At 47.8% G+C, this 143,304-nt stretch overlaps 2 protein-coding genes across 3 annotated transcripts; one reads left to right on the plus strand and one right to left on the minus strand.

The window, feature by feature from the left end:
• Nucleotides 1-2,031: 2,031 nt before the first annotated feature.
• On the minus strand, nt 2,032-38,928 carry ZNRF1 (zinc and ring finger 1). Its single transcript, XM_056862737.1, has 5 exons — nt 38,463-38,928; nt 8,111-8,206; nt 4,747-4,852; nt 3,728-3,815; nt 2,032-2,145 (listed from the first exon to the last, which is right to left on the minus strand). The coding sequence occupies exons 1-4, from the start codon at nt 38,926-38,928 to the stop codon at nt 3,758-3,760; spliced, it is 726 nt and encodes a 241-aa protein (XP_056718715.1). The 3' UTR covers nt 2,032-2,145; nt 3,728-3,757.
• Nucleotides 38,929-45,480: 6,552 nt separating this feature from the next.
• Nucleotides 45,481-101,138, plus strand: WDR59 (WD repeat domain 59). Of its 2 annotated transcripts, XM_056862463.1 has the most exons (27): nt 45,481-45,550; nt 53,154-53,203; nt 57,459-57,594; nt 60,925-61,010; nt 61,201-61,281; nt 62,148-62,185; nt 63,237-63,325; nt 63,561-63,677; nt 67,310-67,387; nt 69,308-69,464; nt 70,485-70,564; nt 71,162-71,294; nt 72,178-72,302; nt 73,988-74,152; nt 75,500-75,595; nt 77,785-77,941; nt 78,305-78,374; nt 79,569-79,722; nt 83,582-83,638; nt 91,705-91,838; nt 93,264-93,345; nt 94,412-94,524; nt 95,172-95,310; nt 95,409-95,481; nt 97,237-97,360; nt 98,415-98,557; nt 100,895-101,138. In XM_056862463.1, exons 1-27 carry the CDS (start codon nt 45,497-45,499, stop codon nt 101,128-101,130), a joined length of 2,967 nt encoding a protein of 988 aa, XP_056718441.1. In that variant the 5' UTR covers nt 45,481-45,496; the 3' UTR covers nt 101,131-101,138. The 2 variants fall into 2 exon arrangements, with proteins under 2 accessions (XP_056718441.1, XP_056718440.1); XM_056862462.1 differs by lacking the exon at nt 83,582-83,638.
• The last annotated feature ends 42,166 nt before the right edge of the window (nt 101,139-143,304 follow it).

The following is a 143,304-nucleotide window of genomic DNA, read 5'->3' on the forward strand; positions in this document are numbered from 1 at the left end:
CATACTCCAAGCTCAGACCTTGCAGGAAGCATTCATATACACGCTAAGCAATTCCTCCACAGTTCTCCATTCTTTTCTATGGAAAAAACTGCAGTTTTCTTGTGTTTGATTGATTTCAAGGTGGTCGTAGAGAAACTGTAGGCAGGGTCTGGCGCAGGCCACAGTTCAGGGGATTAGGGGAGAGAAGGGAAGCACAAGATGGGATACTGGCTTTGCAATTCAGTTACCCCACCGCCTAGTCTGTGGCCATTTCACCGACCTCGGAAGGATGGGAAGGCTGACTCGACCTCGAGCCGGCTACCTGAAACCGACTTCCGTTGGGATCGAACTCAGGTCGTGAGCAGAGCTTTTGGACTGAAGTACTGCAGCTTTACCACTCTGCGCCACGGGGCTCCTCACATTTATTAAGAGCCCCTTTAACACGACCTTTTGTATTTGCTCCGCCCCCGCCCTGAAACGTTTACTGAAGGAGCCATGAAAAATCACAAAAGCGGCTTAGCTATGCAAACGACCATTGCCAATGGCTTTGCAAACGAAGGAGCCGGTGAGTGGAATTTCTCCTTTTGTGTCGGGACCATGAATAGGCATTTTAAAGAGCTTTGAGCGAGCATCAAAATCGACCCTGCATAAATGGCCCGTGTTTCTGCAGGTCCTGCCCAAATCAGTGCTACTGTCCTTTCCTCCCACCTCAGCAGCCATTCTCCCCCTCACCATTACTGGACCTTTTAAAATAATAATAATAATAATAATAATAATAATAATAATAATAATAATAATAAGGGTGACTGACACATGGGCAACCCCATTGGTAACACACTGCTTTGCTGGAGCCCTCTAAAATGTTGCCACTCCAAGGCAACTTTCTCGCAGCCTTGCTGGCTCCGAAGACCAGGTCAGGACCCTGGAAAAGAAAAAGCCACGTGGAACACCTTGCTTGAACGCCCCCCCCCCCCCATTATTTCCTCAAGCCCTTGGACGAGCAAGAAGACAACCGAAATAAAATAACAGTGACTATTTTATTGAACATTATTTAATACCATATCAAAACACCTTGACTAATAGGGGAAGCTTCCCTTCCCAAGCTTTAAAGTTTTTGTGTTTTTTTGTAATTTTTGTAAGTTTTTGTTGTTTTTTTAACTATATAAATACAGATACCTTTTCCCTGCTGGATGATGGCTGCCGGCAGGGGCTTTCCCCCCCATGGCTGAGACGTTCTCCACTTCGTGCTCAAACGTGGATCGGGATGGGGTTTGGGGGGAGGGGTTTGGGGGGGTTAACGTGTGTGTCTCTGTGCCACTTTACAATCCAGGTTCGTTTTCCACTGAGAGAGGTTCAGGCATCTTAGCAGGACACTTGTGAATGGCCACAGACAGCCCTTCGGGATGTCCCCCGCAACCGCCCTGGAGTGGGAAATTCAAACTAAGACTTGCTAAAGAGGAAGGGGGGGAAACCCCAGGGGACTTTTGGCAATGAGGTGTGGCGTCCCCAGGAAAAGGCAGGGGTGGCTGGGGGGGGCGGGGGGGCGGAGAAGAGATTCAGCTGCTCAGGTGCCGAATGGCTCTAGCAGGGAGGCCAAGAGGATGCAGTCTTGTAAACATCACCAGGAACACACATCAGTTGACACGAAATGGCTGTTTTTTGTAAACACTTGAAAGACAAACCTACAACGCCTTCAAAAAACGAGACAGAAAAAATGCCCTTTCCTCCTCGGGGTGTGGGTGGGATTGGGGGTGGGGTCATCGCTCTTCCTGGTTCCAAGAAAAAAGAAGAACAAAATTCACCTTTTTCAGTGCAAAAAAGTGTGATCTGCGCGTAGCAGGAGGACAAAAGTTCCTTCTGAAACGGTGGCGACCCTCTCTCTCGTGCTCCGTTTGGCTGGCAGCCGGATCCGGACCAAACATCATGATGCCTCTGGGGAGGGGGTGTCCGCTGGACCTCGCACGTGGCAGTCCCCCATCCCCCTCCCTGTTAAAGGCTGCCAAGGTACAGCTCTGCACAGGCAGCGGCTTCTCTTTGAGGTCTTGTCTGCCCTTTTTAAGTCGAGAAGTAACACAAAACCTCCCCCCACACACTTGTTGTCCCGCAGGGTTCCAGAGCTGCTTTGGAGGAGGGGGTGGAGAGGAAGGGGCAAATGTAGGGAATTACCTGTGAAGAGGAACAAATCAACGTATCAGCAGGGGCGCAGACAGAGGGGTTTGGTGGACAAATGCACACACTGCGTTTCCCTGCATTTTCCCAGCTCCCATCTGCCATGGTGGCCGCTCCTCCCACCTGACGCATCGCTGGCATGTTTTTCAGGGTTTTTTAAAGACGAATTAACATATGTCAATTACCAATTTTTTTTAAAAATGGGGTGGGGGATCAAAACCAATAACCGGCCCAAATCTCACAGGTCTGTTGTCAGGACCTGAAGACGTAAACGAAAATAATGGTGAAAACTACAAAAAATGCCCAAAACCTCACAGGTGGTACAGGGAGGAGGAAGAGGAAACGCCCATCTCGGGGACAGGGAAAATGGTGCCGATGCGGGTTAAGACCAGGAAAAGTCCAAGATTCAGACTTTCCTGTCCACTTGGCAGCTGCCCCGACTTCACTGCAATTTTTCCAAAAAGATCACAGTGAACTGGTTTGGGGAAGATCACAGAACAGCCAGGGAAAATCCAGAAGGTATACAAAAGTATCATGATGCTGTGAGGAAGCGGGGCAGGGGGGCAGATTCCATTCGCTACCTGTTTGCACCGATGTTAGACCAAATACTTTGGTGTGGAAGCAGCCCTTACAGAAGAAGAGTTGGTTTTTATACTCAGCTTTTCTCAACTGGAGTCTCAAAGCAGCTTACAATCACCTTCTCTTCCCCATAACAGGCACCTTACGAGGTAGGTGGGGTTGAGAGAGTTCTGAGAGAACTGTGACTAGCCCAAGGTCACTCACAGCAGGCTACATGTGGAGGAGTGGGGAATCTAATCTAGTTCTCCAGATTAGAATCCGCTGCTCATGTGGAGGAGCGGGGGGATCAAACCCGGTTCACCAGTTTAGAGTCCGCCGCTCTTAACCACTGCACCACATTGGCTCTTGCTGTATCCACATGGAGGCTTTCCTCCTCCCTGGCTTCCAAACACTGCAGTGGTGTTTGGGGGTGGGGGGAAGAACATCCACACAACACTCATCCACTTCTCCAGGCTTTCCTCATTCTCAGCACACTCGTCTCTCAAACCCGGTTGGGTATGATCTTTCCAGGCAGAACGCAGCTCAAACGCATTAGCAAGCCGAACAGAAGGACACGCGTGTTAGAAAGCGCCACCCACTACAGAGCTGTTTGCCTTCTCTCATTCTCTGCTGCCGCCCCAGTTTCCCTGGAAAGGGTGAATACAGCCGGATGGTGTACGGAAGCTCAAAAAAACAAAAACAAAACACGCTCCTGTTTGGAAAATATGTAGGGGGTAAAAAACCAAGTTCAAGTAACCTTGTGGATTTCTGAATACCGGGATGAGTTTCTAGTAAGCACTGCAGGGCAGGATTCTGCTGTGCGGAAGCTCACTGCAAAATTGCATAGACTCACTAAAATGTTTTAAGCGTCTGCCAGTACTTATGGATGGGCCAACATTGGGACGGGTGGTGCCAAAATCAATGCCCACAAACTGAGGGCCTATTTCTTGCATCAAAATACAGCGCTTACCTGTTTGCTGTATAAGGTGGTTTGCAAGACTGAACCTGAGAAATGGCTTACCTGGGGAGAGATCTGCAAGCATTGCTCGGGTCAATCTGAAGGGTGCTCAGGGCATGATCTGTTCACTTCAAACCAGGAATCTATACAGCTGCCAAAGAGAAGGTGGGAGTCAGAAAAGGATCCATTGCCATGTGCCACCATGGCCAGCCAACTTATGGCGACCCCTTATGGGGTTTTCATGGCAAGAGATTAACAGAGGTGGTTTGCCAGTGCCTTCCTCTGCACAGCAACCCTGGTATTCCTTGGTGGTCTCCCATCCAAATACTAACCAGGGCTGACCCTGCTTAGCTTCTGAGATCTGATGAGATCGGGCTGTACCATGCTGCCTTCCCTCCTCCTCTGCTACTAGAGGGCTTTAAAAAATAGAATCAGCAATTGATAGCTCATTAAAACATCATAGTTGTAACAACCCGTAGCAGTTACAAGAGGAAAGCCATATTTCTGCAACGAAAGGGGCTACAGTCTTAACTTTGTTTAAAAATGCAACGGGAATTCAAAGAATTTGACAGGCAGATTGTTATAACAATAACACAGTATGTCAACTGCTGATTTTTATTTTTAAAAGACAAAATCCTCCAATGATGAGGCAGGGAACACTTCCCGGATGGTGGCGGGACCTGGAAAAGGCAGACTTTCCTGTCCACATGGATGCGGCCCCCACTTTGCTACCATCTTTTGCAGAATGCCACAGCAAAGCAGGTTTGGGAAAGTTCACTGAAAGATGGCCGAACCATGGAGGCATGCCAGGATGGCATGGGGAAAAGGGGGGGGGGCGGAGAACCAACTTTCCCACCAGCATACAAACCAGGGCCAACAACCCATATGTAAGTTTCCCATGACAACCAAGACAAGGAAATTATCATCCCTTCCCTTTGGGGCAAGGAAGAAGCACCCAGAAGAGTTCTACAACCCCTTGCGGAGGAGGGCTGAAGGAAGGCTTTTGGGGAGCCTTGAGCAAGCCACGCCACTGTTGCTCCATGAAAAGTAACCCTCCAGAAAGGGTGGCGCTCAGACTATACCTCTTGTGGTAAATGCACAGGCAGGGAAGCCGGGCTATCGTGTCCCCCTGTAGGAGTTCTTCCAGGCAGATTACACACTCGCCTGCATCCTTTGTTAGCACGTCATCTGCAGGGAGACAAAGAGAAAAGGCAGATGGGTGATGAGGCGCTGCTGGCAAGCGAAAACAACCGTACACATCCCCATGCCACCTTGGCATCGTTCTACCTTCAAAGCGGGGGAACCAGGGTTTGCCAACCCACTTCAAACCATGATTTCACCAGCCAGCTGCAAACCATGGTGTGTCGTCCCCCCACCCGCCCAGTTCAGGCTTCACGTTACACCAAAATCGAGCTGCTTTAATTTTGCATCAATTTTTCCACACAGAGATTTTCCCATGGTTTAGTGTGCCGAATAGTAGCATCCCCCCCCAAGCTTGTGTCGTGAGGAAGCTTATGATAAACAGTGGAATAGACTGTGGTCCTGCTCCGTTTATAAAAGCGTCCTCTGATCCCTTATACTGCCTAGGAGCCAAGGGGCATGCGAGAGCTCTGCGATACCAACGTTGGGTGAGAGGCAAGGGGACTGGCATTGCGAGATCTTGTGCAAATCCATAAGGGGGGCAGGCCTAATGTTGTTGTTCATGCTAATTGCAATGGTGCAGAAATCACAAGCTGTTTACAGCCACTGCTGCGCTTCCTGAGGCCACGGTCCGAAGACTAGAGTGTTGAGTGGACGGAGAACTAAAGCAGCCCTAAACCATGGCTTGCCGGTATGCTTGGAAGATCAAGCCGCAGGATGGGATGTCAGCTGTGGTTAGCTTAGTGCTAACCACAGTTCCACAGGCTGTCAATTTGGAAGTCTGGGCATTTTCTTGGAACATCCATCCCATCTGTACTGGTTAAGATTGCACATTCCCCCATGTGTTTACAGCACAGCATGCACTTATTGTATAGAGTACATCTCTTTCTCTTTGTGAAGACCTATAATGGGAGATAAGAACCCCGTGGCACAGAGTGGTAAGCTGCAGTACTGCAGTCCAAGCTCTGCTCACGACCTGAGTTTGATCCCAACGGAAGTCGGTTTCAGGTAGCCGGCTCAAGGTTGACTCAGCCTTCCATCCTCCCGAGGTCAGTAAAACGAGTACCCAGCTTGCTGGGGGTAAAGGGAAGATGACTGGGGAAGGCACTGGCAAACCACCCCCTAAACAAAGTCTGCCTAGTAAACGTCGGGATGTGACATCACCCCATGGGTCAGGAATGACCCGGTGCTTGCACAGGGGACCTTTACCTTTTATAATGGGAGATTATTTTATCTCCCCCCCCCCCACGCCTGCAACAAACCTAAAAGTACTGCTTTCACAAACGTGGTGGTGACTGCTTAAACAGACACACACATGCACATCTCTTAAAACATTAAGATGGCTTTGAATCCCCCCCCATATTCTCCAATGTGAAGAAGTTTGCATACCAAAATTAAACCGCCGTCTGCATCCAGGATGCCAACAGCACCTGCAATAATTCTGGGTGCGTTCAAATCTAATCAGTTAAATCCTTCAGTTGGTGAGAAGCCAGCACGCGTTGGCTGGAAAGGCTCTTTCATCGGGTGACAGCCCTGAACAAAACCCGACACCTGAATTCTTCCAGAAGATCTCTCAGCGCCGGCCAAGGAGGCTGTAGGACAAACTCCCTGCAAGAGGGAGCGGGAGGAGAAACCAGCGCAGGAGACGCCTGCGTCCCGTTCCCTTCTGCCTGAAGGCAATTCTATGAAAACCCTCCTTTTCCTTCACGGCTCCAAAAATAGACAGTGAAGGTGATGGCAAGAGGGGGGGGAGGACAGAAAGAGAGAGGAGAAAGGAAGAGTTGCTAAGCACCGAGGCTTTGCTTGCATGAATCTTTCCCCCCCCCCCAGCACGTTTGACCTGGCACAACCCTGTGGATGTGTGCCAAGGATGGGATGGGGGGGAGGGACCCAAACAGAAGTGGGGGGGGGAGAAGCAGCTCCTTTTGGATTCTCTTCTCCGGCATCTCTGATGTGACGCACAAGGCCCTGTTCAGTTGGGCAGGCTGAGGAATTTCAGTGAGGGGGGAGACGGAGGCGGAGCTGCCCTCCCTATCGCAGACTGCTGCCAGGCAGGCTGGGGAAGGGCCAGCTGTGCAGTGCCGAATTGACCAGCTCCTCCTCCTGACCTGATTTTCACAGGCTCGAGAGCAGCCCGGCGCCGTCTCTGCTGGCGCTGCCTGGGCGGGTCCCCCTGTCATGTCAGGGGCGCTGTGGGACTGATGCGGCCTGGCACTGACACCCGGGGCGAGTGTCAGTCGATCTGATCGGGCGTGTTGCTGATGGGGGGGAGGAGGGATAGCAACACAGGGCAAAGCAGGGCCTGGGCCTTAACGCGAGATGGCGAGCGTCCTGGCTGCATGCACAGGGCAGAAATAGTCACACGCACTTCGTGAGCAACAGCAGCAGACGTCCCTCTCCCCTCGGGACCACCATTCCTTCTCGATACCAGAAATGCATCCCCCCCACCCACCACGGTTCTCACAGTATGTGCATTCCACACACATCATCACAATCGTTCCATCTATGCACAGAACTTAACACCCAAAATTAGGTTGGGTTTCCAGCATCCTGGAAATCTTCGCTTTCGCTGGGGGGAAAAATGAAAATTCTAATTTCTAGACTAGAGAGATAATTCAGAAGGCGTGGTGAGCCCTAAAAAAAAAAAAAAAAAAAATCTGCATTAAGAACCAAAAAAGGATTAAGTCAATATAAACATATGGGCTTAATATCTACACGTTAAAAGCCTCACAATACTTGGGCCATGACATTTGTTCTTAAGGAATATATACTAAATATATATATATCCCTATATTTGTCTACATTTATGCTTGTAACTTATAGATATTGAACCCATATGTTTATATTATCTTGACCTTTTTGGTTCTTAATTCATTTTGGGTTAAGTTGTCTCCCTTTTTTTTCCTTTTGTTGCCCTAACAACAACAACAAAACTACCTTTCTGCTAATTTTTTTGCATGCACATTACACAAAACCAGCTTAATAGACACGGGTTTATTGGAGTTACAAAATTTATCTTCTCTTGGTGCACAATTCCAGATAGATTCATTGGCACCCAGTGCTCACAGCAGGTAGGACCAGCAGATGCCATGGTCTGGAAGAATTAAGGCGCAGCCTATAACCATCCTACAGGGGACTTTAACGTGAAAGGCAGGGGGACAGGTGAACCCCGGCTGGGGAAACGTTAGGGCCTCAGCCCAGGCAGGTAGGGCTTGAACGTTCTAGAAACGCTCTAGGAAAAAAGAACCAGACTCACCAGCATTTGCATCCTGCCAGACAAGACCTCCAACAGAAGGATCCACTTACCGTTGTAGGAGAGGCGAGGCTTGCTCAGACACATGATAAAGTGCATTTCCGTTTCATCGGAAGCCACGGATTTGGAGCAAATGGGACACTTGAAACCTGGAAAGAGAAAAATGAAGGGGGGGGGCGTGTTAAAACAACTAGGTACCAGTTCTACTCCAACATGAAGCGAAGAACAGTCCTGCTGGGAGAGAATCCAGGGCCAGAGCTGTATGCGGGACTGTGAGTATCTTGACACCAAGAAGAGGCCTCAGCTGGCTTATGACACTTTGTAAAACCCAGTGCACACTGGATGGCACCAGCCAACGCTGGCAGAGGGTGTTTGCACACTGTTTCCTTGGCTTCCTTTACCTATGCAATGGTGCAGGCTGCTGTCCACAAAAACCTCACATCAGAATGTGCCAGCTCACCTCCAAAAATGGTGACATGGCGTATTTTTGCTTCCATGTTACATAGAGGAAAGAGCAGCTTGTGGCATTACAGGGTTGAGACATTAACTGAGCATGCCAGTGGATTGCAGTAGCCTGAAACCTCCTCAGGTGTACCTTTGTACGATCATCCTTCCCCCCCCCCCCCATCTCTCTCTTTCCCAAAGCTGGGAAAACCAAGCGAGAGGTTCCAGTAATTCTTATTTACTTCATTTGTACCGTTTCCTCCCCAACGGGGACCCGAAATGGCTTACAACATTCTCCCCACCTCCATTTTATCCTCATAACAGCCTGGCGAGGTAGGTCAGGCTGAGAGTGTGTGACTGGCCCAAGGCCCACCAGTAAGCTTCTCGGGGTGCACGTCTGTCTCTGGTTTATTCATTTATTTGACTTGTACCCCACCTTTCCCAACCAAAGGCTCAACTAGTAAAACACAATTTAAATAAATACATTAAACAGCGTGAAATCAAATTTAAAATCATTTCCAATAGTACATCAATAATTTCCAAGTGGCTTGTTCCTCATTTATAATAAGAACAAGCAACTGCAGAAGAAGGACAGGTATCTCCCACCCCACAGAGTGTCACTTCCTTGACAAAGGTGATGTCTTTTCTATAGATTCTTGCTCTTTAAAAAAAACAAAACCCTGCTACCTTTTGGAAATTTCAGAGCTCCTTTGCTAGTAAAGTTCAGGATCAGCCGTGGCTCCTCAGCACAGGTGTGCCTCCACCAGAGCATCCCGTTCTGTTTACAGAGGAGATCTGAATCGCACGAAAAGAGTCAACTCCCTTTCTCCATTAAAAGACAGAGCCCACCCCTCCTTGCACGTTCACACAGGCCCTTCTTTAAACACAGCCAGACTCTCCTCTCTCCAAAAAGAGGCACCTCTGCCTAGCGCTTGGCACGCAGATGCTTTCTAGGCTATGAAAAACACCTCAGCATATTGCAATTATAAAACCCGCGAGGAGCAAGTATGCATAAAACCAGGACGCGGAAGCAGCTTACTCAGACAGAGAGCGAGCACTACCCACTAGAGCTCGCTAACTAATTCCAGGCTGCCCACAAATTGCTACACACACACACAAGCAAGCAAGCAAAAAGAAGCATGTCCTGACCATCTTGGCCAGGGCTCTCAATAGCTCTGCAGGCTCTTAGGCAGTGAACCTTCCCAGCCAAGGAGATAAAAGCGACCGCTCCTGGTGCACAGGACATGTGAGACTTAGGGAAATGTCATCCTCAAGGGAGGCTAGGGTGACAGAATGTTTTGCCCAGAGCTACTTACATTAGCTTTGTGGCCAAATCTGAAGATTCCTACAGCCAAATGCAACACTTCAGCTACTACACCAAAATCTTATCGTATTTTTTAATGCCATGCTCCCCCTCCAAGGAGCTCAAGGTGCTGACTTGAAGATACAATGGAAAGAGAACCACAGTACCCCTGGTGTGGCAGGTGAGGATGAGAGAGACCGAGAAAGTGTAACTGGCTCAAGGTTGTCCAATGCGCTGCAAGCCTGAGTGGAAACTGCGTCTTCCTCATCCAACATCCTACCCACTCCGCCATGCTGGCTCCCGCTCTGGAGAAGCGCATCTACCATGACGGAGCAGCCACTGTCTTTCCCAGCAAGTGGGAAAGGGATGGCAACTTGCTTCACAAAGGGATGAACAAGATCAGAATGCCACAGGAATAAATGCTACTCCATCATGTGGAATAAAACAAGCAACTCAACCTAGGGGGCTTTTAAGTATCACCTCCCCCAAATGATACTTCCTGCAGAGATGTGCAGGGTGATGCACAGCCAGAGAATCCAAAGTTGTGGGTGTGGGCAGGGGGACCCATGCAGAATGTTGTACTGAGTGCAGTGCATGGCGTTCAGAGAACCTCATTCTGGTCTCTTTTGAAAATCAAGTTTCTAGTCCTTAAGGTTGCAAAGATATGCTTTATGAAGGGCATGGTCACTGCCTGATGAAACCTGAGTGGGGAATGAACAACATTCAGCTCCATGCATAGCTCCTCTCCCCACGGAATACAATGCCAGAATACATTTTGCAAAACAGAAAGTGCTTATCAATGCAAATTATGAAAAGAAGAAGAGTTGGTTTTTATATGCTGATATTCTCTACCTTTTATGGAGAATCAAACTGCCTTACAATCTCCTTCCCTTCCTCTCCCCAGAACAGACACCTTGTGAGGCAGGTGTGGCTGAGAGAGCTCAAAGAGAACTGTGACTAGCCCAAGGTCACCCAGCTGGCTTCATGTGTAGGAGTGGGGAAACCAACCCGGTTCACCAGATTAGAGTCCACCGCTCTTAACTACTACACCACGCTCTTAACCACTGCATCAACTCTATTTGCATAAGACATACAGGTTGCAGAATCCAGCTTTTCTTGGTTGAACATACGACATTTTAGGCAGAGAATACTTGCAGGTCTGCTCCGCTCTTTCCCTGCTCAAGGATATGCTAGAACGTCTTTGTTCCCTGCGTGAGCCAGAGAGCTGAGCTGATGAAATACGACAATGAAATCCAGCAAGGACATAGCAGCACATTTACATAAAGGAAAGTGCCAGATACGCAGACAAGATGGGGGTGACAATAAAGTCACTCGTGGCGCAAACAGCCCCATGAATGGGATCTACCACTTTCAGGTAGACAGTTAAGATGCAAAATTATGCACAGTTAAAAGAACCAGGCTTTATTAATAGCATTTCTTGGACTAAGCTAGTCAGCATGAGCAGGGCCTTCACAGCTTCAGGGAGACAGAGAAGTCTGCGCAGTTTGAACTGGTCTATCACGGAGGGACAGGGTTAGAGAGAAAAGATGACCAGTGGCCACAATGAACCAAGGAACAAAGAGCTGCAGAGGTCAAAGTTAGGAATGTAACAGAGGTTCAGGCCTCAAAAGGCATATCTCCACCACAGAGCTTGGTGTCATTCCCTCTTTGCAGGGAACTGTAGTTTGTTCAGCAACCTTCTCAAACTACAATTCCCAAGATTCTTTGGGAGAAGTCGTGGCAACGTAATGGGTGTACAACCAATCTAAATCAGTATTGTCACTGATAGGCCTATTTTGCAGACCTACCAGAAATGTTACTGGGTGGGGGAAATGGAAAGAAAGCAATAACAGAAAGAGATGGAATACTGGAGAGAAGAAAATTCCAGATGAGTAGCTGTGTCAGTCTGTAGGAGCAAAACGAAATAGGAGTCCAGTGGCAACTTGAAAGATGACACAAATTTATTCCAGCATATTCTGGAATAAACTGTGTTAAGTCTCTAAAGTGCCTCAGGACTCCTGTTTTATTTTGTTGGGAAGAAGGAAGAACAGGCATGTTTCTTATTGGGGTAGTGCTGGGTCCCTTGACACTATCCTTAGCTACTCTACCTAGCAAAGCACAAATCATTCCAATGCAACCATTGGATAAATGCCTACGATGAAAATGTGTATGTGTGCATGCACAAACATATACTTCGATAGCAGCTGCTTAATAGAGACCATTCCTATTTGCGTGTACCAACGCCAATTTATTTGGCTGGTAGAATACCAGTTTAATCCTTTAAATCCACAACATTTGATATTTAGTTTTGTAATACACACACATCTTGGAAACATTACTGATATTTCCATAGCTGTTCCCCCCCCCCTTTCCTCCTGCTTTTGGAGGAAATGCATGATCATTTTTCAACTACCTCTCCTCCCAACACTGATCAGATATGAAAATAATCTATGCAAAAATTACAGCCCTTCCCAAACTCAGCTGAACAAACATCACTGCACATCAACAGATAACAGGAACATGCAGAGGTTAATTGACTCTTCCTGGCTGAAAGAAAGAGGATGCCAGAGCCAATCTAAAATCCTTTGGTGGAAACACAGCGGTTCCCAGCTCTGCCAGCACCATGCACCACCCCACCATTCGCTTGCACACACAGGGCATCTGCATTCTCCTCTGTATTCAGGTGTCACATTCACACAGTTATTGCAGCTTGACAGGTTTAGCTTCTCACAGGTTTAACTTCAGCTCCAATGTATACAGAATGTGGCTGCCATCTCTAGTCCGTACCTCTCTGTCTTGAACAGTGGTTCCCAAAGTGGGCAGTATCACCCCCTGGGGGGCAGTGGGATTACCTAGGGGGGCACAAAGAGGCAAGAGGGCAGCAGGGGGGCGCTAGAGGTGGGGACCCTTCAACCGTGTTGTTCACTAATTTACAATAGATTGACCCCCAAAAGGGGTCGCCATAAGTCGGCTGCAACTTGACGGCACTTTGCACACACACACACATGGCACCACGCTGGCAAATTTGGTGGAAACGATCAGAATTTTTTCCCCAGAGAGCTGGTACCACTGGATCAAGTTCATCAGTTTTGTTGAATAAATGTTAACTAAAAAGTTTTAATTTGACTTTGAATAGATGTGCAATTAATTGTTACTGTTTTGAAATTGTATTGTTATTATCTTCTTCAGTGAGTCATGCAAGCCCCTATTTTGAATAATGCTTTTTATAGGGTAGGGGGACTGGGGAAGGCACTGGCAAATCACCCCGTAAACAAAGTCTGCCTAGCAAACGTCGAGATGTGACGTCGCCCCATGGGTCAGGAATGACCTGGTGCTTGCACAGGGGACCATTACCTTTACCTTAGGGGGCGCTGGGGTTGAGTTTGTGGGACCAAGGGGGCGGCGGCCCGAAAGGTTTGGGAACCCAGCGGTCTTGAGGAACCAACGCTCGGTCTTGGAGGATCTACAGATAGCGCAGATGCTTCCTGGCAGCCGTTCGCACAACCGTGGCAGCTGAAAATGCCTGGAGTAGAGCCCAAGGCAGGAATTTAAGGGGGAAGAACAGAGCAACACAATCCCCAACCCTCCACCTTTGTGGATACATAACTAAATCTATTGATGACATGTTTGTTTGTAAGGCTGTTACAAGAGCGAGGGCCAGCCTCCCTCAAAAGCGCAAAGGTGTTTCTACCACAAGGGGAAAGGCTGCAGTTTCACAATGAGCAAACAGAGAGGGCTTGGCAAGGCATTATGGGAAACCGCGAAGAAAGCTCTGGAACACTTTTTGTTTCGACGCACATAAAATGCATACGACGCACACGTGTGAATGCAGTAAAACGCTTATTTGCTTCATTTATACTCCATCTTTCTCCGCAATGGGGACCCATCATTCTCCTTGCCTCAATTTTATCCTCACAACAATCCTGTGAAGTAAACCAGGCCGAGCGTGTGTGACTGGCCCCAGGTCACTCAGCATCTGTCCGTGGCAGAGTTGGGGGAATCAGTCCTGGGTCTCCCAGATCCTAGCGTGACCTGGACGGCCACCACACTGGCTCACTTGCGTCTGGACGGCCACTGTAAGAGTACCCTGTGAAGCTAGCCAAAGCTCTCGAGGGTGCCAAAAGCTCTTGGGAGTTTATGTCTTGTTTTAACATTAACAGTACATCCACAGATGCTGGCTCTTCTTACTAAGACTTTAGCATCCTGTCGGCGGGGCTGCCTTTGGCAAGGCGATTTGAGCAGGCCCGCTCTGTGTGGTATTGCATCTTTACAATCCTTCAATAAAGGCTTCCTGGTAAAAATGCAGTAAGACGGGGACTGACACGATCACTGTCAAGTCAGAGGTGAAATGCTAACTTCTGATGTAGGGCAAGAGTCCAGCCCCGCGGGCAAACCCATCCTACCTATTAGGGAGATTCTACCACAACGCAAATAACAGCGGAAGGCCCAAAGCCTGCCGCTAAAGGCACCGCCTGTCCACCAAACTGAAAGTTTTGGTCTGACAAGTCACTGGGATTACTGGGGACTTGCCCCAGGGAAGCAAGAGGATTAACAGCAATGGGAGATTACTGTCAGAAACTGACCATCAACATAGGGCAACTGGTAGCTTCCCTTGGCCGATATCCTCATCAGTTACCTCAGACAAAGATGTTCACATTTGTGCAAGCTAGCGTAACCTGCATGCAAGAACACAACACCTAGTCTTGTCCCTACCGTCCACAAGCATTGCAATGCGAGAAGCCATTGCTTTACTATGACATGAACTTTGGTAGACAATGGATTGGATCTGCAGTACTCAACCCACCAGCGGGAGTCACCTGGGAACCCTAGGCTAGGGTTAGGACGGTCCGCCAATTAATGAAGTTTGAGTTGATTGTTAAATGGTAAAGTATCAGATTTAAATTGTTTTGCACATTCAAACTCAATATAAGCTCTTCTTTTGAAATACTGAAAAAACTTTGAATAAACAAAACCTGTCAGAAAAGCCTTCTCATTTTTTTTACCTACATGTGAGAACCCAGGCAGTTTTGAAACAAAATTCTTAACTTACAGCCCTAGCCATTAAAACGAGCCTTGGATACTCACTGTGAAGGCTCCTTCTGCTCTGGAATACGGAGGTCATCTGTAAAGTGGGTGTTTCCGTTCCTCTTGCTTCTGGGAGGCAGGACTAAAAACTTTAACTTCCTGTCTCTGGGGAAACGCCCCCTCATTTCCAGTTTGAAACCTTTCCGAGCTATAGGGCACAAGAACACTTAGATTCCGCCCCTTATTTTTTTAATTTTATTTTATTATTATTTTTGGAACAGGAAGGTGTAAATAGAAAGAACAACAGTAACTGTGAGAAGAAACAACAAGTGTTAGTAACAGCAACTCAATTAAGAGCCATGGCTCCGTTGTGGATAAGGCAGGAATTTGCTAGATCCCCAAACGAACTAGCTAATCCCGAACAAATGCTAAATTCCTGAGAGGTGGGCCAGATGACCTCCGTATTCCAGAGCAGAAGGAGCCTTCACAGTGAGTATCCAAGGCTCGTTCTCGCTCTGGAAGAGGAGGTCATCTGTAAAGTGGGACTTACAAGAGCTGTCCCTGGCCCGGGTGGGTTAAGAATTTTGCAGAACGCTCTGGAGGACTCTGCGGCCAAAGGCCGCGTCCGCAGAAGCGAACAGATTCAATTTATAATGACGGACAAAGGTGGAGACGGAAGACCAGGTCGCCGCCTTGCAGATTTCCTCTAGGGAAGCCTGTCAGTGGAGGGCGGCTGTGGTAGCAGCACTCCTGACAGAATGGGCCATGATGCCTTGTGGCACGACCAACTTGCTGGAACTATAGGCCTGGGAAATGCAAGATCTGATGGTGCGGCTTATTGCCGTGCGAGACATGGGCTTGCCTTTATTCGGGGCTGACAAATTGATAAACAAGGCTTCAGAGGTCCTGATGCCCTCGGTGCGTGAGATGTAGATCTTGAGAGCCCTCCTGAGGTCTAAAGTGTGCCATTCTCTCTCCTTGGGATGCTGTGGGTTGGGGCAGAAGGAGGGGAGCACTAATTCCTGGTCCCTATGGAATTTGGTGTTAACCTTAGGGAGGAAGGACGGGTCTGGGCGGAGGACTACCTTATCCCTGTGAAAGGTACACAGTTCTGGTCTGACCGAAAGGACCCCCAACTCTGAGACCCTTCGAGCCGAGGTAACAGCCGTTAAGAACAAAACCTTCATTCTCAGGTGTCTTAGGTCGGTAGAGCGTAAAGGTTCGAAAGGTGCCTTGGTGAGGGCGGACAAAACTGTATGGAGACTCCATGTGGGGAATCTATGGGCTACTGCTGGGGAGGAAAGACTGACCCCTCTAAGGAAGGCCTTTATATGAGGATGTTTAGTTATCTGGAAGCCTGAGATCTTTGGGACCAAGGTGGCTATTGCGGCAAGTTGTCGGCAAAGGGTGGCTGGCTTGAGACCCTTGAGTCGTCCATCCTGGAGAAAGGACAGCAGGTGAGAAACTCGAGGTTTTAACGGGTTCATGTGTTTGTGGGTGCACCACCTCGCGAAGGTCTTCCAGGTTGTGCCGTAGATGCGACACGTGGAAGGGCGCCAGGACGCAACGATGGTGTCCGCGATGTCTGGATTGTAGCCTAAGGCTAAGAGCCGGTCCCTTTCAACAGCCATGCGGTCAAGCGGTACCACTCCGGGTCTGGGTGGCAAATAGGGCCCTATTTGAGTAGATTGTGTCGCACTGGGAGTCTCCAGGGATCGCAGATTGACATCTCCACCAGGGTTGGAAACCAGGGGCGTCTTGGCCAAAAAGGTGCGATTAGAATGATTGACGCTTTCAGGGTCCTTAACCGTCTCAGAACTCTGGGGATGAGTGGAAGAGGAGGGAAGGCGTAGAGAAGAACCTTCGGCCACGGAGACAGTAAGGCGTCCGTCATTTCCGCCTGAGGATGATGGTAACAGGTAAAGAATCTTGGGAGCAGGTGGTTTGAAGCTGATGCGAAAAGGTCTACCTGCGGGAAGCCCAGGTGCTGGGAGAGGAGAAGGAAGGTTTCCAGATGTAGGGACCATTCTGACTCGTCCAGAGTCCGCCTGCTCAGCCAGTCCGCTTGTGTGTTGACTGTCCCCTGTATGTGTTCCGCTGAAATGGAGGCGAGATGGATCTCCGCCCATGACAGAATGAGCTTGGCCTCTCTGTGCAGGTTCAAGGACCGAGAACCCCCGTTTGTTGATGTGCGCTTTCGCTGCCACATTGTCGGTCCTGATGAGAAGGTGTTGGTTTCTGACCTGGGCATGAAAGTGTTGTAGGGCCCTTCGGATGGCTCTGATTTCCAGGGCATTGATATTCATCAGTCGCTCCTTCGCGTTCCAGAGTCCTTGCGCCGGTTGGTTGAGAAGGGAGGCTCCCCAACCCGTGAGGGATGCGTCGGTGAACAACTGGATCGGAGGGGGAATGATATATTGAAGACCCTGAGAGAGGTTGCTGGGACAGGCCCACCATCGAAGGCTCGACTTGACGGTCTTGGGTAAAATCAGGCGTTTGCGAGACCTGAGGGAGATCTCCCTCTGATATGGGCGAAGGAACCACTGCAAGGTCCTGGCATGAAGTCTGGCCCACCGTACTGCTGGAATGGTGGAGATCATGAGGCCCTGGAGTTTTGCTAGGTTGAAGATCTGAGCTGACTTGGAGAGAAGAGTGAACTTGGCCAAGGAGGAGATCTTGGTTACCTTGTCCTCTGGCAGAGACAGAGTGTTGGAGACTGTGTCTATGTGGACGCCCAAGTGAAGCAGATGTTGGGAGGGGGAAAGATGACTCTTTTCCTTGTTTATGAGGAAACCGTGGGCTTCCAAAAGTTCCAAGACTATCCTGGTGTGGTTGAGGCACAGATCCCTTGATGACGCACAGATCAGGATGTCGTCTAAGTAGGGGTGCAGTCAAATTCCCTTCTGCCGTGCCCGGGCTATCAAGGTAACAAGCACCTTCGTGAAGACCCGGGGGGCGGATGACAGGCCGAAGGGAAGCGCCCGGAACTGGAAGTGTCTGTGTTGGAAGCGGAAACGGAGGAATTTTCGATGGAGGGGATGGATCATGACGTGCAGGTAGGCTTCTTTTAAGTCGATGGATGTGAGGAAGTCCTGTGGTCATAGAGCCGCTGTGATTGAACGCAGAGTTTCCATCCTGAAGCGTCTTCTGAGGATGTGTCTGTTGAGGAACTTGAGGTCGAGGATAGCCCTCCAATCTCCGTTTCTCTTTGGCACTGTAAAGAAATAGGAGTAGACTCCCGATGAGTGCTCCTGTGGATTGACTGCTTCGATGGCTTGGATGTCGAGTAGGTGGCGGATGGCTTCTGCTGTTCTGAACTGCTTTTCTTTGTTTAAGGGGTGAGTTGATGCTACCAGACGGTCTGGGGGAGTGGAAACCAGTTCCAGATGGTAGCCCTGATGGATGATGTTCAATACCCAGGCGTCTGGATGGGAGGTTTTCCACCGGTGGCGGAATTGAGTCAGCCTGCCCCCCACAGGCTGGGTGGGAGCATCATTGTTTTGCTGGACGGAAGGATTTGTCGTTTCTTTCTCCCTGGAAGTTGGTGAAGCGAGAGGGTTTGGAAAAACGGCCCCCTCTCCGAAAGGAACCCCTTGAGGAGCTCCAATGACCTCTTTTTTGTTCCGGTCTGTACCTGGAAAGGGTGTGGGAGGTGCGAAAGGAACCCTGGGAGGAAAAGCTTTTTTGTTCTTTACTGAAGACCTTGGGTAAGGCCTTCTTCTTATCTTTGGTTTCAACCAATATCTCTTCCAGCTTTTCCCCGAAAAGCTTCTTTCCCTGAAAGGGGAACCCCATTAAAACTGTTTTGGATCTGTGCTGTACTTGCCAGGGGCAGATCCATAGCGCTCTTCTGGCTGCCGCCGTGGTCGCCATGGCTCTAGCCGCGAAAGTCATCGTGTCTAGGAAGGAGTCTGCTAGAAAGGACACGGCTTTTAGAATTCTAGAGGCCCCCTCCAAGGCGTTCCTGTCGTCCTCTGGAATAAGTTGACCCAGTTTTCTGGTCCAGACTATTGCCGCACGAGCAACAAGGGCTGAAGTGATGGAAGCTTGGATGGCCCAGGCTGCTGCATCGTGGGACTTTTTGCAGGCCAAGTCGGCTTTGCGGCCAACGGGATCCCTAATGAGGCCCTGGCCCTCCTCTGTGACTAGGTCAGAGGTATGGAGAGCAGTAACTGCAGGTTCCACTAGGGGGACCTTGAATATATCAGCAGAGCTATTGGCTATGTTATAAAGCTTCTTAACTACTGCTGGAGGTTGGCGAGAAGCCAGGGGTTTATCCCACTCTGCATTAATAAGGGTTAAAAAATAATCAGGGGCGGGGGCGACACGTGGGGTAGCGTGGTGCATATGGAAGAACTCTTTGGTCCCTGCTTTTCTTGAGGCTGGGAGTCAGGGGCTGCATTCAAGTCAAGGGCTGCTAGGATCTTGGAAAGTAGTGATTGATAGTCATCGGGACTAAACAACCTGAGTTGCTTTTCCTCTGGAGCGAGGTCCTCTCCTTCGGAGAACTCGCCTTCTTCCCTCTCATCATCAGAGGAGGCAGGGGAAAAGGTGACCGTGGTGGTGACTGACTTGGTCGGAGGGGCCTTAAGGGCTGCCTTGGTAGGCCACTGGCTCCCTCCCTCCCTTTGGGGTGGTTGGGAACTGGGGCCCTCCCCCGGGTCGCTAAGTTCTGAGGAACCATGGACTGAGGAGGTAGGGGAAGAGAGCTGCACCGCCCTGATGCCTTCTGCAAAGGCCTCCTTAATTAGTGCCGAGAGTTCCGCCTTAAGAGAAAGCAGTCCCATCGCTTCTATGGCGGCTAGGGGAGGGGGCGCATTACCCTCCGAGGAGGGAGTCGGCGCCTTACCATCTGGAGGGTTCTCCGAGGTTGTTGCTTGTGGCGCGGCTGTAGCCGTCTGGTTTTCCGTCCCTGTCGCCGCGGGCGGGAGCCTGCGCGGCGCGGCAAGAGAGCGGGGAACAGAAGTTGCGCGAGCCCTTTTGTTACCTTTAACATGGGCCGCATCGGTTCCCTTCCTCTTAATGGAACCGTCTCCCCGCTTCTTCTTGCTCTTCCCCTTAGAACCACCGGAGTGGCTGCCAGGGGTTTTTAGTTGGGCTTGCGGGGCTGGAACAAGCAAGCCGGGGTCCAAATCTTCCTGCGCGATAAAGGCATCAGGAGGGGCGTCCGCCATTTTGATTTGGTGGGAAAGCCACAACCTGACTAAAAAAGGGTCTATACTGTGCAGCAGGAGGACAGAAAGAGAAATAGTATAGATTAGAAAATAGACCTGAGAAAAGAGAGAGCAAGAAAAGTTAGAAAACTAGCCTTCTAAGAAGAGTTAGCAGAGAGCTGCTGATAAAGCCTGCTCTCCCAAAGCGAGGCAGGAAAGAACTGGAAATGAGGGGGCGTTTCCCCAGAGACAGGAAGTTAAAGTTTTTAGTCCTGCCTCCCAGAAGCAAGAGGAACGGAAACACCCACTTTACAGATGACCTCCTCTTCCAGAGCGAGAACGTGCTCTTAAAAAAGGATTCCAGATTGGCAAACATTTTACCAAATTATTGCATTACCTCCCCTGGGGAGTAGGAGGAAGGCAGCATTTAGGTTTTCTGCCTGAAGCTTCAAAATGTTTTTGGCAGCCTCTGGGCACAACATCTTCCCCAAGATTTGAAGAGCTCCTACCTCAGCGCATATGATGCCAAAGCAGGCATAAAAATCAAGCTGGTAGGAAGAAACCACAACGTCCAGAGGCTTTGCCATGCCAATACCACATCAAAACGTCATCTTGTGAACCAGCCTGGCATTTTTCCTCCCGAATGTTTCCATCAAGGGTTCCTATTCACACCTGCCTCTCCTCCCACCTTCCTCAAAAACTCTTGCATATTTCAGCTAAAGCAGTTCTAAACATTTTTTTTTGCAGATAAGGGTGATGTTTTGAGGGGCCCACATTTTCTGCAGAAGAGCAGTGCGTCTCTATGAAAAAGGGAAAAAAAATGTAGAGTGACAAGTCCTCTGCTTTTCCTGGCAAGCCATTTGTCAAGAAGAGGAAGGATTGCATTGCAACAGGCTTTAAACTGTGTATTGCCTCCTACCATGTGCAGAGGGTGAGTGCTGCTGCCCCATTTTTCATATGCTCCTTAAAGACCACCTTTTTGTTGATGCGGGAAAGCTGTTTGAGGGGCTCCCTGTCGCAACTCAGCTTGTATTTCAACAGCCTCCCAAAAGGAGATGGTGGAATCTATTTGAGCCAATGCTCACACGTTACAGCTACCCACACCAAAGAGTCAAACAAGCTCCTGGACAAACCCACAAGCACAGGAACAGCAGCTCTTCAGCAGACACACACTTCACCTGGGCAACAAGGAGACAGCGTGCCGTCACCCAGAAATGAGGCAAAACAGTCTATTTTTGTAGCTTCATCGCTTCTCTTCCCACCCAAGATCACACAAAGAGACGAAGCCCCAAAAGCCACACTCTTCCGCAAAACAATCACATCCCCACCAGTGACAGAGCCTTTCCTTATGACAGCCGCAAAACCTAAGCACAAAGCAGCCATGCAAATTACCTTCCGTTCAAGGTATAACCACTATGGTCCCACAAGGCTAGATTCAAAGGCAGCTGCCTAAGATCCAATTTGGCAGTTTTCAAACTTTGCCATGAAAGTCCAAATTGAGGAAAAGACGGCTTCAGCCAGTTGGCTTTTGGGCTGTGTGGAAAACGGCAGACCCAAAAGGCAGAAATGTAGACCGTGGAAGGCTGAAATCTGGTCCCAGTACAGGGATGCCATTTTAAATAAAGGGGAAGGACTGTGCAGCTTCATGCTAACTAACCCTAAAAGGGGGGTTAACCTTTTAATAGTGGATAAGAAATAGGTGCAATCATGTGCACCCCATTATTCCCCCTCCAACATTAACCTTTTCTCAACGGAGTTAATGTGAAAGCAAGCTTTAAAAATATCCTGTCGTGTCCCCAAACAACATGCCTCCTGATGCCACTCTTAAAACAGTGGGACCAAGAACCGCAACCAGCTCCATACAAAGGTAGCACCAGGGTAGGGGGCAGGCAGGAAACACAAATAGGACCTTTACCATCTTTGGGACTGGCTAATCTACGGATCAGCTCCTGTACTAGAAGTACACACTGAACAGTGTGTATTTAAATATGGCAGAAGCAGTCATAGTTCTTCTAAAGTTAGCAGTGCAGGTTACAGATGCATTAATTTTTTTAAAAAAACTGAGTCCACACCAATGCTGACTGCAAGGAAGACATGGGTGAACCTGCGAGACTCCCCCTCTCACACATACACACTCATGCACATACACACAGTCCTCAGAGTTTGCCTTGAGTCTGTACCTGTGCTGGCTGCCGAAGCAAAAACAACCGGACCAAGGGCAACATCCATCACAGTTTCGGTTCCCACCCTTTGCCAGCCGAGCACTTCCTATCTCCTGTGCGGGGACACACGCGCCATTCGGCCCTTTAAAATGGGGACAGGGCCACATGTCATCCAGGGCTGGCTCCCCTTCCTTTACACGTAGCCATCAGTTCCAGCTTTGCGCTCAGGAAATCCCCTTGACAAGCCAGAGGACGATTTCCCCACCTCCCACTCTCCTGGAATGTGCAGAGAGGCTCTTTTTTGAGGTGCAGACAGGTGGAAGCTGGCCCTCGAGGCCTGGGTGTCTGTGAAAGCTGATTCCAACTCGGGGGGGGGGGGCAGAGGCTTAAGAAGAGGGGAAGAATTCAGCAACGCTCTCATCCGAGGCAGAAGTTCAAACTGGGACTGTACATCTGCTGAAGCTGGATGGTGAGAGATAAAAGGAAGCATTTCTTCACACAACGCAGTTAAATTGTGGAACTCCCTGCCCCAGGATGTGGCGACTGCTGCCAACTTGGAAGGCATTAAGAGGGGAGTGGACATGTTCATGGAGGAAAGGGCTATCCATAGCTATTAGTCAAAAGGAATACTAGTCATGATGCATGCGTATTCTCTCCAGTATCAGAGGAGCATGCCTATTATATTAGGTGCTGTGGAGCACAGGCAGGATGCTGCTGCTGCAGTCGTCTTGTTTGTGGGCTCCCTAGAGGCACCTGGTTGGCCACTGTGTGAACAGACTGCTGGACTTGATGGGCCTTGGTCTGATCCAATATGGCCTTTCTTATGTTCTTGTCACCAGTGAAGATGAGCATACAGGTTTCAAGAGCATGCACACACACTCTCCCTAAAGACCCAGACCTCATGTAAACAGATTGGGGGGGGGGTGAGAGCAGAGAAACATAGCAAAGGGGAAAGTGGGAAGCTGTTTTGACTGACATCCCCAGGTGACGAAGCCCGGCTGGAATGCTGGCCTGTCGCCCAGACACAGGGTCTTGGCGTGCCCAGGCAGTTTATTTAGATTTCGGAGCTAACTCACATACGCAGAACCCTCAGCAATGCTGACCTTTCCCTGGCCTCTGTGGATGGCAAAGCGACCATCTAATGATCGAGACTGGGGCAGGAGATCTGCTTTATGGCCCACTTATTTTATTGACTTCATTTACACCCCGCCTTTCTACCCAATGGGGTCCCAGAGCAGTTTATATTGTCCCCTCTACTCTGCATTACTGGATAAAGGAAGTTCTACTTGATACACTGACTGCTTGTTGGCTGGGGAAAACAGGGTTTCACTTTGAACCTTGGACAAATAAACAAACTTCCATAGAGTTGGAAGAGACCACCAGGGTCATCTAGTCCAACCCCCTGCACAATGCAGGAAATTCACAACTACCTCCCCCACACACATCCCAGTAACCCCTACTCTATGCCCAGAAGATGGCCAAGATGCTCTCCATCCCATCATCTGCTTAAGGTCATAGAATCAGCATTGCTGATAGATGGCCATCTAGCCTCTGCTTAAAAACCTCCATCTTCCATTTTCCCCATTAAGAGTTTAAGGGCCATGCCCTGTAAAGGTTGAATGTTTTAAGGAAACATTCAATTGCCAAGATGCGCTGAGATTTAGTGGTTAATGGGCTGCTTTAATTTAGCCCCTCACAGGTAGGGTGTCTTGAATATGCCAACAGTCAAGGAAGGTGGTAAATAAGTCTTCTAATTCACAAATAATGTTTTTGCTGACTTGTATATTTATACGCTTATTTTCTCTCCAATAGGGACTCGAATCAGCCTTCAACATCACTCCCTCTTCCATTATGCTATCACAACCACCACCCTGTATGAGAGAGATTGGCTCAAGATTGCCCAAGACAAAACAAAAGGTTCAAAGAGGATCTTCAATATGTAAACAGTATTTATTTCGATGATCCCAACGCATTTCACGTCCAAACGCTTCTTTAGGGAACCTACAATAATAAAAACATAAGTAAGCTGGCTGTTTTCTCTGTTTTGTTACTCTTACTTTTGGTTTTAATATAAACAGTTGTTTAAGCTTTTTGGAAATGTTTGATAAAAACGTTTAGAAGACTGGCTCATTGCCAGTGAAATGGGAAAGAGTTGTGAGTAAACATAATACGTGGAGGCTTAGGTGATTTATGAAGATGTATGGTCCTATTAATGTATTTTAACGTTTAAAGTTTTTAAGTTGAACTATTTTAAGTATGTCTTTATTATTGTAGATCCACTGAGGAAGCATTTTGATGCGAAACGTGTCAGGATCATAGAATAAATACTTTTACATATTAAAGATTCTCTGTGCAGCTTCTGTTTGGTCTTGTTTTCACCTTTTCTGGTCCAGTCCATCTGTATAGTTCTTCAAGATTGCCGAGTGGGGATTCGAACCCGGGTCTTCCACACTAACCATTACACCATGCCAACTTTACACCGTCTACCCCTTGAATGGTTCTGAGAATTTATCTCCTTTTTACCTAGGGTGTTGGAAACTGCCATTGCCAAGATGCCACGCGGCATGGATAAATCTGTGCTCCAGAAAGACTCGGTGGATCTGTTTTATTCCTGTTTAGAGATGTGCTGATCCTACAATTTGAAACCAGCCCTGTAAAGCAGGGGGAGGGGGGTAAAGCCTTGGGATGATCTTCCTGACTTGGAAACCGAAACAGACCAGATCTGGATAATTAACACTGGATCAAAGATCGTTGCTGAACACGCGGCTGTCATCTGCTTGTCAGGAGCAAGTCTCATTAAAGGCAACTGAAGAGTAATTAAACAGTATTACCATCTCTGGCAACTGGACCGCTGCTACCTCTGCAGGTATTTAATTCACCCTTGTCCCTGATTCACCCTTACCCCCCCCCATTGCGGTAACATAAACCCTATGCCCTTTCAGCCCCATCCCCCACTCCACCTGACACCTTTTCCCTCATGGTGATACTAAATTTGACTGCGGGGGGCCTTTCGGGGTCAGGGGATCTATGACCACAGACCCTCGCTTGGTACTGTCTTTCCAATCCTGATCTTGCTCCAGTCCAAAGTCAACCCATCAGTGAAAAAGATAATCCAAGAAATCATAGACTTGTCTCCTTTTATAAGGAGGAAAACACTAAGCATGCTAAAGACCAAGTAATTTGCAAGCACAGAGGGATTTCAGCAACGAACATGGTTTTATAATAGGCTAATCATGCCGTTTTGCTCTCTGGAAAAGTAACTGGATAAGCCAACAAGGTGTGTGTGTGGTGGGGGGAGGACATCCCAGCAGACCCACTCTCCCCAGCAAGAAAAGCCCTCTAAGAGGATTAGTTTGTATTTTGTTGTATGATTTTTATACACCCAATATGGGGTGGGGGGGAGAGAAAGAGAAGCAACAGTGCATTTGCCAACATATTACATTATAAGACATGCTGTGGAGAAGGGGGGGTCAAATTTAATCAATTAATTGAGATTTAAAACAAATTAAGGTTCAATTTCCTGGATCCTTGACTCCCCGGAGGTTGTACTGAATTGTGAACTGCTGAGATGTGCAGATATGATCCAGACCTTGTCCATTAAGAAAATATTGCATTCATCACACACACAAAAACAAAACAAAAACCTTGGACGCTGTTTATTCTCACAGTCATCTCTGCCTCAGTTCCAAAGGCAGCTGCCTCTTTTGCCAAATAAAGCAGCCTCCGATGTAGGGATTTCCTCACAATGCTATACCGAACACACTGATAGCCAGTGTGGTGTAGTGGATAGTGAGCTGGAAGGGGAGCTAGGAGATCCAGGTTCGAGTTCCCACTTTGGGGACTCGCTGGATGACCTTGGACCAGTCACACGCTCTCAGCCTGACCTCACGGGGCAGTTGCAACTACAAAATGGAGGTGAAGAGAACAACGTAAGCCGCTTTGGGTACCCACTGGGAGAAAGACAGGGTATAAACAAAGTGAATACATAAATATTCTCCCCCTCTTCCTTCTTAAAGTATCGCTGGATCTCCATTGTCCATTTGGTTTTCTCTTGATCAAATGGATTCACACATTAAAGAGTAGAGCAGATGGGTCTGGGATGCCCACCCACTGAAACTGTCAGACGTGAGTTGCTGGTTCTTCTCGATTCTTCCACATGTGCAGTGTCCAATTTGGATTAAGATCATGATGAAGAAGAGGTGGCTTCAGCCCCCCCCCCCCATGCTATTTCCCCCACCTGAAATGGCCATGGGATGCACTGTTTGGCTCTTGTGGAAACCCAGGGAACACAAGAATTTCCACAATGGGCCAAACAGCGCTTTACTGGCAGGTCTGGAAAAGGGTGGGTGGGTGGGAGGATGAAGCCCCTTCTCCATGTGCTCCATAGTCCCAATTTGAATTGAGCACCACGTTCATGAGGTGACTGAGGAGAACCCGCAACTCAGGTCTGTCCCCCAAGACACAAGAGAAGATCCCAACCACAACACATCTACACGACTGATGCTGGCCTATAAAAAAGCACTGCAGGACTTGGACACCTCACCTTTGAAAGGGAAAGCTTTACTTCTGGAAAGGATCAGGTAGAGGTCTTCACACAGATATAACACTTGTAGGAGTTCCGGGTCTGTTTGGAAGCACCTTCACCATGTCCTGTCCAAAATGTCCCCCACCCCCTGTAAGCTCTGCAAAAACCTTTTGCAATGCCATGCCTTGCCAGTCCAGCTTAAGAGTGGGGAGGGGGTGGCTTTTGGTTTTTGTGGGTTTAGCACCTTTTGGGGAATTTACATGCCACCCTAGTTTGAAGGATTTCTTACAACAGCCTGCCCACAGCAATGCCAGTGCAGCTAGTTTTGGACTATCATCTAGGACAGGGGTGTGTCAAACTCAATTGTTACGAAGGCCGGATATGACACAAGTATCACTTGGTCGGGCCGTGCCATGCCTTGCCAGTCCAGCTCAAGAGTGGGGAGGGGGTGGCTGCCTTGGCTGGCTCGTGGGCCCGATAAGAGCTCTCAAGGGGCTGGATATGGGCCTCGGGCCTTATGTCTGACACCCCTGATCTAGGAGAGGCTGCTTTGGATCCCTGCTCTGTGAAGGAGACCTTCTGGATGACCTTGGGCCAGTCACACACTCTCAGCCTAGCCTACCTCATAGGGTTGCTGTGAAAACTATGTAAGATGCTCTGGGTAAGAGACAGGACATAAATGAAGTCCTTTGGGGGCTGTCTTGTGAAATGCAAAGACAAACTACTGGCTAGTCCCTGTGACATCAGGACACTTTAAACCAACCACAGTTTTTGTTTTAAAGATAGTTTGCTTTTTTTTAAAAGTTAGGAATTAATGTATAATATGGATTTGTGGTATTTAAAAAGAGTTTCTTCCAGTTAGGAAGGCTTGCCTGAAGTCCTAGGGAAGAAAGGCGTGGCTGCTAGTTGAACTAGTGTTTGACTCACCTTGAAAATACCCCCCCACACACACACACTCCTGTTGTGTAGAAAGCAAAGATGGGAAACAACTGGACTCCTGTAGCGGGTGAAGGACTTCCTGTGGCTGCTCCTTTCAGTAAGATGCCTGCCTTCACCCAAGGTGAAGGTTATGGGTTTCTTGGGTATTTCTAAACAAGTTCGCAACTGGAAATATTCTTTGAATAGCACAGTTGTCCCAGGTGTGGTAAACAAGTTCATAACAACCAGCAGCCAGCTTCTTCTCCTACAGACTGCCCACATCCTTTCCCACAGGAACTTATTATAACCAAGCACATGGCTGCTGTTTCCTGCCGAACATGCATGCAGAAAACAGAGCCCTGAGAAGCGGCCCTGCCACTCGAAGGGATCCAGCTACCATTTCCCAGCTCTTTCCTCAAGGAATGCCTCCTACCCAATGTCAAACAGCTGCTAAACAAAGAAGTACGTGGCTGCAGCGCTGGCTGGCCCGCCTTATGAAGCAGGAGCCATCCTGGAGGAGTATCAAATGTCTAATGCCCTTTGCTAAATCTGTCTTGCGGGGCCGCTCGGAGTCAGCTCGAGGTTGAAAGTGGGCCTAAGGAGAGTCTCTTCCATGCCATTGGCCCAAACATCCAGAACCCAAGTCTCTCCAGTAATCCAAACTCTAGCCTCAGATGTGCAGACATTGCCCAACAGTACATTTTCCCTGGGGGTTCCACAAGAGAACCTGGTTTAAGAGCTAGGGCAACTAGAAGTGCCCTGGGGTGGGGGGGGACCTCCAAGCCAGCTACGTACATATAACATACTTGTACTATATGACCCAGTATAACAGCTAGGCCTCCCATTTACTCTCCCAAGGTGAGGAATTTCTCACCACCAAGGAATTGGGGAGTGGGAGTAAAACTGGACTCCACATAGTGACCCTGTAGGAATTTCTGCACAGTCTCTAAGTAAATACCACAGAGACTTGAGAGGCAGCCTAGAACATCACCCAGAAGTGACATCACATCTTCTTTAAATTCCTCCATTCCCATACCTCCCCAGCATTTGCAAAGCCAGTGTTGGGAACCCTAATACCAGCCCCAACACCATGCTCAAGCAAGTAGGGAGGATGTGCCAAATAGCTTCAAGTCATTCTGCACTTACCAAAGCGTTCTTAAAGGCCTAACTACACTTTATATTTTCCCCGGGTCTACATAATTAAATGTGCGTTGTGAATTCTACATTGGGAATTTAATCCCAGGTGTGCACAGGCCCAACTTGGATCCAGACCATGGCACCTGAGGAGAGGGAGCTCCCTCCAGTGCTGTTTTCCTGACCTAAAATGTCCCAAGGGGCATTACTTGCCACACTGGGGGAAGCTCAAGGGATGCTGATCTTCCAGTGGGGCAAACCTGCAGCCCTGATTTAAACTGGGTGTGGACACACCTGGCATTAACTTCCCAGCACAGAACTCATAACAAACATTTGCTTGTGCGGACCTGGGAAAGAACGCAAGATGCATTCAGTTAGCCACACTTAGCCCAAGTTAGCCCAAGTTAGCCACACTTAAAGTAGCTTGTAGAACACAAGATGCTAAGAGGAAGAAATCCAGTGGAGGCCCATGAGCCATTTCCAACATAAACCAGAACCGTCGCTCCATTCTCGCTTCTGATGCAAAGTGCACAGGGGCTTTCACAACTGAGATGTGTAGCCTTCAATCTTTCCAGATGCAGGACCTACCTTGAACTGCAGGCCGCAGCGTGCACAAGCCCCTCTTTCTGCTGCCTTTCTTCTTTTGCCACCCCAATCTCCCTCTCTCAGGACGTACCTATGATGGACACCTACAGGCTGCTCTTTTGCCCTATGAAATCTTGGAAATTCTAGCTCTCTGAACTATTGTGGGTGGAGACACAGCTCTCCAACAGCATACTCAGCATTCACGCCAAACTACAATGTTATTCTTGACAAACAGTGATGGGGGTTTCCTGGGGGGAAATTTGGAACGAGAATTTTCCTGATGCAAATCTGAATAAATACTTTAACTATTTAAACAACGCTAGCCAAAGAAGGCAAACACACCATGTACAAGCACTAGGGTTTGTCCCCGCTTCGTATCAGGCATTTAGCCCATCTAATGTGATTTATCTGCAGCACAACAGCCCTGGCAGACTATATTTACATATGTGGGACAGAAAATTTTTCCACAGGAAAATACAGCATTCCGTTTTGGAGCATTTCCCACCCTATATCACAGCTTAACAAAGCAGCCCACCTTGATTTTTTATTAAAAAAATAGAATCCGAGGCTTTAAACAGTGAATTCAAAGTGCCTTAACTACAGAAAACGTCGCCCGGGGCTCTGTAACCCTGAAATGGGGAGTGGGGGAGAAAAAAAGAGAACACCACAATACTTTTACTAACACATGAAGCTGCCTTATACTGAACCAGACCCTTGGTCCATCAAAGTCAGTATTGTCTACTCAGACTGGTGGCAGCTCTCCAGGGTCTCAGGCAGGGGTCTTTCACATCACCTACCTGCCTAGTCCCTTTAACTGGAGATGTCGGGGATTGAACCTGGGACCTTCTGCATGCCAAGCAGATGCTCTACCGCTGAGCCCAAGCCCCTCCCCAATATTAAATGTGTAGTGTAGACACAATGTCAATTGTTATTTTTCCTTCCCATTTTCCTGCTTCTCAAAAAAACAAATCCACTGGTCTGCTTTTCCCGGCTCATGTTACCCCCATTTAGTCCCAATCCACCCATGGAGGCAGTGACTTAGGGTGCCAGCGCTTAATAGGCAAAGCCAATGGCAGCTTTGAGTTTACCGCGGAAGCTCAGGCTGCATACACGGCTCTGACTTATCTCCATGCAAAGAACCTTCTTAGAAAGCCACTCCAATGATCCACCAGGACAAAACAAACAAGTGGGAAAACCCCTGCCTTTCAGTTAAATATTCTATCCCCCCCTCTTCGGACAAACAAAAAAGGGGCAGTGACTCAGAGTCAACAGATGCTGGCCCAGCTGTACTCATGCCACAAGACAGACTCATCCAGAGGGTCTCAAAACAAAACAGATGCCAAGAAATGGCCACACAGGAAAAACTGGAATGAAAACGCACAGAGGTCAGCGACACAGCGTCCAGCCTCATGACCTGAGGATGACGAGGGGGAAACCCAAGAAACTTTTGGCACCCATTGCTGAGGAAGAGATAAGCAGAGGATTGATGTAGAAACAGAACACCCTCTTGGAAAGTTGCTGATCGTATGGAAATTCTCTGAAGGCCCAGTTCAGCCTTACTTGAGGCTGTAAATGGTAGCCGTTTCGGAAGCCTTGCTGCTGCTTCCCTGGTCACTTGTCACAGCAAATAAGAACCTTCTCCAAGCAGGGGTGCTGTCCAAAACGTGGGGCTTCTCCCTTCCAGACCACTGTGGTTTAAGGTCACAAAAAGGGCAACACAGTCGTGTGGAAAACTGGAGCCGGAAAGAGGTTTTTGTGGGTTTAGCACCTTTTTTTGGGGAATTTACATGCCACCCTAGTTTGAGGGATTTCTTACAACAGCCTGCCCACAGAAATGCCAGTGCAGCTAGTTTTGGACTATCATCTAGGACAGGGATATGACACAAATGTCACTTGGTTGGGCCGGGCCATGCCTTGCCAGTCCAGCTCGAGAGTGGGGAGGGGGTGGCTGCCTTGGCTGGCTCGTGGGCCCGATAAGAGCTCTCAAGGGGTCAGATATGGGCCTCAGGCCTTATGTCTGACACCCCTGATCTAGGAGAGGCTGCTTTGGATCCCTGCTCTGTGAAGGAGACCTTCTGGATGACCTTGGGCCAGTCACACACTCTCAGCCTAGCCTATCTCATAGGGTTGCTGTGAGAACTATGTAAGATGCTCTGGGTAAGAGGCAGGACATAAATGAAGTCTTTTGGGGGCTGCTTGGTGAAATGCACTCACCAAAAGGGAAAGAACTTGGTAGCCCCTTTTTCCAAGCAGGCTGCCACAGAAGGTAATAGTAGTGCTCAAGAGCACTAAGCCCTAGTTGGTCCAATCTGCTAAATGCCAAACCAGGCCACCTTATATGGGCTGTAACTGCAAGCTCTAATAACACTGTACTGCAAAAAAATAAATAATAATAATAAAAACCCTACGATTTCTTGGAGGCTCTCCTCCTTGAAAGAACTAACAGTCCAGTCACAGAAATCCTGTGCCTTATATGTCACAGCCACAAAGCCAAACATCGGCGAGAGAGAGGCGAAGGGATAGATGTTGCAAATTCTGAACTTCACATCGCTCCTGCATTCCACCCCTTCAAAAACAAAGAATTTCCCTTTCCAACAACAGGATATCCAGAATGTTGCCACACATTTATAGCTAAGCAGAAAAGCCTCTGGCTGTCCAGAGAAGCACCAGGTGATGAGAAGCATTTATTTGCAAATTAATCTAATTGTCTTGACACTGCAGGACAATTAAACATTCATAACTTATCAGACCATCTTTTGTGAAAGGGGGGGGGGTTAATGCAAAAAAATCTTCAGTTCCTGGATTTAGGCAATTATCTCCACCCCCAACATTATTTTTCTGTGCTAGCCAGAAAATTGGGATTGGTGAGCCACAAATCTGTACTGAAATAATTTTGTGGTCATATTGGCCACCCTTTACAAATGGGAAAAAAGGACAAGCAATAGAGGCAGCAATTAGCATTCAAGACGCTGAAAGCATGGACTTCTTGAGTTTCACTCTTGAGTTCATAAGTACAAAACAAAAGTTTTTAAAAGGGTTTAACAGCGACAAGAGGATTGCTCTTGAAACAAAACCCCCACGGGGGATGAGCAGGAGCTACATGTTAATTGGGTACAAACCACCTGGCCTCGCTGGAGGCACGGCGTGACTCCTCCCCTTAGAACTAGTTAAGGCACAGAATAGCAAGAAATACAGAGGAACTCGACTGCACAGCATTTTTCCATCTCAGGCACCACTGGGTCAGCAGAAATTCTTGTGAGATCCAAAACTAAGATAAGCAAAACTAGTAATGATGTGTCACAGGGCTGGAGACACACCAATATACTCCAGATTGCTTTACTTCATTTATACTCCACCTTTCTCTCCAGTGGTGATGCCACGCGGCTTACGTCTTACTTCCGCCCTCCACTTTATCCTCACAACAACCCTGTGAGGTAGAGGTTAGGCTGAGGGTGCATGACTGGCCCAATGTGACCCAGCAAGCTTCCACGGCAGAGCGGGGATTCAAACCTGGAGTCTCTCAAATTCTAGCTCAGCACTCTTAACCACTACCGAGACTTTGATTGACATTTCCATCAGGCAAAGCAAGTACCGCCCATTTTAATAAAGAAGAAAAGAGAGGCCCAAGTGGTGTCCTTTGCTCCCTTCCAGAACTTTATTGGTTACAGACATCGCCTTGCTGGGAATTGCTGTTTGTTTATACTCCATGCAACAACGTGGAAGAAAAACTTGGTTTGTAATCATATCCACACTTAGGTGGGAGCAAGCCCCATTGAATTCCATGACACTTCCAAGTAAACATGTACAGGGTAGGGCTGTGAATCCCTCTGTTTCCCCTCCACCCACTTAAAATAATTTCCTTTGCTTCTTCTGGAAATATCTACCTAGACACTGGCTGGGGAGACCTCTCAGCCTTTACCACAAACAGAAGAGTTTCCAGACATCCAAAAAACTCTCTAAACAGGACATGAAATCTAAAATGCACAGCACCTTTCATAAGAGATATACAGAGTCCCTTCAAAAGAAAAGGTGGTACTCTTTCTAGAATTCACGAGCAATGCCAGACTGGCACTTTCCAAGATGCCGTGGGTAGAATCTCCTACAATATTTTTTGTTTGTTCCTTCCCATCAACTAAATATTCACATTTTGTGCCTGAGTTCAGATGCTGGATAAACAAAAAAGGTTCAGCTGAGAAGTGGCCAGTCTTTGTATCTATAAGTCATGAGCCTTGCAGCCACTAGCAGTTCCTGCAACTCTATCTGCTCCAACCCAGTATTGTTACCCACCGTTTCCTCCAAAGAACTAAAGAAAGCACAGATGATGCTCTTCTCCTCAGAACAACCCTGTGAGGTAGACTAAGCTAAGAGTACACAACAGAGCAACAGCACCCAGTCAGTCTGATAGCTGATTTGAACCTAGGTGTCCCTCTGTGAACGTAGCCTCTATTTGACCCACCAAAACCAAGACCTTGTATTTTACTTCTAGCCAGATGAATAAGGACACATACACATACCCTGACCCTAAAAAGAAGTGGGAAAGACGCTCAACACTTCTCAAAATGATAACAGAAACCACTGCTGGCATGCACCAATGTCCTTGACCAAGGTCCATATTCTACCATGCCTATGGGCATATCCAGAGTAAGACTCCCCCCCACACACACACACACTAAGTATACAAAACAAGGCCTCTCAAACACACAGGTTTCGAGGGCTTTGGCTTCCAGGCCAGAGGGAAGGATGCACAAGGAAATCTGAGCCCTGGGCCTTGTTTGAACCACCGAAAAATTAATGCAGTATTAATTTTAATGTAACATACTAAGTAAGAGTCTTGCAGCACCTAAAAGACAGACCAGATTTTATGCCAGCGCCAGTTTTCGTGAATTCAGACTTCCTTCCGTCAGGCCTAAAATACAAAAGCTTGTGCTGGAATAAATGGGCAATCTTTAAGGTGGTATAAAATTTCTGCTTTAAAAAAAAAAACCTGCTACTCCTGCAGAACTGCTGCAGCTCTCAGGTATTTGCCCTTAAAAAGACACTCTGTTTACCCCTAACCATGGTTACACAGATGTAGCTGCCCTGAACTAGTCAACCCACTGGTCTGTTCTGTTGCTGTTCTGACTGGCAACTGTTTTGGAGGGGTCTTTTAAACTATTAATGCCAGTAATTGAATCTGGGGCCCTCTAGACATAAAGACACCCACTCAGCCGCAGCCCCTCCCCAAGAACTAATGACTCATGACTCCAGAAAGAAAGGGTGCATCTGAAGATGCCTTATACTGTGTCGGACCATTGGTCTATCAAGGTCAGCCTGCCTGCTTTGACTGCCAGTAGCTCTCCCGGGTTCCAAACCTTTCATATCACCAGAGATTGAACCTGGGACCTTCTGCGTACAAAGAAGATGCTTTATCGTCAAGCAACAGTCCTAAGAGCTGTCAAATACTGGCCTTTATAGACATGTGGATACATAAGGCTGCCTTACATCAATTCAGGCTGTGGGTGTATACATGGATCAGTGGCAGAACATCTGCTTGGCACCCACAAGGTCCCACGTTCAACCTCTGGAATCTCTGATTGAAAGAGTAACATAGTAGGTAATCTGAAAGACTTCTTCCTGAGTCTCTGGAGAGCTGCCTCCAGTTGGAGTAGACAAGACTGACCTAGAAAAACCACTGGTCTGACTCAGTTGAAGACAGCTTTGTGTGTTCAGGTGGCTATCAAAGTTGACATTTGACTCCTTGAAGACACACAAAGCTGCCTTATACTGAGGTCAGACCCCTGATCTATCAAGTTCTGCTCTGACTGGCTATGGCTCTCCTTGGTCTCAAGTCGAGGTCTTTCGCATCACCTCCTACCTGATACTTTTAACTGGACATGCCAAAGACTGAACACAGAATCTTCATACAAGGCAAATGCTCTACCACTGAGCCACATAGCTACCAGCAGAGAGGCACTTGCATTACCAATAAGGTCTGTAATTTGTCAAACAAAATACATTTAGCTGATTTTCATCCCGCCCTTGTTCCAAGCAGTTCAGGTTGGTGCAGTGTTCCCCCTCCTACATGTTGCCCCACAGCAATGAAAAGCAAACACAGTGTGGCTGTTATAGTGTCATAACTAGAACCTGAGAGACCCAGGGTTTAAGGATGCTCGCCCGCCTGGTACCCCCAGGAGCTCTGGGGGTGGGACAAGGGGTGGATACAATGTTGGCACATGGCACAACGTCACGTTTGCCTGTTTCTCCTGCCGGCCACAGAGGTCGGGGAGGGATCAGCGGGAGAACACCTGCCTGAAGCAGACGCTTGGCATCCCTACCCAGGCTCAAAACTGCCCTCTGCCATGATGTTTTAGGCCAGTCATTCTCTCTTTTGCTAACCTACCTTGTGTGTGTGTAAAGTGCCGTCAAGTCGCAGCTGACTTATGGCAACCCCTTTTTGGGGTTTTCAAGGCAAGAGACTAACAGAGGTGGCTTGCCAGTGCCTTCCTCTGCACAGCAACCCTGGGTATTCCTTGGTGGTCTCCCATCCAAATACTAACCAGGGCTGAGGTCTCAGCTTCTGAGATCTGATGAGATCAGGCTAGCCTACTTTGCAGGGCTGTTAAAAGGAAACAATGGAGGTGGTGAGAATGATGGTATACTCTTCTGGGCTCTTTGAAGGCAGGATAAAACACATGCGAAATAAATTCAGAAGAAAGGGGCTGTGGCTCTATGGTAGAGCATCTGCTCGGTGTGCAGAAGGTCCCAGGTTCAATCCCTGGCATCTCCAGTTAAAGGGACTAGGCAAGGAGGTGATGTGAAACACCCCTGCCTGAGAGCTGCTGCCAGTCTGAGTAGACAATACTGACATTGATGGACCAAGGGTCTGATTCAGTGCAGAAGGTCCCAGGTTCAATCCCCGGCATCTCCAGTTAAAGGGACTAGGCAAGGAGGTGATGTGAAAAACCTCTGCCTGAGAGCTGCTGCCAGTCTGAGTAGACAATACTGACATTGATGGACCAAGGGTCTGATTCCACGTGGTCTGCCTGCCTATACATATTATTTGACAACTCCTCGTCTCTGTAGAGCTTTTTGCTTGGCTAGATTGAATGCTAACCCTTCTAGGGTAATGTAGGGCAGAATTCTGAATATACCATACTCCGACAGGATCTGCCCTTGCTCTTCTGGCTCTATTGACTCATTAGCCCAGGGGTGGGGAACGTCAGGCCCGGGGGCCATATAAGGCCCTCGAAATCATTTGGTCTAGCCCTTCATGGGTCCTGGTAGATCTCTAGCTCAGAAGGATGCTGCCCTGCCTCAATCTCTTGGGCCCAGCTGGGGACAGCAGAGCTCAAAAGGGAGTCGCTCTATGTGGCAGACACTCGGAGCCGTCTCCGGTCGTGCCTCTTGGCTAAATATTTGACCAAATATTGCAGGCTAATGTTTAAGTTGATAATTTTGTACGGCCCCCGAATAATGTTATAAATATCCAAATGGCCCTTGGCAGAAAAAAGGTTCCCCACCCCTGCATTAGCCCATGCCCTTTTGGAATGCCGCTTTTACGAGGAACTTCGATCGCGCTATATTTCCCCTTTTAATATACAAATCCAATGCCTCTGTGACTGACATAATGACTTTTTTGCTAAGCGATAGGGACCCCAAGGCTACATTGTCAGTGGCAAGATTTGTTTCAATCCTTATATCCCTCCAACACTAGATATATGCTGCTCAAGATCAATTGATCAAGGAGCTTCTAAGGCAGGGGTGGGGAACGTCAGGCCCGGGGGCTGTATAAGGCCCGCGAAATCATTTGGTCTGGCCCTTCATGGGTCCTGGAAGATCTCTAGCTCAGAAGGATCTAAGACTGATGATCCACCCCCTCCCGTGGACAGGAATAGCCTCTATTCAAGGCAGATGTGAGATTGTTTTGCCGAGAAAAGGAACCCTTCCCCCCCCTTGCAGAAGAATTGTTAGCTATGGAGCTGCTAGGACCACCCAAGAAACTGTGTTAACCCTTTCCCACCAGGGCCATGGAGAAACTACGTGGCAGACACTTGGAGCCGTCTCCGGTCGGGCCTCTTGGCTAAATTGGTTCTTGTAGGTTATCCGGGCTGTGTAACCGTGGTCTTGGTATTTTACACAGCCCAGATAACCTACAAGAACCAATGAACTCTTGGCTAAATGCTTGACCAAATAGAGCAGGCTAATTTTTAAGTTGATAGTTTTTATGGCCTGCGAATTATGTTAAGGTAAAGGTCCCCTGTGCCAGCACCGGGTCATTCCTGACCCATGGGGTGACGTCACATCCCGATGGTTTTCTAGGCAGACTTTGTTTGCGGGGTGGTTTGCCAGTGCCTTCCCCAGTCATCTTCCCTTTACCCCCAGCAAGCAAGCTGGGTACTCATTTGACCGACCTCGGAAGGATGGAAGGCTGAGTCAACCTCGGGCCGGCGACCTGAAACCGACTTCCGTCGGGATCGAACTCAGGTCATGAGCAGAGCTTGGACTGCAGTACTGCAGCTAACCACTCTGTGCCACGGGGCTCTTATCTCCCATTATAGGTCTTCACAAAGAGAAAGAGATGTACTCTATACAATAAGTGCATGCTGTGCTGTAAACACATGGGGGAATGTGCAATCTTCCGTCGGGATCGAACTCAGGTCGTGGGCAGAGCTTTTGACTGCAGGACTGCAGCTGACCACTCTGCGCCACGGGGCAGTTGATAATTAAGTTAATAATTTTTATGGCCCGCGAATTATGTTATAAATATCCCAACGGCCCTTGGCGGAAAAAAAGGTTCCCCACCCCTGTTCTTAGGGATAAAAGGAAAGGATTCAGCAGAAGGCAGCTTCAAAACGCACAAAAAAGGAGGATTGGGGGGGGTGTTTTATTTAATGCACACACACACACCCCGCCCCAAACTCACCGCTGTGTGAGCTAAACCACCGGGGTCCCAGGATTTGGGGGGTGTTTTATTTAATGCACAGCCCCCCCCCCGCCCCAAACTCACCGCTGTGCGAGCTGAACCACCGGGGTCCCAGGATTTGGGGGGTGTTTTATTTAATGCACAACCCCCCCCCCCGGCCCAAACTCACCGCTGTGCGAGCTGAACCACCGGGGTCCCAGGATTTGGGGGGTGTTTTATTTAATGCACAACCCCCCCCCCCGGCCCAAACTCACCGCTGTGCGAGCTGAACCACCGGGGTCCCAGGTGCAAAGGCAGCGCGTCGGCCAGCGAGGCCCTGGAGCCCAGGTAGAGCATCCCGTCTCTGTGGTGACCGCCTCCCGTCTCCTGGTAACCGTTGCCATGGGCGAAAGGGGCGGAGTCCGCGCCGCCGCCAGGGCCCCCTCGCTCCGAGTCCCCCGCCGCGGCGGTGGCGGCCGCCGACGCCGCCGTGTAGAGGCCGAAGGGGACGCTGCCGGGCGCCGCCGGCTCCCCCCCGCCCAGCCCCACGCCCACGCCGGCCACGGAGCTGACGGAGCGGCTGCGCAGCCCCATGGCCGCCCCGCCGCCGCCCCGGTACTGCCCGAAGTGGGAGGCCCCTCCGGGCGGCGGCACCGCGCTGTCGTCGCTCGACACGCCGCCGCCGCCCCGCGAGCGGCCCCCTGCCGCCGCCGCCGCCGCCGCGCTCTGCTTGCCGCCCATGCCGAGCCGGGGAGCCGGCGACTAGGAGCTAAGGCCGCCCCCGGAGCCGGGCATCCTCGCCCCGCCGTCGCAGCAGCCCCGCCTCCGCTTCCTTCTCCCCACGCCGCCGCCGCCGCCGCGCCCCAACGGGCGGCCCGCCGCGCCTCCCGGGCTCATCCACGGCGCGCCCTTCGGGGCCCGCCCTACGGCAGGGAGAAGCGGCGGCGGCTGTGCCGCGGCCCTCTCGCGCTGCTCCGCATCCAGGCCGCGGCCTCTGGCACCGCCCGCCGCCGAGGCTGCCTCTGGTCCGAGGGGAGGCCAGCTGGGGCGCCTCGCCGTCGGCGCGGCCCGGCCCTCCTTGACGGCGGCCGGGGAAGACAATGGAGGCGCGCGCGGCGCCTGCGCGCGCAGGCGCCCCGCCCCCTCCGCCGCCGCCGCCGCCGCCGCGGGGTTGCGTCAAGGGCTGCTCCAGAGGAGCGAGCCCGCCCTCGGGGGTCGCTGGCGCTGGGCGGCGGGGGCCTCGCGGAACCTTGCCCAAGGGCTGCGCAGCGTCAATGGAGTTTTTACACAATATTTTCCTGAAGGGTTGCCAGGTCCCTCTTTAGTAGAAAAGAGCAAGAGTCCGGTAGCACCTGAAAGACTAACACAAATATTTTCTGGCCGGGTATGAGCTTGCGCGAGCCACAGCTCACTTCTTCAGATCTGCAGTAGTAGAAAAGGGCAAGAGTCCAGCAGCACCTTAAAGACTCACAAAAATATTTTCTGGTAGGGTATGAGCTTGCGCGAGCCACAGCTCACTTCTTCAGATACAACTAGAATGTGCATCCATCTGTTTATCGGGTACCTTATTATGCTGATAATAATTCACGATGGGTAGCCGTTTTAGTCTGTCTGCAGTAGAAAAGAGTGAGCTGTGGCTCACGCAAGCTCACTCATACCCGGCCAGAAAATATTTTTGTTAGTCTTTAAGGTGCTACCGGACGCTTGCTCTTTTCTACTGCAGACAGGCTAACACGGCTACCCATCGTGAATTGTTATCAGCATAATAAGGTACCCAATAAACAGATGGATGCACATTCTAGCTGTATCTGAAGAAGTGAGCTGTGGCTCACGCAAGCTCATACCCGGCCAGAAAATATTTTTGTTAGTCTTTAAGGTGCTACCGGACTCTTGCTCTTTTCTACTGCAGACAGACTAAAACGGCTACCCATTGTGAATTATTATCAGCATAATAAGGTACCCGATAAACAGATGGATGCACATTCTAGCTGTATCTGAAAAAGTGAGCTGTGGCTCACGAAAGCTCATACCCTGCCAGAAAATATTTTTGTTAGTCTTTAACGTGCTGCTGGACTCTTGCCCTTTTCTACTACTGCAGATCTGAAGAAGTGAGTTGTGGCTCACGCAAGCTCATACCCTGCCAGAAAACAGTTTTGTTAGTCTTTAAGGTGCTACCGGACGCTTGCTCTTTTCTACTGCAGACAGACTAAAACGGCTACCCATTGTGAATTATTATCAGCATAATAAGGTACCCAATAAACAGATGGATTCACATTCTAGCTGTATCTGAAGAAGTGAGCTGTGGCTCACGCAAGCTCATACCCGGCCAGAAAATATTTTTGTGAGTCTTTAAGGTGCTGCTGGACTCTTGCCCTTTTCTACTACTGCAGATCTGAAGAAGTGAGCTGTGGCTCACGCAAGCTCATGCCCGGCCAGAAAATATTTTTTGTTAGTCTTTAAGGTGCTACCGACGCTTGCTCTTTTCTACTGCAGACAGACTAAAACGGCTACCCATTGTGAATTGTTATCAGCATAATAAGGTACCCGATAAACAGATGGATTCACATTCTAGCTGTATCTGAAGAAGTGAGCTGTGGCTCACGAAAGCTCATACCCTACCAGAAAATATTTTTGTTAGTCTTTAAGGTGCTACTTAAATGGCTACTTGCCACGGTGACTGAAATGGAACCTCCATATTCAGAGGCAACGCACCTCTGAATACCAGGCCCAGGAGGCAACATCAGGGAAAGGCCTTTACCTCTATGCCCTGTGTTTGTTGGCCCTCTAGGACAATCGGTCACTGTGTGAAAAACTATGCTGGACTAAATATCCCATTGGTCTGATCCAGCAGGGTTGTTCTTATATCACAGTGCAATTCTATGCAGTTGCTCCATTCTTAACTCTTTATCAGTTTGGCTTTAGAGTGGAGTAACTCTGCAAGAAAGTAATGCAGGTGTCCGGTGGAACCTTAACAAATAAATGATGTTAGTCTTTAAGGTGTCAGTGGACTCCCGTTTGGTTTCTCTGCACAGGATTGTATTGTTACTGGACAATCCTTAACAGAGTTACACGCTTCTAAGTCTAAGGACAATAGGACCTGATGCTGAAACTAAAGTGAGTTTAGAGGGCTAGTAACTCTGTTTAGGATCACACCGTAAGTCTGTTGCCGCAAAGATAAACTGGAGCCTTGCGACACATTGGTAACTTAACAAAATGTTTTCATACACTTGCGCCTGCTTCTTTAGATGCATCCAGTAGCTCCTAACTAGAAAGACATTCCATGTAGGAAGTAAGGGGTGGAAAAATCCCAACAGGGCCAAAGGTCCATGAAATGCTGGAGGAACAGGGTAAAATGTACAGTTCAAATAAAATACAATCACTGTACAGAGTGATGGCATTGAGGATTAAGTTGGTATGCATTTGGATTTTCAGTGTGGTGTAGCATTTAGAGTGTTGGACTATGATCTGGGAGACCCAAATTCTAATCCCCACTTTGCCGAGGAACCTTGCCAGTCACACACACTCAGCCTAGCCTACATCACAAGGCTGTTGTGAGGATAAAATGGAGATCAATGTAAGCCACTATGGGTCCCCATTGGGGAGAATGGTGGCATATATATGAAGTAAACAAATTTAAGGACACGATGACCTGATGTTGAAAGGTTGTTCCTGCTGGGTCAACAAGACTTGATTTGCACCAGGTTTTGCCACGGCTGAACTCCAGAACCTGCCCTCAGGGCTAAATCAATGCTCAGATATGCACATGAACACATGAAGCTGCCTTATACTGAATCAGACCCTTGGTCCATCAAAGTCAGTATCATCTACTCAGACTGGCAGCGGCTCTCCAGGGTCTCAGGCTGAGGTCTTTCACATCGCCTACTTGCCTAGTAGCAAAGTAACAACAACAAAACATTCTAGCTCATGCTTTAGCGAGCCCACTATGGCAGATGCACAAAGTGCTCGCCTGAGAGCCAAACTATGCCTGATGCTTTCCTCTGCTCCTCCTCAGCTCCTGCCGATCACACATGTGCCATGGGTTCTATGTTCAGAACTCAATTGCCAGCTGTGTGAGATTCGGATCAGGATTGCAGTGTGTAAGGGAGAAGGGTCTTAAGACGTCTCCTGGTGCTGTTTTCCTGACCTGAAACTGCCCCAGTGGCTGATTGATTTCAATGGCCTTAGAAGCTTCTAATTCTGCTTAGGATCATACTGCAAGGCCCGAGCACGGCCTGCAGGGCTGTGCACTGGCGAGCACATTCACAACAGGCTGTGCACAGCTTTCTCCATGTAGAGGACGAAAAGGTTCTCTGGAAGCTCTGCCTACAAGTGCTGGCAGGGAGGGAATCCACCTTTTGCCTGTTTTACAAATGCTCTTGTTTCACACTCCTTCACTCATACCCCAGGAGGACTCTCAAAATAGCCACTGACATACATAACAGCACAAAGGGAGGGAGCTGATGTAGTTATTTGGGAAGCTCATAGGACATGCTGGAGACCAAGAATGCTAAGCTCCCTGCCCTGAGTCACCTTGGGTGTATATCACAGCCATATCCTATGTTTACTCAGAAGCACAGCAAAGGACGGCAACCCCCAGCTTTGTACCTGTTTGCAAAAAGCGCTACAGTTGAACACAATCTCCATGTCATTTGCATGAATCGGTTTGCATGTCTTCTGAGCCAATCTACCCTCTTGGTTTTTTCTTTGCACACCACAAAATTAATTTGGGGTGTTGTGCCTATGAAATAATTCACGAGATACATGGCCAGAAATTAAACTTGAACAGAGAACGTGTTCTGTGTCAGGCAGGGGTTGAACTGGTTGCAATATCGGCTCGATGTAAGCTGAGACATGGGTCATGGGAACTTTAAACCTCTCCCATGTGAACACAGCTTGTGGCAGATCCTTTCTCTGCCTGTCAGGTCTCTGCATGAGTTGGTGTTCTAGGCTTGTTTTTGAATCAAGCATATACAGAGCAAAGACTTAAAAAAAAAGTGGGTCTACTGAGAGCTGGTAATTCTTTCCCACTCTAAAAGTAAAGCCTTTGGGGCTATAAGAAAGGTCTGCCTCAGTGGTCTGAATCTGTGGATACACATTTACAGCCTATTGCAATTTATATTCTGTCACTGTATCAGGCTGGATGTGTCCTATCTTCGTCTTATGGATGGGAACTGAACGGGGGTTACCTTCAAGGTTTAAAATCTGCCCTGGGGCTTCATTTCAGCAGAGTCTGGGCTTGGCTGAGAAAACGTCACGCTGCATGCTGTTGGGTCAGAGGCAGAGCTAGACCAGAACAGCTTCAGGTTGACTTGACTGTTCTCCAAGGGCCTCCTCAGCTAGGGAGAGGGTCTTTCCTAGCCAGTTCTGCCCCCTCAGACCTTTTAAAAAACAGGTGTCAGACACTGACACACTGACTGCTTACAAAACGCAAGCTCTGAGGTTAAATCGTCACTCTTTCATGAGAAGATGGGACAGTAAATAAGAGCATTCAAGCATGTGCAGATTGCAGCACCAAAGTGGGCCCTCATCCACATTAGCAGAAGAAATTAAACCTTGTCGTGGGAGGGGTGTGAGCCCTCTAGGCAGGCTTGGATCTAGAGTTGCCAACTCCAGCTTGGGAAATTCCTGGAGATTTGTGTGGGGGGGAAGTGCTTGGGTTGGGTGGAATTTGGGGAGGGGAGGCAGCTCAGTAGGGATGTGATGTCATAGATTGCCAACTTCCAGGTGGTGGCTGGAGATCTCCCGCTATTACAACGGATCTCCAGGCGACAGAGATCAGTTCACCTGGAGAAAGTGGCTGCTTTGGAAGGCGGACACTAAAGCATCATACCCCATTGAAGACCCTCCCCCCCCCAACCCCAGCCTCCCCTCCCAAAATTTCCAGGTATTGCCATCCTAGAGCTGGCAACCCTACGTAGTATCCACCCTTCAAGCTCCCAGTTTTTCCCAGAAGAACTGATCTCTGGAGTAATAGAAAAGAGCAAGAGTCCAGTAGCACCTTAAAGACTAACAACATTTCTGGCAGGGTATGAGCTTTCGTGAGTCACAGCTCACTTCTTCAGATCCCATCTGAAGCTCACACCCTGCCAGCAATGTAGTTAGTCTTTGCTACTGGACTCTTGCTCTTTTCTACTGCTACAGACAGACTAACGCAGCGACCCATCGTGATCTCTGGAGGTTGGAGATCAACTCCAGGCCCCTCCTGAATGGCAGCCTTACCTCACACCTCTGTTTAGAACCGTTTCAACACGATATTCACACAGAACCCTCAGGCCAAGGACACAAAGGGTGGGAGGGAAGCAGGGCCGGTGCTACCATTAAGGCGAACTAGGCGGCCGCCTAGGGCGCAGACCTCAGAGGGGCACAGAACTGGCCCCAGGGGCACAGTTTTCAACAGATTTGTTTCTTTGGGGGGGGGGGAATGCAACTGACAATTTATATTTGTTTTATTTTAAGATAAGTACCACAACAGTGCTACGGAACAGAATTAACTATGTGTTGTGTGTTAAGTGCCGTCAAGTCGCTTCCGACTCATGGTGACCCTATGAATGAAAGTCCTCCAAAATGTCCTATCTTTGACAGCCCTGCTCAGATCCTGCAAATTGAAGGCTGTGGCTTCCTTTATCGAGTCAATCCATCTCTTGTTGGGTCTTCCTCTTTTCCTGCTGCCCTCAACTTTTCCTAGCATGGCTGTCTTTTCCAGTGACTCTTGTCGTCTCACGACGTGACCAAAATACGACAGCCTCAGTTTAGTCATATTAGCTTCTAGGGTCAGTTCAGGCTTGATTTGACCTATAACCCACGGATTTGTTTTTTTGGCCGTCTGCGGAATCCGTAACGCTCTCCTCCAACACATTTCAAAGGAATCTATTTTCTTCCCATCAGCTTTCTTCACTGTCCAGCTTTCACACCCATACATAGTAATAGGGAATTCGATGGCATGAATTAATCTAGTCTTGGTGGCCAGTGACACCAAGAATTAACTACAACATCTTATAAAAAGTTTCGTGCTTTTATTTTTCTACAAGACATCTGTTTTTGAAAACTGGTTAGCAATGGGTGGGGGGCGGGGGGGGGCACAAGTAGTGAGCCTTGCCTAGGGCGCAAAACTGACTGGCGCCAGCCCTGGAGGGACGGGGTATGTGGCTTGTTAAAAAACAAAAACCTCCTTTCAACACTCTTGTTTCACGCCTAGCCTCCTCGGACTACACTTCCCGGCAGGCTCCGCGCGCCCAGCACGCGCTCGTTACGTTCGGCGGCGTCTTCTCCCCCCCCCCGCCCTCTCCCGCGGGTTTCCGGCCAGTCCAAGATGGCGGCGCGCTGGAGCAGCGAGAATGTTGTGGTGGAGTTCCGGGATTCGCAGGTAACCGGTGGCTCCCTCAGCTCGGGCAGCTCACGCGCCGGGTGGGTTTTTGGGGTGCAAGCGTGACCCCCCCCCTCTTCTTTGCTGCAAGGCAACGAGGTTGTCTTCCCACTGTTTACTATTCAGATAGGGGTTGCTACCTTTGGCCTCGCAGTAGTCTCTTCCTCCCGTTCCTTTCGAAGAGGCGCGTAATGTGGCGCTTATGGCTTTTTTTATGCTTCTTCGTTCTTTCTCTGGGGGTGGAAAAGGCTAGACGGAGTGCCTGTGGAAAAGCTAAGAAGTTTTGGGAGATGAGATGTAACGAAATACGGAGGATTTCGCAACAAAATGTTTCCAAAACACCTGAAACGATGCTGTTAAGTATGATTCCAGACACTGTTTTTACGCACCCAACTTTTTTGATATATGCCACTACTGCTGCACGTGTGATATATGCAGCTAAATGGAAGACTGACGAGTTGCCCACAAAAAATGATTGGATGAATAAGATGTTAGAATTGACAGAAATGGCGAAACTTAGAGCTTGGATAAATCAGACTGATAATGCACAATTTTGGGGGGAATGGGAGGTGTGGAGAATTTATTGTGAAACGTATTTTTCAATGGGATTGTTTAAAGGATACTCTTTGTTTTAATCTCTATTATAGATTTGGGAGAGTGACTATATCAAGTTTCAATATTATTATCTATAGTTAAGATAAGATAATCATACATTAATTACTATATTTTAGGGATTAAAATGTGTAATCAAAAGTACATACAATTTATTATTGGATGGGAGAGAAGTAGGGGGAAGTCATTATATTTTTTAATCATTACTTTTCCCCCCTCTTGTATTAAATGAAGAAAATAATAAAAATTTTATTTAAAAAAAAAGCAAAGGCTAGACGGAGTGAGTAGCCCATGCCAGTTCAGGGGTTCTCCCTTTCTCCATTTGATGCTAGCGACAACCCTGTGAAGTAGGCACGGCTGGAAGGGAGTGGCTGGCTCATGGCTGACTGGATTCTGTTTCCAACAACAATAGTAGTCATGTGAGGTAGGCGTGGCTGTTGAGTAACTGTCACAAGGTTCCCAAGCAGAATTCAGGGCTGAATGGGGATTTGAGGGTGGGGCTCTTCATTCCCTGTTTGTAATACACATATCTGTTATGAATGTAAGAATCATCTTTCTTGGGACAGCTCAATAAATAGTTTGTTAGTAATGATAACTCAGGGTTGCTGTCTGACTTAAGTGAAATAAAGCCCTGGCATGCATCCTGTGTTTTTAACTGCATACCCATATGCAGGAGTTAGCAGATTCTGGAAGAGCCGCCAAGTTAGTGTGCTCTGTCTCTTGGTGCCCTTTTGGGTCGGGAAAACTGCAGGTATGAAGGCTGAGGCCCCTTCTCCTGCTCCATACACTGTCATCCCAGTCTGAATTGTGGGGCCGTGCGTGCTTGGGAAATGAGTTCCCATGCACCTGGTATTTATTGTCTCAGTCAAAATTGGATCTGGGGCATATTACAGTTCACAAATTGTACCATGTAGCTTGCCCCTAATCACATCTTTGTTATTGGAGCATATGGAATTTGCTCCTAACACTTGCAAATATCTTTAAACTTATACCTTTTGCTGGAGGAAAATAGCTTTTATTATTAGTGATTTTTATTAATAAATGCATACATCTCTAACAGTTTGCAGAAAACTTTAATTATGTATCACCCCTGATCTCTTGTACAGCCAGTGGCTGTTATGCACATCAGTGAGGAACTGATTGCATTGTAAGGTCTGTTAACTGAATCCAGAGGTTCTGATAGATAGTTCTTTGAGAGCTGAATTTGTGTAATAAGCACGCAGAGCTGGAGATCTGTGGGACTCATACTTAAATTAATGTTGAGGAAGTCATACTCTGTTCAGTTAAGAGTTTCTTAATTTTGCAGCATAATATGGTTTGGCCAGCTTTCCCTCTTCTGCATTTTCCCCTTTAAAATGTGGAATATTATTTCTTCATAGCATCTGAAGAAGCGGGCTCTGATGCACGAAAGGTCATGCTGGAATAAATGTTGTTAATCTTTTGAGGTGCTGCTGGACTTCTAGTTTACATATAGTTGGTTCATACTAGCTTAATTTTATCCCCCTATAATGGAGTGCTGCTCCTAAACTGAAGCATTGTAAAATAAATATTAATGTTTCTAGTCTCACAGTGATTGAAAGAAGTGCTTTATCTACCAGTGCAGTGCTTTCAATGCTGGGGAGGGTATTCCTGGTGTGTTGTGGTTGGTATGTCACACTAGGACCAGGGACACCCAAGTTCAATTCCCTACTCTGCCATGGAAGTTCTCTGGCTGTCTTTGGGCCAGTCAGTCACATTCATCCTAAATTATTGCCCGAGGTAGCTGTTCTGAGGATAAAACAGAGGAGGGGAGAATACTTCTTTGGGTCTCCATTGGAGAGAAAAGTATAGTAGAAGTATCTTTGGGTCTCCATTGGAGAGAAAAGTATAGTAGAAGTATCTTTGGGTCTCCATTGGAGAGAAAAGTGTAGTAGAAGTATCAAAATAATGCTTTGTGTTGTCTTGTTTGTGGGCTTCCTAGAGGCACCTGGTTGGCCACTGTGTGAACAGACTTGGTCTGATCCAGCATGGCCTTTCTTATGTTCTTATGTGTTAATCCTTCTTTAATGGCACAGGACAAGAAGTGTGGAACAGCTGCAAGAGTTTGACTCTTGACAGTGTAGTGCTTCAGACCACACTGTTTCCCTGCCTTGCCTTGGCTGTAATGGGCAGTTGTGATATCTGTTACCTATTTTGCTCAGTATTTTGCTCCATTACATTCTACCTGTACGTCTAATGGATAAGTCTCTGGACCTTGGTGCATATTAAAATTGAGAGCCGGTGTGGTGGCTAGAGAGTCTGGAAGACGCAGTTTCAAAATCCCCACTCTGCTATGGACTTTTTCCTGGGTGACCTTCAGCTAGTCACACAGTCTTAGGCTAGCTTACCTCACAGGGTGGTGGTTCTGAGGATAAACATGGAGGAGAACAATATAAGCTGTTTGGGGTCCCCACAGGTTTATAAGTGACATAAATTAAATATGTACATAATAGAGCTACAGTTTAGAATTCTGAAAAAAATCTTACTGTTTTTTTAACATGTGCAGACATCACTCTTTTTTATTAATTAAATTATGTATTTAATTCATTTATACCCCGCTTTTCTTCCCAGGGGGGACCTAAAGTGGCTTACATCATTCTCCTCCTCTCCATTTTATCCTCACATCACCCGTTATCTGATTCTTCTGACTAGAGATGCCAGGGATTGAACCTGGGACCTTATTCATGCTGAGCATGTGGTCTACTGCTGAGCCACAGCCCCCCTAAATTAGGAATGAAATATTTCCCTAGTCCATTATTCTTAACCACTAGATTCTACTGGGGCTTTCTGGTGGTATGGGCACCACAGGAAAGGTACCTATTTTTTCATGTTCCATTACTAGAATGTGGCACTTGTACTAATGCAAGTATGGGCTCAGGAGATGACCAGTATTTCCCACCAAGCATCCTTCAGTTTACCTGTGTGTGTGTGTGTGTCACTGCATTTGCCCTAGTCATGTCAGCCCCGTTGTCCATCATGGACTGAAATACTCTACATCTCAGGGATGAAATGAGGGCACACTGGCTAAGAACCCCTCACACACACATTCTGGCCCTGCCCCCTTTAAGCCCTCCATTGTCACCACTTCCGCCCCCAGCCCTCTTGTAGTACAGAGGGAATACGTTTCTCCATGGGAGAAAGGTTAATACAGTTTCTTGGATGGTCCTAGCAGCTCCATAGCTAATGAGTCTTCTGCAAGGGGGATAAAAGGTTCCTTTTCTCTGCAAAACAAACTCACATCCGCCTTGAATAGAGGCTATTCCTGTCCACGGGGGGGGGGGGAGGAGAGTGAGGGGGATCACCAGTCTTACATCCTTCTGAGCTAGAGATCTGCCAGGACCCACGAAGGGCCAGACCAAATGACTTCATGGGTCTTAAACGGCCCTCGGGCCTGACGTTCCCCACCCCTGAGCTAACATCTAGGAAACCTAGGTTCGAATCACCACTCTGCTATGGAGGCTTGTTGGGTGACCTGGGGCCAGTCACACAGTCTCTACCTAACCTACCTTATGGGGTTGTTGTGAGGTTAGCCAAAAGGAGGAGAGGAGCATGATGTAAGCCACTTCAGGTCTTTGTTGGGTGGGAGGGAAATGCGAGGTATGTAAAGTGAATAAACCGTTTCCCCTCTGGGGATCACAGGAGTATGCTGAGGGAGGCTAAACTTCAGGAAGGGGAAGTAGGTGTCTCCTCCTTTGGAGTACAGCCTCCACTGTGAAGCCTGTCAAAATGATAGGAAAGTCAGTAGTAGCAAACTCTGACAAGCTGGCTGTGATTCTTCAGACAGCTCTATGGGCTGCAGTAATGTATGTCAAGCAACCTGCTGTTGCACTAAAGGTCAGTGCCATTTCTAGGCTGGATTAACAGGGTTGTAGCTTCTAATATTTGGAAAGCAACAATCCCACTCTGCTTAGTAGCAGTAAGCTCTTCCCTGGGGAGCTGCATTTTGGCTCCACAAGTTCGTTCATCAAAGCTACTAGTTCTACGGGAAATATTTCTTACCCTTCCTACCCTCAGATTCCAACACTAAGGGACCAAAAAGAGATGCATTTCTAAAGCTTCTCTTTCTGGCTGCGTCGAGGGAGTTCTTTCTCGCCTTAGGTGACCAGTGAGCACTGTATAAATCTGCTGTCATTTTTTGAAAAGATGGATGGTAGATGACTTGGAGGCAACCGGTTCCCGGTAGACCAATTGTGTCTGGATGTGGAAGCATTCTGGAGAACCTTGCTAAGTATTTGGATACTTTTCTCTTATCCTTTTCCCAGAGGACAGACTCTTATGTTAAGGACACCATTGAATTTATTTCACATGTTGAATCTCAGGAGAGCTCTGAGGATGGCAGAGGGCCTCGGTCCCAAGTGACAGGTTGATCAAACTGGGGTGACCTTGGGTGATTTTCATTTTTTTTTTTTTGCCATGCCATTCCACCCCTTCCTCCAGGTGTTGCCTTCGTGGTGTCATCCTTCGTTTTATCCCCATTACAATCCTGCGAAGTAGGTTAGGTTGAGTGACTGACTAATAGGCCCCCGGTGAACTTTGTTGCTGGACTAGGGTTTAAAGCTAGGTCTCTCTGGTCTAGCATTGTGTGCGCTACCCCATGTTGATTTTCCCACATGCAGCCATCTGGGTAAGTCCAAAAAACCCTAGTAACTGCTATCCTACATGTACTGATGTTAATAACTTGCGGGGCCTAAAAGACAAAAGGAACCAACTTTTGCAAGTGCCTTAGTCCTTGCCTGGTCACATGGACACATGAAGGTGCCTTATACTGAATCAGACCCTTGGTCCATCAAAGTCAGTATTGTCTACTCGTACCGGCAGCAGCTCTCCAGGGTCTCAGGCAGAGGTCTTTCACATCACCTACTTGCCTAGTCCCTTTAACTGGAGATGCTGGGGATTGAACCTGGGACCTTCTGCATGCCAAGCAGATGCTCTACCACTGAGCCACAGCCCTTCCCCTGGTCAGTTGAAGGGAGGTTCTTTGCAGGCAAGCACACACCCGGTACACTGGTGGACTTATACATACAAAACGCAACATCCTTGACAAAACACATATCTGCTTTTGGAAAGCAGTCAGGTTAGATTCTCCAAAAACACGACATTGGAGTGTGTGTGGAGGGGTTGGGGGGTGGATTTTCAGCAAACCAGATCATTTACTCCAGATCTTGTGGATTGCCATCTGTAGCCATGGCTCAGATTTCCTCTCAAACGTTGCAGCCTTTTCGGTGCCCATCTCCCAGCGGGTATTTCTGCAACAGGACTTGTACCCGGAGGGAGCCCCATCCAAAGACACACAGGGCTCTGGGCAGCCATCCAGAGGTCATAAGGAAATCCATCCCAGCCCAAGCCTTGGTGTCTTTTTTGATGCTGGAATTTCTCCTTCCAGACTTGAGCTCACGTCTCTTGCACAGCAAACCTCATCCCCCCACACACACCGCCCCCCACCCCAGTTCAGCAGCTGTTGTGCTTGCTTACCTACTGACCTAGCCTGTCACGTTGGCAGGGCGCAAGCCCGGCAAGGAGAGGCTGGTAGGCCGTGTAGCGTTTCTCTTCCAATCAGTCGCTAGCTTTTAGGGTGTCATCTTTCATCGGCAGGCTAGGTGATTGCTATCTAGCAAGGCAATATTGCTGGCGCGTCAAAGCGCTGAGAGAAGCAGTCTAACTCGTTATGTTTGTGCCTCTTTGAGAGCAGTACCAGGGTCCCCTGTCAATCCTACCGGTGCTAATCCATTGACAGTTTGCAACAGTTAAAACTAGCCCTATCAAAGGCTAAATTGTCAGGAGGGTGGGGTAAAGCTCAGCCTTTGAAAAACAAAGTCTGGCTGTTCTCTTAGCCTGCCAAAAAGTCCTTATATCGCAGGGAGATGGGCGCTGAAAATGCTGCAACATTTGATAGGAAATCCAAGCCATGGCTACAGATGGCAGTCCACAAGATCTGAAGGGAAGTCCCCATTCAGAAACAGCCGCCTTCGTCACAGGATGATGCTTGGCTTGGGGCAGGCCAGCCATTGGTGATTGGCCTCAGCAGCCCATGTGATGGTGGCCACGGCCTGTTCTCAGAATTGTCCAGGTGCCTGCAGGCTCAGTAAAGTTGGGGAGCCCTGGACTCTGCCAATGAATATTAAATTGGTATGTCCTGATTTATCTGCGCGGTGTCCTCCTTCTCTTAATTGCTATAACCATGTGATGATCTTCATGGGCTGTTATCTTTTGTTGTGTTGGGTGATCGTGCTCAGGCCTCGGAGGCGATAAACCTAATTACTTGATGTTTGTCGCTTCAGTGGAACTTGCAGAACTGCAGCTCTCAAGTTGCATTCCACAAAGCACTTAAGGTGGATTTGAACCACGCCGAACGAACCTTTAAAAAAACAAAACCTACCTCTGATGTAGCTGGCTTGTGAGTTCATTCTCTTGGTTTCCCAAATTCAGCTGCTTCCCTTAACTCCTCATAACCATTTTAAACAAGTAACCTCTTCCCTTTGCCAGATTGGTTGTAGCGGTGGATTTCACCATGTTTCTCCCTCTCTCATAATACTAGAATACAGGGTCATCTGCTGATACTAGAGGGTGAGAGATTCAAAACAGAAAAAAAGAAGTACTTCCTCACACAATGCATAGTTAAATTGTGGAGTGGACATGTTCATGGAGGGTAGGGCTATCCATGGCTACTAGTCAAAATGAATACTAGTCACGATGCATACCTATTCTATACAGTCTCAGAGGAGCATGCCTATTATGTTAGGTGCTGTGGAGCACAGGCAGGATAATGCTGCTGCAGTCGTCTTGTTTGTGGGCTTCCTAGAGGCACCTGGTTGGCCACTGTGTGAACAGACGGCCTTGATCTGATCCAGCATGGCTTTTCTTATGTTCCCAACCCAGTTTATTTTTAATTGATGGTTTTCTACATTCTTTGATAAACTGAGCTGAGGGCAGGGGATTTATTTCACTCTGTCTCTCTCTTTTTCCCATTTTGCAGGCAACTGCCATGTCTGTGGACTGTCTTGGGCAGCATGCAGTACTTTCTGGGTGAGTGCCAAAACATTTGCAGTAGAGTTGCTGTTAATGCCAGCAGCCACCAGGTCGGTCCTTGGTGATGCTCATCGAAGGCAGGAAGTTTTTCACAGGTTGGTGCAAGGATTCTGCTTTGCAGTCTCAGTGGAACAGAGATAGAAAGAGCTCCAGTGGAAAACAGCAAAGAAAGAGGGGTCACTGCCAGATCACACCCCAGGGGTCCAGTGAGTTCAACTTGTTGTTAGGGAGCCAGATGCTTCCTTGGGAAGATCCCCAGCAGGGCATGAAGACCGTTGCCCATTCCTGTTATTTTGCCCAAATATTTGGTGCCTAGAGGTGTGCTGCCTCTGCGTATGGAAGTTCTGTGTAGCTATCCTGATCATCGAAAATATCCGTTCCCGTGAACCTGTTGGCTGTGTTAGTGACAGTCATTGCATTTTGGCTTAGTGAAATTGACCCACAATCATCCATTTGTGCATTACATGAACTTTTTTTTATCAGTCCTGAATATCTTTTTTTCTTATGAGATTTATAAAAACAAGGATCTATGATGTGAGTGGTGGATTGCCTAGAGCGGGCCCCTTGATCCAGCCTGTTTTAGAGCACGGCTTGGTTGCTCAAATCTGAACTCGAGGGCTGCTGACCTGGTGTGGGAGAGCCTGGGTCTTTCACGTCACCCCCCCCTCCCCACCACATTGCTGATGTTTGAGACCTTTCTCTGTCTTATCGCTAATCTCGTCTTGCATGCTGTTAGCTTTGCAGCCAGCGACCTTCTACTTCTGTTGATCTGATTATCTGATGTCCTTGCGCATGTGGGTTTTCCAAAGCCTTGCTTACATTTCTTTTTGTTCTCATCTGCCATGACGTTCCATGATAGTCATAGCTATCCTGTGTGGGCATTTGTTTTCTGTGTGCAGTGGCGGATTGCACCATTCTTGCCCCCCTCCTCTCTGGAGCTGCTGTCCATGCTCTGGACATTGCTTTTGCATTGGGGCTGTTTTGCTGCTTTTCTACATCCTTTTCCTTGGAGGTTTTGAAGGGCTGTATGCTTCCAAATGAATGCAGAAAATGTACTAATGGCTCCATATAGCTTAGTGGGTTTTAAAAGGAGATTCCACAAATGCATGGAGCAGCTGTCTTTCAGTGGCTATTCGGTGCGATGGCTAAATGGGACCTCCATGTTTAGAGGTACTATACCTCTGAACACCAGTTGTGGAGGGTTGTCACCTTGTCCCATTGCTTGGGGAATCCTTGTTGGCCACTCTGGAGAGAAGAATCTTAGCCTAGATGAGTTTGTTTTATATCCCAGTTTTCTCTGCCTTTAAGGAGTCTCAAACCAGCTTACAATCGCCTTCCCTTCCTCTCCCCCACAACAGACACCTTGTGAGGTAGGTGGGGCTGAGAGAGTTTGGAGGGAAGTGTGACTAGCCCAAGGTCACCCACCAGGCTTCATGTGGAGGAGTTAGGGAAACAAGCCCGGTTCTCCAGTTTAGAGTCCGCCGCTCATGTGGAGGAGTGGGGAATCAAACCCGGTTCTCCAGGTTAGAGTCCACCGCTCTTAACCACACACCACGCTGGCTCTCCAGTCGGACTTTTAGTCATCTCTGGCAGGGCTTTTCGCAATGTTTTTATGTAGTGTGACCCAGAGACTGAACCAGGGCAAAAGCAAATGGAGGAGAGCAGCAGATTGGATTGTCAGTGCCTAGAATTGCCAGGGAGAAGGCTGAGTCTTGACCTTAGTCACGTTCCTTTCTTTCAGTTTCATAAGCGGATGCTGCCATTCGGTGCTGTACAGTAAAGTCGAGCCCGGTACTTGTAACCTATCATCTGCCTCGTATCCATCAGAGGATGGTATATTCCTCATCCGTGGGAGATCCCACTGTGTGTGGTGTCTTAACAACACGCACCCCGTGTTCTTGCTATGTATAATCCCTCCCCCCATCTCCACCTGTGACAACGAACAGACGTCTCGCTAGTAGTAATAAATTATTTGGACTCTCCTCCCACTTCCAAGCTATCTCAATTCTGTCAAGTTAGGAAGAATTTTGTAACGTTAGAGCAGTTCCTCAGTGGAACAGGCTTCTTTGGGAGGTGGTAAGCTCTCCTTTCCTGGAGGTTTTTAAGAAGAGGTTAGATGGCCATTTGTCAGCAATGCTGATTCTGTGACCTTAGGCAGATGATGAGAGGGAAGGCATCTTGGCCATCTTCTGGTCACTGGGGGTGTGGGGGGTAGGTAGTTGTGAATGTCCTGCATTGTGCACGGGGTTGGACTAGATGACCCTGGTGGTCCCTTCCAACTATAATTCTATGATTCTAAGTTCTGGAAATGAGATGGATCTTGTAGTTGGCTATAGCATCAGTGCCACTCTAAGCCAAATTGGTCCTCCTGAGTCTGTTGAAGTCCGTGGGCTCAGAAGAGTGGAACTCCGCTTAGGGTAGCGCGGTTAATGCTGTCACAGATCTGGCGAAGGCCACTGGCCACCAAATGCTGAAAAGTGGCTGACGCTGTCACTCTTAGCAAATAAGAATCAGGTGATACCTTGCTTCATTAACAATCTGGAAGTGCTTTCTCAAGGCTAGAGGGGGATGTGTTGGTTACGAACATGAGGTAATTCCACGAGGGGCTTGAACTATATTAAGAGATAAAGAAAATATGTTAGTTGGGAGATAAATATCAAGGTGACAGGAGAGTCAGAAGAATAACAATCACCATATTCAAGGTTGGAAGAAAAGCATATTCAGGGAGATGGTTGCTCAGTGCATAGGCAATAAATGATGATAAGTTTGTTTAGTAATTAAAATTGAAATTTCTGTTACCATTTAAAAAGTAGTGAAGAAAAGCTAACACTACCCAAAGAGACATGTGCATTGAATCTAATTCATGCTATCTAGGAATGGAAGAGCAAACATCTTGCAAGATGTCTTCATTCTGTAGGAATGTTGAAAATAAATGTGCAAAGTTTGTGAGCCCCACTTAGTGGGACGGCCAGGTTATGTTCGAGGTGATTTCAGTATAAGGTCACCTTTAAAGATACATAAATGTGACCGCTTTTAAATAAAAGAAATCTGCTTCTTGTGAGATCAAAGCTCCTTTCCCCTTAGACTTGTGCAGTGCTGTTTATTTTCTAACTCTTATTCTTCTATTCTCTTAAGCTAGTTGAGGTTGTGAGCATCGTATATCCAGGTGAATAAAAGAAAGTAGATACAAAGATTTTTCTATAGTGGCTCAAGGCAGAGAGCCAGCATGGTGTAGTGGTTAAGAGTAGTGGTTTGGAGCGGTGGAGTCTAATCTGGAGAACCAGGTTTGATTCCCCACTCCTCCACATGAGTGGTGGAGGCTAATATGGTGAACTGGATCCCCCCCCCCCTACACACGAAGCCAGCTGGGTGACCTTGTTAGAGCTCTCTCAGCCCCACCTACCTCACAGGGTGTCTGTTGTGGGGAGGGGAAGGGAAGGTGATTGTAAGCCGGTTTGAGTCTCTCTTAAGCAGTAGAGAATGTCGGCATATAAAAACCAACTCTTCTTCTTCTAGTTCCAGATTTAAAAACCTAACAAAGTACAATAAAACTCCAATTAACACCCTGGTAGTGTTTGGAAAGTGCCACCAAGTCGCTACCGTCTTATGGTGATCCTGTAGGGTTTTCATGCAAGATACAAATGGAGGTGGCTTGCCATTGCCTGGCTCTGCATAGCAACCCTGGACTTCCTTGGTGGTCTCCCATCCAGGTACTAACCAGGTTTGACCCTGCTTAGCTTCAGAGATCTGGAATGCCTGTAGTTTACACCCCACTAAAAGCCCTAGCAAAAAAAAAATTGGCCATGTTTCAACTTCTAAAAACTTTTAAAGATGGCACCCCCCCTCACCTCTTTGGGGGTCTACTTTTCAAGGTGGGCACAGCTATGGAAAAGGATCAGGCCCTGGTAGGTACCAGGTAGGCTACTGTAAGAGGAAGGAGCAGCCAGCAGGTGGCAACCTGAAGACTGTAGTTAGCGCATGGTGTAAGAAGCTCCTTTAGAGGTGCGGGTCGTGCATATCCCACGTGTACTTCTAGTTGTAACATACCAGAGATGAGCTGAGAATCACCATGGTGTACCTTTTGCCAAGCGATTAATACCTTGACTATTGAGAAGCTACACAGAAGTCTGATTTCTCAGGTGCAGACCTTTCTCCTCAGTAGCCTGACCCCCCCCCCAAAAATCTGAAGAAAATGGCAGTAGAGCGCACCTTTGTTCCACCGTTGATGGTGTGTTATGTATGTTCCTTGCAGGCGTCGTTTCCTCTACATCGTCAACCTTGATGCACCAGCGGAAGGCCACCGCAAGATCTCTCGCCAGAGCAAGTGGGACATTGGTGCTGTGCAGTGGAATCCACACGACAGCCACGCGCACTACTTTGCGGCTTCGGTGAGCCAGTCCCGATATTTGGTTGTGTTCTCCTCCCCCCCCCCCACCGGCTCGATCCTAACACCGCAGTGTTGCATCCAAATAACTTGTGGGATTGAGACCGGATTGCTGCTTTCGCGTATATCAGGAGCATGGTTATCTTCGTGCATACGGGGAGCTTTCCAACCATGTGTAGATCCTCCCAATACAGACGGTTGCCAAGGTGTCTGAACTAGGGCAACTTGTGTATTTTGCATACACATACAGCTTCAGTTGACCACTGGGTTTTCAGGGTTCTTTTTTGCATGTACCAAAGCTGGATGCACATGCAGAATATGTGCATTGCCCAGACAACAGTGTGTCTTCATATATCAGGAGCAATGTGGCTAGCCCATGCTCCCAATATGTGTGGTTTGTCAGCATCCCTGTTACTGCTTCTTGTGTGTCTTTGATTCCTTTTTGTTCAGTTTTAATTAGTTGGATCTCTGACTTATTTTCTTGATTTTTTGGTGTTATTTCCTGCAGTCCAGTTGTGTTCTTTTATCTATTTGTCGTAACTGAGTTGAATGATCGTGTCTTTTTATCTGTTTGCTATAACTGTTGTATAAGTTTTATTTTTTGTTTTAACTGTGCTGCAAGAATGTTAATTTGTCTTGCTACAGTTGGCACCAATTTCTCGGTTATTATATCAGTGTCATCTTCTGAACTGAGTTCTTTCTTGGCCATTCTCATTCTTTTCGCCATGGCCCTCAATTTTGTTAAGCTTCTTCTTCATTTAAATGCCTTGAACACTTTTTACATCTAATTTTGCAGTCATATATCTATAATTGAAATTTCACATAACCATTAATACTATAGTCTTATGGATGTTACTACCCCAACTTAATAATTAATAATTGCTAAATATATGATATAATGAGAAATATTTTATGTCTTTAAAATATATCCTATTACTAGCAACTTTAAAACCCTGAAATATATGGTATAATCAACAGTTAATGAAATAGTCTTACATAGATATTACTTTTATCATTAACTTATTTAAAATTATCTCTTAAAAACCTAGGATATATAAAATTGATATAACTTTGTTAAAAAAGTATCAGATCAGAGAGGGTTATGTTTTTTATAAAAGAGAAAAATATTCACAGTTGTAGCAATTACCACAAAACACCAGTAAATGGCAGCAAAGATTTACTTTTCCAGCTCTGTAAAGTCTTTATAGAATACCTGTTTCAAAATGAAGGCCAGGGGGGAAAAAAAGGCTAAAAGGTTTATAGATCCCACAAGCCTTTACTTTATAAACAGAGTTTATAAAAGGTTTAAAGTTTATAGAGGCCCAACCCAGACCAAAACAACAACAAGGATTGTAGTAAGAAAAAACAAAGAAACCCCCCAGCAAGACTTCTACCTTCTTCTTCTGTTCTCTTCCCTTTCATGTTTTCTAGGCACTATTATAAACGTTCTTTTGGAAATTTTAATCCGATATCCAGATACAAAGTCCCAAATAGATAGAGAAAATCCAAATGTTTATTTTATTTTATAAGATTCCAGATTTCTTATACTACATTACCTCAGCAAAGTTATTTATGGTTCCAGTATAGATGTGGCTGAGCAAACATCTAAGGAAAACGCTTAAAAAAAAGTCCTCAAAGCAAAACAGAAGTCAGTTGTTAACACTAATACAGGATATTTTCATAATGTTTATTTTCTTCCAAATTTAATCAATTAGTTCACAATAACCATTCAGTTTTTGGAAGCAAGATGGCGATTCCCCATCTTCTCGATTAACCCTATCACGCACTTTTATAACTCCAAAATCGGTTAGTGGTGTTATTCCAAGTTCCAAATTGGCAATTATTTGAAGCTTTAGATGTGAAGGCACAAAATTAATTAGCTGATACAGATAAATGCCAGATGACATTTGACGCAGTACTAATTGTGAGCAAACCCCTGAACGGCTCCAGATATTTTCCAGTCTTCCAGCGGGTGAGAAGCCTCCTCAAATGAAAGTTCCCCACCTGCTTTTCAGACCAGAAAGAAGCGTTAAAAAAAGTCAGAGGCATTCAGTCTATTTACCAACAGGGGGCTTGAATTTGGTTTAGAATCCTAGAGTTGGAAGGTACCACCAGGGTCATCTAGTCCAACCCCCTGCACAATGCAGGAATTTCACAACTATCTCCCCCACACACCCCCAGCAACCCCTACTCCATGCCCAGAAGATGTTGTGCAGTTATGTTACCGTATATACTCGGGTATAAGCAGACCCGAGTATAAGCCGAGGTGCCTAATTTCACCCCCAAAATGGGGAAAAATTAGGCACCCACGTATAAGCCGAGGGGAAAATGCATCCCCTCCCCCCCCCCCGCAGGCTTACCTGACCGGGCTCCAGGCGCGCAGGCAGGCGGCGGCGGCCCCCTCCCTGCGCACAGGAGGCCCCGCAGGGTCAGCTGGCAAGCGGGTGGACTGGCCCGGGTGAGGTGGGGGGGGAGAAACCGCCGCCGCCCAGCAGAAGGCGGGGTGGGGTGGGGTGAAGAAGCCGCCGCCGCCGCGCAAAAGGCGCGACGATCGCGCAAAAGGCGTGATCGGGTGGGGTGGGGGTGGGGAGAAACCGCTGCCGCGCAGAAGGTGCGATCAGGTGGGGGGGGAGAAGGCGGGACAGCCCGCCCATCAGCTGGCAGGCGGGAGCGCGCTGGGAGAGGGCCTGGCAGGCGAATTACCGTATTGACCCCAGTATAAGCCGAGGTGAGTTTTTTAAGCCAAAAATCATGGCTAAAAAACTCGGCTTATACTCAAGTATATACGGTATGTTTAGTTGTGCAGTTGTGTAAAATTCTAGGTGACTTACAGAGTCCAGATCCATAACTCATCCAGGTGATAAAAAAACTAAAACATGCAAATGAACAGATAATCTAGAAAGATGCTCCAAGATAAAGTACCAACCCAATCCTTAGGGAATTATGCTTTGCACTGGCTGTGATAACTGAAAAAAAGCTGTATCAACATTCCTCTTTAGGGAAGTCTTGATACAGCCTTGCAGGAAGGTTGGGAATAGCTGTAAAGGCCCTATTCTCAGTTGCTGGAGAAGGATCTTTTTTAATTGATGGATTTTGAAGCAAGAGATGTTCCCATTTATCCATTCCACCTTTCTTCCATCATGGAGCCCAAGGTGATCTATGTGAGGCTCCTGGAAGGGTTCCTGTTCAGGCACAGATGAATACCAGACCTCTAGCTTCAGCGAGATTTCTTGTTACCTTTTGTCTTCCAGTCATAATCCGGGGAATGATTCTGCAGCTGCCACCTACTCTTCTTTCCTTGTTGCGGCTACTCACATCTTCTGTTTAATTTCAGAGCAACCAGCGCATTGACCTGTATAAATGGAAAGATGGGCATGGGGAAGCTGGCACTTCCTTGCAAGGACACACACGTGTGATCAGGTATGCCCTCCCCGCACCCAGCAAGCCTCAGTGCATTCTGTTACTTAATTTCATGCAGCTGTGCCTTCTGCCAGCCATGAACAAAAGCAGCTGCTAATGACCGCGCGGAGCTTTGTGACCACTGATGTCCAAGGCAGAGGCCTTCTGCTGGAACCTGTTGATTCCCTCTCTGTACCTTTTGTTTTCCCAGTGACTTGGACTGGGCCGTGTTTGAGCCAGATCTGCTGGTTACCAGTTCGGTTGACACGTACATCTACATTTGGGACATCAAGTAAGAGCACAGGCCCTGTAGGAGGAGCTCGTTCTAGCCATTGTGGCAGACTCCCGTGGGGCATCCAGGACTGCTATAACTTGAGCAGGAGGTTCAGGTTGAGTCCCTGCTGTTGCTTCACGGGGTGTCTCTGGTCTTGCTTATGCCTTGGGGATCAAAAGGAATTTCCCTCCAGGTCAAATGGAGAGCCCTACTGGAATGGTGACTGGTGGTACCCGTCAGCCTTGTTTCTCTCCCTAGCTTGCTTAACCTGTTGCTGTTGTGTGATGAAGGCTGCTTTCAGTGATTCACCCCAGTCTCAGTCTGCAGAATGTGGTCACTTGTATCACAGGGGAATGGTTGGCAACCTTTCTAGATCAGTAATTCCCAAATGGGGGTGCCATGGGAAATGTTACATAGTTAAAGACTCTGGTGAGCCAAAAACATACCAGATTCACTGAAGAGGTTGCTTGCTGTGCCTCTGCATGATTCCCTGCTCTAGGTCTCGCCTTTTCCCCGGTCAGCTGCCTCTGGAGGCAGGTGATTCTGCTGTATATCTCCTATCAGTTGTGTTCGAATCAGAAAGCAAGTTACCCACCCACAGAGGAGACTCTTTAACTATGCCTCTGCAGGAGTTGGTGCTCTAGGCATGCCTCTTGCCCAAGAGGGAGTCTGCTTAGATCAGTGACTCATACAGAAAGACACAGTAGGCTCCTCTTAGAGCAAGCTAGGCTTATTCATGAGCCCTGTAAATGTAAGCCTTTTGGGTGTCGGAGTATGTCCAATTTTAATTTGGGAAAAATATAATGTGCCTTGGCTATAAAAGGTTTGGGGAACACCAACCAGGTAACAGGTGTGTGTATATTTACACCAGTATCATTTTTCAGGGACACCCGAAAGCCCACTGTCTCGCTCTCTGCAGTTGGTAAGTACTGGTTATCTGGGTAGGTGGAATCTCTGATTCTTTGCAGCTCACATCTCTCTGTGGATCGCTGTTGGGTTTGGCTTGTGAACCACGGGCGTTACTCTCGGCAGGTATTACTCTCGGCAGGTATTCATGTGAGGCTTCTTCCCGTGCACTTGTTGATCACCTCCAGATTTTACATGCCTCACCCTTCCAGTAGCTGGCATTCATTAAAATGGCAAAAAAATAATAATCCAAAGAAAACAAATAGAATTTAGAAAGACAGGAGAGAGGGAGAGGTTGTTTGAGGGAGAGAAGCAAGGGTGGTTCTTTCAAAAATTATTTGGAGGATGACTCGCGGGAACAAGAGAAGAAGCAAAATCAAAAGACTGCCCTAACCAAGTTCCTGCTGAAGGCCTGCGTGTAGTTAAGAAACCCCAAATCGTGGGATGGGATCTGAGCACAGAAATGGCACCTGTACGTTAGAAAAAGGCCTCAGTGCTGTACCGGTTTCCATTGTAGGTTGTCCAGTAGACCATTAAGTGGCCCCCAATGTGTGGCACGCCCTCCATCATTGGCATGAGTTTGTGGGGGCATCTTTGGGCAGGTGCCAGAGCATTTGCAGGTCTAGCTTGTGGCACAGATATGCTCTCAGCTGCTTCTTCTGTCCCTCCCCATTGTCTGCATAGCAGACAAGAAGCAAAAAAACACACACTAAGACACAAAGTCTTACTCTATGTTCAGTACATGCAGTAGAACGGCACACTCCTATTCTGTGGAGACTGTTTGCTAAAAAGTTCGGCCACTACTGCAGCAGCCTACAGTTGAGTCGCTTTGCCCTAGGGCAGTATTTTGAGCTGGCCTTCCCAAACAGGGCAACATTGATAACTGTGCTGGATGTTTGCAGCTGGCCTCTTGCGCCAGGCATGGTACCGATGAGCAGGTTTGGACCGACAGCTGGTCCTCCTGTCTCTCGGGCTCGCTGCAGGGTTGGCATCCCACCCACCCTGCTGCCACCCAGAGGCCTTTCTGCAAAGGTTTTTGAACCCGAGGCTCTCTTCTCCTCCTGCAGCCGGAGCCTCCCAGGTCAAGTGGAATAAGAAAAATGCCAACTGCTTGGCAACCAGCCATGACGGGGATGTGCGCATTTGGGACAAGCGGGTGAGTTGCTGTCACCTTCTCTGATAGAAACGCAGCCTTACGGTGAGCTCCCATATGCCTTATGGCCCCGAGAGCTCCAAGATGGTGCGGGGCTGTTGCTAGGCTCGCTGAAGACCCACGGCATCCCTTTCGCCCTGAAACTGGGCACTTACACACATGCCAAATGATGCCCTTTCAATCCACTTTGAAGCTGGACTTCACTGTGTGAATCTTCAAGCAAAACCTCTTCTTGCAGAAACCTGGCACTGCTGTGGAGTACCTGGCCGCCCACCTCTCCAAAATCCACGGCCTGGACTGGCACCCGGACAACGAGAACATCTTGGCCACATCCAGCCAGGACAACTCCGTCAGGGTAGGTAGGTGGGGGTGGGTTTCTGGGGGCTGTTAAGATGTATTCTGACAAAGAGCGCATGCCCATCAGATGTGCTAGGATAGTGGATCTGTTTGCTTGTTTTAGAGCTGGGTGGTTTGTTTCAGCCGGGCTGGTCCCTGCTGGTCTTCCCTGTTGTTGGAGATAGTTGGGGAGATAACCCGGGGAGTGCAGACTGCATGGCTGGCTTCCAGACTTGGAGATCAGGTGTACGAGAAGGTACCTGCCTTCTCCAGAGGCTCCTTCTGCACTCTTAGCTACATACCTGAATATGCTCCTCTGCCTCAGGGGGCATGCGCTAAGGGTCGCAGGTGACACTGCCTTCGCCTGGAGCCTTAGGGTTTGTTGAGCACAGGCAGGATCAGCTTTTTAAAAAAAGTTAAATTTTATTAATGAAAGCCTGAGTCCCAATTCCACCTTGTCTTTCCATCTACCTGGAAGGCTCAACAAATCATTAAAAACAGCAACATTATAATGAACATTGTCCTGCCCGTTCTGTGGAGTGCGCCATTTCATTGTGTGGCTTTTCAGTTTTGTAGTTCTCGTTTAGTTTTTGCAATGCATTTTCTAGTTTCAGGGGCCCGGCTCTTGCTGTATTTTATACATGTTGTTTTTGTTACATGTATTTTGTTGTATGTTGTTTCTCTTGTATTGTTTAATAAATAACTAATGTAAAAAAAAAACCAACACCATAAAATTAACCCTGCAAATAAAAATGCCATTGGACATCTAATGTCCAACAGTTAGAGCAGTTCCTCAGTGGAACAGGCTTCCTCGGGAGGTGGTAAGCTCTCCTTCCCTGGAGGTTTTTTGAAGAAGAGGCTAGATGACCATCTGTCAGCAGTGCTGATTCTATGACCTTAAGCAGATGATGAACGGGAGGGCATCTTGGCCATCTTCTGGGCATGGAGTAGGGGTCACTGTGTGTGTGTGTGTGGGGGGGGGTAGTTGTGAATTTCCTGCATTGTGCAGGGGGTTGGACTAGATGACCCTGGTGGTCCCTTCCAACTCTGATTCTATCAGCAACAGCCAAATGCCTGTCCCAATAAAAAGACTCTATTGGTCTTCTGAGGCCTTATGAAGTGCCAAGAGAGCCAGTGATGGTTGGAGTGCCGAACTAGGATCTGGGAGAGAGCCCAACTTTAAATCCCGCCTTTGCCATGGACACTGGGTATCTATGGTGACAGAGACCCTGCCTCTCTCCTGTAATACAATCAAGTGGTTCAGGGTTTGGCCAGTAACTCACAGCAAATAAGCTGAAATAGCTTCATTGAATAGAAAGATTAGAAAAAGATTTAAAAATACAAGTTACAGTTCTGTAGCAAGACACAACAATAAAACAACAAATCCTACTAGCTAAATACTAAGGTTCTTGCACAGCATACTTAATGCTTGAGTCTAACTATCAGTATTTCTGTCAAGAAGGGGGTGGTGGTAGAAGGGATGTCCTAACTTCTGAACAACTGAACCTATGGAGAAGCGGGGCCACAAACAGGTGACCCCCCTAGCAACCGATCTTGGGCTGTCATGAATGAAGCTTCTAGCTGGTGCAAGCTGGTTCAGCGTTCCCAAGGAATGAGCAAAGTTACCTCTCCCGTCTCAGTTTCCCAGATGTAGCACATAATTAATGGAGGCTTGAACCTGTCCTTGAACCAGCCTGGCAAGCAAAAAACAACAACCACCAGCTAGGCCTCTGGTGGGAAATTACAAACAAGACAAGATGGATGCTGTTTGTCTTGAAAGTATTCTTGGGCCAGTCACTCTCTCTCTTACCCTGACCTAATTCACAGGGTGGTTGTTAGGATAAAGAGGAGGAGGGGAGAATGATCATGTAATCCACTTTGAGTCTCTGTTGGGAAGAAAGGTGGGGTATAAACACTTATGTTTAATAAATAAGGTGGAATTCTGGCATGCTAACATTCTTACGGAGGCAATTTGCAAGACTCGGTTTTATCAGGTTTGCTCCATTGCTGCCACTTTACAGCAAGACAAGTCTGGAGTGGGATCTCACCCACCAATCTTAGTAAAGAGCTGTTTGGGATTTTAACAGAAGGTTCTCCCTTATGCTAGGACTCCTTCGACCATTGTTTTGAATTGTTTCTGGACATTCTCAGGCAGACAGTGCAGCTGGGAATGGTCATTGGAGTCACACAATGAATTAGATCCAGCTAGCTTTTCCTCTCATTCGTGCCCGATCCCCTTCCTAACGCCAGCATCTGTCCTACATGGCTGTGGTCAATGCAGGCCCCATGATCCCTAGCAGACCCTTTTGGACAGTTAAAGGACAGCATCCTTCCTCTTTCATGGTAGAAAAGCTGCTTGGATCCAACCCGTTCTTTCTCACCCACACATGGCAAGAGGCAAATCAGCATTTTGCTCCAGCAGTAGCTTTCAGACTGCGTTCAGAAGGGGCTCCATTGCTGTTATTGATCACCCATGGCCAGGAGCAGCAATTTAGGCAGGGATTTTGGTCTGCAGCAGGACAGGCGAGACAGATGTCCATTCCGTCAGTGGAAAAGTTTGGGGGATCCAAGCCAGACAATTGAGGCTGCTGTGCCCAGGTCTTCGCCAAGCCAGGGAATCTTTTATGACGTGAGTCCTTCCAAGTCAGGAGGAACCGCTGGGCTACAGAGGTGGGTGACGTCACCCCTGAGCCTCACAGGCTGCAGAACCTTCTGACCCACACTCTAGTGCCCCACTAGGGAGGGCAGCAGTGCAGAAATTTGACAGCTCCTGATCAAGGAGTGCTTCTAAACTTCTCTCTTTTCCACTTTGATAATCCTTTCGAAGATAAATGGAGGTGCCACATGGGGCAGGACGGTGTCTGGAGTTGTCCTTGCTTATTCATTTGTACCCCATCTCCCCCCCCCCCGAAATGGGGACCCAAGGTTCCTTACATCGTTCTCGTCCATTTGATCCTCACAACAACCCTGTGTGTGACTGGCCCAAGGTCACTCGGCAAGCTTTCGTGGCAAAGTGGGGATTCAAACCTGGGTCTTTCAGATCCCATACCCCCCAAAAGGGGGGGGGGACATAACCTTAAAAAACCAAATTAAGTACCTAAAAGGTCAAGAAAAAAAAGAATGAAAAATACAAGGCCAAAAGTTATACAATTAAAAGTTGAACAGTTAAAAGGCTATGTCCGTGTACAATGTCTGTATAAATTTATTACAGGTTAAAATCTAATCACACATACAACACATATATGGCCCTGCAAAAGCCTACCAAATAAATATACTCATATAACATAATTAGACATAGAATCATACAATCAAACTCAGAACATACGTGTGACCTGTAATAAATCTATATAGGCAGTGTGCACTGACATAACCTTTTAATTGTTCAACTTTTAATTGTATAACTTTTGGCCTTGTATGCTTCTTCCTTTTGTTCTTGGTCTTCCAGATCCTAGTCTGGCGCTCTAACCGCTTCTCCACGCTTGCTGGCCGTCCTTGTCCCGATCCCTCGAAGGAGAGCCCAGTCTTAAGCTCTTAGTATTGTGGTGTGCGGGTTGTGCTGTGGTTTTCCCAGGAGTGTACGTGTTGCTATTGTTAAGCATCCTCCTCCTGACCTGCCTTGTTTCTCTCTTTTTTTTAATTCTTTGGGTGAAGTTCTGGGACTACCGACAGCCCCGAAAATACCTCAACATCCTGCCTTGCCAGGTTCCAGTGTGGAAGGCCAGATATACGGCAAGAGTCTCTTTTATAAAGGGGAGGGGAGTGGAAGGGAATCGCTGCCAAAACGAGAGTGGGTGGAAGGGTCCAGTGGGCAAATTCCTAATGCCTGGTGGAATTAAGCAAGGAGGAATCCACAGGATCAGTTAATGCAAGTTGCGCTGTAACTGTTAAGAGACTCTGAATATCCGCTTTGCACATTTAAAACTAGGGCTGCCAACCAATTAAAGAAAAATCTTACATCTTTTAATTATGCACATTTTAGTCAATCCAGTTTGCATATAAATGAACAGCAGCTCTGAAGTAAAAAAGAAAAGTACTTTGTTCTGAGTTGCATGCAGTGGTCTTGAAAGATATATTTGCATTAAAAATGATAGAAGTTAAAAAAAGAGAGGTTCCTGATGAATTGAGAATACCTTTTAAGTCAGTGAGAGGGGCTTTTAATTGGTTTAAATTTGGTTTTCAACCCAGGGCTTGGGACCCTCAGTTGGCTCGCACAGCTTATGCGTTGATCTGTGGGCTCCTGGAGAGCGGATTTTTTTTTGCTGCCTTCTGGAGGGGCCTGCCATCTGTGTTTACCTGTAGAGAGCAAGGGTATCCTACCCCCTGCAGTTATTTGCAGGCATACTGAGAAAAACATTGGTCTGGCAAAGCCAGGCCATGCAGTGGTGGAGAGAATTCCCTCGCGGCACAAACCTTCAACTTGTGTCTTCACTAAGGGTATACCTCCTGGTGTTCACCTTGCGTTTCCCATCCCCAGGTCTCTAGACCTGTTGCCTGCTATCCTCACCTTGACACCGGCAAAGTAAGAGCTTCAGCTTCCCCTTGTTCTGGCATGTGACTTGGATGTCATGTGACTTCCTGTCATTCTCTTGCCAGCTCAGTGGAGTCCCATGCTGGCTGGGTCCAAGTTCCGCCAAGGTTGATGACCACTGATCTCTAACCAGTTGATCACTGAAGGATATTTACTTGGAAGTCAGCTCAATTTTATTCTGTGGGGCTCACTCTAAGGAAAGGGTTCTTAGGATTGCAGCCAAAATGTTGTGACCCTGTTGAAGACATACTGGGTAGGGTATTGGGGGTACACCAAAATGCACCTTATAGGGTTGAAGTGACAGTCATGAGTCTTAGCTCAATCTGAATGACTTAGAGCAGAGAGGAGGCTGTGGAGGGGCTGTGGCTCAGTGGTAGAGCCTCTGCTTGGCATGCAGAAGGTCCCAGGTTCAATCCCTGGCATCTCCAGTTAAAGGGATTAGGCAAATAGGTGATGTGAAAGACTCACCCACAGCTACAGTTCCCATTCCAGATGGGTTGCACCAGCCGCTGCTTGCCTTCCTCTAGGGCTAGGTAGAGTAATAGTAACCCACTTCAAGCCTCCTCTGTGCAACATAGGACAAAATCTTGTCATAAGTGTGGAAAGTGTGGAAATGTATTAGAAATCGAAACAATGTGGAGCATGAGATTATAGAAATGCCTTGAGCAATTTATCTTCTGAAAAAGCCCCAAAGCTTGTAAAAGTTAATGGGTACCTTAGTGCTGTCGCCAAGTGTAATGGCATGCAGTCTGCTATTATTGGTCAGCAGCTCTGCACCTCGAATGTGTCCCTTACAAACATGCATATGTGCTTTTCTTCTCCCTGGGGAAAAGTGGGGTTTCAGAGAATGTGGAGCATGAGATTATAGAAATGCCTTGAGCAATTTATCTCCCAAAGAAGCCCCAAAGGCTTGTAAAAATTAATGGGTACCTTAGTGCTGTCGCCGAATGCAGTGGCACTCAATCTGCTCTGCTTTCTCAGCAGCTGTGCACCTCTAATGTATCCCTTACAAAAAATGCCTGTGTGCTTTTCTTTTACCTGGGGAAAAGTTGGGGTTTCAGACTTCTCAAAGTCTTTGGGCTAAGTGTTGGGCTACTAAGGTTTCCCGTTCTCCCTCTCAGCCTTTCAGCAACGGGCTGGTGACCGTGATGGTCCCCCAGCTACGACGAGAGAACAGTCTCCTGCTCTGGAATATCTTCAACCTGAACACGCCGGTCCACACCTTCGTAGGGCACGATGACGTGGTGCTAGAATTCCAGTGGCGTAAGCAGAAAGAAGGTGCTTGAAGGACAGAGTGGGACAGTTAATGAATTTTTTTAAAGCCACAACAGTGATAATACTGACCCTGTCATTAAATATCCCATGTTATGCATCCTAATCACAAGACCAGAAAGTTAAATACCAAAACTAGCAATTGCACCAGAAAAACAGTAACACAGAACTCTGTAAAACACAGACAAGAAATATGAAGTAGCCATCAAGAAATGCATGGGAAACAAAAAAATGTTCTTGTTTAGTACCTAAAGTTCATCATTGTGGCCTCTTTGCAGTCCCACATGGGAACTGTGCTTGCGCAGGCCAGCTGCCTACATCCTGGGGCAGGGAGTTCCACAACTTAACTATGCATTGTGTGAAGAAATACTTCCTTTTATCTGTTTTGGATCTCTCACCCTCCAGCTTCAGCAGATGACCCCGCGTCCTAGTATTATGAGAGAGGGAGAAAAGCTTCTCCCTGTCCATTCTCTCCATACCATGCATAATTTTATAGATCTCTATCATGTCTCCCCTTAACCGCCTTCTTTCCAAGCTAAGCAGCCCTAAGCTTTTTAACTGCTCCTCATAGGGCAGTTGCTCTAGTCCCCTGATAATTTTGGTTGCTCTTTTCGTCACCTTCTCAAGCTCTGCAATATCCTTTATTAGGTTGGTGACCGGAACTGTACATAGTATTCCAAGTGTGGTCTCACCATAGATTTGTATAAGAGCAGTATGATAGCACAGTGTTGGTAGTATGAGATAGCTCAGTATGATAGTACAGTGGTGTGCACACATTGTTTTGACCTTGCCTTCTAAACAGCAAAATTCCAAGTATGCATCTGTGTCTGAAGACACGGGGCTAGAGCATGTTTCCCATAGCCTGAGTCTCACACACACCTGTGGTTTCTCCTCTTTACAGCTTTAAAGCTAGCCAGTATTAAATTAGATCTAACATGTATTTTCATTTGTCCTTCCAGGCTCCAAGGACTACCAGTTGGTCACATGGTCTCGAGATCTAACATGTATTTTCATTTGTCCTTCCAGGCTCCAAGGACTACCAGCTGGTCACATGGTCTCGAGATCAGACGCTGCGGATGTGGCGTGTCGATTGCCAGCTGCAGAGGGTAGGTTTGATGGGTAGTAAAATACTTTCTTCCTGGGTTTTGGTTGTACCAACCAGTCCTATTCAGCCATACATTGTCTCACCAAAACCCACTATTCTAGAGCATTTCCTTTCACGCATCTGCTGGGGCGGCTTCTTGCTGTGGTTTATCAGGAGGTGCTGATTCGAGGGTCCCTCCAGAAGAAAAACCTCCTTGTTCTCTTAGAAGCCTGGCACCTGGTTGAAAGCCTCCAAGGAAAGCAGGTGCCCCCATGCCTTTCAAACCAAGTCTTCCGTCATCCGGCTGGGCTAGTCCTTAGGAAACATTTCCTGAATCGGGCCTACAATATGAAGCATTGCTGTTTCTCCTTTTAAGCAAAAAAATTAACCTTTTTGGTGGCAGTTCAGCAGGTTTGTGTCCCCAGTTTGTGTGCCCCCACCATCCGCGGGTCGACGATGGTGCCCAACAGCTACTAAACTTACAGGGTGGGGGTATAGTTTCATACAGGCCGAGCAGCGCAGGCTCACGGGCCCTGTTTTTTGACTGGCATTCTCTGTTGCACCCACACCTCCTCACACGCCCGGCTGTATTTCTGCTTTTGCTGCCTCTTGTTTCCAGCTGTGCTCCAACGACCTCTTGGACGGGGTGGAGGAGCTCATCGACGGGATTTCTCTCCTGCCAGAGCCGGACAAGCCCCTGCCCGTCCAAGACTCCGAGCCCCAGCAAAACTCCAACCACGGAGAGGAGGAAGGTGAGGCAGGAGAGTCACACATTGCATTTCCGGGCTTAGACCTCAAGAAATTAAGCTCTGCTTACCTTTAATAGCTCTAAAGATGGCATGAAGATTCAGCATGGCATGGTGGGTAGAGTCAGTCTTAGGCTCCTGGGAAACTGGGGCTTGAATCCCCACTTAATTCATGGAAGTTGGCTGGGCTTTTAGCCAGTTGTAACTGTCTCACCTTTGTCCCTCCTAAGTTTGGGAAAGGATTTAAGAGGGGAGTAGACATGTTCAAATAGGAGCCCCGTGGCGCAGAGCAGTACTGCCATCCAAGCTCTGCTCACGACCTGAGTTCAATCCTGACGGAAGTCGGTTCCAGGCAGCTGGCTCAAGGTTGACTCAGCCTTCCATCCTTCCGAGGTCGGTAAAATGAGGACCCAGCTTGCTGGGGGTAAAGGGAAGATGACTGGGGAAGGCACTGACAAACCACCCCGTAAACATAGTCTGCTTAGAAAACGTCGGGATGTGATGTCACCCCATGGGTCAGGAATGACCCGGTGCTTGCACAGGGGACCTTTACCTTTTACCTTTAGACATGTTCATGGAGGATAGGGCTATCCATGGCTACTAGTCAAAACGAATACTAATCATGATGCTTATCTCCAGTGTCAGAGGAGCATACCTATTATATTAGGTGCTGTGAAACACAGGCAGGACAATGCTGCTGTAGTCTTCTTGTTTGTGGACTTCCTAGAGGCACCTGGTTGGCCACTGTGTGAGCAGACTGCTGGACTTGATGGGCCTTGGTCTGATCCAGCATGGCTTTTCTTATGTTCTTATGGGGCGGAAGGGGCCATACCAACCCTTGGCACTGCTTTTCCAGTACGTTCTGAGGGCTCCTTTCTTTTTCTGGCAGCCTTGAAAGAAGAATCCCAGCACAGCCTCTTGGTGGGAAAGAAGCTGGACCAGTTGGGCCTGCCACAAACTTTGCAGCAGGAATTCTCTCTGATCAACGTGCAGATTCGAAATGTGAACATGGAGGTGAGGGGAGAGCAGAGCAGCTTCCTCCCGACAGCAGGCTGGCAGCTTGGAATTGGGACAGGCCCGGCTTCATTTGCTGCGCCTTCATCCAGGCCACCTTTCCTTGAACCCGAGAGACCCCAGGAAGGAGCAGGAGAGATTGCTCCATCTGGCCCTGTCTCAGGACAAAGCCCCAGCCATTCGACAGGCAGGAATGCTCCTTGCATCCTCAGTCCCTCCTTCCTTCTGCTGGCACGCAGAATGCAGTCAAAAGCTTCCTGGTTTGGGAAGGCTTAGACCAAACTCCCAATTTGGTGTGATGTCTGAATGCAGGCGCTTGGACCAATGCGAGCTGGATTCACCCAGGTGCTTGCTCACATGGTGCCTTGGCAAATTGGTGCTTGATCAAAGACTTAGTGAACTGGGAGCCTTTTGATCCCGCTCTGCACGTCAGCCGAGGAGGGGAGAGAGTGCGCAAGCGGCAAACAAGCTGCGTTCCTGCCTGTCCCGAACCCACAGAGGTTTGTCAAGATCTCTAAATGCGGGTTGAGCAGCCTGGTGGCCGTTGGTGGAAACCAATCCAAGTTCTCTGCCTTGGACTACATCTGCTGGTAGCTCCTGTCAGTTGTAGACAGTCTGTGCGATCATGAAGGGAACATACTCTTTCCCTATCAGGGACTTTTAAAAATAGTTTAAATAGTAGTTGATTTTAGCGGGTTTTAAAAAAAATTTCCCCACAGTTGTTACTTATTTGCATGTTTTCTTGAGCTATAAATGCTAAGAGCAGTAGAGATCGCTTCACCTTGAAAGGTTTGATGTATTAATAATCAATTTAAATAATGAGGAAGCCATAGTTCACTTTCTACCGCTAGGGAGGCTTGGGTTGCTTTTCCATCTCACTGAGTTGAGAGACCAGTTTGGGGATCCCTTGGATTGGATCCAACCTGCTTCTCTGCTGGTGAAAAAGGAAAGTTGGTCACCAAAGGAAGGGCTGTGATGGGACCTGCTTGTACCAAAGCCAGATGGGGCAGGGACTTTGGTCAGGAGGGAGATGGGGCCAGTGTTCAGTGAAAAAGTTGGCTGGATCCAACTTGCTTTGTGCTGCACTTTACCCTTTGAAGAAAAAGCACGGCGCATGCCTCATTTAACTAAAGCGGCCATTCCCCAGCCAAGAGCACAGGGATGCCACGGTGCCAGCTGGCATGCCCAGGGAAGGGGCTGTGGCTCAGTGGTAGAGCATTGGTTTGACACGCAGAAGGTCCCAGGTTTGATCCCTGGCATCTCCAGTTAAAGGGACTAGGCAGGTAGGTGACATGAAAGACCTCTGCCTGAGACCCTGGAGAGCCGCTGTCAGTCTGAGTAGACAGTACTGACTTTGATGGACCGAGGGTCTGATTCAATATAATTCATGTGTCCCAGCACCTGCCATGAACTTATCAGAAGTGGGTGGGACCAGTGTTTAAGCAGGGCCTGTGATTTGCAAATAAAGGGGCCCTTCTTCCTCTCCCCCTAGATGTGCTTTGCACATGTGTTGATCTCCATCCCCCTTCTACTGTGTGTATGCACATGCTTGACCCTACCTCTTGCGTCCGTCACCCCCTTTCCAATTACCAAAGGTCATCCCCCCCGCCCCAGGCTCAAAAAAAGGTTGGGGACCCTTGAACTAGAGTTCCCCTTGCCATGCGGTGCATGCTTTCCTTCGGCAGATGGACGCCGTCAATCGCAGCTGCACCGTTTCCGTGCACTGCAGCAACCACCGGGTCAAGATGCTGGTGATGTTCCCCGCCCAGTATCCCAACAACGCCGCTCCTTCCTTTCAGTTTGTCAACCAGACAACCATCCCTTCCACCATGAAGGTCAAGCTGTTGAAGGTGAGGCTGTATGCGTGCAACACAGCTATTGACTGGTGCTGGGTAAGTGGGGTGGGTGGCCAATGACTTGTGGGGGATCTCTGCGGGTGGGTGGCGATGATCCCTGCCACAGGTGGCTTTACAAGGGGGGAGGAGACAGATGCGTGGAAGAGAGATCCCTCAGTGGCTACTAGCCGAGATGACTAAAGGGGAACCTCCACATTCAGCAGCACTGTACCTCTGTATGCCAGTGCTAGGGAGGCAGCAACAGGGAAAGACCTTGGCCTCTGTGCCTTGTTCCTTGGCCCTCCAGGGCAACCAGCTGGCTGTTGTGTGAAACAGGGCGGTAGACTAGCTGGTCTGATCCACCAGGGTCATCTCTTATAGCATCACGGAATCATAGAATTGGAAGAGACCACTAGGGTCATCTAGTCCAAACCCCCGCACAATGCAGGGAATTCACAACTGCCTCCCCCCCACACACACACACCCGAGTGACCCCCACTCCTTGCCCAGAAGATGGCAACGAAACCCCTCCAGGATCCCTGGCTAATTTGGCCTGGAGGAAAATTGCTTCCTGACCCCAAATTAGTGATCAACATTACCCTGGGCATGTAAGAAAGGGCCACAAGAGCCAAACACTGCCACAACTCTTCCTGCCCTCCCTCTCAAGAATTGCCTCAGTTCTCACAATCGGACGCTTTCAACCTGGAGCCCATGGCTGGCGTCAGCATACCCTCAGGTGGGCAGGGGGCCCAGGGCTTTAGGCAGGCTGCACTGCCACTGACCACACCCTTCCCCTGATGCCTACCTGCCATCCTCCCGCCTGCTTGCTTGCAAGCACTCTGCCATCCATGCTTCCAGCAGTGCATACTGCCCAGCATCATCGGGACAGACGTGCGGGTGGCGCAGGCATCTGTGAGTGCAGACGGTGAGAGGGCTCGTAAAGGGGTAGAGGAGGGATGCCCGGGCTTGTGGGCAGGAGGGGCTGTGGCTCAGTGGTAGAGCATCAGCTTGATATGCAGAAGGTCCCAGGTTCAATCCCCGGTATCTCCAGTTAAAGAAACCAAGCAAGTAGGTGATGTGAAAGACCCCTGCCTGAGACCCTGGAGAGCCACTGCAGGTCTGAGTAGACAATACTGTCTTTGATGGACCGAGGGTCTGATTCAGTATAAGGGACCTTCATGTGTTCAGGAAGGAAGGCAGCAGGGCTGGTGGTAGGCACAGGAGAGTAAAGTGGGCTGGGCACCCTCTGCTCAGGGCCCCCAGAAATTGAGAGCCAGTCCTAATGGAGTCCTGAGAGTCTCGAGGGGAGGGGGCTAGAGCAGGGGACGATCCCCTTCAAGCACCTCTTTGCTTCTCTTTCAGATCCTGAAGGACACATCCATGCAGAAAGTGAAGCGGAACCAGTGCTGCCTGGAGCCTTGTCTGCGCCAGTTGGTTTCCTGCCTGGAGTCTGTCGTGGTAGGGAGCAAGCCCCCTTCTGCCTGTGGCACGGTCTCTCTTGGCCCCTGGTCCTGCTGGCCCCAGCAGTCCTGCTCTCCCTCCTGCCTGGCAGCTTGACATTTTTATCTGTTTAAAAACTTTTATTAACTTTCCTCTCTGTAAAGAAATGAGATGCCCCCAAGCAGCTCACAGCAATCCGTTACAACACTGGCAAGAGTTGTACAATGACAAGCTACAAGTAATAAATCTTAAGGTTATGATAAGGACAGAAAACAGCCGTAAGATATCCCTACAATATTTTGGGGGTTAGTTTTAACAGTTTTAATATGTGGTTTTTATTACGTATGTTTGAATCCGTTAGCCCCCTTGGTGGCCCTTGTGAGGGCAGAAAGGCTGGGTATAAATTTTGTAAAATAAAGTAAAAAGTAAATATAGTGGCGTAACATGATAAGAAACATGAAAATAGAGAACTGGAATAGCTGCGGAATAGTTCTAAAAACTGGGCTTATCATTTACTTGCTACACTGAGTCCTGTCTAACAGGACCAGAATGGCATTTTGTATCCTCACAACTTCCCACTGAAGAATGGTGAGGCCTAAGAGATAGTAACTTGCCTGAGACAACCTGGTGAATTTTACAATGTAGTAGGTATTTGAACCTGGGAGATCAGATGAACGTTCGTTGATACAGTAGCCTTTTTTTGGCTATCAATTTTTAGCCATGGGACCTTAAACCAGGAACAGAGAACACATATGGCAGAGAGGTACATCTCAGTTCCCCCTGATCTTCTGATTCCTAAAAGTTCTGGGCCAGGCAATCTGGACTGTCGCGCAGGTCAGAAAGCAAATTTCTTCTTACGTGACCCTTGAAAAATTTCCTGGCTCCGAAAGCTAAAAACAGTTCCCCCTCTGCTGTGTGAAAAACTTTCCAAACCAAAAAGGTATGTTTCCCTCTACCTTCAGAAGCTGCTTGTCTAGTCTGTGTGGCTGAACCCTTTCTGTGATGTAGACTTGCCAGACGCAGTGTTGCTGTTTTCAGGCACTATGGGATTTGAAAATAGCTTTAGAAGATCCTTGACTGACTTCAAAGCTTTGAGGGATTCTTTCCCGTCTATTTTCTATCACTATGATATATTTTGATACTGAAAAAAACTATTCTTTAGGGAGTCCACTGTAGAAAATAGTAGAAGAGCTCTATTTGTATCACCCCTCCCAAGAGCCGTCTCTCTCTGTAGCTAGACTGCATTGCTACATATTGGGCCTTGATACCAACTAGTTCTTGCATGCATCACGTGGTTATAAACATGTGAAATCTGGTATCACAGGAGCATGGGGGGTGGAGTGAACTTTATGGTCAGCCAAGACTCTGGGTGCTTTCACACATGCTGAATAATGTACTTTCAATCCACTTTAATGATCATTTGCAAGTGGATTTTGCCATTTCACACAGTAAAATCCATCTGCAAAGTGCACTGAAAGTGGATTGAAAGTGCATTATTCAGCATGTGCGAAAGCATCCTCTCTGTCTCTCCATTTCAATTCAGTGTTACAGACAAGGGTTGTAACATTTCAAAGACCTCAGCCCCCACCATTAGTACCCAGGCGGCAGTATGGAGCCCACCGAGCTGCAAGCAGGTGACAGGAAGCCCTGGGACATCAGAGTCCTGTTATTAGAGGAGGAAGACCTGGGAGGATGACCTCACTAGTGGGGAGGGGAGCTGTGCTGCAAAAGCGCATGTGGCATTGGTGGACCCAAGTGCTTTGCGCGTGTGAAGGACCTGCAAGTGTGTAAGGGCGCTATACCATCTGCCTCTTTGCATGCTGTGAGGGGCAGCAGGGCAGCAAGACAAGGTCACTCAGTGGCAAAGAGGCTTCTTTTCAGCACTGGCAGCTTCAGAGGCCCTCTTCTCCCACAAAACTTCCTTGCCACCCCACGGCCCAGCCCAGCTACTCCTTGGCCCCAACATTCAGTACCTGTAGCAGAACAGTCACTGTTCTGGATTGTCGGGAGGACCAGAGCTCCTCGTTTAGCAAAGCAAATAAGACCGCTTTTGAAAGAAGTTAGGAAGGGGGATCCTGTTGACCCCTTTGGCTTGCATAACATGCTGGTGATCGTCTGGGAAATGCTGGGGCTTTCATCCTGAAGTTGAGTGTCTGGGTGCAGGGCTCCTCACGTGCAACTTCTGTTATGTGTTTTTTATGTTTCAGAACCAGGAGGACAACAATCCCAGTAACCCCTACGCACTCCCAAACTCGGTCACTCCTCCTTTGCCGACCTTTCCCAGAGTCTCTAATGCTTACGGGTCCTATCAGGATTCCAACATCCCTTTCCCACGTACCTCCGGAGCCCGGTTCTGCGGGGCAGGTGGGTTGGGTCTTCATTATGTGCAGAGGGAGAACCGGGTTTGATTCCTCCTCCACATGAGCGGCAGACACTAATCTGCTGAACCGGCTTGGTTTCCCCACTCCTAACCAAGAAGCCAGCTGGGTGCCTTTGGGCTAGTCACAGCACTCTTCGAGCTTTCTCAGCCCCACGTACCTCACAGGGTGTCTGTTGTGGGGACGGGAAGGGAAGGTGATTGTAAGCCGGTTTGATTCTTCCTTAAATGGTAGAGAAAGTTGGCATATAAAAACCAACTGCTCCTCCTCTTCCGATTAGGGCATTGGCCCAAGCCTCTGCTTTTGAGGTGGTCCTCTTTCACTCAATCCCTCTCTCTGCTCTTTGCAGGTTACTTGGTCTACTTCACCAGGCCGATGACAATGCACCGAGCCGTCTCGCCGACTGAACCGACCCCCCGGTAAGTACCTGGGGTTGTGGGAACCACCTCCTAATGGGACGTGCTGCTCACAGCTCATCTTGGAGCATTGCCTGTTCTCTGTGGGGTGAGGAGATGGGTTAATTGCAGAATTTGCTGTTGCAGGAGATAGTGACCAACCTGTCTACACTCACGTGCTGCAGAATGAGTACAATAGAGCATTTGGATGGTAGATTGAACTGTACCAGTGCAGGCTGCAGGAGGTGGCTTAAATGTTCCTTCGTTTATAAATCACCCTGCAAGTGCACCTGAAGTTGCCGGCTACTGAGTCAAACCCTTGGCTTGTCAATTGTTTGTTCTGACTGGAAGTGGCTCTGCAGGGTCTCAGGCAGAGGTCTTTCACATCACTAAATACCTGAACTAAACAAGGCTATTAATGATAGGATATTTTGGAGGTCGTTAATTCATAGGGTCGCCATAAGTCGAAAGTGACTTGACAGCACACATAACACAGTATTTTAAAGCAAACCAGGTTTCAGGTTATTGTCTCAAACTGCTTTTAGAGATTTTCATATAAGCCTAAGTCAAACTCTCTCACACACGCACAGAAATCTCACCTAATCTTCTGAGACTTCCATCCAGAGAAATCTGATTTGCTTATCACATCAGTGCATTTTTATAGAAAAATATCAGTCCTACTCTAAATCTACCGTAATCATGTGATTACTATCGAGGTAAGTGTTTGGTTCTTAAAACTATGTATGAGATAATCCAGCAGGTGCCTATGAGATAATGAAACCAGTGCCTCTGACTCTGATATGTCCTCATAACCTTTTCTAAAGCAAGATGAGAAGGCCAAATTTAACTCAATCTCTGTTAAAAGGCAGAAAATCTAATTTCTCTGTGACTGTTTCGGTTATCTGTCAAAGAGCAAAGTAATCCTTAACGCATCCAGAGATCACCAGTAATTGAATCTATGCATGAGCTCATAGGCTTCAGGAAAACGTGCATGATCAGCAAAGAAGGTGGAGATAGAATCAAAATTCAGCTGTAGTAGTGCCGGAAGAAACCTCTTGTATGTCACCCTTGTACTGGGCCAGGTGATTCAATGACCTGACGCAGTATAAGATGCCTTTATGTGTTCTTGTGCAACTGGAACACCCTTTGCTTCAGCCCCAGAGCATGGCACGTCTCTCCAGAAGCTCACCCGTTCTGAAATGTGTTTCTTGCATTTAGATCCCTGTCTGCGCTCTCTGCCTACCATAACGGCCTCATCACCCCCATGAAGATGCGGACAGAGACTCCTGGCAAGCTGATCTTGTACGGCGGAAGCCCCACGCGCAGTGAGAAGGAGCAGGTCTCCATTAGCTCCTTCTATTATAAGGAAAGGGTAAGTGCACTGCCACTTCAGCTGTTTGGTAAAACCCCACGTCACCAGGCACAGTTGTGGGTGGTTCCAGGGGCCCCCTTGGCAAACCGCATTGCTAAGAGCACATGTTTCCGGCCCCTCTTTCAAATGCCTCCTCTGTCTGTTGACTTGCTAGAAAGAGCCTCTTTTTACGGTTTTTACCACCTGGAATGATCAAAAGCCGAAGATAAGCTTCAGCAAAATTCTGCCATGAATAATTCAAAATTCATAACGGGACCATACCTTTAAACTTAAACAGATACGTTTGATGTGATTTGAACAATATAATCCCGATACAAATCGGCAAGACCACATAATTACCAGAAGCTTGTCTTCTAGTTTGGGATCTGATTTTTATTTTGTGGGTGTCTGTTGGATTTAGTCAATATTTTCCCACTTTCACTGTGTCTTCCGTCGTACTTGAGTACTACTTTCCTTGGCTGCTTTGCAGATCTGCAGATTTCACTTGAGGAAGCCCCTTTAACTTATTTGTTAAAATATTTATATCCCAACTTCCGTCGTGGTCCAAGGTGGCTTATAAATTTAGGGCAAGGCTGTGACTCCCTCCCCCTCGGCAGAGAAGACAGTAAAACAGGAGAGCAAACCAGCCACCCTGGGACATGTCCTGCCGCTTAAGAGGGTGAGCCCTTTCTGTGTTCTGCTACCTGTGGGAAGCTGATCTACCTTAGGAAGCTGTTTTGAGCTGGTCACAGAAGGCACCGTGGCCGTACTTGAGAACCCACAGTTGCCTTCCCTCTTCCTCCCTACAACAGACACTCTGTGAGGTAGGTGGGGCTGAGAGAGCTCTAAGAGTGATGTGACTAGCCCAAGGTCACCCAGTTGTCCTTATGTGTAGGAGTGGGGAAACCAACCCGTTTTATCAGAGTAGCGTCCACCACTCATGTGGAGGAGTGGGGAATCAAACTTGGTTCTCCACACTAGAGTCCACCTCTCCTAACCACCACTGTTAACCACTATACCACACTTGCTCTCAAAGGAGTCTCAAAGGAGCTTATAATCACCTTCCTCCCCCACCCCCAATAACAAGCACCTTATGAGGTAGGTGGGGCTGAGAGAGTTCGGAGAGAGCTGTGACTAGCCCAAAGTCACCCAGCAGGCTGCATGTGGAGGGGTGGGGAAACAAATCCAGTTTACTAGACTAGAGTCGGCCGCTCACATGACTAGCCCAAGGTCACCCAGCTGGCTTCGTGTGGAGGAGTGGGGAATCAAACCCGGTTCTCCAGATCAGAGTCCACCTCTCCAAACCATTGCTCTTAACCACTACACCACGGCATAGCCATCTTACTTAACTTCCTTCTCCCATGTACTTAACTTCCTTCTCCCATGTACACTTTTCCGAAGGCAGGGCCCTCCTCTGTTCGCTAACCTACTTTGGTTCATCCTGTGCATGTCCAGGAATCACGGCAACTCCCCCGGAGGCCGCTGCAGGTGATCAGTTCCAAAGTCGATGAAATGGCCCTAAATTCACTTGGGCCGGGGGGCGGGGAGGGCTTGTTACTCCTGTAAGGACAAGACTCTGTTACCCAGATGCCTGGGAGGCATGATGCACTTATGAACACAGGAAGGGGGGCAGTGAAGGCAAAAGATCTTAATTTGGGTGAACTGGAGGAGTAGGGTCAGCAATCTGTTCTTCTCTGTGAGTTGCACCAGGGCCACAGGAGGCAAACGCAGAGCCGAGTTCAGTTCCAGCCACCCTAACGAATGGGCAGGCCCTGGAGTCTAGGAAGGGTCTTGTTTATTCACCTATTTATAATTGCTTTTCTCTCATATGGGGACACAGGGTGGCTTACAACATCCTCTCCTCCCATTTTATCCTCACAACAGCCCTATGAGGTAGGCTAAGCTGCAAGTGAGTTACCGCCCCACAGTCACCCAATAAGCTTCCATGGCAGGGTGAGAGATTTGAACCTGGGTCTCCCAGATCCTAGTCTAACTACTGTGCCAAGCTGGCTCTCTTCTTTCCAGTTTTATGCAGAATGAAGTGGTAAAATTCAGGACTTTGCCACTTTGAAGCGCAAGTTGGGGGGGTTCACATTTTTAATAGGTGCTGCAGAAAGCTCTCTGTATGCAGTAAAGCAATGCCAAACGTCCTTCCCTGATACACTCGCTTTACTTTTGGGTGGTGGTGGGGAGAATTGTGAACAGAACTTCAAAATATTTACACTCCCACTTACAGTGCACAATACCAGCACCTCAGCATATGTCATTGTGTGGATCAGCTCTGAATAGCCAGGGACAGAGGAGAGGTAAGGGTGGAATGTCAGAGTCATACATGGAAGTGAGCTCTGACTCACGAAAGCTCATACCCTGCCAGGAATTTTGTTAGTCTTCAAGGTGCTACTGGACTCTTGCTCTTTTCCAATACACGGAAGTGAGACTTACTGGCCCATTTGTTTCCTCTCTCCTGGGCCACCGATTCTCCCTCTTCCCCCCCCCAAAAAAAAACCTCTAAGGGGAAATCAGCCACTATGGAGACTGACGAGACAAGAGCAAGAATTGGCAGAGGAAAGTGGCACGGTGGCTCCTCTTTCCCTGCGTGAGCTCCAGGTTTTTCTGTCTGTGGGAAAAGAGCAATTGGAAATGTTGGCAGTTCGCACCGGACAAGGACGAGGTGTGCCCAAGCTCTGCGAGCCCTGATTCATTGAGCTTTGTAAAAAAACATAAAAGGCAACTGTAACAAGGGTCTTTCTAAAACACAGCTGCTGGGAGATTGCCTCGCCCACCTTGCCAGTAGTAGATGCCCACTTGCCACAGAGTACAAAGTGCATGACACCCAGAGTATGGAGTGCACAGGATCTCTTCTTTCCGGCGAGCGTCCCTGTATAGCGCATGTGCTCGTTACATATGTGTCTTATGTGCGTGCAGATATGCACTGAACCTTCCACCGGTGCTACTTGAAAACAATTTAAGGTGTCCTACAGCCCCCTGTAGTGACACAGGGCCGAAAGCGGGGTTGGTGGGTTTCACCCAGCAGAGCAAAGGGGAAGAAATATCCGGGCTGCTTTTTCGTCGTGACCAGTGAGTGGGGCACACTCTAGGTGGGGGAACAACAACTTTTTCCAGTCTGCTGTAAGAGGCAAATTTCCCTAACCTTCAGGAGTCCTGATGTTGGAGTCATGGCCGGCAGCCCTGGTTTGTGCTGTGGGGTTTGGAAAGAGGAGCTGGTGATGCCTCAAGTCCTCTCCTAGGGCTGCTGTCAGCATACTTGGAGTTTTCAAGCAAGCTGGTCATGTTCTGGTGGCCCCAGCTTTTTCTTGAAGAAGAGTTGGTTTTTATATTCTGATCTTCCCTACCTTTTAAGGAGAATCAAACTGGCTTACAGTCTCCTTCCCCTCCCCATAACAGACACCTTGTGAAGTATTGAGGCTGAGAGAGCTCAAAGAGAACTGTGATTAGGGCAAGGTCACCCAGGTGGCTTCATGTGGAGGAGTGTGGGAATCAAACCCGGTTCTCCAGATCAGAGTCCACCACGTGAATCATTGTTTTAAACCTGGAACTTAAACCTTGTTATAACTTTTGTTATACTGGTCAAAGATCCCAATAGATTTTATGACTAGAGTCAACCGCTCACGTGGAAGAGTCTGGTATCAGGGCGGGTTACAACCTTAAAAATACATTAAAACTTCAATCAGCAATAAAACATTAACACAATAATAGCATAAAGCCATGGCCGGATGGGGTGGCGTGCTGCAGGGCGAAACCTCTCGGTCCCTCTGCTCAGATGGTTTCTCAGATGTTGTTGTTTTCTTCCTCTTCTCGTTTTTCTCAATGGTTCTCCTCCTCTCCACCTCTTCCCCGGGCATAACGTTCTCCTGTGCAGATGTCTCCTTGCTCTGCCAGACGGCGTTGGTCCATACAGGCGATTAACGACTTCCCGGTACTGTGCGCTGTGTTACTGCTGCCCTTGAGTTTGACTCTGTCTGCTATCCTCGGGCCCAAGAATAATCCGCCACTTTCTTGGCTTTGGGTAACCCAGACCAGAGCTGGGCAAGACTTGGGGTGAGGGGGGAGAGACAAGGAACGAGGAAGGGGAAATCTTGCATGGGCTCCGAGCTGGCACTTTGGATCAACTAGAATGGCTGAGAGTCCTTCCTTGATCATGAGGGAGGCAGGATCAGAGGGTTTTGAGAAGGGTTGTGGAATGTGGTGTCCCCATCCATGGTTCCCCACAGAATGGAGAGAGGGTCCATGCTTCAGTGGAACAAGCATCTGCTTTGGATGCAGAAGTACCCGGGTTCAGTCCCCGAGCATCTCCAGTTGAAATGATCCGGTAGTAGTTGACGTGAAAGACCTCCACCTGAGACCCTAGAGAGCCACCACCAGTAAGGTAGTAGACAGTACTTGACCAGGATAGACCAGGTGTCCGGCTCAGTATAAAGCAGCTTCACGTGTTCAAACTAGTGCTACATTTAGTTTCCTGGCAGTTTCCATTAGGTCCTCAGGACCTAATGACTTTGAAAGTAGGCTTGAGGGAGTGTGTGGGAAACCGTGGCTCAGTGGTAGAGCATCTGCTTGGCATGCAGAAGATCCCAGGTTCAGTCCCGTGCATCTCCAGTTAAAGGGACTAGGCACGGAGGTGATGTAAAAGACCCTGGAGAGCTGCTGCTGGTCTGAGTAGACAATCCTGACTTTGATGGCCCAAGGGTCTGATTCAGTATAAGGCACCTTCATGTGTTCACGTCTGGCAAATCCCCAAAGATAGCAATATAGTTGAATGTGATTTTCCCATGCCTTAAGGTGCAGCTTCCATGCTTGACATCAGTGGTCCCCAAGATGGTGCGCCCCGTGGCACTTGCTGATGTATTTCCTGGTGCCCGATTGCTTCTTCCAAAGCATCCCTTCTCTAAATCTAAGACCCTTTGCTGACCTTTTTCCAGCTTAATTGGAGTAGGAGATGCTTCAGAAGAGCCCCTTGGGAATTCACTCTGTGACTGCGGGGAGCACCATTCATCTGCCTCTGTTTTGCAGCCTTTGAACATTGTGCGATTGGACCCTGCCTGCCATGGCACTCGACATCTATTCTCAAAATTATTTTGTAGTGGCACTCAACATCTGTTCTCAAAATCATGAGCCTTAAGTTAAGCCATGGCAGCCTGGAGCTCCAGGCGCAGTGGGAGGTTCAGCATCCTTTTTATTTCTCCTAGGAGCTGCAGACCTCCCACCTGTTTGGACAAACACCCAGTGAAGCAGAGAGTGGAGGCAGTTCCACCCTCCTTTACCCCCCCCCCTCCAACCACTCTCCCACTTCCCTGTCTGGGACTAAGATTGGGCAGGGGAGGTTCAGCATCTACAGCAACAGAGGGGCCATGTGGCAGGGCCATGGCCTAGTGGTAGAGTGTCGGCTTGGCACACAAGGTCCAAGCGTCAATCCCTGGCATCTCCCCTTAAAAAAGGATCAGGTGGTGGGTGATGTCGGAGACCTCTGCCTGAGACCCTGGAGAGCCGCTGCAAGTCTGAGTAGACAAGACTGACCTTGATGGACCAATGGCCCGATTCAGTATAAGGCAGCTCCATGTGACAGTTAAAATGCACTCAGGGAGTTTGTTCTGGGAAGGGGATCCACTCTTTCCCTTGTGGGAGAAGTGCTAAGAGTCGGAAGTCCAAAGGGCTGTTAGCACCACTGGCCTAGGACCCTCTCGTGTCTTCATTCCTTCCTTCCTTTTTGGGTGGAAGGGGAAAAGACCCAGGCAGCAAGGTCCAGAGGAGCCACTGCTTCTCCCCTTGCCTCATGGGAAACCGGGAGAAAAGCTACAGGCCACTGGAAGCCTCTTCACCTGATCTGGTACTTCTCACATTGGGTGACAGGATAGGGGGTAGTAGTTGGGAGCTTGGCAAGAGAAGTTCTCCTCCCAGCCAGGGCTAGTCCAACTGAGCTGCCTCTAACCACCTGCCCTGAGCTCAGGCCAACAGTGGTAGAGCTTGCCTCTCTGCAGGAAGGGAGCCGTTGTGAAGGTGGCCTGGCTTCCCCATCCCCTGGGCCTACCGCTCTGAGCATGCCCAGGTGATGTGCACAGACTCTGAGGCTGGCACAATTGAGCTGACCACAGTGCCCCTTCCCCATCTTTTTCTCAACGGTGGTGTTCGGAAGTCAGTTGTAATACACATTGGCCCACGGAGCTTGTTACCAAGAGCAGGGGGCTGTTCAAAGTGGATCAGATCAGGTTCTGGAGATAAAATTCTTTGCTTCAGTCAATTGGTGAGACACCTCCCCTCCCGTAGGGTCTGTGTGCTTGTTAACCAGTAGGGAGGGGGGGGCAACCCTTCTATATCTTGTTTGCATGGTGTTTCTGGACCCAGGTCCATTGGTGCTGGTTGGAGGTGGAGCTAGGTTTGGGTGAGTCCGTGGAGTAGCAAGTGCCTAAGAAACCAGCACCGAGAGAATTTCTCATTCTTAGGGGAGTGTAAGGCAGCCAAATATCCAGACTGCGCTTGAATTTCTTCAGTCCCTGACCCCCAGGTGCCGGGGCTGTCGACCTTGAGTTCGTAAAATAAATCACAGAACCGTGCTGAACAGAACTTAGCAAAAAGAACCAGCAATGGAGACCACTATAAATTAGTTATTCTTATTCAAACAGTCATAATACATGCAACTACATTATATATGGAAACGTCGGGATGTGATGTCACCCCATGGGTCAGGAAAATTTGGGCAAAACAACTATAATAGAAAATAACCAGTGTACAACGCTGCAGGTAAATAAAGATCATCAAATGCTGAAGAACAGTTTTTGTTTTGCCCAAATTTTGATAAACTGTGGTTTTTTTTATACACACACACACTGTGGTTGCATGTATTATGAGTTTTTGAATAAGAATAACTAATTTATAGTGGTCTCTGTTGCTGGACCTTGAGTTCGTGGCACGTGCGGCCATTTAGAACGTGACCCAGTTGTACCTTTTGAAAATACCCTTGCCGCTTGGCAAGCTGGTGGGGGATTTGCCCCATGTAGCTGGTTGGCTTTCATAATGTGCCATGTTTGGAAGGTATGCCTTTATGCTCCACTCATGTAAGCCCCCCCTCCATTTAAGAATAGTGGAATTTCTTACCATATCGTTTCCTTGGACAGGACTGGTGGTGTGGGGGCAGGAGAGAATGAACTGAACTCGGTGGGGTGCAGCACGCGGTTGCTGCGTGTGCAGTTCTAGCTTCACTTCCAGTTCCCAGCGCCTCCACTGGAAGGACCGGGGCCTGGTTAGTTCATGAAAGAGGTGGTAGATCATACCTTCTCAGACGGCAAGTTGGGGGCTTACATTTTAAATGCTTCCTTGCATGAAGTTCACATAGACTGGGCTAAAAAATTATGCCCCCACCTTTATTAAAAAATAGGTTTAAAATTATGCCCCCCTCTTCGTTCAGAAGTGGTACAGTCTCCGTTAACACCTGCTGCAGGTGTAGATCAAGCCAGAAGGCTGGTAGACCTCAAGGGGAAACAAAAACCTAAGTGATGACCCTGCTATGGAGAAACCTGTTGTTGCGCCAGGAGGCAGCTTGCCACGGCTGTCCTGCCCTCCCAGGTCTCGGGTTCTTAAAGGAGCTGACAGAACCCCACTGATAGTGCTAGTGGTATGGTTGGGTAGAAAGAAAAAGGCAGAGGAAGAAGCTGCCATCATGCCTCTTAAGCAGCAGAGCAAGGAAGGTGCTGTCAACGTTCCCAGCAGGTGGACCTCACAGCCAGTGAGCCAGCGGGCCTGGCTGTTCGATCCTTTTTTGGGTTTGTTTGTTTTTGCTGGAGTCCTCACCTGCCGTGAGCATCTACAGATCCTTCCTTCACCTCCACAGGGCAGCATCTGGCAAGGAGGAAGGCCCGGAGCTGTGGGGCCCCAGTTGTGCCTTCTGCTCTGCCCCCACCCCTCAAATCCATCTGATCCTGAACTACATCAGCTTAAACTGTCTATGCTGCATGGGTTTAGCACGGGTTTGAGTACAAAGTACCTTTTCCTTCCTGTCCCAACCAAGAGTCGGGCAAACCCCCCTCCTCTCTTGGATCAGGTTGACAGAATTCATCCGCCGAGGGCACTTAAATGTGCCCGTGGAAGCACAGTTCAGCCCTCCCTCCCTCCGATTGGTCAAAGACCACAAATCAGTCAGTGGCTTATTCTTGGGCTGGCTCTGTGTCCCGAACTGTCGGTTGCCATGGCTGTGTGGTGATGGTGGTGCAGACATGCAGGCTTGCGTGGTCATTTGGTGCCATTTCGGCCTCCATCCCCCATGTCCCGCGAAGTCCTCATTGTCCGTCTTCCTGAAGCTTGGAGGGCGACGACAGGGCCGTTTGTCTCTCCGTTTCGCTCGTTCTCTGCCTCTCCCATCAAGCCTTCAGCCGCGCTTCCAAACTTCCATTGGCTTTGAATTCCCAGCATTAGCAGAAGTCGTTCCTGCCCTCTGGTGCACCTGAGCTATCACTTGCAGATCATCGTCGCCTGAGGAAAGTGGGCCTGCCCTTGGACACTCGGGACAAACCTTCCACGACGTCTCGCTTCCGGGCAGTGCTGAGAGCAGGGTGCTATGAAGTTCCCAGACACCCGCCCCCCCGAATCACAGCTTGATAACGAAGCCTGCTCGGGAACCATCAGGAAATCAGCAGACAGCAATGTTATGGGCCTGAACTCAAAGGAGCAGCAGTACAGCCCAGTCTATCTGTCTTGGGCCATCTAAGGGTTTGTGTCTCCTTTATGTCGCTAGGGGAAGAGCTTACTTCCAGGCCCCAGAAGGGAGCAGGTTCCCAACTAGGAAGTCCCCAAGATAGCAGAAGGTGACTTGGCAAATGGCCTTCAAGCCTGTGGAACCAAGTGGGCAGTCGTTGGCTCTTCTCCTCTTTCATATACAGGTTGAGTATCCCTTATCCGGACATCCGTTATCCAGACTGACCCAAAACACGGACGTTTTGAGCCGGCATGCAGGCATTACTCACAGGCCCTCAGTAGCGCCTTGATGGTTCAGTGTACACAAAATTATTTAAAATATTGTTTAAAATTACATTCAGGCTATGTGTATGAAGTATATGTAAAACATAAATGGATTTCATGTTTGGACTTGGGTCCCATCCCCAATATATCTCATTATGTATATGCAAAAGTTCCAAAATATTCCAAAATACGGAAAGATCTGAAATACAGACCACTTCAGGTCTCAAGCAGTTCGGATAAGGGATACTCAGCCTGTATACACCGTAGCCAGTCTACCAACTTCTTCTTTAAAAAAAAAAAAAAAAGCCTTTCTCAGTGGTGTGAGAGTGAATCCAACAGAGCATCAATGAAAAATAAGGAGAGCGCCCTTTTGCATTGGTATGATTGATGACTGGGCCTGGGAAAACTGGTTTCTCCTATTCCCAGCGGCCGCAGCTGTTTTGTTGCTGTGGCCAGGATGAACTTCTTGTAACCATCAAAGTAAAGAATAAGCAAGCTTAGCCATGCTGTTCACCCTTAGAAATGGATGCCCAGAGACTTGACCTAAGGTTGTCTTGTTCTTTTGACAAGGCACAACATTTGCATACCGGTGTGTTTCATCTGCAGGTATAGACAAGTAAGCAGTGTCATCTAACACTCGTGTGGGGTTATTGAGACAGGCAGTGTGTGTTCCATACAAGTGTAGAGAGACATCCAGCATTTGGAAGAAAGGCCGTAGCTCAGTGGTAGAGCATCTGTTTGGCATGCAGAAGGTCCCAGGTTCAATTCCCGGCATCTCCAGTTAAAGGGAGTAGGCAAGTAGGTGATGTGAAAGACCACTGCCTGAGACCCTGGAGAGCCGCTGCCGGTCTGAGTAGACAATACTGACTTTGATGGACCAAGGGTCTGGTTCAGCATAAGGCAGCTTCATGTGTTCATGTGTGTTCGTGGAACCAGGCATATAGTTCACCCTTGCATTGCCCAGTCAGCTGCTGAGTACCCTTGGATATCTGTAGCTGATTTTCAGGCCCTGTGCTGGTGACCCGCAGAGCGACGGAGAGCAAACACAGGCATGCTGACCCCACCTCCACCCGATCACTGAGTCATTTGCATGGTTCAAACATCTGCATGGTGCAAACATGCAGATGAAATACCCGTACATATGCCCTTCTACCCATGATGAGCAACGCTTGGAAAGCTGCGTCACTGGTCATGGGGAGGGGCACTTCCTTTGCATGTTCTCACTATGCAGACAGCTCAGTGGAGGCGGGGCCAGTGCTCTTGGTTCCAGTCTCCCTCCCTGAGTGTGAGTCAATGCATGGGTGGGTCGTCTGCCCAGGTCTTCGAGGTGTGCTTCTCTCACACGCACACTATTCAGCCTTCCACTCTATGGCTGTTTTTTGCCACCTGAAAGCAACTTTGGGGGTTGATGTGTGTAGGCATGGGAACTTCTGCAGAATTGTGCCTCGTGTACTTGCATGCGCCTTTATGTTGACAACCGGTACTCGCATGTCATTCAAACTGGGAGATGCACAAGCTCCCAGACCCCCCCTTTCTCGATGCTTAGTGTCCCCACCTGGATGTTAATGCTTTGCGCAATATCAAAAGTGCAGCATGCCTGAACCATGTTTTGTTGAAGGCACAGATGGTTACAGCTACCACCTCCCTGCGGGAGCAGCAGACTGGTTAGGACAATAAAAGACTGATGTCCCTCTAGGACTGATGAATGCTCAGGGGATTGTGAGTGTCTTAATGATGGTGATTCTGCCTAGAGGCCCTTGTGAGGTCCTGGAACACTAGTCTCCACGGGGCAAATAGGGTGGTTTCCTGGTGTCCTCTTCCTCAGGCAGGGAGAGGTTTGCTCCCTGTGGTTCACTGCCCAGCTAAGGGGATAAAGGAGTGTTGGGAGGCATTTTCAGTGATGGCAGAAAACCAGTGGCAGATATGACAGAGCATGTTATAGAGCGCACTGGAAGACTCAGGGCATGGCAGCTACAATGGCAAAGAAGTGATACTTCTCTGCTTAGCCTTGTGTCGTCTGAATTGCATTTACAATAATTAATTAGGGTAATTGGATGTCTTGCAACTCATACAGTCTGAATCCCAGAATGGTAGTAATTTGTTAGCAGTAATGATTGTGCACAGTTATTTGCTGCTCATCTCTCAGATCCATTCCAGTTTGGTAATGGATCATATGGCAGATGTCTCTGAGTCACCATTTGGTCCTTTTTCCATAGTCTTGGTTTGGCATCTCTGACTGATGTTCACGTGTCTTGGATCCTCTCCCTTCCTTGGTGGTTAAAATTGAGTAGGGGTAAGATGAAAGAGCTGTTGATGCACACCGTGGATCCCCCCCCCCCATCAGAGGAAGACTTCCGTAAGCCTCAGAAAGAGGTGGTAATTTGCCCTTTGTTGAAAAGCCTTCTATCAATCAAGAGGTTGTGGCTGATTTGAGGCCAGTTTCTAACTTACTTTTTTAGAAGAGGCCATAGAGCAGAAAGTGGCAAAGGTATTCTGGATGATCCATCAGCCTTTCGGCCCTTCTCAATCTGGTTTCATGCCTGGTTATGGGGCAGAGACATCCTTGGTTGATCTGGAAGACAGTCTCCGTTTTGCAGATTGATAAAGGGGATGCACCCCTTTCAGTCTTTAGTTCTGTTGGAGACTAAGGATAAGTGAGATGGTGCTAAAATGATTCAAATCTCCCCCCCCCCCCCCCGCCAGTGCTTGTGGCAACTGTCTCACCATCAGACCTGTAGCTGAAGCAGGAGCTGGAGGAAAGGGCTTTCCACCAAACTACCTGCAGGGGATTCTCTTGTTGCTTCAGCTGTCTTGTTTGGGCATTGCCCACCAAATGCTCCAGGCCCTTCCCTCTCTGTCCTTGCTGCTTTTTGCCTGCCTTTTATGGAGCACCTCCCCAGTGTATTACCTGCCCATTTGTTAGCTAGGACAAGTTTTGAGGACTGTAGACTGACTGTAGTCCTCAAGAAGCATTCCCTGCCTTCCAAAAAACACTGCCTTCTCTCCATTTCCTGTAACCCCTGGCTCTCTCTACCCCAGAAATCCAGGCGATGGAAGAGCAAACGAGAGGGCACAGACGCCAGCAACCGGCCCATCAAAGCCGCCGGGAAGGTGATCATTCAGGACATCTCTTGCCTGCTCCCTGTCCACAAGTCACTTGGGGAGATGTATATGTAAGTACACAGGCCCCTGTGAGCATAACCTGCCTTGGCCTGTCCAGGCAACCACTGTAATTGCTAAATGGGGTTATCCAGCAGTATTGTTCTTGGGAACTGAGGATCCTGCCATTGCTGTCAGAGGTCTGTCCTGGGGTTACTGTTGGCAGCCCTTCTAGGTGCGTATGGAGCAGGAGGTCCAGTGGCAACCTAAAGACTTCAAAAGATATTAGTGTCTTAAAGTCTTTTGAAGACTTCAGAGTGCCTGCTTTGTTTGACGAATGCAGCTCCCCATCAGGAGTTGTCATCTTGGAAGTCGCTATGTCGAGCTGTATCGAGTGGGGATCCTTGCAGCGTCAACCTCGTGGGTTTAGCTTCCGATGTATCTGGCGAAGAGAGCTCTGACTTGCCAAACCTTGTGGCGACGCTAATTTTTGCTGGTCTTTACGAGTCCACGTTCTACCTCTCTTTTGATTGTGTAATCTCTTGTATGCGGGAGCAACAAAAAACATCCTTTGGAAAACAGGCTGTCCGAACATCATAGTAAAATTGGGAATCTCAGCTGTGGTAACGGGTTTTGTTGACAAACATCATCAACCTACTATGGCCAATAAAGCTGTACCATTGAAGGAAGGAGGAAGGTTGATGAGTCATTCTGTGGTTTATGGTTTTAATATACTTAGTCTCTGAAGATTAGGCTTAATTTAGCTCCAGAAGCTTATGAAGTGCGGTGTTTGGGGGAGTGTTTTCCCCCTCCTGAATGTATTTTAACATCTCTCTGTGAACTAGTGGTTAGCTATATTTTACTTAATTTGTCTTTTGTACTTAACTGTAATAAGAATTTCTGGTACCAGTGTCCTTCAAACAAGAACAGGAAATGCCGTTTGCTGTGGAGTCTTGAATGTGTTTATAACTGGGGGGGGGGAGTGTCTTGGAAGATAGCTGAGCCCTTGAACTCAAAACTAATTTCAGCCATTGTAAGGTGTGGAGTTTTCACTTAATTTAAGCCCTGCACAAGGTGCCCTTCTTGTTTACTTTGCTGAGGACAAGAAAGTGATCCTTTTCCCCTGTCCCAAAGAGTTAGGAGTGCCGCTTGCTTAGAAATTGTCTTCAAAATGCACAGGACTGGGGAAAGGGAGGCCTGCCCTGGGCCTGCAAATGGTTTCTCAGATTCGGGGAAAGGGCCCCGAGCCAGGTAGACAGTATTGGTAGGCCTCAAAATGGGGAAAGTGATATTCCATATTACAAGGATGGAAGAACTCGATGCAGGTGTGCCATTTTTAGCAGCAGGTGTATTGTAGCCAATAATTTCGCCAACAGACCATGGGAAGGTAGGTGGAAAATGATATGTTCCTTTAATTTTTTTTTTGTCTTGAGTGTGTTTGAAGAAAGGGATCTAGCCCTTCCGTCTTTTATACAGCAGCTGCTTTTCTTTCCTTTCAGCCTGAACGTGGCCGACATTCAAGAGACGTGCCAGAAGAATGCTGCCTCTGCTGTGACTGTGGGACGCAAGGACCTTTTGCAGGTATGGGTCCAGCTGTGATGGCAGCTGCTGCCGAAGCAACATTTTAAATAATCTGCACAGCCAGTCGGCAGTCTTGCTCGGCAAAAGCCCTATCTGGCCCCATCTGCCTTGTGAAAACACTTGGCAGGTGCCAGAAAAGGTGTCGACGGGTGCCACATTGGGGACCCCGATCTACTATATCTGTGTACTGGATAAGACAGTTTACAATTGCTGTACGTCAAGCAGTACATTATTATCCTGTATTTCCTCCAAGGAGCTCAGGGTGGCTGATGAAGTTCTGTATTTTATCCTCACCTAGGTGGTAGGTTAGGCTGAGCTTCTTGGCAATGTGGGGATTTGAGCCTGGGTTTCCCAGAATCTTAATCTGATACCCTAACCACACACTGACTCCTAGCCTGAAAAGGTACAGCTCTCAGATCCTCTTGCCTGCTTTTAGATTCCTCCATTTTCTGTAGCATATGAAAGAAACTGGGACAGTTTTTACACACGCGTGGCTTCAGAACGTTAAGAACACTCCCTGGGACTCATGTTATGCAGGACGCAGAGCTGCCGCTGAAAACAGCATCCCTTCGTCAAGGCCTTGTCATACGCATCCTCTGAGGGTGGTGTAGTCACATTATGCACTGCCTACCTGTGCCTGTGAAGTGGAGATGGGGCAGGGAATCATGTCATATGATGACACCATGACATGGGGAAGAGGACGCAGTTTTTGGCGGCTGGTCTGAGTCATGTGGGTACATGGTTTTTAGTTCTGCCTTCATCACTCGGCTTCCCTGGCTGTGCAGCCCACTAAGCTGCGTAGAACAGCAGGAACTTCCCTGCTTTTGCTCACTGTCTTGACTGTCCCAGTTTGCTGGCCGAGGTGCATTCAGTATGAGGCCTTTCCCCCCCACTTAACTCACAAATGGGACCATGGGCCCAGGATCATGGCTGACTGGCCTGCTCTACGCTTGTCACAGCAAGTGGTGACTGGCTTGGCATGGCCTGCCAAGACCCCTGGCTATGTGCCAGCTTCTGCCATTCCTTGAAGACGGTGTCCAACGTTGTGGATTTGTTTTGTTTTCAGGTCTGGTCACTGGCCACAGTCGCAACTGACCTCTGCCTTGGCCCAAACTCCGACCCAGACTTGGAGACCCCCTGGGCCCAGCACCCATTTGGCCGCCAGCTCCTGGAATCTCTGTAGGTATCTAGACCTTGAAGTAGATCTTTTTTCATGGCAATGTGGGGAGCCAGCGTGGTGTAGTGGTTAAGAGCGGTGGTTTGGAGTGGTGGACTCTGATCTGGAGAACTGGGTTTGATTCCCCACTCCTCCACATGAGTGGCGGAGGCTAATCTGGAGAACTGGATTTGTTTCCCCACTCCTCCACATGAGACCTGGTAGGTGACCTTGGACTAGTCACATCTCTCTTAGAACTTTCTCAGCCCCACCTACCTCACAGGGTGTCTGTTGTGGGGAGGGGAAGGGAAGGTGATTGTAAGCCAGTTTGGTTCTCCCTTAAGTGGTAGAGAAAGTCGGCATATAAAAACCAACTCTTCTCCTCTTCCTCCTCCTCCTCATATTTATACTCTGCTTTTCTCCCCAGAGTGACTTTTGACATCATTCTCTCTCCTCACTCCATTTTACTCTCCCGACAACCCACCTTGTGCAGTAGGTTAGGCTGAGAGAAAGAGTGACTGGCCCAAGGCCACCCAGCGAGCTTCCGTGGCAGGGCAGGGATTCAAACTCAAGTCTTCCAGATCGTAATCTGGCACTCCTAACCGCCGTGCCATGCCTTGCCCCTGCTTTTGCTGTCTGACCCATCCAGTCTTCTGTTCCTGTTTCCCAGGGTGGCCCATTATTGCCAGCTCCATGACGTGCAGACCCTGGCCATGCTGTGCAGCGTCTTCGAGACTCAGTCCCGCCCACAGGGAGCTCCGATTTCCTCTGGACTCTTCCCTTTGCGCTCCTCCAGCCACAGCCGATATGTACGGGTATATTTTTTGGTATCAGCTCTTCCCCGCTGCCGCCACCGCCAAAAAGGTCTGGTCCAGGTTGTCATCTCCTCCTCTTTCTCCCACAACAGCCCAGCTTTACCTCATCAGGCTCCTGTTCCAGCATGTCGGACCCTGGACTCAGCACCAGCAGCTGGAACTTAGGTAGGTGTGTGCAGTTGATTCGTAAAGGCCTAGAACAGTGGTTCTCAATCTTTTTGCTCCATTCCCCCTTTCACCATTGTTCAGAATATAATTCCCCTTCTCAAAATAGTCTGTCTCAAAAGGTGCATTCCACTTTGCTGAATAGTGATCCCAATCCCCACCCTGGAATTCTAAAATCCCCCCCCCCCGGAGGAATTCCCCCCTTGTTGAAAACCCCTGGCCTAAAAGGAGGAGATGTTGGCTTCTTGCACTGACCTGCAGGGCTTCCTCTTGCCCCCCTGCCCCGGGATGCAGATCATCTTCATGGAGGTTTGCACAAGCAAAGATGCTGAGATTCATATCTTTGTGTGTTTGAGATATATTTGTAGAAAAGAGCAAGAGTCCCGTAGTACCTTAAAGACTAGCAAAATTTCTGGCAGGGTATGAGCTTTCGTGCATCACAGCTCACTTCTTCCGAAACAGCTAGAATGTGAGTCCCTCTATGCATAAGTAAAGAAGAGTGAATTATGACACCCAATGGCAATAACATATAAATGTCAAAAACATGTAAATGACATTAGCAGGCGTGATTGGATTAGGTGAGATATGCAGAGGGGTAGTAGGCGTGAAGAAATCAGCATTGATAATGAGACAGGAGTCCCAGCTCCCTATTCAGTCCAGGAGACTGCATTGTACATGATATTTGTACAGGATATATTTTGTCATCATCTTGGCTGGAGTCCCTATTCAATCCAGGAGAATGCATTGTACAGGATACATTTTGTCATCATTTTGGCTGGAATATTGAGTATCAGCAGGGTATTGTTTAAAAAATCATTTAGAAATAAAATGCTTGTTACTATACTGAACTGTTTTCTGTTTACTTTGTACAGTTAAAAGCCAAGGAACTCCTGAAAGGGTCTGTTTGTGCAGGACCATAGGTCAGGGTTAATTAATAAGTGTGTGCCATCAAGTCAACTTGATGTTCAACTTAAGCCCAGCAGTCAGTTGTCAGGGTGAGGAAAGGAGGAGTTTTTACAAAGTAGCTACTGTGGTCCAAAAAATGGAACAGCAGCCAGAGCATCAGTAGCAGGAACACCTTTGAAGACTGGGGTGGGTGGGTGGTACTGAAACCTCTGCCAACCTGCTTTTGTGCGTGGGTGTATGGCCAATTGGTTGCTTTCTTTGTTTGTTTTACATGTTTTGTAGGACTGTATTATGGTGGAAAGGTGGGATGACAATATCTTTTAAATAAGCATTTCTGGTAGTAACTGAGGGCAGGGGGTTGGCAGCGGGCTACCTCCTATCTCAGGAGCATCTCTTCCCAGTGGCAGTGGTCCAGATGTGTGTGTAAGGTGTCGTCAAGTTGCAGCTGACTTACGGGAACCCCATAGGGCAGGGGTGTCAAACATAAGGCCCGAGGGCCGGATCTGGCCCTTTGAGAGCTCTTATCCGGCCCACAAGGCAGCCAAGGCAGCCAACCCCCGCACTATCCATCTGGGCTGGCGAGGCATGGCCTGGCCCGACCAAGTGACATTTATGTCATATCCCACCCTCATAACGTTTGACGCCCCTGCTGTAGGGTTTTCAAGGCAAGAGACTAACAGAGTTGGTTTGCCAGTGCCTGCCTCTGCAGAGCAACCCTGGACTTCCTTGGTGGTCTCCCATCCGAGTACTAACCAGGGCCGACCCTGCTTAGCTTCTGAGATCTGACCAGCTTAATATGCTTATCCGAGGCACCGCTCATTCTGAGGTCCCCTCTTTTGAATTCTGCAGCTGGCAAGGAGGTGGAGCACACGGCAGCCTGGTGTGAGTCTTCACCCGAGGACTTCCGCTTCGGCAACTTGGCGTACACTGACCACCGAGACCGCGAGAAGGATCAGCACGACAGAAACAAAAGGTGACGCTGGGCCCTGGGGCCTCGGCTGGATGCGGGTCTCGGTTGCTGTTATGAAAAATCTCCCCCCCTCCCCAAGCGTTTTGTGACCTCCCTGGAGACCTTTGGACTCTACCGCCTCTGCTCCTATTCACTGATCTGACACACTTCTTCTTCCCATAAGTGACTATGTATTTGTGTCGCACGTCCCCATCCTCAGAATATGGCATACAATTGGGGCACTGTTTCTTTCCTTGGAGCTGAAATCATGGTCTGCTTTCTCAAGAGATGCACTTTTTAGTTGTTCTTATTCCCCCCCCCCTCTTGTGATGAGGCGAGGTGGCATGAGTGGGCACTAAAATACTTTTGGCGGGAAACCACCACCAACTCTCAGTCCAGCGCCCCTGTCCTCACAATGGCAGTGTGCGACAAAGTTATCATCAATAGGCAGAGAAGCCTAAGCAAAAGAGAGAAAGGTTACTTCCCCCACGGAACTTACAGTCTACATTTCCATCATAGAACCATAGAGTTGGAAGGGACCACCGGGGTCATCTAGTCCAACCCCCTGCACAATACAGGAAATTCACAACTACCTACCCCCCACACACCCCCAGTGACCCCTACTCCATGCACAGAAGATGGGCAAGATGCTCTCCCTGCTGAAGGTTATAGAATCAGCATTGTTGACAGATGGCCATCTAGCCTCTTCTTAAAAACCTCCAGGGAAGGAGAGCTCACCACCTCCTGAGGAAGCCTGTTCCACTGAGGAACCGCTCTAACTGTTAGAAAATCCTTCCTAATGTCTAGACAGAAACTCTTTTGATTTAATTTCAACCCGTTGGTTCTGGTCCGACCTTCTGGAGCAACAGAAAACAACTCGGCACCATCCTCTATATGACAGCCCTTCAAGTACTTGAAGATGGTTATCATATCCCCTCTCAGTCTTCTCCTCTTCAGGCTAAATCTCAGGGGGTTGGGGGTGGCCAGAGCCAAGGGAGTAGATATGAACCAATGCAGTTATTTGTATCTGAGGTGTCCTTTTCAGTTGGGCATGAGGCTTTTGGGGCTGTCTCCCCAGGCTCCTGGACCCAGCCAACACCCAGCAGTTCGACGACTTCAAGAAGTGCTACGGGGAGATTCTCTACCGCTGGGGCCTGCGAGAGAAACGGGCTGAAGTCCTCAAGTTTGTCTCTTGTCCCCCTGAGCCTCACAAGGGGATTGGTGAGTGAAAGGCTGCTTGCGGCTGGGGAGGGCGGAGTAGAAATGTAAATAAATAAGTTTAAAATGGAATTTGGCAAGCAAAGGTGGCCGGGTTCTGCATCAGTCCTGTTCCAAAAGCAACAATGGCCTTTGTCCATCTGAGCTGAAATAGCACAGCTAGCCCTCCTGGCTTTTGAACGAGAGCCCCATTCTGTGATGATGCAGTTAGTCCCTCTGAAAAAGGTATTGAATGACTGTATTGTACAAGCTGGCAGAAGGATAAGGCTCTTTTGATATGATCTAAGGGGCAGATGGGGGGAAATGTGTGCAAGCATGTGCAATGTGTGCAAGAGAGCCAGCGTGGTGTAGTGGTTAAGAGCGGTGGTTTGGAGCGGTGGTCTCTGATCCGGAAGACCGGGTTTGATTCCCCACTCCTCCACATGAGCGGGGGAGGCTAATCTGGTGAACTGGATTTGTTTTCCCACTCCTACACAAGAAGCCAGCTGGGTGACCTTGGGCAAGTTACTGCTCTGTTAGAGCTCTCTCAGCCCCACCTACCTCACAGGGTGTCTGTTGTGGGGAGGGAAAGGGAAGGTGATTTTAAGCCGGTTTGAGTCTCCCTTAAGGGGTATAGAAAGTTGGCATATAAAAACCAACTCTTCTTCAAATGCAGCTGTGTGTTCTTAGGCTATGTGGAAGACATTGAACACATGAAGCTGCCTTCTACTGAATCAGACCCTCAGTCCATCGAAGTCAGTATTGTCTACTCAGACCGGCAGTGGCTCTCCAGGGTCTCAGGCAGGGGTCTTCACATCACCTACTCGCCTAGTCCCTTTGACTTGAGATGCCGAGGATTGAACCTGGGACCTTCTGCATGACAAGCAGATGCTCTACCACTGAGCTACGGCCCTTTGAGGAGCGATTGGAAGGGTTCTGGGAGGGAGCTTGCAGGCATAAGCAGCAGCAAGGGAGAGAAAGAAGTTCAGGAATACCTTTGGACAACAGAGGATGGTGTAGAGGAAGGGATCTATTGTTACATGGGTTGGGAGGGCCTCCATTTATTTAGCAGCAAAGGACACACATAGTTTTGGACATCTAGACTTCTCATGCTTCCCGTTACATATACTAGTGTTCAACTTGGAAGGCCAGGAAGGTCCCTGGAGAAGAGTCAGCCCTGCCATGGCATGTCTGGGAGAGACTCTGAAAGTAGCAAGGCATTTCCCTACTTTACAAAACGTGCTGCAAGGTGTGGGAGAGTCACCAGCCTTTTCTAGGATCTCGGCAGGGTGAGGCACTCTCCAGAATAACAATAAAATGCACTCCCCACTGGCAAGCGCATTTGTGGATCCCCTGATGAAGCAATAGACATCTAGACTTGTTTATGCAATATCCATAGTTTGTTTTATATAGCTTATTTACTATCCTGCAATCTGCCTTAAGCCTTTGCAAGAACAGCGTACTATGATTGAAGTAAATAAATAAGTATAGCCGCAGACACCGAGAGCATTGAAGAGCATCCCTGAAATGAGGTGGTCTGCAGATCTCCAGTGTTCTTCACGGAGCGTCTTAACTGCCACTTCAGAAGGTTGCTGGATTGTTTTCATATCCCTCCCCCCTTCCGCTTGATCTCTTGGCTACATTTGCGCCTGATACCTAGCCTTTTTGACTAGGATTTGCTGGCCTGTTTCTCCTCCTCCCTCATATATGACTGCTCCATAGAAGCAGAGAAACCTTTTGAGTTCGGTTCGCCGGTCGAAGTGGTACGTGGGTGGGGGTTGCATTCTAGAGCCAGCTCTGCAACAGTCTGAAAAGAAGGGCTAAAACCAAGGGACGTGTTAACTCAGACCACTTGTAGAGTGCCTCTCCAGATCCCTGTTCAAGTAGATCACAATAAAATAAGCCTGGGGTTTTTTTTAGTAACCAATTAGGTTCCAGTTTGCCAATAAAACCATGAAGCACTCCTTGTTATAGTACATGGTGCAGGTCCTCCTCGTCTCCTGGTTGCCTCCCATGTAATGCGTCTTCTACCTTCTTGCCAGCATGGTGTAGTGGTTAAGAGCGGTGGTTTGGAGCAGTGGGCTCTGGTCTGGAGAACCGGGTTTGATTCCCCTCTCCTCCACATGAGCAGCAGATGCTAATCTGGTGAACTGGATTTGTTTCCCCACTCCTACACCCGAAGACAGCTCAGTGACCTTGGGACAGTCATAGTTCTATTAAGAGCTCTCTCAGCCCCATCCACCTCACAGGGTGTCTGGCGTGGGGAGGGGAAGGGAAGGTGATTGTAAGCCAGTTTGAGTCTCCATTAAGTGGTAGAGAAAGTTGGCATGTAAAAACCAACTCTTCTTCTTCTTCTTGCAGAGTTCGGAGTCTACTGCAGCCACTGCCGCAGCGAGGTGCGTGGCATCCAGTGCGCCGTCTGCAAGGGCTTCTCGTTCCAGTGCGCCATTTGCCACGTGGCCGTGCGGGGCTCCTCCAACTTCTGTCTGACCTGTGGGCACGGGGGGCACACCAGCCACATGATGGAATGGTTCCGCACCCAGGAAGTGTGCCCCACCGGCTGTGGGTGCCATTGCTTGCTGGAGAACACTTTCTGACGGAGCACCCCCGGGGCCTGATTAGCAGCACGCCGAGTCCGTGTTGGGGGTCACTCTTGGAAAGCAAGGAGGTTCGCCGTTCCCCCTCCAGTTGCTTCTGGGAGAGGTGGCAGGTCAGCCTGGTTGCTGGTGGAGTTCTGTGGTCTCTAGCAGAAAGTTGGGTAGGGGAGCTGGTGGTCATCCGAGAGCCTCTCACAAGCCCATCTTAGGACTTCCTGCCCAGCAGAGTCTTCCTACAGGGGAAAGAAATCATATGCAAAGGACAATCATCGTAGGTCGGTAAGGTGAAATAGTCCCTGAACCACAAAGAGATCTCAGGTCTCGCAGCTAGAGGTGGAAGAGTGAAGCATGAATGTTCTTGGGGGTCACTTGGTTGGAGGCTTGGAAAAAAGCATGTCACAGACTGGAAATTAGATACGTAATTGTTTGGGTATCTCTTTTTCCACCCTGAACGGTCATTCCTTGGCCTTGTAAAGTTCTCTACAAAGAGAAGGATCAAAACTCCCAGAGAAAAAGCTTCCTACACAGATCCGGAGAAAGACAACACCACTGACAACAGCATTGGTTGTTCCTCATGAGAGAGATGGTGTTGGATTAGGGTATGAGCGCGGGACAGAAGGTCTCCTCTGGGTGGCAGATTCCTGCTTCGTTTTGGGACATCGACGGGCCAGGGCGATTTGTCCCCTCCCCCCCCCCCCGGGACAAGAAGCAGGCAAGGGTTGTTCTTTGTGGCCAGACCTCGCTTGGGCAAGCCTGCTACGCTCCCTGCGGGATTGTTGGAATGGATTTGACAAATGTTTGAGTGTGGGAACGCGGTCTTAAAAAAAAGCAGGTCTACAAGGCACGCGAAGGAGCCCTGGCACTTGGAGTGATGGGCTTGCAATTTTTGTTTTCGGGCTCAAATATCAGTATCTGTGATGCTGAATTGCATTGCAGTCCAGGGGAGTGGGTAAGGAGCCCCCTCTCCTCCAGGGAAACACCTGAATATCTTGTGGGTGCAGTTGGGGTCTGAGGTCTGAGCTCTCCCTCTTTGGGCTTAACCCTTTGGTACCCTGTTCCAGGCCTGCTGAGCCCACCTGGGGGTAGTTACCGCTCAGGCCATTCTCAAAGCTTTGTGGGTGAGGAAGCGTGTTGTGTGTGTTCCATTATTTAAAACAAATATTTTATAAAGTTATTTTGCTCTTCCGCTTTTGCTGGGGTGATTTGTGAGTCATGTTCTGTTCTCCATAGTCAAAACACTTGCATTTCTGCTGATGATGTAACTGCTTAAAGCAGGGGTGTCGAACTCAATTGTTACAAGGGCCGGATATGACATAAATTGCCTCTTGGTCGGGCCGGGCCTCGCCAACCCAGATCGAGAGTTGGGGGGCGGGGGTGGCTGGCTCGCGGGCCACATAAAAGCTCTCAAGGGGCCATATCCTGCCCACGGGCCTTATATTTGACACCTCTGGCTTAGAGGGTTGGACTAGGATCTGGGAGACCTGGGTTCAAATCCCTGGTCAGCCATGAAGCTCACTGGGTGACCTTGGAGCCATCACTCGCTTAGCTGAATGTCCCTCACTGTCTTGTGGTCAGAGTAAAAAAAGGGGAGAACATGGTGCAGTGCTGTTGAACTCCTTGGTAGATGGGGAGGGGCTGTGGCTCAGTGATAGAGCATCTGCTTGGCATGCAGAAGGTCCCAGGTTCAATCCCCGGCATCTCTAGTTAAAGGGACGAGGCAGGTAGGTGATGTGAAAGACCTCGGCCAGAGACCCTGGAGAGCCGCTGCTGGCCTGAGAGGACAATACTGACTTTGATGGACCAAGGGTCTGATTCAGTTTAAGGCAGCTTCATGTGTTCATGGGCTGGATTGAAAATGTGATAAGCAGGGGGAAAGTTCTGTGTGCTATTATTTGCTTTCTAACAGCAACTTGGTGAGATTGGTAGATACCTCTCTCTTTCTTAGCCTATCCTAAGGCCACTCCAGGGTTTTGTGACATCACACTAGCTCAGTCAGTGGTTGTTGTTGTTTTTTTAAAAAAAAGAAATTGGCAAAGCTACTGTTTTGGGGGAAGTCCTTTTTCTGTATATTTTACTTAGCCATCTCAACAACCAAGATGAGATCCTATGAATGGCGTCCACACAGAATTTGCCATTGTATTGCAGACTTAGGACTTGTTGGGATTGTGTTCGCCTGAATCCGAATGAATCTTCTCAAGGTCTAAATCTAGTTTGACTTGTGGATCGATTGCTGGCTGTTTTTATCTGGGCCTTTCCCTTGGCTAGAGATGGCTTGTCCACATCAGCCCCAAAACCACTTTCTATGTTCCACGGAAGCAGCATAAGAGGGAAATGTGCATGCTTCCCCACTCTTCCGGGTCTCATTTGAAGCAGGTGAGGTGCATTCTGCCTCTGCACTGAGAAAAGAAACAGCTCTTTCCCCTTTTCAGACAAGAACCAGCACAGTAAGAGTCACATATATCTCTTTGAGACCTCCAAAGCAGCTTGAAGCAGGAACAGACATTCCTCACTTTGGGGGGTTTGATATTTCTCTCCTGGGGTTGGATTAACAGCAGTTAATCCTGTCCACACAAGGGGGCAGCAGTGCACCAGTGGCACAGTGGCTGAGGAACAAGCTTGTTCACTCCTGTCTTCAGCGCAGCCCCGCATTTGGGATTTTGCATGCGCAGGCCGGCCACAAAACAGGAGTTTTGCCGTTTCTAAGGAACTGAGGGGGTGCCCCTCCTTTCCAGAGCGAGCACAACGGTTTTCCCACCCAGACTGTCACATGCTCTGGAGGAGTGGTGATCCTTCCCTCCGTTCCTGCCTTGCTGCCGCTATCGTAGGAGCTTCTTCGCTTACCTCTGACACATCTCTGCAGTTCTTTGACGTTTTCGCTGTTTTCGCTCTGGTACTTTTCTCAATGGAAAGCAAAAAAACAGGAGAAGTTTAGGAGTGTGAAATACTGGGGATGGTTGATCTTGAGGGCTGTGTGGTGAGGTAGCTTTCACTACCATACCATTGTCTGCAGAGATCGACAGGACTTGGGAAATTGCAATCCGACACCACGTTTCACTGAGGGCCATACATATAGCAGGCGGGGAAGTGTTTCAGATTCCCTGGAAAGGGCATTTGTTTTATTCCTTCCCCTCTTTTCTCTCCTCAGCAAGGTTCCAGGCAAAATTCACGCAGACTGTACAGATTGTATATTGATAGCACCCTTCTGGGCCCGCCAGATCTGGTGTAGCGGTTAAGAGCGGAGGTTTGGAGCAGTGGTCTCCAATCTGGAGAACCAGGTTTGATTCCCCACTCCTACACACGAAGCCAGCTGGGTGACCTTGGGCAAGTTACAGTTCTATTAAGAGCTCTCTCAGCCTCACCTACCTCACAGAGGGGGGTATTCTTCACGGAGATTTGCTGCTGTTTCGACACTGATTTGTGTCGGAGTCAAATTTTGGTTATTCACTGCAGATCCGTGTTTCCCCCCCCCCCCCCGAGCAAAATAAGCCGGGTTAAAAGAGAGGCAATCCAAACCACTTTTGAGACGATCTTTCCTGTGGAAGCGTGTTTTGTTGCGCGGATGCCCATGAAAAAATGTTTGCTTCGCTCCCCGGGACGTCTCCTTTCTCCTCCCCCAAGAACGGTGATTGGCTGGGGGAGTTTTGCGCTCGGACAAGAATACCGCCCCTTTGGCTGCCTGCCTGCCTGCCTAGAATCCTGGCACTTCTCTCCCTCCGTCCCCGCACGCCTTCCCCGCCCCTCGCCCGGGATGGGCCTTGGAGCTGGGCCCACACCTCCAAGCCCAGGGGGATGTCGGACGGACGGCTCCAGGGGAAGACCGGCGGGACCACGCCATGTGCTCCTCGCGCGCTGGGGCTGGTGGTGGGGGGGGCAGCTCAGTCTAGGGCAGCTGGACCCGTGGGGGGGGATGTTCAAGGGAAGGGACTGTTGGCCCCTCTGCCCCAGAGGAGAGGGGGGATTTTTGAGAAATCGGATGGGAAAAATGTGCATCCTGAGAGTGGAAAACCCAAGGCAAAACTCCCATCACTCTTCTGAAGAGGGGCGGCCAGCCTGCTCTTATCCCCCTCCTCTCTCACGATGCAATGTGGCCGGATCATGGCCAGCACGCAATCCAGGGGCCTTCTTTCCTCTCCCCCCCTGCCATGCACACTGGCTGGATCGGGGCTGGCGCGCAAGCTAGGAGCCCTCCTGTCTCTCACGATGCAATGTGGCCGGATCATGGCCAGCACGCAATCCAGGGGCCTTCTTTCCTCTCCCCCTCCCGCCATGCACACTGGCTGGATCGGGGCTGGTGCGCAAGCTAGGAGCCCTCCTGTCTTTCACAATGCAATGTGGCCGGATCATGACCAGCGCGCAATCCAGGGGCCTTCTTTCTCCGCCCCCTCCGCCATGCATCGTGAGAGCCCTCCTGTCTCTCACGATGCAATGTGTAAGCCGGTTTGAGTCTCCCTTAAGTGGTAGAGAAAGTCGGCATATAAAAAGCAACTCTTCTTTTTCTAAATCTACCGGATGTCAGGAGCAGAATACATAATGCTCTCTTGTGTACGGAATTTACCTACTATAGTCCAGCTCGTGATGGTGAGGGTGGTTCAACGGTGGAATGCGCTGCCGGGGGGGGGGGGGGTGGAGTCCCTGTCTTTGGAGGTCTTTAAACAGAAGCTGGATGGCCATCTATCGGGAGTGCTTTGATTGTGGGATCCTGCATGGCAGGGGGTTGGACTTGATGGCCCTTGTGGTCTCTTCCAACCTTGTGTGATTTTGTGATTTTTGCTACACCACGACATTCACCCGTTACACCTAACAGCATGGAGGTTACAGCCACTGAATTAAAGTTCACATCTTCTGTACAGGACGTTCTAATCAAGGCTAGGAAACCTTCCACCAAATATTCGTACTCGAAGAAATAGGTAGAATGTGATAAATGGTCTAGGTTGAAGGCTTGTGCCCAATTACATGCTTTCTGCCGGAGGTATGGAGAAGAAGAAGAGTTGGTTTTTATACCCTTCTTTTCTCTACCAAAAGGAGTCTCAAAGTGGTTTACAATCACTTTCCCTTCCCCTCCCCAACAGGCACCTTGTGAGGTAGGTGGGACATAGAGAGTTCTGAGAGAACTGTGACTAGCCCAAGGACACCCAGCAGGCTGCATGTGGAGGAGTGGGAAATCAAACCCGTTTCTCCAGAGTCTGCCGCTCTTAACCACTACACTACGCTGCCTCTCCCTTGCTTCTAGGAATTTGGCATCCTCCTCAGTTAAAGTACACCTTGTGGCTATTTCCGCTTATCGTGATTTCTTGGAAGGTTCTTCTTTGTTCTCACTTAGATCGGCACAGCACTTTCTCCGGGGATTAGTCAATGTCTTTCCCCCTACAGCTAGGATTGTTCCCCAATGATTATTATCCTTAGTCCTTTCGCATCTTATGATGGAGCCTTTTGACCCATTAGCCCCTTGCCCCTGGCTCTCTTGAGCTGGAAGGTTGGGTTCCTAGTTGCGGTCACTTCCTCCGGGCAAGTCAGAGAGCTGGCTGCACTAAGGGTTGGCCCTCCCTTCCTTAAAAATTTCAATGAAACAGTCGTCCTACACCCTAGCCTGAATTTCTTACCAAAAGTGGTCTCCCAAGTTCCATCTGGCACAGGCTGTGGTATTACCTGTGTTTTTTTCCATCCCCCACAAATAAAGCTGAAAAAGCCTTTCACTCTCTGGATGTTACGAATGCCCTGTTTTATTAGATCCACAGAACCAAGCAATTTAGGGCTGATAAAGCTTTATACAGTTGTTATTCGGACCCAGGAAATGGTAAGTTTGCATTCCCACAGCCCCTTTGTAGATGGGTCGTGGCTGCAATCTGGTCTTATTATGAAGCTACGGGCAAATCCTGCCCACTGGACGTCCATGCCCGCTCCGCCAGAGCGCAGGGTTTCATTTCATTGCATTTATTGGACAGTGCCACTTGTCAACATCTGAAAGACTAGAAACAAAGAGGATAACCTATGCTGGAACTAGTGGAGACTGTTGGAGAAGGCAGCATGTGGCTCAATAGTAAAACTAAAGTAAACCCAAATTGGGATATATGTATGAAAAGAATTGCAAGGCTGATTAATTCTATACCAAAACAATATTAATACACCAACATCAAATAATTAGCATACATCAAATAATGCACAGGAGCTTGAGGGAGGTCATATAATCTGTGTTGGAGGCTTTTGTTTCCACCTTTAAATACATTGTATATAAGCCTGGTGAGGCTTGTTTCAACTTTTCTTTACTGTATCCATTTTTTTCAGTTTGTTTGTTTGAGGCTTATACATTGTAACATTGTATACATTGTATCCTTATTCGCCTTGTTTGTAGTTTGAGGTTTCCGTGTGCATTCCAACACAGATTATATGACCTCCCTCAAGCTCCTGTGCATTATTTGATGTATGCTAATTATTTGATGTTGGTGTATTAATATTGTTTTGGTATAGAATTAATCACCCTTGCAGTTCTTTTCATACATATATCCCAATTTGGGTTTACTTTAGTTTTACTATTGAGCCATGTGCTGCCTTCTCCAACATCTGTAAGGCAGCAACCTGGCCGACTGAAGACACATTTGTGAAATATTACGCACCGGACCTGCAATCCAGAAACGATGTGGAAGTTGGAAAAGAAGTACTCCAGTTGTCATCTCAGTAAGAGCCTCGCCCTGCCTCCTTTTGGTGAGTAGCTTGCTAAAATCCCAATGTGGGGCTGCACTGAAGATGGAAGATGAAAACAGAGTGGCACTTACCTGTAACAGTGGTTCATTGAGTTTTCTGTGCTGACACACATTCCCTCCCTCCTGCCCTGAGATCTGAGCCTGCTCTGAGATCTGAGCCTGTAGCTCAGTGGTAGAGCATCTGCTTGGCATGCAGAGGGTCCCAGGTTCAGTTCCCGGCCTCTCCAGTTACAGGGAGTAGACAAGTAGGTGGTGTGAAAGACCCCTGCCTGAGACCCTGGAAAGCCACTGCCGGTCTGAGTAGACAATACTAGCTTTGATGGACCTAGGGTCTGATTCAGTATAAGGCAGTTTCATCTGTTCATGTGACTCTCGTCTGCTTTATCATGTGTCTGGTTATCCTAAGAGTTCACGGCAAGCAAGCAGGAATTGGGGAAAGAAGGTGCCGCTCCTCCAGAGCACGTGATGGTTTGGGCGGGGAAACCATTGCACCTGCCCTGGGGGGGAGGGCGCCCCCTTTGTTCCTTAAAAGCTAAAAACTTCGATTCTGCAGCCAGCCTGCACATGCGCAGTCCCCAGTGTGAGTCTGCACAGAACAACGGTTACAGGTAAGTGCAATTGTGTTGATCGTCTGATTTGCTCCTGGCAGGCGGAGTGGAGCGCCCACATCCTGGTCAGATCTGGGAAATAATCTTATGGCTTGCATTACGGGAGTGTCAAATGGATGCTTTCTTGGTGGTGACAAGGGGAGGGGGTTGCAAAGCCATGTGGGGCAGGGGCATGATTTTGTGGCAGAGCACTGTGTTTGCAAAGAGTCTCCGGTTCAATCCCTGGCATCTCCAGTTTAAAGGATTAGTTAGTAGGTGATGCCAAAGATGACAGGGAGACACTGCTTGTCGGGGTAGAGTGACAATCCTGACCTTGATAGACCAAGGGTCTGACTCGGTATAGGGCTGCTGCTTCTTTAAAGAGCCGTGGCTTAGTGGTAGAACAAGCACTTTGCATGCAGGAGGCCCCAGGTTCAATCCTCACCATGTCCTGTTGAAAGCCTCAGGTGATGCAGAATCCCTCTGCCTGAAACCCTGGAGAGCTGCTTCCGGGCAGAATGAACAAGACTGAACTTGACTCAATATAAGGTAGTTTAAAAGGGTTGTGGCTCAGTGGCAGAGCACCTGCTTTGCATGCAGATGTTCCCACTTCCAGGATCAGATAGCAGGTGATATGAAAGACCTCCCATCTGAGGCCTTGGAGAGTTGCTGCCAGGCAGAGTAGACTGATTTTGATTCAATATGGAACAGCTTAAATAAATAAGGGCTGTGGCTTAGTAGCAGAGCATCTGCTTTGTATGTGAAGGGTTGCAGGCTGAACCCCGGCTCATCTAGTTGAAAGGATTAGGTAGCAGGTGATGGGAAAGACCTCCCACCTGAGACCCTCGAGAGCTGCTTCCAGTCAGAGGTGACAGGACTGGGTCTGAATCAGTAGAAAACAGAGTTTTCAGTGTTTTGTAATGTGCTTCATTTTCCAAGGGAAAGGGGGGTACCCATTTTTTTTAAAATCCCCCTGTAACCTTGAGGTCGCCCTGACCTGGATGGCCCAGGCTAGCTTGATCTCATCAGATCTCAGAAGCTAAGCAGGGTCAGCCCTGGTTAGTATTTGGATGGGAGACCACCAAGGGATACCAGGGTTGCTGTGCAGAGGAAGGCACTGGCAAAACCACCTCTGTTAGTCTCTTGCCATGAAAACCCCAAAAAGGGGTCGCCATAAGTCGGCTGCGACTTGAAGGCACTTTACACACACACACACACAGCCATGAGGTCTAGATGCTTGCTTCTGAAAGAAAAAACAAGATCATGCCTTCCCTCTGGCCAAGAGGCAGGAGTGAGAAGGGGCGTTAGCAGATAGGCACCTGAGGGTTCTGCTTAGGCACTCAGCAATTTGGCCAAGTCTGCAGATCACCATGGAAAGAAGAACGGGTTGAGGTGGATCTTGATGTCTCTGAAAGCCCTTTGTAGTGGCTTTGAGCCCTTGTGTCCTCGAAACAGAAGAGTGATGAATAAGGAGGGCAGCTGACGTCGCTGAACTTCAAACCACGGCGCAAGCAAGGCCCTTGGCCCAGTAAAGAATTTGAGCGGTGCAGCAGTTAGGATAGCGGACTCAGATGGGAGAAACATGGATGCGGACCCTCCCTTACCCATAAAGCTCACTGGTCAGTCTTGAGTCAGTCACTCTCTCCCCCTAAGCTTAACCTACCTCACAGGGATGTTGTGAGGACAAACTAGAGGTTGGAGTACTATGTGTGCGTCACCTTGGAGGAATGGCAGGATCATTCTGGAAGTGTGGGCTTTCAGTGTATTCTTCGAGTATGAATTTGGTCTCACAACTTTAAGTAGTCAGGCCTGAGTTGGTTATTTCCAGAGGGGAAAAAAGGAAAACTAATGAATGGGTGACTTCCAAGGCAAATGCGATCTTGGGCTGCATCAGTATAGTGTCCAGATCACGCAAAGTGATGGTATCACTTTACTCTGCTCTAGTTGGACCTCACCTAAGAGTATTGTGTTCAGTTTTGGGCACTGCAATTTAAGAAAGATATAGATAAGCTGGAATGTGTCCAGAGGAGGGCAACAAAGATATTGAGGGGTCTGGAGACCAAGTCCTATGAGGAAAGGTTGAAGGAGCTGGGTATGTTTAGCCTGAAGAGGAGAAGACTGAGAGGTGATATGATAACCATCTTCAAGTACTTGAAGGGCTGTCATATAGAGGAGGGTGCAGAGCTGTTTTCTGTTGCTCCAGAAGGTTGGACCAGAACCAATGGGTTGAAATCAAAAGAGTTTCCATCTAGACATTAGGAAGAATTTTCTAACAGAGCAGTTCCTCAGTGGAACAGGCTTCCTCGGGAGGTGGTAAGCTCTCCTTCCCTGGAGGTTTTTAAGCAGAGGCTAGATGGCCATCTGTCAGCAATGCTGATTCTATGACGTTAGGGAGATCATGAGAGGGAGGGCCCCTTGGCCATCTTCTGGGCATGGAGTAGGGGTCACCGGGTGTGTGTGTGTGGGAGGTAGTTTGGAATTTCCTGCATTGTGCAGGGGGTTGGACTAGATGACCCTAGTGGTCCCTTCCAACTCTATGGGCGAAAATGCATGGGAAGTTTTGCCTTGGATTTGCCACTGTCTAGATGCACATTTCCCCCATCTGAATTCTCAAAACTCTGCATGGGGACTTATTTTTGAGTTTTGAGAATTTGGCTGGGGAAAATCTGCATTTAGAGAGTGGCAAATCCAAGGCAAAACCTCCCATGCGTTTTCACCCTATGATTCTATAGTTTGGCCTGGCTAGGTGGAGGCCGACACACAGGGGGGATGCTGCTTCAAGTCAGTCCTGATTTTGTTTTGGCTGGGCATGGCTTGGGAGATTCTCCTCTCTCCATCCCCTTGCCCAGCTGGCTCAGTGGTTCAGCCTGCTCAGGGAATGGTTGAAAGGGAGCAGTCGGGAAGGACTCAACCCTGGCGTCGGGCTGGGAGCCGTTCAGCCGTCACCCGATCTATGTGTTGTTCCAAGCAAGGAGCCAAGCCAGGCTGAGTGGTGGTGCAGTTGGGCAATTGAAGCTCTCATTGGAACCCCCCCCCCCACAAGCTTAAAATGACAATGGGTGTTGCTTCACCTGTACAGTAGAAGAAGAGTTGGTTTTTATACCCCGCTTTTCATTAAGTGGCTTACAATCACCTTCCCCTCCCCACAACAGACACCTTGTGAGGTAGGTGGGGCCGAGAGAGTTCAGAGATAACTATGACTAGCCCGAGGTCACCCACCAGGCTTCATATGGAGGAGCGGGGAATCAAACATGGTTGACAAGATTAGAGTCCACCGCTCTGTCTCTCAGTAAAGATTGAATATTTAGCGAATAACGTCTGCCAGTTCCAAGAGTTGTGGAAGATTGTGTGTGAGGTGTGGCTTCCAAACAGATTTGCACCCAGCATCTTTTTCTTTGTGAGAAGTGTCGGGTTTCTCCAGGACAGTTGCCGCTATCCCCCTTTTCCCTTAGTCACAGTGAGTGGTCACTCGGTGGTGAGCAGGAAACACTCAGCGCGTGCTCCGAAGCACTGTCCATTCTAGTGTGTTTTACAGGAGCAAGGAAAACAGTTTGAACAAAGTATAGGAAATGGAATGATATTGCCATGCTGTCTTTGAGGGGGAAGTGTTGCGGCCAATGGTTCGGCGTTTGCTTTGCATGCCAAAGATCTCTGGTTCAATCCCTGGCATCTCCAGCTAAAAGGATCAGGTAGGGGGTGATGGGAAGAATCTCTGTGCTGTGATGAAGGTCTGATTCAGTATAAGGCACTTTTAATATGTGATTAAAACCCTGCAATTAAGGATGCAGCCTTAAAACACACTTGTTAGGGAGTGAGCTCCATGAAACTAAAGAGACTCACTTCTGAGCAAACGTGCAGCAAGCCAGGATCCCCCCCAACAAAAGTAAGCCTTCATCCTTTTAAGCCTTCTCCCCCCTGCTGAAAACATCACACACTACTTCCCCCCCTTTACCGTTGTCTCTGCAAGGACTTATCCAGTATAGTCCAAAGGGAGAGGCACCCCTCAATCCACTGAACCTAAATGCGTCTATTGAGAAGCCCCGTCAGGTTCAGTGGGGTTTACTACCAGGTAAACCCACGTGGGCTTGCAGCCTAAATCTCCTGTCTTTCTTTTCCGTGCTTTGGAATGATATCATTGCATTCCTCCCTATTTTGGGGCACCGGACCAGGTGAGTAGACTGGAGGGAACTTCCTGGGCCCTGGCTTGAGTGAGAGTGGCCAGAGGAAGCCAGCCTGCACATCATTGCCTCTGACTTGGGACCCCTCGCTCGAGGGAGTGGGAGCAGCTCAGAGCAGCGAAGCTGGGCGTCGGGATCTATACACAACAGCATCTGGGGGAGAAGAAACCCTCCTACCCTTTTCGGACTTGAGGAGCCAGGATTAGATTTTGGGATGCTGCGGCATGTGGGTGCTTGGAGTTCTGCCCCTTGCCACCCATCCTAGTCCTTCCCCAGGAGAAGGGCACAAGCAGAAAACCCCCCCCCCAACCTGGACACATAGGGGAGGAACACACCTCTGAGGTCCCCTTCTTGTATGGGAAGAATCCAGAGGTGGGAGAATCAGCTCAGAATGGTCAGAACCTAGTGTAAAGTTATTTCACTGGACATATTTTTTTTAATGAAAAATAACCCCAGAGTTTAACATCTTTGCCAGATCGTTTCAAACTGAGAGCAGGTTTGCTTTCCCTCTGGCAATTGGGTAGCATACTGCCTCTGGCAATTGGGTAGCATACAGTAACTCTGCAGACACAGAATATTATTTTTGTAATGAGAACTGAAAATCAAAGGAAAGAGTCCCGAACGGCTCTGTGTGAGCTGGTCTCCCAAAGTAGCCTGATGAGTCCAACCTTGCCCTCTTCTCTCCCACCCTGCAACGATCCAGGTACTGAATTCAATAAAACGATCCTCGAAAAGCACCTTGCAGAGACCAAACCTTTATTTCCTGAGTCTGCGATTGCAGTCATTCAGCTAATGCTGGAGCATCCCCCCTCTTTCTCTGTTACCAACTTCATTGACTCTACAATCCAAATCTCTCATGCCCACTCTACAAATTGAAGGGAGATTATGGAGCTATGGAGCGGGAACTCATCTGAAGCTCTCATGGCCCAAGCATTTTAAATCCTTTAAACCAAAGAGGGGGCAGACAGGCTCCCTAAAGGCCACAAATACAGAGACATTTGCCATGTAGCTAAGACCCAAAGATGTGCTTTTCATAAAATGACCTAAAAGGTTTTGCTGCCGGTTGCACACCGTTTCCTGCTTAGAAGTTGTGAACCCCCCACCTCCAGTATCCAAGGGGTACATCACAAGATGCAGGTGGGACCGGCCTTCCCCTCTTTTCCCGCTCCACCTGGCTGTCATTTGAGTACTGGAAGTACTCAAATGCTTCCTTTGTGACCAGAGAGTGCAAAGTATTCAAGATATAGGGAACCAGTGCTTGGACCTGTGGGGCTCCATTGTGGCCCCCGAGCTGTAGCACCTCAATGATCAGAGCGCATGCTTTGTGGAAAGAGGATTGCCTGTTCAATCCTGGCTCTTTCCAGTTGAAAAGAGGGTGGCTCACAGGCAGGGCTGATCAAACACTCCATCTGAGATGTCTAAGAGCCGCTGCCTCCCATAGATGGCCAAGGGCTTACAGGGATCTATGGTTTACAGTATAAGTTCAGTGGTTCCCAATAGGATTAGATTTCCTATTTAGCCTTCCTCCAGCCTAAGGAGACTTGCCCTAACTTGAAGTGGTGCTTCCTACGACCAAAGAACCACTTAAGTTAGAGGAAGGCTCCTTAGGGCTGGAGGAATTCAAACCTGAGCCAAAAGGAATGGTGATTTTTGTTTTTGTTTTTTTGCCATCAAGTTGCAGCCAACTTACTGTTTTAAGAGTGGAACTGAACTGTTGAAGCGTTTCATAGCATAGGGGGTAAAGATTATACCCTGGGAATTGCTGCAGATCAAACTATTAAAGGGACGACTGGAGGAACCAGGTTAAAAGCAAGCCTAGTGGGATCCCACAGATCTGTTCTGCCAGCAGAGGTGCTTTTTGCTCTGGCAGAAGGAGCTTTTACCCAATGCAAGAGCAAAACCTCTGGCACCCAAAAAAGGTTCCTTCTGCTAGAAGAAAGCACCTCAGCGAGCAGAATGAACCCTTGAGTCTGCATTGTTTTATTGGTGGTTTTTTTTGTAGCAGTCTGATTTGCATGTGATTATGTGTGCACTCATGGGTGGACCAACACTGTCTACATATATCAGCCAACAGAAAGTAACACTTCATGCATCTAACAGAGTACACTTCAGTCCATCAAGAGATCTGCGACAATAAATCTGTGGGTCTTGAGGGCGCCTTTTCAGCTTGAGTAAGCCATCCCACCACGGCTTCACCAGTATCGCCTGGGGGAGGGAGAAAGAGGAAGCTGGGAGCAGACAGGTGGAGTTCAGTCTCTTGCACATTGGTCTCTGGGCTCTCTGGCTCTCCCTCAGACACACGGCGGGCTGGAGTTCCGGCGTGGCTGGAAGCAGGACAGGCAGTGCTGGTCTGAGGCTTGGGACTGCTGCGATTCTGCGGAGGAGCTGCTGGAGCGACTCCTGAAGAGTAAATGGGGGACAGAGGCAGCCAAGTTCAAAGAACCTGTGAGTCCAGCGGGGCACAGCTCTCAGGCCCTGGAAGTAGGGTTGCCAGGGCCCTCTTTGCCACTGGTGGGAGGTTTTGGGGGCGGAGCTTGAGGAAGGCATGATTTGGGGAGGGACTTTAATGCCATAGAGTCCAATTGCCAAAGTAGCCATTTTCTCCAGGGGAACTGATCTCTATCGGTTGGAGATCAGTTGTAATAACAGATCTCCAGCTAGTACCTGGAGATTGGCAACCCTACCTGGAGGGCTGTCCTCTGGAGAGTCAAGTCCCCAGAGTGAGACCTGGTATCAGCCAACCCTTAGTCTGTTTCATGGGCACCTTTCAAGCTCTCCACCCACCCAGCAAATTGGCTGGAATATGTGGGGGGCATGTTTTAGTGCTCCATGGGTAGAACGATGGGCTGGCTAAGTTTTCTTTTAAAGTAGAGGGTTTCTTTGCTTATGTAACAGCTGCACCTGTTCTTTTCCAGAGGACGCAGGGGGCAGATTCTAGATTTCAGGTCTCCTGAGTTGATGCCAGACTTGGTAAGAAGAACCCAACCCTCTGCCTGCCCTGGTGATAACGGCCCTGCTCTTGTTTTCAGAAAGTGTTATTTAAGTCTCCTTGGCTAGCTTGCAAGGCTCCAGCCTCCCCTTACTGGCTGCATTATGATATATCCCGTGTAGTAAGAGTTTGAGGTTTCCTTCGACAGGTGATCCTATTTGCATCTGGCTCTCTGTAGAGCCTGCCTCCAACCTTCAGTCAACACATGAAGCTGCCTTATACTGAATCAGACCCTTGGTCCATCAAAGTCAGTATTGTCTACTCAGACCGGCAGCGGCTCTCCAAGGTCTCAGGCAGAGGTCTTTCACATCACCTGCTTGCCTAGTCCCTTTAACTGGAGATGCCAGGGATTGAACCTGGGACCTTCTGCATGCCAAGCAGATGCTCTACCACTGAGCCACAGCCCCTCCACAGTCCTCTTCCTTCTGCGTCCTAAGGCCTCCTGCCTCCAGCCATGTTCTCCCTACTGCTTCCCTAGGGTTGCCAACCTCCAGGTGGTGGCTGGAGGTCCCCTGCTATTACAACTGATCTCCAGCTGATAGAGATCAGTTCCCCTGGAGAAAATGGCCCCTTTGGCAATTGAACTCTATGGCATTGAAGTCCCTCGCCTCTCCAAACCCTGCCCTCCTCAGGCTCCTCCCCAAAAGCACAAGGTATTTCCCAACCCAGAGCTGGCAACCCTATGCTTCCTCTAGTACCTAAAGTTCACCCATTCTGGATCTTTCACCCAAATGGATTGAGCCGATTCTAACCAGTGGCAGCTGATGTGGTAAACCTGGGACTGGACTGGACTACTTCAAAATGGAGGTGGGGGTTGTAAGATTGTGTGCACCTACACACACACACACACACACACACACAAAAAGCATCCCTCTTGACTAGGATTGCCTGCTATTACATCTGATCTCTGTCGCCTGGAGATCAGATGTAATAGCAAGAGATCTCCAGCCATTATCTGGAAGTTGGCAACCCTAACTTTAGCATAGAAAGCTAGGTATCAGGGAGAAAGATTCTAGCATCGGTTCTCCCTTAGAAGCTAGTTTTCTATGTGCTTGTCTCTTTTGGGGATGGAAGGAGCAGTAAACATCTTACAAAGAAGTACAAGACATACAAAATAATAAAAGCATGATAAAATACAAATAGAGCAATACATAGAAATAAAAACACACACAAAAAGCCCATAATCAGAATTATTATACTAGCCATATTCAGCCTCAGTTACACACACATTCCATCATATTTTTTCTCCACACTTTCTGAAAAGGGCTCAAGGGGTGTACGTATGTCTCCTCCATTTTATCCACACAACAACCCCCTGAGGTAGGTTAAGCTTAAGCTTTGTTAGTTTCATAGCTACTGCCTATGAGGTCCTATCTGTTTTTTTTCTGCTGCTTTGGATCAGAACGAGGCCTACATTTCCGCTTTCCACTTCTTCTCATGCTTACAACTTGACCTCTTTGTCGGGCTTGTGTTAATCCTTCTCTTTGGAGTAACTTCATGACCTCCGAGCCGGTGTTGTGTTCCAGTTGACATCTAAGCCAGCCGAACAAGGCCTCTGGTCAAGCGACTTGCACTCCCCCCTGTTCACAGGTAAATCGGAGCCTGGCCTTCTCCAGAAGCAGCGTGAGCTGAAAGGGCCGGAGACAAAGGGGTCTTGGCCTTTGGCTCTTAGCCCTCTTGCAGCTTGTAAGCTTGCTTGGCTTGTGCTGCACCAACCCAGGAAGACTTTTATGTAGGGTTGCCAAGTCCCCCTTCACCACTGGCGGGAGGTTTGGGGGGCAGAACCTAAGGAGGGTGGGGTTTGGGAAGGGGAAGAACAATGCCATAGAGTCCAATTGCCAAAGCGGCCATTTTCGCCAGGTGAACTGATCTCTCTTGGCTGGAGATCAGTTGTAATAGCAGGAGATCTCCAGCTAGTACCTGGAGGTTGGCAACCCTACTTTTATGTGGAGGGTTATGTAATCTCATTGGCAGGAAGAGGTTTCTGTTTGTATGTCCCTTGGAATTGGGGTGTTTTTTATTTTTTATTCTGGATATTAAGATACTTAGAATCCCTTCTGTGGGGAAAAAGCCTGGCGTGGGAGAAAATAAATGTTTAGGGGGTAGGGCCGTGGCCCAGAGGCAGCGCATCTGCTTTGTATGCAGAAGGTCCCAGGTCCGATTCCCAACATCTGGAGGGGAAGGGATAAGATAGCAAGATATGGGAAAGTCCTCAATTAGAGACCATGGAGAGCTCCTGCCAGACTGACCTTGGGAGACATATGCCGACTTTCACTACCACTTAAGGGAGACTCAAACCGGCTTACAATCACCTTCCCCTCCCCACAACCAACACCCTGTGAGGTAGGTGGGGCTGAGAGAGATCTTAATAGAATTGTGACTAGCCCAAGGTCACCCAGCTGGCTTCATGTGGAGGAGTGGGGAAACCAACTCGGTTCACCAGATTAGCATCTGCAGCTCATGTGGAGGAGTGGGGAATCAAACCCGGTTCTCCAGATCAGAGTCTGGAGAACCACTGCTCTTAACTACTATACCATGCTGGCTTCCTGTGTTTGTTTTGAGTTAGAGTAAGGACTGTGTTATTCTTTCAAGGATTTCCTCATCTCCCCACCCTGTTCCATCCAAATTAATGGGCTATTACTCCTGCATTCCTATGTATGGAGCTACAGAATACGGGCTGCAGCCGGTTAGATCAAGGAATCAAGGGACATTTCCTTTCCCACCTCTCTGCCCCTGAGACCCTGTTGTACCAAGTGTCCAGGTATCTGGTTTTTCATATGAGGGATATCCTGATTGGCCTAGAGCCCTGGGGATTGTGCTACCCTTGTCAACTCCTTCCACCACCTCTCTGTGTAGACTGGCCTTGGTGGATTGTCCATCTCCACCAGTTAGCCCAAGTCCTATTCAGTCCCCAACAAACAAATTTTGGCTGTTTCCATACAGAGTTTTCTGTGCTTCAGCTTCCAAACTGGATTAGGGGTTGTTTTTTTTGGGGTGGGTGGGTGGGTGGAACAAAAGCCAAATACTGTCATGCTTTAATCATGTGCCAACCATCCTTTACTTCCTCCTTGATATGTTTGTTCCCAAACCTGCTTTGCTCTAATCTTTTTGGGAGCAGTGCAGTCCAAGAGCATCGTCACCTTCCCGCTTGCCACAGAAGGCTTTAAAAAACTGAGTTGGGAAATTCTTGGAGATTTGGGGTTGGAGCCTGGGGAAGGGAGGGACCTCAGTGGAAATGTGATGTCACAGAATTAAAAGGTAAAGGTAAAAGTCTCCTGTGCAAGCACTGGGTCATTCCTGACCCATGGGGTGACGTCACATCCCGACGTTTCAGAGTTAGACCTCCAAATCTGCTATTTTCGCCAGGAGAACTGATCTCTGGTCTGGATAGGGTTGCCAAACTCCAGGTACTGGCTTTAATTCTAATTACTAGCAGCCCGCTTCTTTGGGAGCTATAAAATAAAAGGATTAAAAACAAAATAAAATATATATTTTGAAATCTTCTGATTCCAATATAAGAACCTCCTTGAAGGCTTATATACTGTGGGCTTTGTCCTCTACGGCTGAGGTAAGAAAGGAACTACACAGTCTTTTATTCAGTAGTCTTTATTTTTGAAGAATGGTATAGCGTATTATATGAAACTGTTTTGTACGCTTAATATTTCCAGGCTGATGAAGCCAAGCATATGGTGAAAGCGCTACAATATCCGGGATAGCGTTTCCCCTGTTACCTTTCACTTGAAAAAACGTGAAGCAGCCTTGTTTCTGCGGACGATGATACTCCAAGCTATTAGCATTGGACTATTCTACATTGAATTCTTCTAGTCCCGCTGGAGATAGCCATTGTGCTTGCTTGCTTGTTTGAATATTGCTGTCACTTTGAGAACAGCTTTTGTACATATTTCTGTATATACTTTAGATCACTGGTTCCCAACCGGGGGTCCGTGGACCCCCAGGGGTCCGCGAGAACTAAATTAAGGTCCACGAAACAAAGTTATAAACCCACAATAAATTAATATTTTCAATTAAAAGTTCTCTATTATAAAAATATATTTTCAAATATTATTCTAAGTTTATTGTTTAACTAACAGTTATGATTAAAGTTTATTTTCAAATTCTCTGAATTTTTATTTTGAACCTTGGGGTCCCTGCACTGAACAAAGAAGTCCTAGTGGTCCCTGGTCAAAAAAAGGTTGGGAACCACTGCTTTAGATAGACACCTTTGTTATTGTTAGTCTTGTCTGTGTGTTTACACTGTTTTTTTGAAATTTGAATACATGTCTTTGATATAGTTAGCCTGCACTGTTTCTTTATTGCCAGTATTACTTAACAGTGATAGTGAGTTTTTCTCCTTGGTGTAACCTCCAGGTACTAGCTGGAGATCTCCTGCTATTACAATTGATCACTAGCTGATAGAGATCAGGTCACTTGGAGAAAATGGCCACTTCGGCAATTGGACTCTATGGCATTAAAGTCCCTCCCTTCCCCAAACCACGCCCTCCTCAGGCTCCGCCCTAAAAACCTCCTGCCAGCAGTGAAGAGGGACCTGGCAACCCTAAGTCTGGAGATCAGTTGTAATTCCAAGAGATCTCCAGTCCCTACCTGGAGGTTGGCAGGTGTATGGTGTAGATTGACCAAAAAAATCCTCTAAAAGACATTTGGTGGTACAACAATGGGAAAAACGCAGGGGAAATGGCAGCCCCTAAGAAATTGATGGGGTAAAGAGCACAGAAAACTCCTGTTCTGAAACTCTGTTACCAATGCACATGCTTCTTCGTTCATAATGCAGCTAAAAGGAAGAGGGAGACTCTTTCCCATGAGGATGCAGGCTTTGTCTAGCCTCATCTGAGCCACTCACCTTTGTGGTTTGGGCAGCTTGTTCCCCTTGGCATCCCGCAGGTTTAACTGCCGTAAGACGCGAATCAAGTGGCTGATCTGCCGTAGAGTCATCTCTGGTGCTGGGCATGCCAGCCGCTGCCGGTGACTGATCAGGCAGGGTGGGTTGGCAAAGAGCGAGAAGTAACTGTTTCTGCCCAGTATCTGCACCGCTTGCTTGTTCCCATAGCAGGAGGCATACTAGAAATCAGGTAAGAAAGGCAGGCATTGTTAATGCCAGGCTGGAGCCAGCTCTGGGCAAGCTCACACCTGGAAATAGCGCAGTGTACAACAACCCTGTGTTTGTGTTGAGGATCGTTGTCCGATCCACCAGGTTTTCACCCTTCCAAAGCCTCTTCACCGCTAGCTGTGTTCATTTACTCTCCATTGGTGTCTCTGCCTTCTGAAGCTCAACAATCTAGGAAGCTGACCAGACCACATTAATACATGAAGCTGCCTTATACCGGATCAGACCCTTGGTCCATCAAAGTCAGTATTGTCTACTCAGACTGGCAGTGGCTCTCCAGGGTCTCAGGCAGAGGTCCTTCACATCACCTACCTGCCTAGTCCCTTTAACTGGAGGTGCTGGGGATTGAACCTGGGACTTTCTGCATGCCAAGCAGATGCTGTACCACTGAGCATTTGATAGGATGTTGAATCTCATCACAGGCTTACGAAATAGGTGCCACTCAACCACATTTGACAATATTTAGGAAGCAATCCTCTTCCTGTCTTTTTTTTTTTTTTTTTGCCATCCAGTCATTACTGACTTAGGGCGACCCCATAGGGTTTTCAAGACATGAGACATTTGGAGGTGGTTTGCCATTGCCTGCCTCTATGTCACAACCCTGGTATTTCTTGGATTCAACCCTATTGAATCCCCCATGCCAGCCTCTAATGAAAAGTATTGCTAAAGCTATCACAATGTATTATTTATCCCCTATGAAGGGAATATGCCTTTTCGGGACTTGCTTTACTATCTTCATGCTCCCATTTGTTCAATTTTACTTCCATTTTGTTACATTTTCAATATTGCTTGTATTCCTAAGCAAGTCAAGTAAACAAACTATTTTACCTCCGGATATCTTTTGCCTCTCTCTCTCCAATCTCTCTTTTGTATCACTTTGTACGGGCCCTGTTGACAAAAGTGCTCCAGGAGTTTAGTGCTTGGAATGAATCCCCCAGTTTGGTTTGGGATGAGCTCTGGAAGTGCTGAGTGCAGAGCAGGACTTTCCTCCTGTGCCATTTGCCCACCCTGAAATGCCCCTGAGAAGCTGCTGTTTGCCCCACTGGGGAAATTTAACACATCACAATGGGCTGTTACATGTAAATTTCTCCAGTGGAGCCTGGACTTCTCCCTGAAATTACAACTGATCTCCAGACAACAGAAAGAAGTCCCCTGGAGGAAATGGCAAGTTTGGAGGGCAGATTCTATGACACCACATTCCCACAGAGCTCCCTTCCGCAGAAGGGTTGCCAGGTCCCTCTTCACTACCGGCAGGAGGTTTTTGGGGCGGAGCCAGAGGAGGGCGGGGTTTGGGGAGGGGAGGGGCTTCAATGCCATAGAGTCCAATTGCCAAAGCAGCCATTTTCTCCAGGGAACTGATCTCTATCGGCTGAAGATCTGTTGTAATAGAAGATCTCCAGCTTGTACCTGGCGATTGGCAACCCGGTTCTCCAGGCATTGCCCCCGAATCTCCAGAAATTTCTGAAGCTGGAGTTGGAAAACTCTATCAATCATCTTTGGGTGCTGTAGAAGAAGAAGAGTTGGTTTTTATATGCCGACTTTCTCTACCACTTAAGGAAGAAACCGGTTTACATCACCTTCCCCTCCCCACAACAGACACCCTGTGAGGTAGGTGGGGCTGAGAAAGCTCTAAGAGCTGTATGTGAACATGGCAGCACAGGTTTGAATCCGGGCAGGTTTATGGCCCACTAAACCTCATCCAATTCCCTTCCATACTTCTGTCTCTAACTCACATGGTTTTTGTCCATGCAGGTCCCATGACCCCTGGAAAAGCCTCGTTTTTGTGTGTTCCAAGGGCACACTTCCTTCCTTTTTCATGTTTAGAAAACTGGTTGGAGACACCCCGAGTTCTGATGTTCTGGGTTAAAAAAAACAACCACAACCCCTTCAGCCAAGACAGAAACCCAGCAGAAAGTACTGACACCTCAGAGACCACAGGGGTGGAATAATATGCCCTGTGGAAACACACAGACAATGGGGCATAACCAAACCCAGGTTAGTTAGCCATATGTTAGGCTAGTTAAAAGGAGATAGATGTGCCCCAAGGAATATGTTAATCTGCTTAGGTATCTGTAGAAGACATTTTAGTCATGCTTTACTCTCTTGTCAAGAGATAACATTTCTGGCAGGTTTGAAGTCATTGAGAGAAACTTTTTTGTTTTTTTTAAATGGGAAGGTTAGGGAATATTGAAATCTATGCAATCTTTATTTACTTATCAAATCTAAACTTTCCACTTTACTTTCCAGTTCTAGTGCAAAATGAGCACCTATATGCAAATGAGCATTTAGTTGTAACTTTATTATAACATTATAAGATTTTAATGGGAAGGTTAGGGAATATTGAAATCTATGCAATCTTTATTATCAAATCTGAACTTTCCACTTTAAATTCCAGTTCTAGTGCAAAATGAGTGCCTGTATGCAAATGAGCATTTAGGTGTAACTTGATTATAATATTATAAGATAATATTATAATATTATATTATAAATTAGCATTTAGGTGTAACTTGATTATAACTTTTGGTGTACAATAAACTACCGACAGCCTTATTTTTACCAGACAGCAGACAGATTAAGTGGTAGCCGTGAGAACATACAGGAAAGTGTGGAATCAATGGAGTAATAGAAGATCTTATAGAAGAATATAAATCACAGCTGAATAAAAAATGGGTAAGTGTTTCTGTCTTTGCCTTTCCACACAGGCAGACTCTCTGTTCGATTGGACTATCTAAGAATCTGCCAAACAATTCGTTGAGGGGTAAGGCATTACGTCTGGCCAGGAAGAAAAGTCTTCGGTTGGAACAGTTAAGAATTCTAGACAATGTCTTTAAGTCTGCAGCATGCTGCCCTCCAAAGGGAAACGTCCCCAGTTTCACACGTTGGAACTTCTTGCTGTTCAAAGTGGAGCATCCGTAACAAGATGATGATAACAAAAGGAAGTTTTTGTTATCTGGACTTAAAAATAGGTCTTCTTTCCGTGAGGCCAACTCTGTCTGGGAACAAAAACTCACAATGCCTTTTTAAACTGGAGATGACAGTGGAGTTACTGTCTTTTCCGCATACTGTGATCACTCTGCTTCCAAGACTCCAGAGTAGCAACCAATATCCACCTATGGCCTGGACTTCAGGGTTGATGTACACATTATGAAGTACACAGGTTGGGTTGTGGAGTCCCCATCCTGTGTCCTTTGTAGCATCCAGGTCTGAGTGATGGTTCTCCTCAATTTCCATTTGGGCAGGGCCCAATTCAGACTGCAACTGCGGCACATGCAGGAAAAGGGCTTCAGGCTCCCCACCCCCACAGTCATGATCCAAATTGTGCACCACACGTGGGAATAGAGGAGGAAGAAGAAGAGTTGATTTTTACATGCTGACTTACTCTACCACTTAAGGAAGAATCAAACCAGCTTGCAATCACCTTCCCTCCCCACCACAGACACCCCGCGAGGCAGGTGGGACTGAGAGAGCTCTAAGAAAGCTGTGATTAGCTCAGGGTCACCCAGCTGGCTTCATGTGTAGGAGTGGGGAATCAAACCCGGTTCTCCAGATCAGAGTCCACCGCTCCAAACCACTGCTCTTAACCACTACACCATGCTGGCTCTCTGCAATTCATATCGGACTGTTCGGGCACAGGATAAGGACCCTGATCCTACCCATGCAAACTGTAATGTGTCAATTGACTTTAAGAGATCACTGTCTTAAGGGCTACCAGAAAGTCAAGATCTTGAGTTAAACTTTTTAAAACAATGTGGATCTGTCGCATGGAGGATCACTTGTAATAGGAGATCTCCAGCCACCACCTTGAGGTTACAAAAAATGCTCACCAATACTGTAAAGTAAGTTTAGCAAAAACAGACAGTACCAAGCTCAATCAATTAGTGCAAATAATATATATTGGTCAAGCAGTGCAAACTGACAAGCAAGCTAACAAGCAAAAAAATAATAAAAGACAGTGCTGCCATGCAAGGCTTGCAGACAAAACCCAATGACATACAATGCTATCAGCATGAAATGCCAAAAAGCAAACCCTCATAACAAGATATTGTCGAAGGCTGTCCTTCAGTGTTACTCCTCTGAAGATGCCTGCCACAGCTGCTGGCGAAACGTCAGGAAAGAAAATACCAAGACCACGGTCACACAGCCCGGATAATCTACAAGAACCTCATAACAAGAGTCCCAAAAATTCAAAAACGTGACCGTCCACACCCAGATTACGGCACAGTGCGATTTCAGATATTTCCACTGATTTAAAGCTTACGGTCTCTTTCGCTTGAGGACTGTCTATAGCGGGTGTTGAATTTTTTGGACTCTTGTCATGAGGGTTTGCTTTTTGGCATTTCATGCTGATAGCATTGTATGTCATTGTGTTTTGTCTACAAGCCTTGCATGGCAGCACTGTCTTGTACCACCTTGAGGTTGGCAACCCTAGCCCAAGGTCACCCAGCAAGTTTCCAGAGCAGAGTTTCAAACTCAGATCGCCAAGATTCTAATCTGACGCACTAACCACTACACCACACTGGCTCCCAACTGAAGCTATCTTACGTTGAATTGGAACTTGGGTATATTTAGTTCCACCATGACTGGCAGCGAGTTCTCTAGGGTCTCTGGCAGAAGGAGGTCTTCCTCACTTCTTAGTGCCTGAGATCCTTCTCCCTCAAGATGCAAAGTGCTGAACCTGGGACCTTCTGCAAGCAAAACAGCTGCTGTACCTCTGGGCTTGCCCCTTCATGGGGAGAAACAGGCACCAATTGAAAGAGGAAACCAAGGCCTTCTCTTCTAGGGCAGTGGTCTCTTTCAGGAGTGGGCCCAGAATAGCAACACCACAAGCCTCCCCTCTAATCTGAAGAACCGGGTTTGTTTCCTCACTCCTCCACATGAAGCCAGCTGGGTGACCTTGGGCTAGTCACAGTTCTCTCCGAACTCGCAGTCCCACCTACCTCACAAGGTGCCTGTTGTGGGGATGGGGGAGGGGGGAAGGAAGGCAATTATAAGCCAGTTTGATTCTCTTTCTCGGCATATAAAAACCATCTCCTCTTCTTGGAACCGATCAACTACTGTTTCCTGTCAACCCACCTCAGACTGTCTCTGTGTTTCTCAAGCCCTCTGTTTGAGGAAAGTTGGCCTGCTGACTTAAGGGTAGCTCTTAAGGGGGAAACTCTCCCACAAGGCCTCTCTCCCCAATTTAGGGTCATGGAAGTCTTAACATTGCAGTTAAGTTTTCCTTACCATTCCTATAGCCCTGACCTGGATGGCCCAAGCTAGCCTGATCTCATCAGATCTCAGAAGCTAAGTAGGGTCAGCCCTGGTTAGTATTTGGATGGGAGACCACCAAGGAATACCAGGTTTGCTGTGCAGAAGAAGGCACTGGCAAACTACTTCTGTTAGTCTCTTGCCATGAAACACCCCAAAAGGGGTCGCCATAAGTCAGCTGCGACTTGACGGCACTTTACATACACACACACACACACACACCATTCCTACACATTTTGGCACCACAAAGGTTTGTATTTTCAATTTATTGGACAAAATCTAGCATTGTTACATTGTCCTAGCTGGCATATATAAATCCAGCCATTTGGACCAGGCATTCTACCAACCAGATGGGTACGTTTTTGAGGATCAGCTCTGGCAGTTTGGTGCATGTTTGGCACATCTCAGGAGAGAGAAAAAATGGGTTGCTAACTTGCTACAGATATTGCACGGTGTAAATCAAAAGGCCCAGCGGGAGAGTTACAGTTTCTTACCGGGACAAAGGTGGCCATTCTTTTCCTTGCTGCAAGATGGATCCTGAATGGTGTCTGCAGGTCTGCCAGACCATGGTTCTGTGGCCGCTGGTTTTATAGGTACCCTCCCTCCCGGGGTGTGATAGAGATGATGGATACCTACTGTGCTATGCATGCTATTATCTCCCCCCCCCCCGGTTCAATTACCTCATCCCTGGTCAGGTTTCTCTGAGCAAGGCCTCTGACCACCTCTGCTGGCTCGTGTTACCCCAGTGGCTGGAAGTGGCGGAGAGCAGCCATCAATTAATTATTGCCAGCCATTATGTTCCCACGAAAGGGAAAGGGGGTGTATCAACTGTTCGAATTTAAGGGAATGGTCCAGGATCAAGAATAGGGCTCTGAAAATCTGGTGGTTTCAGGGTTCGCACAAAAATATCCAGGGTTTGAGGGACAAATAAATAGCTACGTTGTCCATTAGAACAACATCAAAATCACAAGGGTAGCTCTTAAGGGAGAAACTCTCCCACGAGGCCTCTCTCTCCAGTTTAGGGTTCCTGAAGTAATGTGTGTGTTGGTGGGATTATGAGAATCCTTGAAAAGAAGGATAGTTTGCTCATGCTGGCTGAGCTACTCCTAGCAGTACCAAAATCCTCTCTAGAATCTGTCTGCTACAGCCTCTGTGGTTCAGCAGTTAGGGCTATGGTCGCCCAACTGGTTCCCAAGGACTGGGTTACCAGCCTTCAGGTTGGGTTGCCAATCTCCATGTACTCCGCTCACAAATGGATATTCAAAGGATTTTTTTTTGCAAACATTGGCACCTAGTAAGAGAAATACCTGGTTGCCAACAACTACCCTGGTTTGGTTTAAAAAACAACAACCCTTAATTGAGGAACCATCTAGTACACACGGACCTAGTGCATATTAAAGAATCAACGATGCCAGCCGGGCATTACAAATGTGGGGATTGTCTAGCTTGCCCCTTTTCACTGTCAAAAAGTTTAAATGTCTAAACACAGGATTTTCTTTTAAGTTATGTCAATTTAGTAACTAACTCCAGAAAGGTAATATACATCATAAGATGCCTATACAACTTATTGTATGTTGGCAAAACATCTCAACCTGTTAAATATCGTATAGGTGAATATCAGTCAAGGATTAGAAATGGAGTACTTTAATCTCCCTTAGTCCAGCATTTCAGGGAATTAAAACATTCTGATGTAGATCTTCAGTTTTTCATAGTTTGGCAATTTCATCAAAACCAGTATATTAGGCAGAAAGGTGGCAAGATTTTGTTACAACAGGAGGCCAGATTTGTTGTTTTGTTTAATACTGTGGCACCCAAAGGTCTCAGTTCCACCTTAGATTTAGCCTGCTTCTTTGATATGCACCTTTAAGGGTTAATAGGCATACCTGCTTTTAATCTACATGAGACTAGCCTCGGCCAATAGCCTCTCAAGACAAGCTTATGTGCCGTCCTTCTGAAGGTGACTAATGAGTATCCTCAATTATGTGGTATAGAATCATAGAGTTGGAAGGTACCACCAGGGTCATCTAGTCTAACCCCCTGCACAAGGCAGGAAATTCACAACTACCTCCACCCACACACCCCCCAGTGACCCCCTACCTCATGCCCAGAAGATGACCAAGATGCCCTTCCTCTCATGAAGATGGCCAAGATGCTATCCCTCTAAGGTCATAGAATCAGCATTGCTGACAGATGGCCATCTAGCCTCTGCTTAAAAACCTCCAGGGAAGAAGCGCTTACCACCTCCTGAGGAAACCTGTTCCACTGAGGAACCCCTCTGTTAGAAAATTCTTCCTAATGTCTAGATGGAAACTCTTTTGATTTAATTTCAACCCGTTGGTTCTGGTCCAACCTTCTGGGGCAACAGAAAACAACTAGGCACCATCCTCTATATGACAGCCCTTCAAATACTTGAAGATGGTTATCATAGCCCCTCTCAGTCTTCTCCTCTTCAGGCTAAACATACCCAGCTTCTTCAACCTTTCCTAATAGGACTTGGTCTCCAGACCCCTCATCATCTTTGTTGTCCTCCTCTGGACATGTTCCAGCTTGTCTACATCTTTCTGAAATTGTGGTGCCCAAAACTGAACACAATACTCTAGGTGAGGTCTAACCAGAGCAGAGTAAAGCAATACCATCACTTCACGTGATCTGGACACTATACTTCTGTTGATGCAACCCAAGATTGTATTGGCCTTTTTAGCTACTGCATCACACTGCTGACTCATGTTCAATGTTTGGTCTACTAAGACCCCAATTTCAATTTTGTTTAGAGCATGTAGATTGGGACATGGGGTCTGAAGACTGATGTTTGATATGTCTAGGCATGGTTTTAGATATTTTTAGAATTCACGTTATTGTATGACCAGGTTGATTGTGGAAACCACTGTAAAGTGCTCATTTCGTGTAACTCTTTGAGCTGACGAAAATGCGACTGAAGAAGCTTTAATGAAATGGGATTTTACCGGAAGCCTCTTTCGCCACTTGCTCCGGTTTCCATCGTGCTTTTATGAACAGCTGTTATCTTTATTGGTCTTCAGAGCGTTACAGAATCTACTCATTAAGCTTGAGCAACGGTTTTCCAATTATATATGAAGTGTATATGTATCATTATTATTGTGTTTGTTATGGCATTACAAGCTACTGTGCATATTAATGTCTATTTAGTCATTAGTGCTGTAGTTGTTTAGTTGCTAGGTAGTCAGCCAAAAAAGTTAGTCTGTTGTCTAGTGAGACACAACAAAATAACAGCAGTAGAAAAAATGCGCTAAAGACAAGATATTTGAAAATGCTATATGATATATTAAATAAATTGCATATATCAACATATTACAAAAAAAGTCAAGCAATGTCCATAGCCAGTGCTATAAAGCTCCTTGAGACCAAAGTCCGTGAAGGTTGATCTCCCCAGAGTAGAAAAATAGATGCTGGACTTGCAGACAAGGTATAATAACCATGTAGTGGAGATGTGGTGTCGATAAATCCTAATAGGATCGGTACAGTAATCACCATGAATCTTTCATGCAAACTAGACAGGGATCCAGGTATAACCCTGTTTCAACAGAGTCTTCATCAGGATTCAACATGGACTGCTACGTAGCCTGTTCACATGTTGAAAGAAACACGAAGGTTCTCCTGTTGATATATGCAATTTATTTAATATATCATATAGTGTGTTCAAATATCTTGTATTTAGAACCTCTAGGTAGTGGCTGGAGATCTCCTGGGATTACAACTGAGATCAATTCAGTTGGAGAAAATGGCTGCTTTGGAAGGTGAATTATCTGGCATTTTTCCCCACTGAAGTCCCTCTCCTCCTCAAACCCCACCCTCCTCGGGCTCCACCCCCAAAATCTCCAGGTATCTCCCAGCCCAGGGCTGGAATCCCTGCCAAGGACACCATGGTGCTGCCAATGTGTTTTCTAGCACCCACTTCCCCAAGCTCTTCTCCTCCAAAGCAGAACCAAACCTAAGTTTCCCCCATATCATTCCACCAGAAGGTGTTCCAAAAGAGTCTTGGAGTCTGCAGGGAGCTCCAATTCAGCCACAGCTGCCTCCATCCTACGAAGATGCTTGGCTTGCAATCTCCCAACATTTTGAGATTGGGCCCCGCACCTTACGGCAGCCATTTTGTGATTGCCACCCAATGACCTTCCCCAAACTCTGCCCTCCCCAGGCTCCACCCCCAAATCTCCAGGAATTTCCCAACTCTGGTGAAGGGACCACCAGGGTCATCTAGTCCAACCCCCTGCACAAGGCAGGAAATTCACAACTACCTCTCCCCCCACACACCCCAGTGACCCCTACTCCATGCCCAGAAGATAGCCAAGATGCTCTCCCTCTCATCATCTGCTTAAGGTCATAGAATCAGCATTGCTGACAGATGGCCATCTAGCCTCTGCTTAAAAACCTCCAGGGAAGCATAGGTTACCACCTCCCAAGGAAGCCTGTTCCAGTGAGGAACCGCTCTAACTGTTAGAAAATTCTTCCTGATGCCTAGATGGAAACTCTATAGGACAGCCCTTCAAGTACTTGAAGATGGTTATCATATCAAGGTGATGAGATGTATCAAACAGCTGCTGGTTCAGCTCACGTGCTATTTGCCAGTTGAACCAGCAGTTGAATTTTCAATGCATTGTCGAACAGCCAGGAGCAGGTCAATGAACAAACTGTTTCAAATATTCCTCCCTACAATCCTACAGCAGAGTACAATGAGTTCTTTTTGCTTTCTTTTTTTTTGCATGTGCATTCTCACCCAGTCCTACTCCCCACTCCTATTGTTTCTACTCTGCTGCTCTGCTTGGCAGGTGATTGTTTAAACAGACAATTAAATCAGTCACATATCAGTTAGTCATCAGTCATCAATGACTGCTGTGCTTAAAAAAAACGATCCTGCCATTCGATACCACCTAAGTAGCCCTTAGCAACATGAATGGTTGCTAATCTGTTTGGCTCTGCAGCATTCTTGCGCATTCTTGCGCACGCACAGGTTTTTTTGGGGGGAAACCCCCCACAATGCCAACCTGCCCAGCAAGCATGCGAGCCATTCGGTGCCAAACCAAACAGACCCAGTGATCAGCTCACATTTGATCATTGCAATCAAGACTGGCAAATTCAGCTGTCGAACATGTTCATCACGAAGTTTGTGGCTTCGCTACAGGCAACCAGTTCATCTGGCCTCGAGAGACAGACAGCCCTACTTGGACGAGTCACTCTCTGCCAGCTAACAGGACTGCAAGGCTGCTCTGAACGCTTTAGAAGGCCAAGCTGAGCTCCCTGAAAAACTAGTTCGTCTATGTGCAGGGAGAGATATATTTTTAAGACAGGAAAGTATCCAAACCTGCAAAGAATCCCAATTGTTCCTTAGTACGAGTGCCCAGCAGTTCTGCCTGCAGACGGGTGTCTGTCTCCTCAAGTTATTTCTAAAAAGAGAAGTGCTCAGAATTAACTTCCAGACTTGTTTGATCCCTAGCATGTCCCATTTTAGAAATTAAGCAGCTAAATTACAGGACAGGGCAAGGAGCATGGGAAATTGACAAGTTCTCACATGCACGGAACGCAACTATCTGCTGAGAAAGGAGGCTGCATGTTTTGCCAACGTATGCCAGCGCAGCACTGACACTGCATGCCAACAGCATCCATATAATGACTAGGGTATTAGCCTGTTTTTGGGGGCTGATATCTAGAAAAGGATTCCTGGACAGCCTCTGCTTGCAAGCTGTCACGCTTCTGAGGTTGACAAAGCCAAAAATTATAGTATAGTCCATAGGCATGCAATATCCTAGTACCCTTCTCTTGACTGATAATTCAGCAGGGTGGTGGTGGAAAGTGTTGGATTATGAGGGCTTTGTTATGCCCAAATCCTTGTTAAAGTAGCAGAGTGCACAAAGGCTATTGTGCACAGGGAAGCCCATCCAAACCTCTGTGCATGCCAGGAACAAAATTGCTAGGAGCCTTTTGGTGTAGTGGTTAAGAACGGTGTTTGGAGCGGTGGACTCGATCTGGAGAACCGGGTTTGATTCCCCACTCCTCCACAGGAGCGGTGGAGGCTAATCTGGTGAACTGGATTTGTTTCCCCACTCCTGCACACAAAGCCAGCTGGGTGACCTTGGGCTAGTCACACTCTCTCAGCCCCACCCACCTCACAGGGTGTCTGTTGTGGGGAGGGGAAGGGAAGGTGATTGTAAGCCGGTTTGATTCTTCCTTAAGTGGTGGAGAAAATTGACATATAAAAACCTCTTCCTCCTCCTTCTTCTTCGCTGTGCCCTAAGACATTAAATTTCAAAAGCGTTAAATATATACTTTTAAAAAGTGACACCCACACACTCTTATTTTAATGGAGACAACGTCCTTTCCTGGATGCTGATAACCTGATGTTCTTTCTCCAAATGAGCTGTGGTATTTCTGCCCGGCAGTCTGCTGACAGATCATATCTGCCACTGCAGTGCTTCGCCAAGGCAATGAATGAGCTAATTAAAAACACAAAGAGGCCTGTTGCTTCCCGAGGCTCTTCTTCCGGGACTGCGGAGAGCTCCATTGACAGCTATTATCTGCAGGTGTATTTGTTGTGTGGGGGGAAAAAAAAGACAGAATGCTTGGAGTTTCCATCCAACCACTCGGACCATTTGCACATAGCTCTTTGGCAGCCAGCATGTTTCCAGGAACTTTTCAACCAATCTGCACAGTGAAGAGCATGCTGGGAAGGGATGCCAACAGAATGGGATTGAGATTGCCATGGAGTGTAAATAGGGTTGCCAGGTCCCTCTTCGCCACCAGTGGGAGGTTTTTGGGTTGGAGACTGAGGAAGGCTGGGTTTGGGGAGGGGAGGGACTTCAATGCCATAGAGTCCAAATGCCAAAGCGGCCATTTTTTCCAGGGGAACTGATCTCCATCAGCTGGAGATCAGTTGTAATAGCAGGAGATCTCCAGCTAGTACCTGGAGGTTAGTAATCCAAAACACACACCTCTGTGTACATATGTACTTATTCAAAATCTGACACAGATAATCTATACACCTAGTATAGCTAAACAAAGACTGTATTGTACAAAATACACATAACATAAAAATAAATAAATATACAATTCTGTTACATTGACTATTATTCACAGTACAAAAATCTCAGTCCTGTATACCTCCTGCTTTTGGAAATAATAGTATTTACCTGCTATCCATACCTGAAAGACAAAAAAAATTATTATTGGTCTACAGGACTGAGTCTTTTGAATGTAGCTTGCTGCTTACAAGTCTTTGTGTTCCTAGGCTGGATGCTACATTTATAAAGTCTGGCATAGGAATACATGCGCCTGGAAATTGCAAGTCAAGAAACTAACAAATCATAACCATAGGAAGGTGGGATTTCTATTTGTAGGCTAGAGTTGGCTGGCAACCAGCAGGACATTTTGGGGGGGCTGGGACCTACCAACTAGTACCTGACGGTTCCAGTGTCCTTGGCATCACGATGCCACTTCTGGTGCAAACCAGAACTGCCATCAACACGTCAGGGCAATGCTCTCGATACAACTCTAGAGATTCAGGTGAATGCTAACATGTGGCCTCAATAGGTTTGCCAGCTTCCCGGTGGTGGATGGAGATCTCCCACTATCACAACTGATCTCTAGGCGATAGAGATCAGTTCCCCTGGAGAAAATGGCCGCTTTGGCAATTGGATCCTATGGCATTAAAGTCCCTCCCCAAACCCTGCCCTCCTCAGGCTCAGCCCCAAAAATCTCCAGGTATTTCCCAGCCCGGAGCTGGCAACCGTATGCCTCAATGTGTTGATGTCACTTCTGGTTCAAGGCAGAATCAGGGTGGCCAACCTCCAGGTACTTGGAGTCATTGTCCATGTATAAGTCATCCAGAGTTAATTGCTCAGACGACTCGTTGTTTGGTGCCTACATGGAGCAGTATCCCATTTAGTGCACCGTCTTGCTGTATGAAGTTGGGGTCTCACGAACCATCAAGTCCGAGGCATGTATATTACAGGGGTCTGTGTTAACGCCCTGTTTTGACCCTTTGTCTTCATTAGGAACATACTATAATATATATATGGCCCTGACCTGGATGGTCCAGGCTAGCCTGATCTCGTCAGATCTCAGAAGCTAAGTAGGGTCAGCCCTGGTAAGTATTTGGATGGGAGACCATCAAGGAATACCAGGGTTGCTGTGCAGAGGAAGGCACTGGCAAACCACCTCTGTTAGTCCCTTGCCATGAAAACCCCAAAAGGGGTCGCCGTAAGTTGGCTGTGACTTGAGGGTACTTTACACACACAGAGAGAATATATATATGTATATTCCATTCTAATATATATATATTTCCATTCTATTAATCAATTCGATTAATTAATTCGATTAATCAATCATTATCTGTGGGCAGACACATAAATGTGGAGAAGCAGATCGTTCTACAAAATTACTTCCGCGTTACAATGTACCCGTGATTTTTCCATTTAAATATTCCAAGTTATTCTAGACAATACATTAAGTTGTATCCATGTATTACAGATATGAGGAAAAAAAACTCTGCTTACTCCAAGCAGTTAGTATGTCTGCTCTTGCAATGAGAGGAACGCGGCATTCTCTAATCACTCTATGTTCTCTAGCGCCAAAAGATAGCACTCCTGAATTATCTGCAGCTGTGGCGGTAGCCAACTCCCTGATTCTTAAAGGGACATTACTCTATTTACAGTATCTTACCTAGCCTTTCTTATACAAAACATGTCAAGTCTAATTCATTATTATGTCCATTTGGAGATACCATGTTCAGCAGGTGGATATATTTAGCTTCTTGTTGCCTTAAGACCATGTCTATGTCTATCTGGTCCCTGCTTTGTTGTTAAAAACGCCAGATGACAAAAACGAGAAGTCATCTGTGGTATGATTTTTATTCATGAAATGTGATACCATCGGGGTGTCTACTACGTGATTCCTAGTTCGAGATAAATGTTCTCCTATCCTTGTTTTGATTGGTCTGCTGGTCTTTCCCACATAGAAAAGTTGGCATGAACATTTTGCAATATATATTAAATTTTTTGATTCACAATTATTGTAACTTTGAATACGGAACTGGAATCCTGTTTAGGGATTTTAAAACTCTTTAACTGGTAGCAGGTATTTACAAAATGTGCATCTGCCACATTTAAAATTTTCAGCCGGGAAATCTCTGTTGTCTGGTGTTATAATTCTCCGGTATACTAGGTGATCCTAATGGATCGTGTCCTCCTATAAGCTATTCTTGGTCTTTCACTGCATCCTGGTATGTTTTTAAGCAGTTTCCAATGACTCATAATAGCTTTTTTAACTGTTGAAGTTAATGATGTGTATTGTAATGAGTAGGTTATTTTATTGGTAGTTCTATTCATGTCTGAATTGAATCATTCAGATGGTTGTTTGGATTCTGCTCTACGCAGAGCGTTGTGAATCATGAGATCTGGGTACTGTCTCTTCTTTAAGTCAAGACTTAGTTTTTTAGCTGCTGTTTTAAAGTCATTCTCATCTCAATGCTTGCATTATGTTTAAGCCTAAGGAACTGGCTGTATGGCAAGCTGTCTTTTAGGGGTTCGGCATGGAAGGCATCATAAAGCAGTAGATGATTGCAATCCATAGGTTTCCGGTATGGACGAACCCCCATGGTTCCATCTCTGTTTTTATACACGATTGTATCTAGGAATGGTATTTCACGGCGGTCTGATTTGCCTGCAAATTTTATATGTGGATTCCTGTCATTCAGCCATTTTTCAAATAAAATATTAGACCATAGAATATGATATCCTGTGAAAAGGGGTTATTATTATATATATTTGATTGTTCGAATGAGATCATAAAAATGTTTGCAATGGATGGTGCACGTGCACTGCCCATTGCCACTCCATTTATCTGTAAAAAACATCATTTTGGAATTTAAAAAAATTGTTCTCCATAACTATGTCCAATAGGCTCAGGGGAAAATGTAAATATGATGATGAATGAGATTCAGTAATAAGTAATTCCCAAATTATTTGTCTCACTTCATCAGTTGGCACATTCGTAAATAAAGCATTCACATGTAGTGTGACTAAGACACTGCCTGAAGGTATTTATAATTTTTTTCAATTTCTGAGATGAAGTGCCTAGTATCTTTTATATAGGAATCTGTTCATATAGCGAATTTATGTAAATGTGATTCTAGAAATTTAGCTATAGGTTCTAAGAGTGAATTTACCCCTGCTACTATTGGTCTTCCTGGTGGGGGGATAATGCCCTTGTGTATTTTGGGTAAGATATAGAATGAGGGCATCTTTGGAAATCTGTTAATTAGAAAGTCTCTTTGAGTCTGCAATCCTGTACACAGTGGTTTGAGAGTGAATCGCACATATGAACACATATGAAGTTGCCTTACACTGGATCAGACCATCTGTCCATCAAGGTCAGTACTGTCCAATCTGACTGTCAGCGGCTCTCCAGGGTCTTGGGGAGGTCTTTCACATCACCTATTACCGGATGGGTTTTTTTTTAAAGCTGGTGATGCTGGGACTAAACCAGGGACCTTCTGCATGCCAGGCCAATGCTTTACCACTGAGTCAGATTGCCAGCTGTGTGGGGAAATACCTGGAGATTTTGGGGGTGGAGTCTGGGGAAGATGGGGTTTGGGGAAAGACTTCAGCATGGTACAATGCTATGGAGTCCACACTCCAAAGCAGCCATTTTCTCCAGAGGAACTGGTCTATATTGCCTGGAGATCAACTGTAATAGTGGGAGATCTCCAGGCTCCACCTGGAGGTTGGCAACTGTACCACTGTTATATAAATTTTAATAAGGTGCACATGGAGATTAAAAGCATAAAATTCATAGTAAACGCAAAAACACATTCAGTATATACAAACATTAACAACTGCGATGTACAGTCTTTCCTTGACCAATATGAGATCCAGGACCAGACTCGTTTCGGCCTGGATAGGCCTTCCTCAGTGGTCAATATAAAATTATAATTTATCACACATCCTAATATGTTTGCATATACTGAATGTGTAAGTTTTTGCATTTACTAGGAATTTTATGCTTTTAATCTACATGTGCAACTTATTAAAATTTATATATTTGTAATTTGTAATTGTAACTTTTTCCAACTCAACCTCTTTGCTTTGCAATCAGTATTTTAGTTGAGTTCCATCAGGATTTCCACCCCCCCTTTTGTTGTTTTAACTCTACCACTGAGCCATGGCCCCTCCCCTATTGAATATGAGAACATCAGGTTTGAATTGCAATTACAGTATAAAAACATCAGGTTTGAATTGTATGCAAATGGCAGGTTAATTTCTTGGATGCTGTGGTTATCAAAAAGGATAGAAAGACCAGTTCTTGTAGGTTATCCGGGCTGTGTGACCGTGGTCTTGGTATTTTCTTTCCTGACGTTTCGCAAGCAGCTGTGGCAGGCATCTTCAGAGGAGTAACACTCATAGAAAGATTTTGTTAGATTTATATAAGAAAGATTTTGTTAGATTTATATAAGAAAGATTTTGTTAGATTTATATAAGAAAGATTTTGTTAGATTTATATAAGAAATCCACTGACAAAAATGCATTTCTTGGGTATGACAGACAACCACTATCCACTTCATTTGAAGAGGAATTTGCAAAAGAGTCTGTTTTTAAGGATCAGGAGAAAATTTACTAATGTACATTACTAATTTCACATGTAACTCTCATGGGCAGGGGAGGCAGCAGATCTCAGAAGCTAGGCAGGGTTGATATTTGGATGGCAGGCCACCAAGGAAGACTCTGCAAAGGAAGGCAATGGCAAACAACCTCTGCTTGTCACTTGCCTTGACAGCCCCAATGGGAGGCTACTATTCTAGAAAGAAGGCGGAGGAGGAAGAGGAAGAAGAAGGAGTTGGTTTTTATATGCCGACTTTCTCTTCCACTTAAGGGAGAATCAAACCGGCTTACAATCACCTTCCCTTCCCCTTACCACAACACCCTGTGAGGCAGGTGGGGCTGAGAGAGCTTCCAAACTTCCTGGCATTAAAGTCAGAAAGTCAGCCCTGCAAGGTAGACCACATGCAGCATGGATTAAACAAAATAGTTAACCTGATAGGTTTAGAGCTTAGGTCAAGGTCCTGGAATTAGATTCAAGCCACGTGAAGTCAAAACAACACGATATACAATTAAAGTGATTTATTAAAATTGAGTACCCAGCTTGCTGGGGGTAAAGGGAAGATGACTGGGGAAGGTACTGGCAAACCACCCCATAAACAAAGTCTGCCTAGAAAACGTCGGGATGTGACGTCACCCCATGGGTCAGGAATGACCCGGTGCTTGCACAGGGGACATTTACCTTTTACCTATTAAAATTGTGCAAGAATATTTCTAAAAGGACATAAGCAGTGAGGTTATAAAATAACAAAGCTAAGCAAGAACTGAGAACATATTAAAGCATTAGTACAGAACAAGATGTTACCCATCCAGATGGGTGCCTGCATGAAGACACTGCATGAAGACAGGTAAGTGCAACACTGTGTTTCCAGAGTCATGGGCAGTCAGAGAGTCTGACCCACATAGCAAGCATGAAATCACAAGGTCCAAGAAATTGGATCAAGGCACCATTGATAGCATACGGCCGCCTAAACTCCTGGACTGGACCTGGTAACCCGCTATGCAGTCACTCGACTACTGTTCTGGCCGCGCCCCCGCCCCAAACGCTACGGGACGGTTGCTGCGTGCTCCATTGAAACGGACACGGCCGCTCCTGCGAGCACCATGCAGCCAGCAGCTAGGAAGCAGATGCAAGGGCAGACTCCAGCGACCCTGAGAGAATCCATGTTCCTGTGCGATCCTGTTCCAGCCGCAGCCATGTCGTGGAAAGCAAACCGTCACGTAGTCAGTGCCAAACACCCCCCTTCCCATTGCAACATCCAGAGCTTAAAGGGCAGTCAGCAGCGATCCTGATAAGAGCGATGAGTCAGCTACGCAGCAGCGATCCCCGGACATTTGCAGAGATCGCACCCATTGTTCCAGAACGTTAATCACTTCAGCAGAGATCTCCCGGTTCCTCCCGGGTTACAAAAGTCATTAGAATCAGAATAGATTTCCAAATTCTCACTACCCCACCCCGGTAGCCACAGATTAATTCTTTTGTCACCTTTTGTCACCTGGGAACCTAGGAGGGGAAAAAACCCTCTCCCCGCCCCCAGAAAAACAGTATATCTGGGGTGCCCCCATCCCATTATGGCACCTTAGGTCTTTCCTGTCACCTTTGCCTTAATCTGTCGGTTTGGGCTTTGTGCAGCCCAACCACGCTCCCTCCCGCCTTGCTGGTCAAGTCTACGGGAACCTCTGCCCCCATCTCGGCTTTAACTTTCACTCTGTCTTAGTCTGCTTGAACTTGGACAACACCGCATCTGGAAAGGTAGATATCACCCCTTATCGATACCTGCCACAGCTGCTTGTCCATGACTTGGACTCTCTTGCGTAGTTGCTGAATTGCAATTCTTTTCCCTTGTATGTTTTGTGTTGTTAGGTTGTCTTAGGTAGTTAGGGTATTTTTGCTATTGTGTTTAATTGTGTTCAGGCAACAGCATGAAGTAATGCTGGATTTGCCTAGAAATAAAAGATTCAAAGTGTATATTTTCCTGTTATGGATTGTTGATTTATGAGCCTTCGTGCTGCCTCTTCTATAAAGTATTCTTAATACTGGCACAGGTTATATATTTAAGATTGCTTAGTACATGGAGGTTGGCGACCCTAGGTAGAAGGGAGCTGGGAAGGAGGCGACTCCTCCCCCACCTCCAGTGGATTCCTCCAGACTCCCCCCTTCACTAGCAAGAAGCCACTATTGTGAGTGGGCCCTCCGACATCTCTCATTGGTCAGCGAGTGACCACCTAAGCCTCCCTGTGATGCCGGCTATGCTAGGGAAGCCCATTTTCCTAACCAGATCACACCTACTCTTCCTGGTCCCTGAACCAATTGCAGTATCACTAGACATTGTGGCAACCTGGGTCAAAGCTGGGCATATCCACCTCCATTTGATAACAAGCTTATAAGCATTTAAATTGAGCATTCCAGGAGAGCAGGTTTTGGGTTGCCTCAATGATGGATGGGATTATGGGCACGTACCAGTTCGGATTGTCTTTGCAATCCCATTTGGAATCTTAGAGCATTGCCCACTGAAAACAGAAGTGAGTCCTAAGTCTTCCGCTTTAGTGGCAACCCTAGCAACTCCATGACTCCCTCTGTCACTCTATAGGCTGGGGAGGGGGGGGGCGGACGCAGAAAAAAAATCACCATTGTGTCAATGATGTAATGTCATTTCCAGGGTCAACCTAAAAGTGACATCAAGCCACACTAGGATTCTGTGAAACTGTAAGGCAGAACCATAGAGTTTCCACTGAGCCCCAGAGTGACGTGACATCACTTATAGTTTTGCCCTAGAAATGACATCGTGCCATTGAGGTGGTAGAGCCCCTCATGTCTCCTCCCCCCCCGCCAGTTCCTTGCTGTGTGCCAGCTGCTGGCTGGCAACCCTATCTGAGCTCCTCCTGGTCACATTAAGGCCCACACACTTCATCATTTGGCCCGCGACACTTTTTCTGGCTATGGGTCTACTCCTCAACTCAATTTGGTTCCCCTTAGGGTTGCCACTAGGGTTGCCAACCTCCAGGTACTAGCTGGAGATCTGCTACTACAACTGATCTCCAGCCAACAGAGATCAGTTCCCTTGGAGAAAATGGCCGCTTTGGCAATTGGACTCTATGGCATTGAAGTCCCTCCCCTCCCCAAACCCCACCCTCCTCAGGCTCCACCTCAAAAACCTCCCACTGGTGGCAAAGAGGGACCTGCTTCCTCCTATTGTGGGGGCAGGGAGTGGGGTATAAGATCACTTTTTCTTGCTATTTATCTCCCTGATGGCTTACCGAATCCCACTTCTGTCAGTTGCTGCAATCAGCTGAGTTAGCTGGCGTCCACCTGTGTGTCTGTTTTCAGAAATTCTAGAGGTTTGGGATTGGGGGGCAGCTCTGGCTTTGAGGTTTACAGAAGCCATATTCGGGGGGGGGGGAGAGGAAGTGTTAATTAATTCCAACCCTTAAATCCTTGGTCTAAGTCAGTATGGTCTACTCTGACTGGCAATGGCTCTCCAGCATCTCAGACAGGGGTCTTTCCCATCACCTACTGCTAGATCTTTTTTAATCTGGAGATTCCAGGGATTGAATTTGAGTCTTTATGCATGCAAAGCAGATGCTCACCGGTTGAGCCACAGCCCCTCCCCCCCGCACTGTATCTTCTAGCCTCAGTTCTGAGAGTAGTGGGGCAGGTGTGTTCCTCCCCACACATACATTGGAAAGACCATCCTTGTAGTGTTGCCAACCTCCAGGTACTGAAGTGCCTATAAACTTCATTTATTGGAAAATATATATTCTTTCATATATATAAACATTCATAGGTTCATGAGGTGCTATGCTCAAGAATAGAGCATAGCATCAGACAGATATATTTTACCCACACATGGAAACTTTGGGAACGTTGGCATCCATAACTATAAGAGGCCAACAGAACACATTGCCTGGTACAGGCTTTCCCCTGTAGAGAAAAACAGTGTCTTACCTTCACTGTTAAGAATGTGAATCACAAGACCAAGTGCTTGCTTAGAGACAGCTTCTACCAATCTCTATATACTATGTTAATTAAAGAAAGGCAGACAACCAATGTATAGTGAGTCGACGTAATTGGAACATCCCTAACCAGAAGTTATAATTGGAGTAGCAATCCTTTGTTCGGTGTGAAGACTGTCCTGCGCATTAGGGCAGTTTCACCCGGTATGTATTATTGAGCTCAATAAACTACTGCTTTGAACTATCAACCTCCCACTGTGTTATATTGATTCGAAATTGATAACACAGGCATTACAGTACTAGCTGGAGTTCTCCTGCTATTACAACTGATGGCAACCCTAGATAGAGATCACCTGGAGAAAATGGCCGCTTGGGCAATTGGACTTGGGCAATTGGCCACAGGCAGGATGGTGCTTCTTGGGCAATTGGCTGCAGGATGGCCGCTTGGGCAATTGGACACAGGCAGGATGGTGCTGCTGCAGTCGTCTTGTTTGGGGGTTTCTTGGAGGCACCTGGTTGGCCACTGTGGGAACAGACTGCTGGACTTGATGGGCCTTGGTCTAATCCAGCAGGGCTTTTCTTATGTTCTTATGGACTCTATGGCATTGAAGTCCCTCCCCTCCCCAAACCCCGCCCTCCTCAGGCTCCACCCCAAAAACCTCCCGCTGATGGCGAAGAGGGACCTGCTTCCTCCCATTCTGGGGGCAGGGAGTGGGGTGTACAATTACTTTTTCTTGCCATTTATCTCCCTGATGGCTTACCGAATCCCACTGGTCCTGTTTACAGCATCCTGTTCTCAGTCAGTCACTGCTTCTGCCTTCAGAATGGCTCCACCTACTTTCATTAATGACAATGGTGGACAAATGAGGAAATTCCTGTGGGCATAGGGTTGCCAATCTTCAGGTACTAGCTGGAGATTTCCCGCTATTACAATGGATCTCCAGCCAATAGAGATCAGTTCCCCTGGAGAAAATGGCCCCTTTGGCAATTAACACACACACACACGTGGCTCTAGGGTAGAGGCAGGTTGATCCTGTGTACATTTATTGTGAGACCTCGGGGGGGGGGGTCCACTTCCTGATAAAGAACTCACAACTACCAGTGTTAGGGCTTTAATTATATAAGTCTTTAATTATAAGAGGTTGATGACCCCTACATTACAGGGATAGTTTGCATTGATGAAAGCCAGTGTGCTTAAAGCCATGGGTGTGTGCACTGCACAGACATGACTTCCAATCTCTGCATCAGACATGAAGTTCTGAAAGAACAGGCAAAATCAATTGGTATCATTTACTTTATGCTTTTTGAAAAGCCTTATTAATGATTTTGCCTGTTCTTTCAATCTATACAGGGATGTTCACAACTGCATTCTACCATTAATACTAGCTGCTGTTTGGTATAGTCTGTGGTTATAAATTAGAGCATTTTTACACACAATTAACAACAGATGCTGGTAATTTGTACTGCCATTAATTATATATAGGAATATTTATTGTATTTATGAAATTTATTGAATTGTTGTTACTTGGAAATGTCATGCTAAGAACATTTAATACATTTATGAAGTTTACATGCACAATATATTGACGTGATTGTTATCACACTGAAATAAGTATTGTCATTATTTCTATTTCTAATATTTTGAGCCTCGTGCTGTACTTTGGTTTATTACCCACTTTTTGCAGCATAGGTGTTTATCTTTTTTGCTAAACTTCCAGGTGGTGGCTGGAGATTTCCTGGGATCTCCAGGCTACAGAGATCAGTTTACCTGG

The sequence above is a fragment of the Euleptes europaea genome, chromosome 17 (genome assembly GCF_029931775.1).
Source record: "Euleptes europaea isolate rEulEur1 chromosome 17, rEulEur1.hap1, whole genome shotgun sequence".
In the NCBI taxonomy this organism is placed as follows: Eukaryota; Metazoa; Chordata; class Lepidosauria; order Squamata; family Sphaerodactylidae; genus Euleptes; species Euleptes europaea.

Coding starts and splice junctions, on each gene's coding strand:
- ZNRF1 (XM_056862737.1), bottom strand. CDS start 38,928: ATGGGCGGCAAGCAGAGCGCGGCGGCGGCGGCGGCGGCAGGGGGCCGC. Junction 8,207..38,462: donor GTGGTTCAGCTCGCACAGCG/GTGAGTTTGGGC, acceptor TTCTCTTTCCAG/GTTTCAAGTGTCCCATTTGC. Junction 3,816..4,746: donor CTGTGCATTTACCACAAGAG/GTATAGTCTGAG, acceptor TCTCTTTGGCAG/CTGTATAGATTCCTGGTTTG.
- WDR59 (XM_056862463.1), top strand. CDS start 45,497: ATGGCGGCGCGCTGGAGCAGCGAGAATGTTGTGGTGGAGTTCCGGGAT. Junction 62,186..63,236: donor TGTCTCGCTCTCTGCAGTTG/GTAAGTACTGGT, acceptor CTCCTCCTGCAG/CCGGAGCCTCCCAGGTCAAG. Junction 74,153..75,499: donor TGAAGGTCAAGCTGTTGAAG/GTGAGGCTGTAT, acceptor CTTCTCTTTCAG/ATCCTGAAGGACACATCCAT.